A 117,462-nucleotide genomic window follows, 5' to 3' on the forward strand; every position below is an offset into this window, starting at 1 on the left:
AAAAAGCAAGTGGGTCCCCTCCCTGGGCGTAGGCGGGCATACTACCTGTCCCCTCGCCCGGGCTTCAAGCTCTTACACGGACTCCCCAATAAGGTCCCGGCGTGGAAGCGGGACTATTTCGGGGTGCGAAATGCGATGGGGTGGCCGTTTTAGACCGGCTGGGGGGTGGCCGCTCCTGATTCGGCATCACACTTGATGAGGAGACGGCGGAGGGCTTTCGGCAATGGGTGCGGCTTGGGCTGGATTGCCAATGGTATCTGACGGAGGCCAAGCTTATTGCTGCGGGCCTGAGTTCGGGTAGGTTCTTTCCCTAGTGATCTTGTCTTGTTCTGTGCTTACGTCTTATTGATGCTGAACTCCTTTTCGCAGGTACAATGGATTCACGAGGGTCACGAGGTGCGCACTTATTCGAGGGGATGAAGAGGAGAAAGCGGGTGGCCAAGCGAGCTCGCGCCGAGCCATCCCGGGCTGCAGAGCCCGAGGTGCCGGACTGTCCGGCAGAGGAGCCCAAGATGGTTCCTCCCATGCAGGGGCCGGCGGGGGCTCCTTATGCTGAAACCACACACACGGGGGCTCCCGCTTATTCCGAGTCCGCTCATATGCGAGCTGGGCCGTCGGGCTCGGAGGCCCCGGAGGACTTCAGGAGCGTGCTGTCGCCCGTGCATGCTCTTCAACGGAGTAGGGAGGCGACGTTTCCTGAGGAAGTCGCGGTGTGGACCGAGCTCCCTCTGCACCAAGTGGCCTGCCGTGCCGTTACTCATGCCATGGTGGTAAGTGGCCTGCCTCCGTGCTTAGCTTCTAATTTTTCATTCGTTTCTCTGATCTCCTTTTCCTTTGATAGGTAAACTCCTCCATTCACGCCTTGGCGAACCAGGTGAAGAAATGCTCGCGGCAGGCGCGAGCTGCCGAGGAGGCTGCTCGGGCTGCCGAGGAGAATGCCCGGACTGCCGAGGAGAATGCTCGCGCTGCTGATGCTGCTGCTCGCCGTGCGCGGTCTAGGCAGGCGAGGTCTCAAAGGGATGCCGAGGCCATGGGGGTGGTGGTGCAGCGCATGGCGGAAATGAAGCTAGACTTGGAACACCAGGTCAAATATCTTCAGGAGGATATCAGGGAGAGGACTCAGATCTTCTCTCAGGGCATCGAAGACGTGAAGAAGAAGGCTGTTAGCGATTACATTGCTTCGCCGGATTTCGATGACCTGATGGTAGACTCCTACAGGAGGGGTTTCAAGCTGAGTCGGCGGATGATCCGGAATACGTACCCCGACTTCGATACCAGCGCCATATCCACTTCGCGCATCACTCCGGAGATGGCTAATGCCGCGGATGCCGAACCAGACTCCGAAGGGGAGGCAGGTCCTTCGGGCATTGTCGGAGAGGCTTCTGATAACGATGAAGTAGCTCCGGGCTTGTAAAATGGAATGAAATGAAATGTACACATCTGTTTTGAAATGAAACGTCTTTTTGTTCGTGTACTGGTGTCTTCGAGCTTATATTTTTTGCCGAACTGACCATTTCGGTCCGTCAGTTTGTTTAATGAAATGACTTCGGCGTACTTGCTTTGGTGGCCTATAGATAGTACCTTCTCAAGTTGACAACGTTCCATGCTCGGGGTACTTGTTTCCCTTCTAGGGTTCCGAGCTCGTACGCTCCCCCACCGAGTGTTTTCGTTACTCTGTAGGGTCCTTCCCAGTTCGGTCCCAGTTTCCCTACGCCGGTTTCGGGCACCATGACCTTACGGAGAACCAGGTCGCCGACGCGGAAGTTCCTCTTTTTTACTCGCGCGTTGTAGTACCGAGCTACCTTTTGTTGGTAAGCCGCAGTTCGGATGTGCGCGAGGTCTCTCACTTCGTCCAGTAGGTCGAGGTTGGTGCGCAACTCGCCCTCGTTTGTCCGTTCATCGTACGCTTCCAGTCGTAACGTAGGCACTTCGATTTCCGCCGGGATTACTGCTTCGGTGCCATAGGTGAGGTTAAAGGGGGTCTCACCCGTGGCGGTCTTTTTCGTGGTTCGGTGTGCCCATAAAACACTTGGTAGTTCGTCTGCCCACAAACCTTTGGCCCGGTCCAATCGCGTTTTTAGTCCGCGGAGGATGGCTCTGTTCATTACTTCTGTTTGGCCATTTGCCTGCGGGTGTGCGACCGATGTGAAGTTCTGACTAATTCCCATACTTTGGCACCATTCTTGGAACTTGATGTCTTCGAACTGTTTGCCATTGTCGGAGATCAGTACCCGAGGTAGCCCGAAGCGACATACGATGTTCTTCCAAAAGAAGTTTTGTATGTTTCGGGCTGTAACTAATGCCAGGGGTTCAGCTTCTATCCACTTTGTGAAATAATCTACTGCCACCACTAGGAATTTCCTCCCGCCTGTCGCTGGTGGGAATGACCCCAGGAGGTCGATGCCCCATTGGGCGAAGGGCCATGGACTGGTGAGGTATTTGAGGTCGGCAGCGGGTTGATGGTGGATGCTGGCGTGCTTCTGACACTTGCCGCATTTTCTGACGAGCTCGATTGCCTCTGCCTTCATCGTTGGCCGGTAGTATCCTTGTCGAAGTGCCTTTTGGGCGAGGGCTCTGCCCCCCAGGTGTCCGCCACACAAGCCTTCGTGGATGTCGCGGAGTACCAACTCGGCTTCGGCTGAGCGCAAGCATCGCAGATAGGGGAGCGTGTAGGATCGTCGGTACAACCGTTCGCCTATCATGACGTATTTGGCTGCCTGGCGCTGCACCCTCTTGGCTGTGTTGCGGTCCGCGGGGAGTGTTCCGTCTAATAGGAAGCTCGCGAGTGGGTCGATCCAGCTCGGCTCTGCTTCGGTGACGGGAGCGACCTCTTCTGCCCCACCGAGAATGCTGGGCCGAGGTAAGTCCTCTACGTACACGGTTCTCCTGGCGTTGTGGCTCGTGCTAGCCAGTCGGGACAGGGCGTCGGCCTCAGCGTTCTCTGACCTCGGGATTTGCTTGATGAAGTGTGATTGGAAGTTGAGCAGAGCTTCCTTTACTTTTGCCAAGTACGCAATCATAGTGAGTTTGCATGCTTCGTACTCGCCTGTAACTTGGTTGACCACGAGCTGGGAATCACTACAGATAACCACGTGCTTTGCTCCGACCTTGCGCGCTAGGTTTAGCCCGGCTATCAGTGCCTCGTATTCTGCCTCATTGTTGGACGCCGCGAACTCAAAGCGAAGTGCGTATTCCAGTTTTGTTCTGCCCGGGCCGCGTAGCACTATTCCAGCCCCGCTGCCTTGTTGGTTCGAGGAGCCATCTACGTGAAGGATCCAGGGCTCCTCCTCCCAGTTTGCGCTTGGTCTAACCAGGAGGGATGCCATACTGGCTGCTACTTCGCGGGGTTCAGACTCGTTTGGCTCGAGAGCTCCGAGTTCGCCCGAATTGGGGATCTCGGGCTCTACCGGCTCAGGGGCTTCGAGGCTAAACGTGCATTCTGCGATAAAATCTGCCAAGGCTTGGGCCTTGATGGCAGTTCTTGGCTTATACTGGAGATCGTACTCGCTGAGCTCGATGGACCACTTCGTCAGCCGGCCGGAAACCTCGGGTTTGAGTAAGACTTGCCTCAGAGGTTTGCTGGTCAGGACGATGACGGTGTGGGCCTGGAAGTACGGGCGGAGTTTCCGTGCTGCTATCACCAGAGCATACGCTAGCTTTTCTATCTGCGGGTACCTTGTCTCTGCTCCCTGCAAGATTTTGCTAACATAATATATGGGTCGTTGGACCCGGTCTGCCTCCTTTACTAGTACCGAACTGACTACCTCGTCGCTGGCCGAGAGGTACAGCTCCAAGACTTCGCCTTCCTCGGGCCGAGCTAAGGTTGGTACTTTGGCGAGGTAGCCTTTTAGCTCGTCAAACGCGAGCTGACAGTCTTGGGTCCACTCGAACCCTTGGCCTTTGATCGCTTTGAAGAAGGGTAGGCAGCGGTCTGCCGATTTGGACATGAAGCGGCTTAGGGCGGCTATGCGGCCGTTCAGCCTTTGGACTTCTTTTATTTTCCGAGGTGGTCTCATATCTAGGATGGCTTGTATTTTGTCTGGGTTGGCCTCGATGCCACGTCGATTGACAACGTAGCCCAGGAACTTGCCTGAGGTGACGCCGAAGACAGAATCTAAGTCTTGTATTAATTCTTGTGAAAACTGTGTTTTGACGACCATGTCGTCTACATAGCACTCTATCTTTGTGCCGATCAGGGGCCGAAACAGCTTATTTACAAGTCTTTGGAAGGTCGCCCCGGAGTTTTTTAACCCGAAGGGCATGACCTTGTAACAGTATATACCGAATTCGGTTACGAAGCTGGTTTTTTCCTCGTCGGATTGGTCCATCCGGATTTAGTTGTAGCCTGAGTAGGCATCCAGGAAACTTAGCAATTCGTGTCCTGAGGTCGCGTCCACTAGACGGTCGATCCTAGGAAGGGGGAAGCAGTCTTTCGGGCAAGCTCGGTTCAGGTCGGTGTAGTCGATGCACATGCGCCACTTGCCGTTCGCCTTTTTCACCAGCACAGGGTTGGCCACCCAGCTCGGGTAATGGACTTCCCTTATGAAGTCTGCCGCGAGGAGCTTTTCGACTTCCTCGTCGACCGCTTTCCAGCGCTCCGGGGCTAAGTTCCGTTTCTTCTGTCTAACGGGTCTGACTAAATGGTCAGTGTTAAGTTTGTGAGTTATAAGACTAGGGTCAATACCGGGCATTTCGGCCGCGGACCATGCAAAAATATCTAAATTTTGGAGTAAAAAACTTACCAGTTCGGCCCGTAGGGGTTCCTTGACAGAAGCACCAATCTGGAGTGCGCGAGATGGGTCCGTAGGTGAGGTCGGGATCGCGACTGTCTCTTCTGTCGGCGAGGCTCGTTCTTCGCCTTGCTCCGTAGGCCGCTCCAGGTCGAGGTCGCCGGCCGGCTTGGACTTGCCCTTTAGAGCGGCGACGTAGCACTTGCGGGACTCGAGCTGGTCACCCCGCACTACCCCCACACCGAAGTCCGTAGGGAACTTCATTGCCAAATAATAGGTAGAGACCACCGCCCGCAGGATATGCGTGATTGGCCGTCCTATTATGGCGTTGTATGGGGAGGGGGTCGCGACTACTAGAAAATCGTGGCTGAGTCTGACCGCACAAGGCCATGTGCCGACTTCCACGGACACCGTTATCTTCCCAAGGGGCCTGACTTCCTCCCCGCTGAAGCCCACCAGGGGAGTGCTCGTAGGTTTTAGTTCGCTCCTTGGCAGCTGTAGCTGATCAAATGCCGACTTGAATAGGATGTCCGCCGAGCTGCCGGAATCTACGAGTACGCGCCTAACTTCGAAGTCGCTGATCCGGAGTTTAATGACGAGTGCGTCGTCGTGAGGGTAGCGAACTCCCCGCGCGTCATCTTTTGTGAAAAGGATCGGCTCTTCGGTCTTCGGCCTCTTCGGGGGGTTCCGCTCCTCGAGGACCGCTTCGCAGACTGAGGTCCGAGCTGCCGCTGATGTGCACCCCGCCACTACTGAACCTCCCACAATTACATGGATGGTTCCCCGAACTGACCTTTCTGTCGGGGGCTGTCGCTGCATTGGTTCGGCAGGCCTGCTGCTAGTCTCCGGGGCGTCTTTTAAGTGTTCGCCCGGTTGATCCGCTTTATTGCTGTTATTGTTGTGCTGTACAAAGTTTCTTAAGTATCCGCGACGGATGAGCCCCTCTATCTCGTCTCGGAGGTTATTACATAGCTCGGTACTGTGACCGTGGTCCCTATGGAAACTACAATACAAATTCTTGTTCCTTTCGTTCGGATTTCCCTTTAGGCGAGGTGGCCATTTCACGAAGGGGGCGTCCTTGATCGTCATTAGGATCTCGGTCCGCCTCGTGTTCAGTGGCGTGTAATCCGTCCGAGCTAGGAGGGGAGCTCGGAGTGACTGGTTCGGTTTCGGGTCCCGGGCCGGGTTTTTTCGGTCAGCCGAGCTAGAGGGCTCGCCGTCCCTCTTTCTTTTCTCGTTTCCGCCCTTGGTTCTTTGGTTGATTTCCTCCTCCGTCCTCATGAACTTGTCCGCGAGCTTGAGGAACTCGGCCACGGTCGCGGGCTGATTAGCTACCATGTGCCACTTGAATTCCTTGTGAGTCACCCCTCTTTTCGCTGCGGCGAGCTGTACCGTGGGGTCCAACCGAGGTATCTGTAAGCATGCCTCATTGAATCGTTTGATGTAGCCCCGTATGGGTTCTCCTTCCCTTTGGACTACTCCGAAGATGCTTTCCTCTGCTCTGGGGCACCGTTTGCTGGTAACAAAGTGTGCAGTGAAGACCTGCACGAACTGTGCCCAACACTTTATCGATCCGGGGGCCAGGTTCCTGTACCAAGTGCGGGCTACCCCCTTGAGGGTGGTGGTGAAGGCCACGCACATGCATGATTCGCTGGCCCTAGCGAGGTGCATTTGGGACTGGAAAGCGTCCACGTGGTCGTTGGGGTCGAAGGATCCGTCGTACTTGTCTAGGGGCGGGAGCTTGAAATCTTTAGGCAAGGGGACTGCCAGGAGTTCTGAGGTGAGGGGGGAAGGAACTGAGAGGATCGGGGCGATTCCTACCTCGTCCGAGCTCGCCTCGCCTTTGCCTCTGAGCTCGGATAAGACTCGGGTGGCGGTTCGTCGACTTCGACGGCGTCTCCGCTGCTGAGTGGGCCTTGTGCTGGCGCTGCTGGCCTCCGTGTTGCCGAGCTCGATGGGCTCGGAGTTCTGGTAGTCCGCTGTTGTCAGTGCGCCGAATCGGTTTCCCACCAGTGGGGACTCCGGTTTTGAGACCCGAGGTGCTGACCTCGCGGGCGAGGTTCCTGATCCGCCTGCGAGCCGCGAGGCGGGGATGACTTTTCTTTCTCTCCGGCCTGGGGATGAGGCCTGGCTGTTTGGGGGATTCTGGGGCCTGGAGGCCTTTCCTTGGTGAAGGCGCCCATCCTGCGGAGAGGCCTTTACTGGCTTCGGGGCTGGGTGGCGAGGTGGAAGCGGTGGTTGGTTCGGTGTCAGTTGGGGAAACTGCTGCTGATAGTGGTATTGGGAGAGGTTGTGCAACACTTGGTGTTGGTGAAGCTGGTGTTGCTGGAACTGCTGCATCTGGGCTTGCATTGCCCGCATGCATTGCATTAAGTCGTCCAACCGATTCTGGCTAGCTGCCAGGGAGACGGCGGTCAGTTCAGAGAAGGTAGTCTCGATGGGAAGAGGGAAGGAGATGTTTGCGAAGGGCAGGCTTATAGGTGCCACTGTTTGTGGCATAGTTAGGTTGGGGATTCCATCCACCGTGAGGGGGATGGTGAACTGCCCCACACACACCACGGGAACTTGGAGCTGTTCCCCGGTGGTGTTTGTCTCTGTGCCGCGTCCGGCGTTGCTGGATGAGGCCATAAGTAATGAGTTTTTCAGAGAAGAAGGAAAGGGTATGAAAGTTTTGGAGGGAGGCTTTTTGAAGCGTGTTCCCACAGACGGCGCCAATTGATGATGCACGATCTGGCCGGTCTTAGCTATCGATGATCTTGCCTTTGAACTGAGTAACAGGGACCTGAAACGGGAGGAGAAGAGAAGCTCCGGGGAGAACCCGGCGTAAGGGCTCCGAAGCTCAAGTTAGAATCCTTCAAAGGCAAGAATAACCAGATAGCGCGAGAGTTAGCATACCTCGTCCCTGGGGGGTAGAAGCCTTTTATAACCACCTCGCGCACTCACTTCCAGGCCTCCGTCAGGTCGGGCATGATTACTTCTGAACTCCTGCCAGTTCGGGTGTCATTTCCTCTGGTCGGACAGAACTGCCACTGTTCCTTTTGTCGGAGCCGTCTCTGCGGCTAGTGACGACGGTTGCAGGTGGCGGTGGCAGGATGCCGTTTGAAGTGCGGCTGTCAGGCGTCAGATCACAAATCAGTCAAGTACGTCGCCCTTGGATAAAGACGTCCTTGGTGTCGGGTATGTTTGGCTGGCCTGGTGCTTTGGAAGTGAAGTGTTGGAGTGGCGAGCGAGGTGCCTTGAGTTCGGTTTGGAGTGTTCCGAGCTGTCACGGGTCAGCTCGGGTCAGCTTTGTGAGGCTTGGGGCCCAGTATAGTTCGTGCTCCTTGCAGGGAGCTCGGGTTCTCAATAGGGAGCTCGCTCTTGACAGCTCAGGCTCCTAGTAGGGAGCTCGGGTTTTAGGGAGCTCGGGCTCCTAGTAGGGAGCTCGGATTTAGGGAGCTCGCTCTTAATCAGGGAGCTCGGGCTCCTAGTAGGGAGCTTGGATTTAGGGAGCTCGGGCTCCTAGTACCGAGCTCGGACTTGGGGAGCTCGGACCTTTGACAGGGAGCTCGCTCTTAATCAGGGGGCTCGGGCTCCTAGCAAAGAGCTCGGACTAAGTACAGCGGTCCGGAGTTCGGGCTCAGTAGTGAGTTTGGACTTGCTTCCGATGCTTGCTTTGGGTGCTCTATTGTCCCGAGCTGCTTGCCTTTGCCACGTGTCGGGCGATCGCAAGGCCGGGCCAAATTTCCCTTCATCATTATGTATTTATAGTTTGATCTTACATCAATTGGGATTTTAGATGGGAAACTATTACAATGAATGATACATAAGGATGAGGCCTGATTGAGGCATGTGTCAATGTATGATGGGGTAGTAAGCTCTTCTTAGTTCCTTTGGTCGAGATCAACAAAAGGGATTTTGTTAGTTTTAGAGTGTTTATGGTTCGATTTAGTCTAGTCTAGAGAAAATCTTAGACCATTCCAAAAAATTAATCTGAGAAATTCGGGACCATTTTAGTATATAAATCAAATCAAACTGTTTTATTTTGGTCTAATCTACTTGCTAGTATGGAATCAGCTACATGAATCCTATTTTGCCAATCCTTTCTATTTAAAGCATTACCCAGTGTTAAATTAGTACTCAATGGGGTTAGAATTTTTATGATGCTAGTTGATTTGTTATTAATTTTTTCCGATATCATATCTATTCAGCATCATGGTTGAACTCTTTTTCTTTTGGGAAAATCTACTATACCCAAAAGATATGGTATTGGAGGAGCTTTATTAAATCAAAACATCCATTGTATTTTGATAAATACCACCTGATTGCTCACCCTTTATGATACTAGTTGATTGGCAGTAAGTTGTTTTGGATATCATGTCTTTCTGGTATTATAGTCGAACTCATTTCTTTCTTTAACTTTCACAGGCTCCCCAAAAGAAATTCTAGCTTTGACATTATGGTTTAATTTTCTTGCTATCAAATGATAGGATTTTTTACTCTTTGTAACATAGATGTTGGATCAAATCCCGCTGCCACCAGGCGAAGGGGATGAGATCACATCACAGGGATGGAGAACTCCGTTGTGTAGCCCGAGGTGGCCAAGAAGCCAAAAAAACAAACAAAGCTAAAAAACACCACCAGGATAAGTAAACTGCAGTCTACCTCAGAAACCTGAAATTACAGCTCCTTCCTTGTCTATTAGTAGCACCCCTATAAATCACATCCTAGCATAAATTTGGCATCAATCCACGGTCAGGATTCACCCCACCCAGATTTCTGGGGTGGACTGAACTATAAAATCCCCAAAAACTAAATAATAATAATAATAATAATAATAATAATAATAATACAGAAGCCGAATCCACATACTTATGTTTAGATATTATTTTAAGAAAGTCAACCGTATTGCAGAAAAAAATATGCCCATAGGCAGAAGCTGTGTAAATATGTAATATTATATCAGCCTGAATCAAATCGTGTCATTTCCTAATTTAAGAAAGTCAGAAGCTGTGATTTTCAAGAATCAATAAGTTGCATTATCGTTGTCATTTCTGCTTTTATTTTATTTATTGATAATAGAATCAATCAAGCATATTTTATGGATATGGATAATATCAAGCATTTCTGCTTGATAAAGATAAAGATGGTTACTCGTTACAATTTACAAATCAAACAGAATTGTTATCATAAGTCAAATAAAAAGTTTAAGCCTATAATCTTTTAAACAGTTTGCGGATCATTCCTAAATCATAAATAAAATAAATTAATGGATCATTTATTAGAACACCCCTTATAGCTTCATAGATTTACTTAAACCTATTTTATAGTTTTCATTTTATTAAAACATCTTTATAATTTGTGACCTATTTGTTTAATAGACCTTTCACCAAGAAATGTTTAACCTAAATTGAGTGAAAAATGTTTACATGATTGGTTATTTCAAAAGTACTCTTAACACTTCATATAGAAAATAAAATTAACCAAATAGAGTGGTGGCTAGTATTTTATTAGAGGCAAAGTTGTATTTTACTTCCATTTATTTTGATTAAACTTATTCAAATAAACATTACAGTGAAAACTGTAATTTTTCACTATTATCTATGAAAGATGGATTAAGTTGATTGGAAACTATGGAATAAAATGAAAATTATAGGGTAGGTTTTAATAAATACATGAATTTATGGAGGGTGTTTTATTGAACAATAGTTCTGTGTCACAGTGTGAGTGTGACTCGATAATCAGTATTATATAAGAGGAAAAGCTCTGTATTCTCGGTACCCAGTTTTCATTGAAATGTCCGCGTACCTAAAAATGGCTCGCTGCAATTCATCAAACTTGAGTTTCCAGTATCTGAAGTTTCCTTCTAATGTCTTTCATATCTCAATCCTTTTCTTCTTCCTGGTCCCTTCTGCAAACCCATTATCTTTCAAGTTCTCCAGTTCTAACCGCAAAACGCAAGATATCATACACTTGGAACGGGATGCAACCTTCTCAGACCAAGGTACGATCGAACTCACCGGATTCTCAAATAGCGGTTCCACAATTTGGGGAAGCGGCAGAGCCTCGTACAGAGACCCAGTGCGTCTCTGGGACAAGACAACAGGAAACCTCACAGACTTCAACACACATTTTTCTTTCAGCCTTAACAGGATGAAGAGCTCCGCTTATGCTGATGGCTTGGCTTTCTTCCTTGCTCCCAACGGTTCCACCATTCCTCCCAACTCAGGAGGTGGCACCCTGGGTTTTTCAGTTACCATCTTGTACTAAACAAGACACAGAATCATGTTATTGCAGTAGAGTTCGATACTTGGAGAAATGTTGGCTGGGACCCTGAAGGGCCGTACAATAACGCAGAGCGCTCGAACATACCATATCATGTAGGTATTGATGTCAACTCTATTGATTCTGTGAAAACTACTACATGGACTATTAGTCTTGAGGATGGGAAAACAACTGATGCTTGGATTAGCTACAATTCTGGTACAAAAAACCTGAGCGTTTCTTGGACCTATGCTAATAATTCAGCTTCGAGCCTTTCATACGTAATCGATCTAAAACAATACTTACCAGAATGGATTACTATTGGGATCTCTGGTTCCACAGGTGTCACAGGCCAACAACATAAAGTTTACTCCTGGGAGTTTTATTCGAGTTTAGATATTAAGGACTCTAATTCAACTACGGGGTTTCTACCAAAAAGAAATTCAACTACGAGGATTGTGAGGAAAGCATTGGTGGTTGGATTGGTTGTTGGTACAAGTTCCTTAATGGGCGGCTTGGGTTTTCTTTGTTTAGTCTTGTGGATAAAGAAGAAGAGAGAGAGAATGGAGAAAGAGGATGACTCAATCCTTGATAATTTCATGAATGATGAATTTGAGAAGGGAACTGAACCCAAGAGGTTCTTGTATGGTGAATTGGCTAGAGCAACAAATGGCTTCAAAGAAGAACAAAAGCTTGGAGAAGGAGGATTTGGAGGGGTTTATAAAGGTTTCTTAAGTGATCTCAACTTGGATGTTGCTGTGAAGAAGGTATCCAAAGAGTCTAAACGGGGAATGAAGGAGTATATGTCGGAGGTGAAGATTATTAGTCAATTAAGGCACAAAAACTTGGTCCAACTTATTGGTTGGTGTCACCAAAGAAATGAGTTCCTCCTCGTATATGAGTTCATGGCTAATGGAAGCCTTGATACATATCTCTTTGGACAGAAAGGATTGACATGGGAGGTAAGATATAAGATTGCTCTAGGCTTAGCCTCTGCATTGTTCTATCTGCATGAAGAATGGAAACAACGTGTGGTGCATAGAGATATTAAATCTAGCAATGTAATGTTGGATTCCAACTTCAATGCCAAATTGGGAGATTTTGGACTAGCCAGACTTATTGAACATGGGCAAGGCCCACAAACAACTATATTGGCTGGGACTCTGGGTTACATGGCTCCCGAATGTGTTTTAACTGGGAAGTCCAGTAAGGAGTCAGATGTCTACAGCTATGGAATTGTTGCTTTGGAAATTGCTTGTGGAAGGCGGTCTCTTGACATATTGTTAGAGGGAAGCAAGATAAGGTTGGTAGAGTGGATTTGGGAGTTGTATGGAAAAGGAAGTCTTCTTGAAGCGGCAGATTGGAGATTTATGAGTACAGGTTTTGATGAGAAACAGATGGAGTGTTTGATGGTTGTTGGTCTATGGTGTGCACACTCAGATTGCAACCTCCGGCCCTCCATAAAGCAAGCAATGCAAGTTCTCAGTTTTAAAGCTCCATTGCCTGTTCTTCCTTCTAAGATGCCTATACCCACGTATCATACACCTGGAGTGAATATGGGCGGTCTTTCAAGGACACCATCCATTGGCATGTTTTCTGTTGCTGTTGATGTTTCAACCACTTCCATCTTGTACCCTCCTTAAGTTGAAATGCTATATTTCTAGTTTAATTTTGTTATGCATGTTTTATTTAACTTTCTTCTTTAATTGCTCTCTTGGGAAAATGTGTTGTGTTGTTGTCAACGATGGATCGAGGGCAACAACATAAATATGCTTTCTTAGCCGAGGGCTGATGTGTCCGACCTATGAAGAAGAGAGTATGTTAGAGACCCAGGGTGTTATCCTAGGGGTGGAATCTCCAACAGTCAAGTTAGTCAAACGCAAAAAAAGAGGTCGGATGAGGCCAGAGGAGAGAGCTCAGATGAGGTCACTTGAGAGCAAGAGAGCTTCAGACCAGGAATAAGCCAAATTATCTTAACCAATAGAAGGACGCCCCTATTTATACTTGACCATGCCTGGGAGTAATCGGAGGTGGTTAGCAGCGGACGACCTGGATCACATCCTGCCGATGCCACATGGCACTATCCTAGGCCCTGCCACATGCGCCTACATCATGTTATAAATTTTATCTATACATTTTCCTTAGGTTCAGTTTGAATGGAGTACAGAAAATTAATACAAATGTGTACAAAATATAAGGATTTGCATCTGTACTCCTTCCAAACTGAGCCTTATAGGTTTATCTGAGTGTGGGTTTGTTAGTTTTGTTTCACAAAATAAAATGGCTTGCCTGTCATGCATATTTCTGTGATATTCCAACTTCTGTGAAGGGCATTTCAAGTATTATATTACCCACTCTAACAGAAATAATCTTCATAAATGCTTTTGAGGTTTTATACAACTCTTTAACTTTGAATGATATATGAAATATCTGGAGGGAATTGATGTATTTCGAGGTCCTTTTGATATATAATTATAAGTTCTCAATACTTTTATGGTTTTTCCTTCACTTAGCTAATTCTCAAACTACTAGTAAATCCAAGTTGCTTCCTTCAGTTTTCATGAATTTATCAACATTTAATGAGTCTTATGCAATGGAGTAAGGGCTGGGGTATGAAGCTATAAGACCATAAGATAACCAATGTGGTTATCTAAGCAACCACGAACTCATCAATTATTGCATTGGTTTAACAAAAGTTATAATAGTCATGTTCATTCAATTAATTAACACAAAAATCCAAATCTTTTTCATAGAGTTGAATGGAATATTATGATGTGTATTCTCTCATCTTCTGGGTTTTGGTCCTCAATTTTGTGATCTCATCTATGATTGTCTATACACCATAGTATTTTTAAAATTGTTGCTTATAATTAGATTCATATTGAATCACTCACAAAACAATATGAATAATATAGTACAATCATTTTTCACAAAAATCATAGGATTCGTATATGAATCATTGATTTGAATCGTGAATCGCAATTATAAACCATTTCAATGATTAGTCTTAAACATCTTTAATTTTAAATTTTCATTCATATATAGGGACATTTATGTCATTTTCAAATGTAAAATTTAAATAAAATCATTGTAATTGATCAAAAGAGTGTTACTCAAATGAAAATGTTGTTGGGTGGGAGAAAAAACCCTCCTCCATGCATCAAATTCCAAAGCCCCTTTGCACATGACAAGACTGATCGATCTAGAGTATCAATCGAATGGAATGATTTTTTGACTAGAGAAAAACCCTTTCAAGCATGAAACTCCAAAGCTGCTCTGCTGATATGCTTGAAAGGTCAGTTTTTCCATTCTTCTTCTTCTAGTTTGTTTTGGACACCAAAATATGAGTTCTTCCCTATTCCTCCTTGGATCTTGACACCCAAAACAAGGACTTTGCGCCATTTTTCTTTCTTCCCCTTCTGTTTTTTTATGCCAAAATAGGGTCTTTGCCCTATACTTCTTTCATCCCCTTCTGTATTTTATGCCAAAACAATGGATTCTTCCCCCCTCATATTTTGACACCAAAACAAGGACTCAAACCATTTTTTTTTCTTCCCTTTCTATTTTTTATGCCAAAACAGGGGCTTTGCCCCATTCTTATTGTTCTTCTTTCGCCTTAGCTGCCTCATTCTTTTTTTCTTGGTTAAAACAACTTGGGAACAAGTATAGTTAAAGGAAATTAGTATAGTCCTTTTCTTACTAAGATATGATAAATTTGTCAGTAATGGAAGCTAGTGCAAAGTAACTTTCTCTATTTTTGAGAGGTTTATGATTTTCAAAACATCGGTCCACCCACCATATGGTTGTTGTGGTAAATGGTTCTCTAAGCAAATGTTTTTGACTTTCTCAATGACTACAGCAAAGATGTCCATTATCACCATATCTTTTTATTATCTGCCTTGAGGTTATTTCTTGTATGTTCCAACAAAAGTTGGTTGATGGTGCACTAGATGGAATTCAACTTGGATGTTCTGGTATAAAGCTTAATCATCTATTATTTGTTGATGGCATACTTTTGTACTATCAAAGAAGTGAAGTGCAAAGGAACAAATTGTGGACATTAGTCTTTGTTTAGGTCAATTCATCAACTTTCAAAAATCAGCTTTTCTTTTCAAAACGAATACACATAGATGACTCCAGCTACGTATTGCTTCTTTCATGGTTGTTTGGATGATGAGTATGAATAAAAGATATTTGGGAAGCCTACTCTTTGTTACCTAAACTAAAGTGTGGGATTGGTAATTTCTTATTGATAAACTACAAAAGAACCATGATGTTTGGAAGATTAATCAGTTATCACAAGTAAGTACGAGTATACTCATTAAGTCAACCTTATAAATAATCCCTTAATGAACTCCAATAGAGTTTAGACTCTTGTAAACTTTCCCTTTGGGGTGAAAGTAATTGGATGCAAATACACGTTCAAGAAGAAGAAGGGTTTTACTTGTGGCAAAAGGTTACAGATTATGCTAAAATCTATATGCAATTGCACAATATGTTTACGATATTTGGCAATAATGTATGTCAAGATTGTGCTATTGAACGGAGATCTTATTAAAGATACCTATATGCAACAATTAAAAGACTTTGTTACTAAAGGTTAAGAATATATGGTGTATAAGTTCAATAGATCCATATATGGATTAATGCATGATTAACGAAGTTGGAACATTCGATTTTACTCAACTATATATTACACAGTTTAACTTTAAGCAAAATCTAGACAAACTTTGTATTTATAGAAAGATGATGGGAGAAAATGTTGCATTCCTAATACTTTATGTAAATGACATTCTAATCATTGGGAATGATACAAGAATGTTATTAACAATAAAAATGTGATTCTCACAATAGTTCTCTATGAAAAATCTTGAAGAGGCTTCCTACATCTTAGAATTCCAAGAAAGAATTCATTCCTTTCAAACATGGAGTCATTTTCTCCAAATGAATGTCACCTAAGACGCCTAAGAAAATAGAGGACATGAGAAAGATTTTTTATGCCTCAGCCGTATAGAGCATAGGTATGTCATGTGCTCGACTTGACATTGTACAAGCTATTAGTATTGCGAGTAGATATTAGTCTAATCAAGACAAGAATACTAGACAATTGTGAAGAGCATACTAAAATACCTAAGAAGAACAAAAAACTATTGTCATGCCTTCGATGGTAGTTCATTACAAATGTTTAGGTATACAGATGCTAATTTTCAACTAGTTACATATGATAGAAAGTTTACATCCAGCTATATCTTTTTGTTGGGATCTTATTTAACTAGCAAACAAGTATCCACAACAAACTCCATAACCAAGGCCGGGTGCATTGTAGTAAGTGAGGCTGCCAAGGAAGCAATTTAGATGAAGAAATTTGTCCAAGAGTTAGGAGCTGTACATTCTAGCATTTCACCCATTTCACTAATATGTGACAATACTAGAATCGTTGTTTAAGCCAATGAGCCAAGAGCCCACTCAAAGTCTAAGCACATCGAAGGAAAATATCATACCTTATGAGAATTATTGGGAGAGCGGACATCTAGATTTAGAAGGTAGTATCAATGGATAATGTAACAAACCCATTAACTAAACCACTAACATAGACAATGTTTTAAGAACACATTGGCAAAATGAGATTAAGGCTTATACCTGATTAGACTTAAGTGCAAGTGGGAACTATTAGACAGTGTATTCCCTTAGCTCAAGTCATATTGATGTATATTAAGTTGTATTAATAAAATTAGTTCATTATTATTTTTATGTTCAGATTAGTATGTTTCTATGAATTACCCCTTAAACCAGACATCTATGGGGCTTATGTTAGTTAGGGTAACATTGATGGTGTTGTCAAAATGGTGTTGTACCTTGTTTCATCTACTAGGGTTAGACCCTAAGTATAGCTAGTGGTTGTTTGTAAGAAATACTAAACATGACTTGATAATGATGCTACAATAGGTCTTGGACTAAGCTACTTTTGATGTACCAACCACTAAGATCCCTTGACATCAAATACATGGGTATGTTGGAGAAGTTAAGGATATTACCTAAGTGAGTGATCATTGTGATAACATCATCCCATTTGTCAAACAAAGTGAATATCAGGGTTTACATTCTCTCTAATGAAAACCTAAAACTCTTGGCAGTGGATTTCAATTGTTTTAAAATTTCTTTGTAAAATGAATTTATATTTGCATTGTATTATTTTATGAAAATGATTTGTAAAAGATTTTTAATCATGGGATTCATCTGAGTAGAGGGTGTGACACTGCATTTTGCAGTCAGGTAAGATGTCCTTCCCTGTAAGTAGTGTTTTGATTATTTAGGATTGAGAGGTTAAGGATTAGAGACCATTATAAGGCTAAAACCTTATGGGCTTCATTTTATATCAACCTAGTATCCCTGGGCTTCATAGGGTGGCTGAAACTATGGATCACTTAGACTTAAGTGTTGGGCTCATACTAAGCCCAATTTGATTGGATTAGGGGTTCACTAGCTATGTGCATTGAATTTTACCCATGTGTTTCCAGCCATTGACTAATATAAGACCTTTGTGGGTCTTTTGTCACACATTATTCAGGCCTAATATGGCTTGTAAAAGTTATGTAACTGAACCACTTGAAGAAATGGGCCTTAGCCTATTAACTAGTAGGGCTAGTTAGAGTAGTCATGTGATATTGATCAAATATGGATTTGAATCTCCATATTATTACCTAATCAAACTAGGAAAGAGGTGTGCGTGTGTGTGTATATATATATATATATATAAAGAAAGAGAGAGGAAGACTAGACTATTCTAGCTACTCTCTTTCTTTCTCTTTCTTCTCTGTTTCTTCCCTAAACCCTAATTTGAACCATCCTAGGAAGACATTGTTCTTCTATCATTCTTTGTTGGGTGTTTGGAGAAAAACATCAGATTAGAAGTGGTTTTCACAGTTGTATTAATCTTACTTGTTGGAGATCAAATTCGGCTAAAAGATTGTTGTATGACTGACTTCTTCTTGCTGTGCTATCTTCAATTAAGAGGCGGATTTAGGTCTAAGTTTTGGATGTGAACTATCACTCTGGGAGTTGCAAATTATGAACTTCATACCAAGTATGAGTAATTTAATTTTGGTTTTTGCTGCATGCAAACTTAAGCACCATAATTTAATTAGTAAGAATGAATATGATGAGAGCACCCTTGTATAGCCTAGTCATTGTCATATATAAATATAAGCTACTGCTTCAGGCTTATGATGGTGGCTGTCACATTGATCGTCATCAAACTAGACTTGATACCAGGTCTTGCTAAAACGGACATAGGGTACCCACAAGTTAATACTGTTGAATACTTGGATTGCCACTTGTTAACCTCTGTGGTTAGTAGGATATAGTGATCCTCCACAAGCTCGAATATATATTGTTATTCGTACATGGACCAACAATATATATTATCAATCTTCTATCCTAACATTGTTCTTGTCCACCCAAGGAGGAGTTCATATTCTTCTTCTTTTTCTTTAAATTCTGCTTGGCTAAGCTCTTTGTTTTTAATTTTAACAGTCCAAAAATAAAATTTTGTCTTTGATATTTGATTTAAACATGAATTGGCCAATTGGTTAGTTGAAAAAGGACTAGCCAGATTAGTAAATTAATATTGTATCTACTCAATATTGCAAACAGAATGATGCTCGACGCATCGTTGTCAAGTATTCCACATCGATTCTAACTAAATATTTCATTGACCCAATTATCAAATTATATATATATAAACCTTTCAGAAAGCCGAACCCACAGATTTAACGTTTCGGTATATTTTTTTAAGAAAGTCAACTATAATGCAGAAAGAAATAGGCCCATTGGTAGGGGGGAGTCGGATTGGATAATAATCAGCTTGGAGCTATTCAACCATTGGTAATTTCTACACTATAGCTGATAACGGCAAATCATTTCCGATCTTCAGTAATCAGTCTCCGAAAATAAAGTTTAACCAGGCCTTTAGTACTGGCACTCTGCTATTCAAGAAACATGTTTCTGCAATCTCCAAAGCTTCTTTCTGATTTCTTTTATACCTCAATCTTTTTCTTGTTGCTGATCCCTTCTTCAAACCAATTAACCTTCAACTTTTCCAGGTTTGACCGCAGCACACAAGGCATCATACGCTTGGAACGGGATGCTCATTTTTCAGACAATGGACTCATCGAACTTAATGAACTCACATGGAGCAGTGGTCAAGCCTCATATAAAGACCCAGTACGCCTCTGGGACAACACAACAGGAAACCTCACTGATTTCACCACTCAGTTCTCCTTCACCGTCGACTCCATGAATGATAGAAGATATGCAGATGGTTTGGCTTTCTTCCTCGCTCCCTATGGTTTTACCTTGCCTTCTAGTTGCTGCAACATAGGCATTTTTAAACGCGGCAGTGAAGTACAGAAAACAGCAAATCAAATTGTTGCGGTGGAGTTTGATACTTATGGAAACTATTGGGATCCAATACCCTCTCTAACCAATTGGAACCTTAAGCCCTATCATGTAGGTATTGATATAAACTCTAGTGATTCTGTGGTAACTGGTAGATGGACTACTAGTCTTGAGGATGGCAAAACAACGACGGCTCGGATTAGCTTTAGTTCTACTACAAAAAGGTTGAGCATTTCCTGGACATATGCAAACAATCCGACTCTAAGCCTTTCTTATGAAGTTGATCTGAAGCAAATCTTACCTGAATGGGTTACTGTTGGGTTTGCTGGATCCACTGGTACGACAGGCGAGTTTCATCGAATTCACTCCTGGGATTTTTATTCAAGCTTAGAGATGGAGAAGTCACACAACTCGAGCTTAGAGATGGAGAAGTCACACAACTCAACTATACGGAATAGAAAGAATACTGGATTGGTGGTTGGAGTGGTGGTTGGTGGAGGTTGCTTGGCATTGGGCTTGGGTTTGGTATGTTTCATCTTGTGGATGAAGAGGAAAAGGGATAAAAAGGAAGAACAAGATGATATCATTGTGGATGATCCCATAAATGTTGAATTTGAAAAGGGAACTGGACCCAAAATGTTCTTGTACCGTGAATTGGCTCAGGCAACAAATAACTTTGCAGAGGAACAAAAGCTTGGAGAGGGAGGGTTTGGAGGGGTTTACAGAGGGTTTTTGAGAGACCTGAAAGTGGATGTTGCCGTCAAGAGGGTTTCCAAAGGGTCTAAACAAGGATTAAAGGAGTAAATGTCTGAGCTGAAGATCATTAGTCAATTGCGGCACAGAAACTTGGTCCAGTTGATTGGTTGGTGCCACCAACGAAATGAGTTCATGCCCAATGGAAGCCTTGATAGTCATCTCTTTGGACAGAATGGATCACTGCTAACTTGGGAGGTAAGGTACAAGATAGCTCTTGGATTGGCCTCAGCATTGTTCTATCTGCATGAAGAATGTGAACAGTGTGTCATGCATAGAGACATTAAATCCAGCAATGTAATGCTGGACTCTAACTTGAATGCAAAGTTAGGGGATTTTGGGCTAGCCAAACTTGTAGACCATGGACAGGGGTCACAGACAACTATAGTGGCTGGTACATTGGGTTACATGGCTCCAGAATGTGTTACAACTGGTAAGACCAGCAAGGAGTCTGATGTCTACAGCTATGGAATTGTTGCTTTGGAAATTGCTTGTGGAAGGCGACCCATTGAAACATTACTAGAAGCAAGAAAGATAAGGTTGGTAGAGTGGGTATGGGAGCTCTATGGCAGTGGAAACCTTCTTGAAGCAATAGATTGGAAACTCATTGGTACAGGCTACGATCAGAAACAGATGGAGTGCCTTATGGTTGTTGGGCTATGGTGTGCCCACCCAGATTGCAAGTTCCGACCTTCCATAAGGCAAGCAATGCAGGTTCTTAGTTTTGAAGCTCCATTGCCCATTCTCCCATCCAAGTTGCCCGTGCCCACTTATTACTCCCCTCCATTGAAGAATATTTCTGGTAGGTCAATTTCATCCTCTGATGGTGCCTTTTATGCTGCAACTTCTCCTCCTAGTACGTCCATCTTAAACCCACGTTAAGCTAATTAAAAGCTTGTATGTCTAGATTGATCACCTTGCCAAGCTTCTTTAATTTCTTTTTATTTCTTTTTTTCAATGTAGATTTCGGCCTATGAAATAAATGTTTTGTGACCTTGTGGTTTGGTATGTGAATAATTCCTTAAAAAAATATGATATGATAATTAATCAGGAAAAATATGATATGATAATTAATCAGGAAAAATAAAATCTCTCTCCGTTTCTCCCTTCTACAGGGCAGATTACCAGCATCAATATCTATACTAGCAAGACACCCGTGCAATGCACGGGAATAGAGATGTTTTATGATTAGATTTCTACTTTATACAATGACCGAATAGGATATCTTATTTACTTAACCTAGATGAACTTCAGAGATGCACCCATGCATGCAATGTCAATTTTAAATATCTATCTTTAAATATTGAAAATGTATTCACATTAACATTTACAACACTATATATAAGAAGAGGGGAAACAGTCTGGTTGGTTTGATTATGTCGATTCTAACACAAATGATAGGGGTATCATTCTTAGCCACCTGGCCCAACCCACAGATTTTCGGGCACGGGCCCAAGATTTTGTGTGCAAGACCAGCCCAAGCCTGGCCCGACATCAAGCCCAAAAGTTTTTTTGGCCAAGCTTGGGCCCAACACTTCAAGCTCAGCTTAGGCCTGGCCCATGCCATAATATAATATAATATATATTTTGAAATATATAATATATAAATATTACAATATATGTATTATATTTTATATATTATATATACACAAGCATATTTTATTTTATATTAAATTATTATTTTATATAAAAGCTTTAAGTTTCACTTTAATATATAAATAAATATTTATGAATTGATACATGTCAACACAAGTATCAACATTTGAGTCAATTCAAATATGAGAATTGTCCTCCTAAACAAGGTCTTATATACATGAAGACAAAGTTGTCATTCTCATTCCCTAAGCAATGTGAGGCTTGGGAAAACATTCAATGGTTGCACTAATTATTTATTGTTGTTCCAAGTCCTATATTGCTTAAGAATAGGAATGAAAGTTTTGCCTTTATCTATAAAAGGATAGGTAAACAAAGCCAAATTAAACATAGAAATTAATTAATTAAATAAGGCCCATGCCTCATTTTTTGTGCCATAGAACTAAAACTTAGCCAAACCCAATTTAACTTTGGCTTGTTTAATTTTTTTTGCATATATCACATGTTATTTAATTTAAATAATTAATTTTTTATTATTTAATGTCATGTGTCCAAAATAAATCATTAAGCCCAGCCTAGGTTTGCAATCTAGCCCCGAATTGCAGGCCGATTGGGGCCTAGGCCTAGGCTAAAGCCCTTATTGTTGGTGCTAACTTGGCTTGGACCCAACCCGGCCCGACCCGACCCATGATCACCCTAAACCAATAATGACACTCCATACTGGAGATAAAAATACATAGAGCTCACAACCATTCAACATCTCAGTGTGGGCCCCATATATTTTAGCACTGGTGTGGGGCATTATCAATAGTTACACAGCCTTCCCATTTGATAGAAAGACCACTTCCTAAAAGAAATCAATAGGGGAATCAGTTAAGCCATTATTTCAATTTTCAAAAATACAGGTGATGCTCAAAACTTTTTTTTGGTGAAACAAAAGGTGCTACACAAGATGAGGGGTAGCACATCACCAAGCATCACAAAAACAAATAAAATTCAAAGGCCAACGAAGAAAAGCGTCACAAAAACATGTTTGTAGGTGACACCACAATCCAGGAGCTCCTTAAGCTTCATACATTCTTTGGTGACCATCTTGAGATTCCAAGGGGTGGTACCTTTGTTCGTAAGGCAATCAATGATCGGTCTCGAATCACCCTCAGTGACAATCACGAAATCCTTGAAGTTGAGAGCCATGTTGTGATGCCTCCCATGCTGCCCAAGCTTCAGCCAGATTAATGGTAGACTTTCCAATATAGTAATTTTTTTTTTTTATATCTAATACCCTTCCAAAATGATCCATATAGCAATATAATCAATGGAACAAGTATTATATAGATTGTGAGAGGCACCAAAATTAATTTTAGTGGTGCCCTCTTGAGGACCACACCAATGAATAGGCTTCCAAGTTATATTTTTGAGGATGCCTCCTTCCTTACAATGCTATCCATCATGTATTTAAAATAGTTAGTAGCTCTTTCAATCAACACAGGGGGAGGGATCATCTTGTTGTTGAAAATCTTCTCATTACTATTTTCTTCAAATGAACCATAAAATTATTGTATTTTTTCTCTAAACCACCCAACTTCTCTTTTACCAAAATTAAAAACCTGATTAGACATCCTAGCCCACCAATCTCTAATTGAAACGTCATCATCCCTCGGGCACTCTACATTTGACCCAATCATCATCCAAATTTGTTTGGCATAAGAGCAACTCTTAAAAGTATGATCCAGCTCTTCTTCTTCACCGCAAATGGCACATCCACCAGCACTATCGCAACCCCTATTAATAAGAATTTTTAAGTAGGAAGTTTACAATTCAACAGGAAGTAAAGAGAAGTTTTTATCTTTGGGTGGCATTTAAAATTCCAAATACAAGGCTCCCACAAAGGTTAAGCTCCAGAAATTGAAGTTTATAAGTTGAACTAGTGGAGAACTTACCAATAGTTGTAAGTCCCCTCATAACTTTATCTACCTTATGTCCTGAAGGGATAAGAATAGAGTGGGTTTTTTGCCACAAGGTATATGGAACCAATGATCCAATTACAATCTTGTTCCACATTCTTCTCCCCTCAACCATAACCTCGTTTACCATAAGGCCCTGTTTGCTTTTTGGTAAGTTACTTACCCGGGTAAATGCATTTAACTAGGTAAGTCTTTCCTTACCCAGGTAAGTGCATTTACCCATATTCTTTTATTTCCCATGCAAACAAGACAATGACCATTTAGCTATAAAATTCCATTATTACAAGGGGCATTTTTTTCCCATTCAAGTGTTGGCAACATCCCCCAGGGTGGGAAAGTTATTTACCCACAAGAGATGGGTATCACTCATCACTTACCTGGGTAAGTGATACTTAAGAAAATAAACTTTCGCTGGTGCCCACATAAATCTGAAAAAAGAACATGAGATTTTTGGTCAATGGAAATCAAAATCCCATTGACCAACTTTCCCCCCTCTCAAAATCCAGAAAAAGAACGCCCCTAAGAGACATATTTTCGATAATCTTGGATTAATATCACCACTAAGAGGAGAGTTTCCCGCCCAAATGTCTGACTAGAAACTCACGTTTTTACCATCTCTTATCCTCCAACCAATTCCCTTCTTAACCACATGTTGAGTCGAGAAAATACCTCTCTAGGCCCAAGACACCCCTTATCTTGCTTTAGCTTCTCAGGAATTTGAATTGGATGAATATTTTTTTCCTCATAATTCTGACCCATAGATTATCATGGTCCTTTAAAATGTACCATCCAAGTTTTGCCATGTAGGCATTATTAACTCAACAATGATTTTTGACTCCCAAACCACCCCACAATTTGGGAGTGCATGCTTTATTCCATTTAATCAAGTGAATGGGGACTTTTTCTAAATCATCTATAACATTATTCGGAATTTTGAAGATCTCAAAACAAACTGAGGGATCATACTCATGGAGAAATTAACTAGTCTTAACATGCCAACAAGAGAGGGGAAAATCTTCTTCCATCTTACAAGCTTGTTAACCATTCTATCCTTAAGACCGCTAAAAATCTCCTTGTTAGCCCTTCCTTCTATGATAGGGCTCCCAAATACTTGGAATTATTTGACTCCATTGGAATTTTGAGGATTTTTGCCATTATTTTCCCAAGTCTAATTAGAATATTCTTTGAGAAGTAAACGAATGATTAGAAAAATTAGGACTTTGGTGTGAAGCTAAAGCAAAGTTCTTATATCTCCTTAATTTTGAGACAAGCATTAATAGAGGTCTTGGCAGAAATCAAGCAATCATATATCATATACAAATTGCAGAATTTGGATAGTGGGCCCGCCCCTTGAAATTTTACATCCTATTTGATTATCTCTAGAGAGATTTTCTTTCTAGTCTGGAAGATAATGCTTTTGCACATAATACAAAAGTATAAAGAGACAAGCGGCCCCCTTGTCTAATCCCCCGAAAAGGGAAAATCTCCCTAGTTGAAGTACCATTTATAATAATATAGAAGGATGTAGTTCGAATACATTCTATGAACCAAGAAATCCACTTATGGTAGAATCCAATTTTGATAAGCACTTTTTCAATAAAGTCCCTTTCAAGCCTATCAAAAGCCTTCTCCATGTCAATTTTACAAGCCATAATTCCAGAATTCCCTTTTTTTTCTCATAGAATGAAAAAAACTCATAAGCAATGAGAATGTTATCTTTTATTTGTCTATTTGGTAAGAAAGCACTCTGGAATAGGGAAATTATTTTGTCCAAGTATAGTTTGAGCCGAAAAATTTTGAAATAATTTTGTAAACCATATTGCATAAGTTAATGGGCCTACAGATTTAAATATTCTAGATTCCCCTTCTTTGGAATTAAGGTAATAAAAGCTCTATTGATAGCCCTATTCATTTTTCCCGAATGGAAGAAAGCCTTAACGACCTTACATACAGATTCACCAATTATTGGCCAAAATTTTTTAAAGAATAAGGCATTCAACCCATCTAGCCCAGGGGCTTTTAAATTAGAGATTGTTTTGAGGGTATCCAGAAATTCCATATTGGTAACTTCTCTAGTAAGGGACTAGTCCATCTCATTTGGAATATTATAATTTGTTATCAACGAATTCCTCAATTCCTCTCATACCCTCAAACTTAAACTTCAACTCGTAGAAGTTGCAAAAATGGTCAACTCTATGATTTTCCTCATTAATCCACTCCCCATTTTTATTTCTTATTGCAAGGATTCGGTTTCTACATCTTCTAACTGCGGTAGCTGTATGAACATACCTGTTTTTCTTATACCTACACCTCATCCAATCAATCCTGTATTTTTGGGCCTAGAAGATCTCTTCCCTAGCTAGGATATTGTTCAATTGCCTTTGAAGCAGATTTTCTAGCTTAAAGAGGGCCGGATTATTATCTTTAGTCATATCCTTTTAGACTTTCTCTACTCTAACAAGAATTTCAGTTTTTCTATGCTTAATATTTCCAAAATGAATTTTACTCCAATCCTTGATTTTGTTGACCAAAATGCTACTTTTCTAGACTATGGGAATGGTCCATTCCTATTATGATTCTGTAGGATTCTGATTCCAATTCTAACTACGCACCAAATACACGCTAAATTACTTCAAAACAACCATTTCTAATTTGAGCACTTTTTCTAATAATCGCTTTCTTACTGGTATCCAGTGTCCACTCCTATTATTTACCAAAAAAAGTTGGCATAATCGATCATTTTTTATAGCCTCAACTTTTGTTAGGGTCATAATCTTAAACTAGCTCATGCATCTCTGATTAGAGCAGTTTTTTGATAATCATTTACTTACTCGCATCCAATTCAATCTTATTATTTACCAAGAAAAATTGGCATAATTGATAATTTTTTATGGGCTCAATTTGATATATATCCCAGAAGATATTATAGCCCAGCCCACATTCATGGGGCCCACTAAGCAGTATGAGCCTATCAGCGGCAAGTTCAACTGATCAATGCAGAATTACACGTCAAGCCTATTCTGCCGCCAACCAGCAACTTAGGAGGAATTAGTTCATTTTACAATTTTCTTTAAATAATATCAATTGCAATCATGTGGGATGTCAGGAGGACAAGAAACCAGACACCTGGCAGGTTTTTGTAACAACTTGGTCTATTTGTATCCTCTTCTCCTTCTTCGACTTGAATGAAATTATTGAGTCCTTGTTTTCTTCATTATCCTTTGGAGCAGTGAGAGATCTCACTATAGCTTGTGGAAAACCACGAGCCTCTTCTCTTCAGCGAGAAGAGATCGATAACAATCTAGTATCAAAGCACCAGATCCTAAATCCAAGAATGGAGGGGTGGGAGCAGTGGATGGCTGGAACCGAATGCCATTTGGAACACATCGACCAGAGACTTGAAGAGTTGTTTAACAAACTAAGCAATTTCTATCCTTCTGAAGGAACTAGCCGCCAGGCACCACTAGATCTCAACCAGGAGAGATCGAATGGTGAAGGAGGATCCCATAATCTAAGTTGGTGTTACTAATGGAGATTGAAGATGGATATTCCCCATTTTATTGGAGCCAATCTGGATGGATGGTTGTTGTTGGTTCGTCAGTATTTCAAGCTTCAAGAAGTTCCTGAAGAGCAATGGATCGCAGTGGCCAGCATGGGATTTGAAGATAAAGCCGTTGAATGGTACTGCTGGTTCCAAGATTACCAGAACAACCTGACTTGGAGGCAGTTTGTAGCAGCATTGGATAGCCACTTCAATGATCCGGAAAAACAAAAAAATCTCGGGTATATTATCCAAGCTAACACAGGTTTCAACTGGACTCAGTACATTGAGGAGTTCTAGAGACTTTCAACTAGAGTTAAAGGGTTGTCGGAGGAACATCTTGTGAGATACTTCGTGGCTGGCTCGAAATCTGAGCCACGGGCGGGAGTGGAAAAATTCGATCCAGTAACATTGACTTAGGCCATCAGATTAGCTCAACTTGAAGAGGAGTGGGGAGCTCGAAGGAAGGCTACTATAACGATAAAACCTAGAGTTAACCCGAGCCAGGACTCCGAAGTAGAAGCCTAGATGCCAGAGATAAAGCGCCTAACCCCAGTCAAAGCAAGAGAAAGAAGAGCCAAAGGGCTTTGTTACCATTGTGATGAGTTGTTCACCCCTCAACACTAGTACAACATGTAGAAGATATTCTGGATTGTGGGACCAGACGAAGAGGATTTTTGGACCAACAACTGGCTGAAAGAGCTAGACTCTTACCACACAACGACCAAACTTTTGAAGTTATGGTTGCCAATGGATAGAAATTACAGGGTACGGGTAAATGTCTCAAGGTACCCATTAAGGCACAAGGCATAACTATTGTTGCAGACTTTTACTTATTACCCTTACCCAGGGTATGATGCCATCTTGGGCATGTAGTGGTTGAAAACCCTTGGACCTATACTTTGGAATTTTAGTGCATTGTGGCTTCGGATCTTTGATTGTGACGGGAGCCCAAACGTAAAGGTTCTACTGGACAGTGGATTCTGAATGGGCCGAAAAGGCAATAGAAAAAGCTAACGGAATCTTCTTACTGCAGACGATCACTATTAACGATGAGAAGCCCAAACTACAGGTGAGCCCACAAATAAAGGTTCTACTGGATAGTTATTCAAAAGTATTTACAAAACCAATGGGCTTACCCCCACCCTGGGCCTAGGACCATGTCATTCCTTTATTAGAAGGCACCCAACCCATTGCGGAGAGACCTTATAGATACCAGGAATCATAAGGCCTAGTATAAGCTCCTTCTCAGCTCCAATCCTTCTAGTTAAAAAAAAAAAAAAAAAGATGGGGGTGGTGTCTATGTGTAGATTATAGGGCTCTTAATAGTGCCACCATTAAGACAAATTTCATATGCCCATAATAGATGAACTTTTTGATGAACTATGTGGGGCCAAGGTGTTTTCCAAGCTAGACTTAAGGTCTGGCTATCATCAAATAAGAATTAAAAGGGAGGACATACCGAAAACAGGTTTTAGGACTCATGAGGGTCACTATGAGTTCCTAGTCATGCCTTTCGGGCTTACTAATGCCCCGTAAACATTTCAAGCTTTGATGAACAACATCTTCAAGGAACACTTGTGGAAGTTCATTCTCGTGTTCTTTGACGACATTCTCGTCTACAGTGATTCTCTTGAGGCCCACATCCAACATTTGAAGATTGCCTTAGAGATTCTTATACATCACAAGTTGTTTGCTAAGCTAAGCAAATGCCAATTTGCAATTTAGAAGGTAGAGTATTTGGGTCATGTCATTTTGGCCCAGGGAGTGGAGATGGACCCAGAAAAGGTCAAGGGAATTACCACTTGGCCCATTCCCAAATCTATAAAAGGGTTAAGAGGAGGCTTTTTCAGACTAATTGGGTATTATCGCAGGTTTGTAAAGGGCTATGGAGTGATTGCACAACCCCTGACTCAACTTCTCAAACAAGGGGAATGGAAGTGGTTGGAGCAAGCAATAGTAGCATTTGAAGAATTGAAGCGGGCCATGGTGACCGCCCCTATACTGGCCCTACTTGATTTCTCTAAGAGTTTTACTATCGAAAGTGATGCCAGTGGCACGACTTTGGGAGTAGTTTTGTCTCAAGATGGCAGGCCCATTGCATATTTCAACTGTGCCCTACAAGGGAGAAACTTGGGCCTTTCCACGTATGAGAAGGAGCTATTAGCTATGGTGTCAGTGGTATAGAAATGGAGACATTACCTATTTGGTGTGAAGTTCAGAATCTTAATTGATCATAGGAGTTTAGGCTTCCTTTTGAAACAAAGGATCCATACCCCAGTTCAGGAGGTTTATCACCAAACTTTTAGGCTTCGATTGTGAGATAGTGACACGGAAGGGGAGGGACAATATTGTAGCCAATGCCCTCTCTCGTAGAACTGAAGAAGAGTTGTTGGCTATATCCCACCCCATTCCCAATTGGGTGGAAATAGTGAAGGCTGAAATGGGTAATGACCCTTATCTATAGCAACTAATCTCAAAATTATAGAAAGGAAAGTCCAGTCCAAAGAGGTTTGAATACCAAAATGGACTTTTGTGGAGAAAGGGAAGAATAGTGATAAGCCCAGATTCAACTATTAGAAGAATTGTATTTGAGGAAGCCCACCATTCCCCTTCCAAAGGACATATTGGGTACATCAATACAATGCACTGCCTTAGATGGTTCTAGTACTAGAAGGGATACAAAGCTGAAGTTAAAACATGGGTCCAACAATGTAAGGCGTGTCAAAGAAATAAAACCGAAAATATACACACTCTTGGGCTGTTGCAACCACTTCCCTTGCCTGAACGGATTTGGATAGACATCAACATGGACTTCATAGATGGGCTACCCCCCTCACAGAAGAAATCCTCAATACTTGTAGTGGTTGATAAACAGTCCAAATATAGACATTTCATAGCCATACAACACCCATACTCAGCCCAAGACATTGCTAAGATATTCAAGGAGGAGGTGTTTAGGTTACACGGAATGCCAGCATCCATTGTTAGTGACTAAGATCCCATCTTCACTAGCACTTTTTGGAGGGAGTTATTTAATATACAAGGTATAAAGTTGTGTTTGAGTTCGGCCTTTCACCCCCAATCAGATGGACAAACTGAGGTATTAAACCGAACACTAGAGAGCTATCTGAGATGTTTTGTTGGCACTCACCCTCATTAGTGGGCAAATGGTTAACTCTAGCGGAATGGTGCTATAACACCACCTACCACTCAGCTACCAAGCTGACCCCATTCTAGGTTGTCTATGGTATACCACCTCCGAACCCCCTGACATATGTTCCTGGGACAGCTAAGGCTTAGTTAGTAGAAGAAGAATTGCTAGAAAGAGATAAAGTCCTCTATGTACTCAAGGAGAACCTCAATCATTCAAGAAATAGAATGAAAATAATGGCAGATAAACACAGGAGTGAGAGGGAATTTAAAGTAGGAGACTACTGCTACCTTCATCTCCAACCTTACAAGCAAAGTAGTTTGGCCCTAAGAAAGTCACAGAAGTTGGCAGCTCGTTTTTTGGCCCTTCAAGGTGTTAGAAAGAGTCGGCCCAGTAGCCTATCGACTGGAATTGCCGCCTGGTTGCAAATTGCACCCCACCTTTCATGTCTCATGCCTCAAGAAAAAATTGGGAGTCCATTGGCAATCCATGACCACATTACCCCCTCTTGATGGTATCGGAATGTTACTACCTTAACCTACCGCCATATTGGACAGACGGGTTATCAAGAATGGGAATCAAGTAGGCGTTAAGATGTTGATCCGATGGGAGGGAGCCCCTACTTCTGATGCAACTTGGGAAGATTGGGATGAACTAAAGAACAAATACCTAGGTGTCTGCCTTGAGGACAAGGCTTGGAACAAAGGGGAGGGAGTGATATATATCCCAGAAAATGCTATAGCCTAGCCCACATTCATGGGGCCCACTAAGTAGTATGAGCTTGTCAGTGGCAAGCCCAACTAATCCATGCAGAATTACACGTCAAGCCTATTCTTCCATTAGCCAGCAACTCAAGAGGAACTAGTTCATTTTACAATTTTCCTTAAATAATATCAATTGTAATCATGTGGGATGTCAGGAGGACAAGAGAATATTTGGACACCTAGCAGGTTGTTGTAACAACCTGGTCTATTTGTATCATCTTCTCCTTTTTTGACATGAATGAAATTGTTAAGTCTTTGTTTCCTTCGTTATCCTCTGGAGCAGTGAGAGGTCTCACTATAGCTCGAGGCAAACCATGAGCCTCTTCCCGTCGATGATAAAAGGTCAATAACACAATTTTGTTAGGGTCATAATCTTGGACTTGGTTGAAGCTTGAATCTAGTCAGTCTTATATTGGGTCTTCCCCTTAAGACCTTAAAATCACAGTGATGTGATTGGCATTAACAAATTACAGTGATAGTGTAAACTAGTTACTGGTTACACTTAATAGTAGGGTTGCCCAAATGAATTCGGATCTCCTACAAGTAAAAATTTTTCTCATATAATATCTAGCCACACATTGGGAATATCTCTTATATATTTATTTTAAATTCATGGGAAGATGTTTTAACGTGGAACAGGATTTTCATGCTTTCATAATATGTACAAAACTTTTACTTGCAAAGAATTTTATTGTTGTACTCAAACACACATACACAAAAGAAATACTTGCATATATTTTATATATGTATACAAATATCCTTTCTTTTTAATTATACATACATCTATATTGTATGGGAAAATCTATGATATGGAAAAAATATCTTCTCCATATCATATCGGATGAGATGGACCAATCAACATTGACTTGTATGTTTCGGTTAATAAGGGTTATCTCAGGTAACCGGTTTTAAAAACAAGAATTTAAATCACATTTCAAAATAAGAAAGACGTTAAAGTCTTCACAGTCACCCTCCCCTTTCTCTCTTTCTCTCCAAATTCCAACCCCCATTCTCCCATTTCAAAAGCAACTGCCTCAATCATTCACTTTCATGGTAGTTGTTCCTATTTCGATTCCACATTTCAGGCAAATGCAATTGCTCACCAGGCTTCAATTGCTTACTGGCAAAGCATTGTGAAAAGCCTGAACAGTTACTTGAAGACTTCGAGAGCTAATTAGGTGAGGCAGTTGCTAATTCATGTAAGAAGGTTGTTGCTGTTGGAATTAACTACACTCCTCCAAGGTTTATTCATGATCTTGTTTAGCAGATGAACTTATCTCTTCCACATGATAATCAGCATCATATGAATAATCCTTTCCTTTCTACTTCCTTGGTTAGCAGATGAACTTATCTCTTCCACATGATAATCAGCATCATATGAATAATAAAAATGAGAAAAAATAACATTTCTTCTTCTTTTTTTTTTCTTTTGTTGTGGACAAAATTTCTTCCTACTTTTGATAGATAACATCCAAACATTTTTAACTAAAAAAATAATAGCAAAGGAGTTGATGTTCAAAAAAGTGCTGTAACAACCTGAAAAACAGAACTATAAAAAAGCAACAATAGGAAACATCATTTCTTCTTGAATTCACATTATATTAGATGTACAACAATGTCTAGAAATGATACTGAATGCCCAAGCGGAATAAGCTTGGATTCAAAAACAATGGTTTTGTACAATGGGATTTTATATCTGTGGGAAAATGGGATCAACAAAAGCATTGTGCATGGGATCCAAAATCCAGAGTTTAGCTATGTGATGATGAGAAGAGGTAAGCCTGTGAATTTCTTCCATGAGCCAGATGGTGGTTTCAGCTTTACAAGGATGGATTATGGCATCCAGTGGGCGATGTCCATCTTCAGCACCAATCCTTGATTGGTCTCACTGTTTTAGGAGAACATTGGTCAGATAATGTAGAGGCTTCCCATATAACTAACTGTTTGATGGATTTTCCAGACCCTACCATGAGGTGAATGGAATAACTGATGCACGTTGAGAAGGAACTTGGTATCTGATTCATGCATTCTTGAATCTTGATACATTTTTGCTCGTATGATCATAACACCTGCGTCAAGGAGTATGTCTTACACTACCTTCACAATAGTTGTAACAACAAAAAGTAATTTAACGAATAAGCTAATTACGCAAACAGCTTAGGATGTACCGACAGGGTTCCATCCAATGGTGCAAGGAAACCAATAGAATGTGGATTGTTCATGCAACAGGAGAAACTGTTTTAAATATTGGAAACTCGGTTTAAGGTATCAAGTTTTACTTCTGAGAAGCAGAAACTTACCAAGATCCAATGCACCTCTTGGATGAGTACGATTTCAAAACGAGTAAGAAAGGGAGAAGTTCGACTAGAAGAGGAAATTGGAAGAAGAGAAGAATGGGTAACGGATAGGTTAAAGAGTGAGTGTTTTGGATTTTTTTTTTTTTAAATTTTAATTAACATATAAAAAAATAGTTACTGGTTACTTAAATACATTCGGTAACTTCTATATACGTGGCAGTAGTAGTAGAGGTTTTAGATATGATATAGATTTCCATATCATAGTCGGGCCCATATTGTATATATGTTTATAATGTAAAGGAAATTTATATATATTTTCAATTAATTTTATTTTTAAATTTATTATAAAACCCAATAAAAAATAACTATACAAAATTATATAAATTCTTCCAAACCTAATCAATTTACGCAAATTCGATCAAACTCTGCCTGAGCCCGAATCCAATCAGAATTGTATTGGACTAAGCTGGGATTGGGCCTGAATTTACCAACTTGAGCTTGACCTCGGGTTGGTCCACGCCCGAGCCCGCTAATGGAGAAGATTGAGGGTTTTGACGATTCGAAGAACGATGCTGATTCTGATCTAATGGTGTCGAAGCGTGGGACAGGTTCGTCTCGAGACTCTGGACGTTGAAAGACACGTCAGAACCAGGTTCCTTATACCTTAAGTCAGACGAATAGAGGGGTACAGTGGGAAAATGCGTAGTTATTTAATTTCTAAAGCGACGAAACTACCCTACAAAATGACACGTGTTTTAATTCCTATTGAGAAGTTTCCTCGCCAAAAAGTTCTTTTACTCTGACGTGGCAAATCGTCGTGGGCCAAACCGAAGCCTTTAAAAACCTCATGCCTTGTGCTGAAGCGCCAAAAACCCTTCTCATTCTCTCTCTCTCTCTCTCTCTCTCTCTCTCTCTCTCAAGTTGAAGCCAATACGCTGAAGCGATTTCTGCTTTCTGGTGAGAGTTTCTTGATTTTGGTTTCTGTTTTCGAACTGTGTTTATCTTCTACATAAGGTCATTGGCGATTTTCTGATGTCTGATTCTCTTCCATTTCCTGTTTATATGGTCATTTTTCTGTCCTTGAGATAACTATAGTCTTGCCTTTTCTTCTTTTTTCTGTTAATGGATGGACTAGGTTCCCTTCTAACAACATCTCCACTTCTTGATTGCTGGTTACTTCTTTTTTTATGTTTATATTGTGTTCTTTGTATTCTCTATAGGTAAGATTCTTTGAGGACTCGGGCGCAGCTACTTTTTCTTGTGCAATGATCAAGACCTATTTTTTGAATCTTTTTGCTTTTCAAGAACCTACTTACAAGAACTTTGTTAGTGGGTCTGTAAACTACCAGATATTTTATCAATACTAACATACAGATATCTAGTGATGGCACAAATCACAAAGCCTGAATTCTGTTAACTACCGGATTTTGATTAATGTTCCCTTTTCCCCTACTTCAGTAGGCGACATAATCCATTTGGAATTTTTACTCTTATGGTTTATGGTATTCTTATTTTAGTAACAATTCCTGAAGGTTGAACCAAGGGATTGACTAGTAGTTCATCTTTTACACCATGGTCAGGAGAAAATTCTGCATATCAAGACTGGCACAGAGATAGCTTCAAGATGACAAATGCATATAAGACTTGACTTCTTTTATACCCACCCTACAGTTCAAGCCATTTTTGTATTTTTGTAGAGAGTTCGATTTCCAGACACTCATAAGTTGATTACTCTATGGATATCAATGATCCTAATCGGGAGGGAAACCCACCACCAGCTTCTTCTCTAGTCCATCATGTTGAAGATTCCAGATTCCATACACTGGAAAATGAATCTGCTGAGAATTTGGGACCTTCTCAAATTCATTTCAGGATGACACCTGGTAATAGCAGTGCTGGCATCAGCCATGTGCCCATACTGCACAGAAATCTCCAAGATAATCCAGATACTGTAAGAGACATGACAGGAGCATTTCTGTCACATGATCAAACTATTGCAGTAAACAGTGATAGTGCTGTGTCTGGTACCACTCAATTCAATAGCTTTGAGAGCTCATTAATTGACAGAAGTCCTTTACACACCAGAGGTAACATTACCGGAGAATTACAATCTAGCAGTCAGGTTAGCCCAGCTGATGGTACTCAACTTGGCTTTTGTGCACCCCTCTTCAATGAATTTCATTGGCAACAGATTCATGGAAATTTTGTGCACCATGGAGTTAGTACATCAGATCATCGTGACTCAATGATTGGCAACAATATCATGACAAATGTAGTTCGGCCTGATATCCCTCATTCTTCGGAAAAGCTTGATGGCAGTTTTTTGAAGCTTGGGTTAGGTGTTGATACAATGGATGCTTTTCAATCTAGTTCTAATGTCCAAGGCAGAGGAATTAGTAATCATGATGGTGTGGATACTGGCACCCATACAAATATCCCCTATGTACCACAAGCTAGTGAGAACCTTTCTAATCTTAGCCACAACATGGGTGGTTGGACCTGGTCTAACAATGACAGCAATGTAATCAATTCCAGCAACAGTTCAAGTCCATTCAATATGTCCCAAACACCACAAGGTAACATGCAATATTTTCTTGCGATGCCAAATGACAGTATCTTACGTGTTGGACATAACAGTGATGCAAGATATGCAAATATTGATCCTTACAGTGGGTTCCATGGTTATTCTGGCATTGCTACAAGATCCTGTAGTAGCATACAAGTTGATTTGCCAAATAATGAACAAGCCTGTCCATCTAGGGTGGTGCCTAGACCACCTAGTGTTATTCCAAGACCTTATGAATCTCCAGTGCAATGCCTCCACAGTTATCCGAATAATTTCAATAAAGCCCCAGCTGAATCTTACATGGTTTCTTCTGCTGCCATTGAATCAAGGCCTGCCAGTAGCACCCCAGCTGGGTTTATGGATAATAGACAAGGATGGCCATTCAGAGTAATGCCAAGACCTACTACTTCAATTCAAAGACCTAGTGGATCATATCCTTTTCAACTACACCAAGGTTATCATAACATTAGCTTCCCTTTAGAGTCTTCCACGGTTACTCCTGCTGTTGGGACTGTAAAACACAAAGCCATGCATGATCAGCCAGGTACGTAGTCGACAATCTGGCTTCATTTGTGTTTGACCATGTATTGCTATTAGTGAACATGGAATCCCTTGCTTCATATAATGTTTATTTTCACTCATCTATCTTATAATGATTAGGGCCTTACTTGGTATAATGGTAAAATCTTGGGCTGACAAATGTGAGAAAGCGGGCTCAAGTTTGAGAGTGGTCACTTTGTGCCAAAAAAAAAATGAAAAAGAAAAGAAGAAAAGCCTAAGGTTAGGACTTTATCCAGTCTACACCTCCCAAGACCACAGATAACTGGGACCAACATTGATTGATGGCCTTTTTTTTAATCTTCTAATGATTATTTTATCATCTTAAAGTAATAGCTTCAGCAGTTCAAAGCTCAAATTAAGGAATCCTGGATAGTGAGTTTGACATCTTTTTCTTCTTCACCACCCTTTTTATTAGTAAGCAGGTTTTTTCATTAGATATTAAAATGGCAAATTACAAAGGTGGGGCTAAAGATCTAGCCCCCATTAAAGATTGTTTTAATCCTGATTACAGTTCTGCCCAGAACAACTGTTCCCTAGACACCACTTGCTTGGCCAGCGAGTCAGCCATCCCGTTTTATCTTTACTTGTTCCAATTGGTTTCTAGTACCAGGATGAAGTTATAAATGTACTTGTGGAAACCCATTAGCCAATGCTGGTCACGTAATCTGGGGTCTTAGGAGGGATGGCCTATTTATCAATGTTCAGAAAACCGACCAGGCATAGAGCCAGAGAAGGGAGAGGTTCACGGGTCGGAGGTTCAACTGGGGTCGAACCATGATGATGTGGCATATACATATATATACTACGGGTCATATAAATACTATATATAATATATTTTATAACTTGTAATATATTAAATATGGAAGTTAGATGGTAAGTTCCTTAATTTTTAAAGCAAATGACTAGGGTCAAGTCTCTTAATTTACATTTTCTTTAAAATACGTGTATAATAAAGTAATCTTTTTATTATCCCCTTATTGTAAGTACACCTCTGTATTTATATTCAGTCTTGCATTCAATCTAACTGATTTACGACAGAATTATAACAACTTGCCAACTTGTTTGATTTAGTTAACTCCAACTTGATTCAGTTAACTCCAGCTGTCTTTGCACTGGCTTCCTTATGCTGAGGTGGCCTTCTTCTCCTTCTAGAATATACTTGTAGTTCTTGCCCCCTTGTGCCTCTAACACCTTTTGTCAAAAAGAAGGTCCAACTCTCAAAAAAGAGATCAGTTGGATGTCCTTAAATAGATCATGTTCACCCAGCCAACAACAAAGTAAACCTATAAGATTATTTTTAACATCCTCAATGCTTGAAACTTTATGGTCAAGATTTGATGATTTCTTTCCTTCCAAATTAGCTGAAAGATAGCAGCTGGGAGGGTATTCCACAAAAGTTTACCCTCCTGTTCAGATCCCTAGCTGCGCAGCCTTGCAAAAGTTGGATAACAGATTCAGGAAGCAAAAAGGAATACCAAAGCCGGATAGTGTCCACAGTTGCTGGGAAAATCTGCAATGGAGGAAGAGGTGGTTGATGGACTCTGGTCCATAATTTCAAAGAGAGCAAGAGAGCTTGGCAGGGGAATTCGTCTTCTCAATAACCTGTCTAAAGTAAGGCATCTTCCATGAGCTGCTGTCCAACCCAGAAAAGCCACCTTTGAGGGGATGTAGGGGAACCCAAATTTTATCTAAAGGGAAATCAGGAAACAATCTCCTTGCTGTAGGGAGAGAGAGCTGAAGGTTGGGCCCAAATTTTATCAAAGGACCAGATCATTCATCTTCTAAGAGGGGCTTAGGATTGAAGTTTTGAAGATGGTTCAGCAAATTATCCATAGGGCCCACTTCCCAGTCATTTATATTCTTTCTAAAGGCTGGGCCCCAAATAAACTCCTCATTAACCTGATCATAGCAATCTTCCACCACAACATCTTTATCAATGGAAATATCAAAAAGGGAAGGGAATCCTTTTCTCCGTAGTGGGGTCTCCACACCAAATATGCTTCCAGAACTGGATCTGGTTTCCTCTGCCTGACCTGTAGCATGATTCCTTTCAAATAATCAGGGAGAATTTTGTGGATGTTGCTCCAGACTGTACACCCCAGAGGAGAAAGGCCAGGGCCAGAATCTGACCCAAGGGATGAGAGCCCATATTTTCCAGCTTTACTCTTCTTCATAGACTTTCTCTTTCCTTCTCTACAACCATTTACCAAGGAGAGATCTGTTGACTTGCCTAAGGCTTCTGATACCTAGACCACCCAATTTCCTATGCTGGCAAGCAATGTTCCAGTTTACTGTTTACCAAGTAGAACTTGAAACTACTTCTCCACCCATTCTATAAGAAGGATATCATCTTCTTCTCCAGCTGCTTGGTCACCCCTGCAGGTATTTAACAAGGAAAGGTAGTGAATAAAGAGGGAGGATAGAACACATTTTAACATAATGAGCTTTTCCCCTTTAGTTAAATATTTAGATTTCCATGTGGCAAGATTCCTGTTGAACCTCTCAAGGACTGTATCCCAAATTCTTCTGGAATTGCTTTTTGCACCAAAGGGCATACCAAGATAGTGGTTGGTAACTTCCCAACTTTGCAGCCCAAGATACCCACCAAATGTCCTGCTACATTACCTTCTCCAGATAGCATTATTTCACTTCTTGATAAATTTATTTTCGGACCTGAAGCAGCTTCAAACCACCTTAAAGCATAACCCAAATAAGTTAGCTGATCAAATGAGGCATCACAGAAAAAGATAGCATCGTCAGCAAATTGGACTAAAGGGAGTTGCTCCTAATAAGTTACCTGAAGCATCCTGTATCATTATGTTAAGTGGATAAAGGGGAGATATGCTTTAGGACTGTTGTGCATGCCACTAAAACTGAAGAAGAGATTGCATAAGATGGCTATAAGATAGCTCTTTGTGCAGTAGAAACAAAAGGAGCAGTAATGGGATCTTGAGTTGGATGAGTCCCAGATTCATAGTAGTGAAACTAAAAATAAGCATAAAGAGAACTTAGGTATCAGAATTAGGCAACAAGGGAAAGTAGACTACAACTGTTTTCATTTGTGAAATCAAAACCAGTGAATGCACCATTTAGAATAAGTGATGTGAAGAAGGCCAAAAACAGCATGGGTCTAGTATACTGGTAATTGAGTAAAGATGTTCTACTTCATTCTTTACAAAAACATGTGACTTCTGATAGAGTTGAATGGAGAAAAGGATTTATTCTATCACCCCATTTGGGTGATGTAAAGCAGGCAGAATGATGATACTGTTTGGATCTGTAAGCTCAGAATGGCCTTTTGAACATGGTTCTGGTACAATATGTCATCCAATTAAAACTTACAACCAATCAATTTACTACATGTAGTGCACTCGAAGCTTAAAACAATAGAATTGTACTTATTCCTCACTTTAAGACCATAGACAAAGGGAGAATATGTTATCTATGTCTAATCAATATCCAATGGAAAGCATTGTATAACACACACAGACACACATACATATGTGTCTATCATATTTATGCTCTGTTTGATTGTTTTGAAGTTATGCAAGCCTTTATTTCTTCCTTTTTGCATCTTCTAGGAATGCATTTTGGGTTAATTGTTTTTTTTAACCCCAAAATTTACTCCAGGTGTGTGGGGGGGGGGTGCACCTTAAGATTTTATTATCAATATCAGAAAATCAACGATTACAGGGGAGGACATAGCCCGCCTTGCCCCAAGCCCAAGAACAATGCAAGAAACTCTCAAAAATGAAAAAAAAAGCCCAAGCCCAAAATCTATTTACAACGAATTCTAGAAAGCAACAAAGCATCATCAAAAAGTAAAAGCTGAATGTTCTGTGGAAATGAACTCTTGGAGTCAAAGAGAAGGTTTTCTGAACTGTCACACACCAGGTTAGCTAAACCATTTGCCACTGTATTCCCCTCTCTTAGAATATGAGTGTAGGGCACCTGAATGCCCTCAGATAATTCTGTTATATCGTATAACCATGGAAGTGTGGTCCATGGGGGAGATGACTCATCAGTTAGGACCTGAACCGTCGTCAAGGAATCACTTTCTACCAGTAGTCTCAAGATTCCTAATGCCTTGGCATGGTATATATCATCCCGGATCACTCTGGATTCTGCTATTATGTTCGTTGTGCAGTCATAAGATGAAGCAAAAGCAAGGACAAGCTGCCCATGGTCAGAGCGAAAGATGCCTCCACCACCTTACCTGGATTACCTATGGAGGCTCCATCTACATTCACCTTGTACCAACCTGGACTTGGGAATTTCCAGAGAACCAGCCTAGTCCTTGGATGATGACATTGCAAAGGATGAACCCCCAAAGCTGCTAGGGTCAAGTTGTCTACAAAACTGGGGTCTTGATTCGGTGTTGACCAACAAGTTTCATGCACCCATTTCAGGACTTTAGCAATTATCAAATCCACCGTTTTAGTGCGCCTGTCATACCTACACCTGCATCTCTCTTTCCATAACTCCCACATAGTAAAGAGAGGAATCGATGCAAGTATTTCTTTCACTTGAGAATGACCGCCACTGCCCATTTCTAACCAGTACAGAAGTCTGTCTTTTGCCAACTGCGTGTGAATAAGGGGAACACCACACAAAGAGCTAAATTTTGTAACACCTTAACTGCCATCTTACCAAAAACAAGCACAGATGATTCTTAGTTTCACTTTTCCTGTTAGCACAACAAACACAAGCTGAAACTACCAGGATGCCAAGTCTTCTTATACTCTCATCAGTAGGAATATCCCCTTTCAAAAGCTTCCAAGCAAAGAACGGAATTTTTGGAGGAATTCTTTTATTCCAAACTAAAGTGCCTGAACAAAGGAGCCCCTCGTGTAGAGATAGCTCTCCAAGTTGAGCGGCAAGAGAAGGAACCATTTGAAGTAAGCTACCAAATTCTAACATCCATACCATTCTTAATAACAATTGAGAGAAGCCAAATGAGAGATAATGTGTGAAGGAAGATTATGGTCAATTCGGTCCCAATGCCAAGTGCATGAGTGGCCAAAATATTATCTCTCCCTACAGACCAACCCCTGAACAATTGCAGGCAATTTTCTCTTGAAATCAATTTGCTTAGTACTTCAGCCACCAAAGTGAACAGAAAAGGAGAGAGAGGGTCACCTTGTCTAAGTCCCCTAAAGCCCTCAAAGAAATCATACACCGTCCCATTAATAATAGTTGAGTAGTGAGTAGATCGCAGGCAACTCTTAATCCATTTACACAACTCTCCAAATCCACACCTCCTCATAATATCAATTAAGAAGTTCCAGTCCACCAAGTCATAGGCTTTTTCCAAATCCAATTTGACAGCCACTCCCCTTCTCTTTAATCTTTTTTGAGCCTCCACACATTCATTAGCAATAAGAATTTGGTCAATGATCTGCTTGTCCTATACAAAGGCCCCTTGAGACTGTGAAATCAATGGGGGGGGATCACTTTCATAATCCTCAAAGACAACACTTTTTCTATAACCTTATAAATGCTTGTGACTAGACTGCTAGATTAATACATGCAAGGAATTGTGGAAGGACACTATGGATTGCTTTTCAAGGAGTTGCCATGGTAGCCCGACAAGACGCACTAACATCCCAGCCATTCTCTGCAATCCCATGAATACTAACTGTCACCTCATGCCAAAGTCTACCTCTCTCTAGTGGCCACCTCCATAACCACTTACCCAACAAGGTCAAATTCTTAAGATTAAGATTGCCTAGACCTGCCCAACTCTCCTCTTTAACCCAACAAACAATGTTCCACCTAACTAAGTGGTCTCTCTTCTCTCCTCCCAACTCCTAGAGGAAGTCTGTCATTAGCTTCTCTAATTTCTTTGCCTCTCTAGTTGGGATCCTAAAGATAAAGAGGAAGTAAACTGGTAGGTTTGCTAGTGTGGCCCTAATCAAGGTAACTTCATCTCCTAAGGATTAATAATTCCTATTCCAAGTTGCTATTCTTTTTTCAAATTTCTCCAACACTAGTGTCCAACAACTTTCCTTGGGGTTTCCACCTAATGGGAGGCCCAAGTAGGACAAAGGCCAAGAGGAAATGGGACAATCTAAACAACCTACAATAGAACCAATGGTCTGGTCACCCAAGTTAATGCACACCACACAACTCTTATCCAAATTTATTTTTAGGTTTTAGATGCATTCAAAAGATTCTAGTAGAGCTTTGAGGTTCCTTACCTTACCTAAGTCATTTCCTTCACAAAAAATTATAATATCATCAGCAAATTGGAGATGGGAAACTAGAATACCATTCCTACCTATTCTCCAGCCACTTATTACCTCATCCCTATAAGCTTTTGAGATCAACTTGCTAAACACATCAGCTACAAGTGTGAATAGGACCGGTGAAAGGGAATCACCCTATCTAAGGCCTCTACAAATTGAGAAAATGTCTTTTACCACTCCATTAACTAACATAGAATAACAACAAGAACTTATACAACCAAACTCCTAGTTACACCATCTCTCTCCAAAACCACAATTCTTGAGCACTTCTAGTAGAAAATGCCAATCCACCAAATTACAAGCCTTTTCTAAATCTATCTTATGCACAAACCCTTTTCATCCAGATCTTCTCATATCCTTTATACACTCATTCAGTGATTTAAAAGGCGTGCCTAGGCGCACAGGTGAGGGGCATTTTGGGGTATGCGCCTCACCCAGGTTCGAGAACCCCCTATTTGCTAATGTTGTTCATTCATTCATTGCAATAAAATATCTTCTTAACAGGCAATGAAAGTTATAAAATCATTATTTTTTATGTGAGAAATAAGAATTTTAAACCCTAACATAGACTTGTTCGGGCTTGCCTTAAGGGGCATGGTACAAAGGCGACTCATAGAATCAAGAATGCAATATGTTTTACATCACATTAGCTACTTAAAGCAATGCAATTAAGGAAAAAAGAGATTGTGGGTTTTACATGCTTGAAAATGCTTTATATATTTGCTTTTATTTTTAAATTTTCTTTTGAATACGCTTTACATGTTATGTTATGTATTTTAATTTTAGATAATAGGTTTTTTAAATCATTTATTTTAAATTTTAAGTTTATATTTTTTATTGACATTATGTTTATTATTCTTTTGATTTTTTTTGCATTTTCTTAAAATTTTTGGTTTTTTTTTAATTTCATTTTTTTTAGCCTTTTTTTTTGTAATTTTGCGCCTTGCTTAAAAAGGCGCAAGCCTTACCTTGCACCTTGCGCCTTAGGCGCAAATTGGCCCTTGCGCGTTTTTTGCACCTTGTGCTTTTAAAACACTGCACTCATTAGCTATTAAAATCTGGTTAGTTATTTGTCTTCCTTGCACAAAAGCCCCTTGAGTTTATTGATAAAAAAAGCCCCTTTAGTTTGGTTGATAATCGAGGGGAGTACTACTATAATCTTCAAAGAAAAAACCTTAGCAAAGATTTTATAGATATTAGTCACCAAGTTGATAGGCTTAAAATCCTTGGGGTGTCTAGTCTCTACCTTCTTAGAGACTAAGGCTAAAAAAAGTGGCATTTACTCCTGGGCTGACTTTGTGTTGTGTTGTAAACTCACTAAAAACCTTAAGCAAGTCTTTTTTAACCACATCCTAGCAATCTTGGTATAAGCCATCGTAAACCCATCTAGACCCAAGGCCTTTGATCTATCCATTGAGAACATTGCTTGTCTTATCTCCTCCTCAAAATCCCTTTCTACCCAATTGGCACTTATTTAGATTTGGCCAAACTAAACCTTCCATGCTCAACCTAGTATTTGAAGGCCTTCTAAGTATTGATTTAAAATGATCCACAAAAGCCCTAGCTATCTCATCCTGAGTGGTAAGCTCTTCCCATTGACTCCTAGTTGGCCACAAAGTTCTTTCTCCTTCTCCCATTTGCCAAAGCATGAAAGTATTTTGTATTACCATCCCTTTCTTTGATCCATTTATGTCTTGATTTTTGCCTTCAAGAAATTTCCTCCCTTAAAAGGACTTCTTGCAGTTCCTTTTTAAGTTTCCACCTCAACTCTCTCTCTTGTTCATTCAAAGCACTTTGAGACTCTTTTAAATCTAAAGTCTCAATCTAGGACAATAAACCAACATTTTGTTCCTCCGATCTCCCAAACCGGTCCCTATTCCATTCTTTCAAATTGGACTTTAGTTTCTTTATTTTATTTTATTTTTGTGAAATTGTACCCCCAAATTGCACCCCCTCGACTCTTCACTCCACCAATCCTTAACCTTGTTTAGGAGATCCAGATGTGTTAGCCACATATTTTCAAACCTTGTTACCTCAAATCTCATCCTCTAGTAGTTCTCTCAACCTTCTTTTTTTTTTTTGATAAATGAGTAAGATTTTATTAGACCAGAAAATAAGAGTTACATGAAACCCATGGAAAGGCACGAGATGCAACCTTTTCTTTAAATCTAGTTACAGAATTATAAGTATGAAAGAAATTACACAGAAGTCCAAAATAAAGTATCTTGAAGAACCCCTAGTTTCGCAAGTGAATCAGCCATTGAGTTTGCTGATCTGCCTACCCACTGAACTCTGATTGTCATATTCCTTGTTAACCATTTAACCTTTTTGAGAAGACCTCTAAAACCCCAAATCATAGTGTCCAGATCCTTCAGCCAACCCACTATCACCTGGGAATCCCCTTCAATAATCAGATTCTCTATGCCTAGCTGATTTGCAAGCTGGATTCCTTGTACAGCAGCAAGTAGTTCTCTCAACCTTCATTGAACAAAAACCTATACAACTTCGAGCAAAGGGGGTTTTCTTGGAAATTAGACCAAGTAAAATTGGCTTGCAACAAAGGGATCTTGTTACAAGTATTAACTAGTTGTGATCAAATGTTGTCCATTGTTGGTTTCATCACAAAACCTAATTACATTAAAATCTCCACCCAAGCACCAGGGGCCATCGTAGAGACCTTGTATGTCATATAGTTCTTCCCACATCTCATTTCTCTCTCTGTAATTGTTTGGCCCATATATGTTTATTAGCACCCAAGTGAAACTATCCTCCACATTTTTAAATTTTATTGACATAGAGAATCGACCTATCAACTCCTCCACTAATTCCACCACGTCTTCCCTCCAAATTATAATCAAACCTCCCAAGGATCCTTAAGAAGGAGCCAAAATCCAACTCATTCGTCTTGCTTTCCACACACTTCTAACCCATCTCCTATCTGACTTTGCCAATTTAGTTTCTTGTATCACCACTATATTAGGACATTCTCTTCTTAGTAAATCTTTATTATCCTCCTCTATTTTGCACTACCCAAAACCCTTACATTCCAACTTATGATTCATTTGGAGAGCACTCGAGGCAAAAATCCCTTCATTCCCCTCAGGGAACCACTCCTTATTTAGGATCCTACTCTCCCCTCTGCCACTAAACTTAATGTTGCCCTCAATATTTGAAATCAATCCCTTTACCTCAAACTTCTTTAAGTTTTGTTTTTTCTTTTTTCATTCCACTTCTCTAGTCAAAGTTGTAGGTTCAACTTCAATCCCATTGCTTTGGACAAGCTTAAAGACTTATTTTTTGATGGGGTTTTGGGCTTCTTTTCGCTTATCTTTTCTACACCCTCACCAATTTGGAAACTCTCTATACAACTTTTTGAACATATGTCAAATTTGATGGTGAACTTTGAAAAAAGTTGTATAGTTGGAGTCAATATGGGGGAAAGGGAGATTGGGGAGTATGCAGATATGTTGGGTTGTGTAGTGTCTAACTGGCCTTTAACCTACTTGGGCTTACCTTTGGGGGATAATCCTCAGAGATGATTTCTGGGCCCCTGTAGTGGAGAGATTTGAAAAGAGACTTGCCAGCTGGAAAAGAAATTATCTCTTGGAGGGAGAATCACATTAATTAGGTCTACATTGACTAACCTTCCTGTATATTTTTTGTCAGTTTTTAGGATTCCGGTGAAGGTGGCTAATAGGTTGGAAAAGCTAATGAGAGATTTTCTATGGGAGCCGGGGGAGGAGAAGAGGGACCATAAGGTCAAGTGGGAGGTAGTCTGTAGAGGTAAAAAAGGAGGGTTGGGTATTGGTAATATTAGGGTTAAGAATCTTGCATTATTAGGGAAATGGTTGTGGAGATTCTCATTGGAGAAAGAAAGGTTGTGGGTTAAGGTGGTGGGAAGTATACATGGACTGGCAAACAATGGTTGGGACTCAGGAATTCTAGCACGGGTTACAAGAGCTTCTCCTTGGAGAGCTATCCAAGTCATCTTGCCTTTATTTTCTCCATGGATCAAGTATGACTTGCATTCTGATAACCTTATCAAATTCTGGGAACATGTTTGGGTTGGGGATTCCCCTTTGAAAGATCAATTTCCGGGCCTTTTTGCTATGTCTTCCCTTAAGAATGAACCAATTTCATCCTTTATTGTTCCTTCCAATTCACCTTCTGGGTTGGTTGGAATTTAAGTTTGAGAAGAGGTGTTAGGGATACAGAGTTTTCCAGTACTATAGCCTTACTATCTCTTCTTGAAGGGGTATTCATTGAGCCGTCTAAAGCAGATAACAGAATTTGGACACTAACTCCCTTGGGTTCATACACTTGTGCTTCTTTTTTCAAAGCACTGTTACCCTCTCATCCGGTTGGTTCTTCTTTTCCTGTTAAAGAAGTGTGGTGTCGACCTATACCTCCTAAGGTTGGGGGTTTTTGTTGGGAGGCCTTCCTGGGAAGAGTTAATACAGGGGATCTACTCCAAAGGAAAAGACCCAACAGCTGCTTGTCTCGTCATTGGTGTGTTCTCTGTAAGTCCGATGGTGAGTCTGGATATCATTTACTAATATCTTGTCAGTTTGTTAAAGCTATTTGGGTATGGTTTACTTCTCTGTTTGGTTGTAGGTGGACTCCCCCTTTGAATGTTCCAAGCTTGTTTTCCTCCATACCTAATTCGCCAACTAAAAGGGCTAAAATCATGTGGAGGTGTGGTAGAGCTGCAGTCTGTTGGACAGTGTGGGAGGAGAGGAACTCAAGGATCTTCTCAAATAAAGAGAGAAGCGTGGAAGAAGTCATGGAGATCATCCATATTAGGATGGTACAATGGTTGAGAACATTGGAGCTGTTCAAAGTATTCCAAGTTGATGAGCTGTTAAGGAATTGGAAGGAGATTGCAGATTCAGGTTTATGTTGGAAGATATTAAAAGTTTGCTGGACTCCTCCACCCCTTGGGTTCACTAAACTGAACTTGATGGTAGCAGCATAGGGAACCCAGGGCCTTCCAGAATTGGGGGTGTGATAAGAGATGAAAAAGGGAACTTATTAGCCATGTACTTTGGGCCGATTGGGGTGGGTGACTCTTTGAGGGCTGAGATTTTAGCATCTATTGAAGGGATTCAAAGGGTCAAGGAAATGAATATCAAAAAGGTGGTTATAGAAGGTGATTTTGAAGTGGTGGTGAAGTGGCTAAAAGAGGACAGTGCTATGATGTGGAAATACAGCAATGAAAAGAGGAAGTATAAGTGGCTAACCAAGGACATGGAAATTCAATGTACATGGATAAAGAAAAGTGCAAATGCATGGCTGATGGTCTAGCTAGGCAAGGGATAAATAGAGATACATTATTCTGTGCTGTTTTGTAATCACTGCATGGTCAAAAAGTCACTTGGGTAGCTGGAGTTAAGACTTTTTAGCTCCATCCCTTTGTAAACCTGATTTTTATCATTAATAAAATTTCACTGTTACTGATAAAAAAAGGCACAAATTTGATTCCAAATCCTCTTGTTTTTTTTTTTTTCTTTAATGACACTATCCCTCTCTTCTTCATTACCTATAACAAGCATAAAACGTGTATCAGTAGCAAAAATCGAATTTACAGGGTTACACGAGTACACATGAGTCAAGAGGTGAACTATAAGGGTTGGGAGGCCCACATTGGAAATCCCAAGCAAGACCCTTCCCTCTGCTTGTTGTTGTTGTGAAGGAGTTGCACGGGAAGAGGACACTTAGGTGGCTTTCCCCTTCCTGGTGTTGCGAAGCAAACCTCCTTGGTGATTTCCTGCCCTTGTATGCTAATATCCTGGGGGAGCTGAGATACCAGGATAGGATCCCTGTACACCATCCAGTGGACGTCATTCGGTGACTGTTTGACATCAGCAGGCCATCCTATAGGAGAAGATTAGTAGAAAAGAGTGCCCAAGAGCCTCTGCCTACTTTGATACCAAAATGTCATTCTATGGTTTGTAGAGAGAGAGAGAGAGAGAGTAAGGGAAGAAGAAGAGGAAGAATAGAGTTCTTTCGAATGAGAGTGGTGTTACTGTTCACACCCTTAAACTTGATATTTATATTTTGAAGAAAAAATTACAAGAAAGCCCTTCCCTGGGTCCCCAAATACAAAATGATAAGGAAAAAAAACAAAAAAAAAGACCCTTGCCCAAGCATTCTCAGCAGTTTATTTTTTTTCACTAGCATCTTAGGAACCAAGGTTTTAAAAATCTAACCTGGAAAAGGAACTACTTTGGCCACTGGTTTTCAGATCAGTAGTTCAATTATCTGGTCCAAATGGATCATCCCGTGACGTTTTGAAAAATAAAAATAAAAAATGACATAAAAACCATTCATCGGGTTGAATGGTTTAGTAATTCAACCATCTGGGTCGGTAGTTTGTTGACCAAGTAATTTTTTTTTTTTTTGTAAATTTTGGGCCAAGTATAAAACAGAACCAAACAGTTGACCGGTTTCCGGGTCGAACAGTTCACTGCTCGGGTCAACAGCAGTTTTAAACCCATGTTATGGACAAGAGGTTTTAAACTAAGATTAAAGCAGAATATAGGCAGTGTAAAATTAATAGTAATTAGAGTGGAAATCAAGGTAATATTAGGACTAAAAACCAAAAGATGTCTTAATTTGACCTCTTTTAGTTACCTTGGTTAGGCATAAAAAGGGAGATATTAGGAGGATTTTCTCCATAGAATTAGGGCATTACAGGTAAAATGAAGAGGTTTACTGTAACTCCTATGCACAATAGAATACCACTTAGGCTAAAAGGAAGATTTTATAAAATGTGTATAAAGCCAGAAATGTTGTACAAAGGGTATTGGGTAATCAAGAAATAACATGTTGTCTAAAATGAGTATAGAAGAAACAAGAATGTTGAAAACTGGAAATGGATGAGCGGAAAACTTCAAAGGATAGGACAATGAGTGAACATATTCATAGGAACCTAGGAGTAGCCCCAGTATGTAACAAAATGAGAAAAAGTACACTAAAATGGTTTGGTCACATTTAGAGGAGACTATCTACAGAACCAATGAGAAGTGATCTATTCCAAATTGAAGGATTTAGAAAAACTAAGGGCAGACCAAAGGACATGGGTTGAAGTAGTGAGAAATGATTTGAGGGCCCATAATGTAACAATGGATACAACATTGAACAGAGCCAAATGGCGGAAGAGGATTCGTGTAGCCAACCCCATATAGTTGGGACAAGGCTTAGTTGGGTTGAGTTGAGGGAAAAAATCCTAGATCAAAGGTTTTCTAAAAACTAAAGCATGATATCAAAATTTTCTATTGGATGAAGGCACCCATAACCTTGTACTAATTCTTGGGAAATAAAGTGCTACATTTCCATTTTCCCTCTTCAGAAAAATCCATCATACCATTTTGTTATGAAATATTCATTCTATTGGAAATTGTAATTTTATAGCTATTTTTTTTTGTAAATAATTATGATAGCTTTAAAATAATTAATAAATCTGAATTATTAGCAGCATTGTGCAGCTTGCAATTGGGAAAACCATTGGGTTTCAAGCATGTAATAATAGAAGGCTATTCAAAGCTTGTGATGGGATGGAGAAAAGATAATTGTCAAGTGGCTATTGCAGTACCGACATGTTATGAGGAAAATAAAACACTTAGCAAGGGAAATTGAAGCAAGTTTTTCATGGGTACCTAGATCTGCCAACAGCTTGGCAGATGCTCTAGCCAAGAAAGGACTGAAAAGTCAATTATTTTGGGCACAAATGTAATGTAATCATCAGCATTTTGGGTAGTAGGCTAAGCCTGCATTATATTTGGGATGCATGGCATATATTGTACATAAATCATTCTTTTGATAATTTCCTTCTGTTACCAATCTAAAAAACTTAAAAAATAATAATTATTAATTTGACATTGGAAATTTTCGTATAAAATTATAGTAAAAGGGGTGTATCCTCCCATAGAATCTGGCACTGTTTTCCATCTATTGGAAATTTTTGAAAGAAACAAACAACAGAACTTTTGAGAACAAAATCCATGTGTGAATCAGGTGTTGATTGGTCATAGTGAAAGGATTATTGTTGAGTGAGTTTCCATCCTCAAGGATCTTGATGGCCTTCAATTTTCAAATTCCTGTAATAGCTTGTTCCAAGGCTTTTACCCTTCTTTTCTTTGGATTTGGCTTAAATTCCTTTAACTAGAAGAAGGTGGTTAAATGCCATGTTTCATTATAAGGGTGACTCTGCTGAACTTGTTTTGCAGGTCAATCATTAAAATTTATTGATAGCGGTATTGTTCAATATGACAAAGGTCTTCATGGTCCAGCTGATAAGAGGAGGCGGGTTCAACCACCCAAGGATGGTATCTTTCACGTTTCTTGCCAAGACTAGATGTTTTAGAGCCTGTCATGTCTACCAAAAACTTAGCTGTATTGTTACTAATTCCCACGTTTTAATCAAAGACAAAAGATAATTCTGCTTTTTTTATCAATAACACAATTCATTAATTTCATTAAAAACTTTCAATAATAATTACAAAGAGAAGGACAAACTTTCTTATCTTCCAACTATAACTTGAGCCCCAAGAGAAGGAAAAAGAAAAAGAGAAAGAGAAGGAGAAATAGAAAAATAAAATTACAACTATGTCCAAAACATTGACTCCCTCTCCACCCCTTGTTTAGCTAACCCATCAACAAAAGAATTAGCTGATCTTTTTACCCAGTTGATTTTAACTTCCATTTCTCGAGCCAGCCATCTAAATTTCCTCCTCATATTGCTGTAATTCCATATACCACTGTTGTCTTTATTCAGCCATCCTACCACCACCTTCGAGTCCCCTTCAATTATAAGTTTTCTGGTATTCATCTCCCTGGCTTTCTCGGTTCCTTCCATAACCGCATGGATCTCGGCTCTGAGAGAGTCACCCACTCCAATTGGGCCTGAGAACATGGAAGAAACAACCCCATTCTCATCCTTAAAAACACCCCCAATCCCTGATTGTCCAGGATTCCCTCTACAACTCCCATCAAAGTTTAGTTTTATGAAACCCGCAGGTGGGGGAGTCCAAGACACATTCATCACTGTTTTGGTTTGGGTACTGTTAGCAATCTCATCCCAATTCCTCAACATGTCATCCACTGTATAATCTATGAATAGCTCTAGCGATTTTATCCACTTTACTTCCCTTATAAGGATCAAAGTCCTCAATTCATTAGTACTTCTCTCTACTTCCGAGAAGATCCTGACATTCCTTTCTTCCCATAAAGACCAACAAACCGCAACCCTCAGTCCTCTCTACATAGTCCTGCCTCTTTTCATGTTCCACTTGAAAAAAGGAGAAAACAGATTTTACAAATTTGATGGAGGATTCTAACTACACCCAAATAGGGAGAGAGCCCACTCCCAAATAGACTTTGCAAATTGGCAAGACACCAGTAGGTGAAAACCAGTTTCCCCATCAGCTTTACAAAGAACACACCAGTGAGGGGAGAAACAAGTATTGGGTCTCTTCTTTTGGAGCAGATCACCAGTGTTGAATCTTTCCAGAAAGGTTTCCCAGCAAAAACTACCAACCTTAGGAGGGATTGGTCTACACCAAACTTCATGAACAGGAAAAGGGAGGGCTATAGGACTAGTGGACTGGCTTAAAACTTTGAAGAAAGAGGCACAGGAGAAAGAACCAATGGGGGTGGGGGTCCAAATTCTAGAGTCCACCTTAGCAGGGCCTAAGAAAATATTGTCAAGAAGCTGAAGGAGACTCGAAATGCTGTCAAGGTCTGAGTCTCTCACAACCCTTCTCAAACCTAAATTCCAACCAAACCCAGACGAAGAGAAGCGGGTTATGAAGGAGAAGACTGGCTCATTTTTAAGGTCAGAAAAGGCATATAAAGAAGGAAACTGGTCCTTTAGAGGGGCATTCCCCACCCAAGTTTGTTCCCAAAGTTTTATAGCATTACCTGAATCCAAGTCATACCTAATAAGAGGGGAAAAAACTAGTAACAACTCATGAATGGCTTTCCATCCAATTAGTTCCAACCCATGTATGCTGACTACTATCTTGGCCCATAACTTTTCCTTCTCTAGTGGGAATCTCTACAACCATTTCCCTAGAAGGGCCACATTCCTTTTTCTAATGTTCCTGAGCCCCAAACCACCACTATTTTTACTCCTAGTCACCACCTCCCAACCTACTCTATGGTCACTCTTCTCCTCTCCCGGCTCCCAAAGGAAGTCTCTCATCATCTTTTCCAATTTGTTAGAAACCTTTATTGAAATTTTGAACACTGAAAGGAAATAAATAGGTAAATTTGCTAGAGTAGCCTAATCAGTGCTATCCCCCCACCTATAGAAAGGTAGTTCCTTTTCCAAGAGACAAGTCTCTTTTCAAATCTTTCCACCACTAGATTCCAAAAACTCTCTCTCTTTGGGTTATCATCCAATGGCAACCCCAAATAATTCAAAGGTCACTTTGAGACTTCACACCCTAGCACTTTTGCAATTTCCCTGATCTCACCTTCCTCCATATTCACACCCACTACACAAATTTTCTCAAAATTCACCTTCAAGTTTGACATTTGTTCAAAGAGTTGTATCACCAATTTCAAGTTCCTTATAAACCTCATATGTCCCCCTTCACAGAACAGAATTGTGTCATCTGCAAACTGTAGATGGGTGAGGGGTGTATCCTCCCTTCCAACTCTCCATCCTCTAATAAGACCCCTAGAATCTGCTCCATGGATCAATCTCCCCAGAACATCAACAATCAGTGTGAACAGGAAGGGAGATAGGGGGTCTCCTTGTCTTACACCCCTAATGGTTGGGGAAGAAGTCAACCACTGTCCCATTCACTAATACATAGTAATGACAATTCCAAACACACCCCATAATCCATTTGCACCATCTAGCCCCAAATCCAAATTTAGTCATAACTTTCCTAAAAAATTCCCATTCCACCAAGTCATAGGCCTTTTCCAGATCCAACTTACAGACCACTCCCTTTCTATCCTTTCTGAAATTCTCCACACTCTCATTAGCAATTAGAATTTGATCTGTTATTTGTCTTCCACTCACTAAAGCTCCTTGATTTGGTGAGATGATAGCTGGCAACTAATGAGTTGCTGCTCACCTCAGGAGTCTCTTCGAGGGAGACCCTTCCTCCTATGCAGAAATGAAGAGAAAAGAGAGAGATAGAGAAAGAGAAGTGTGGATTCAATTGCATGTTCATTCATTTGGCCAACCCATATTTATAATGGTTTTGGGTTACAAAATATCTTAACAAACTTTATGCTCTAACGAACTCATGCAGAGGGACCAGCTGATGTGTTGCTTGTTGCAGTTAGGTGCTGAAACGAATTTCGTGTGCTCTTCCTCAGGTAAGTGCAAGTGAGCGGAGGCCTGGGCCTCTGGGTTGGGTTAGGGCCTTGGTTCCCAACAGTTCCCCCTCCTTCAAGATGGGCCTTGTCCTCAAGGTCTAAATCTGGAAATTGATTTTTCAGCTGCCAATATGGTTCCCACGTGGAGTCATGGTGGGGAAGCCCAGTCCAGGTTACCAAGGCTTCTTGTACTATGTTCTTCCCGCGATGAACCCAATGGTAATCCAATATCTTGACAGGTGTGAGGGTAATGTTTCCATCTTCCGTAAATGTTGGGAGATTGTTGCTAATTTTGGTTGGATCTCCCACGGACTTCTTAAGCAAGGAAATGTGAAAAACTGGGTGGAGACGAGCTGTCTTGGGTAGGTCCAGTCGGTAGGCAACATTGCCTATCTTCTCAATTATCTTGAACAGCCCAAAGTAGCGAGGAGAGAGCTTATTACAGGCCCTTTTTGCTACTAAGGACTGTCGATAGGGTTGTAGCTTGAGGTAGACGTAGTCCCCCACCTGAAAGTCGATGGCCCTATGTTTTTTGTCGTACTGTTTCTTCATGAGTTGTTGGGCCTTGTGTAAGTTCTCCTTCAGGAGGCTGAGCACCTTGTCTCGTGCCAACAACTGGGCTTCGACTTCTGCTACTGCGGTTGAACCCATTTCATACAGAAGGATGATTGGTGGTTCCCTTCCAAACACTGCTTTGAATGGTGTCATGCCTGCTGCCGCCTGGAATGTAGTGTTGTACCAGTATTCGGCCCATGGGAGCCACTTCATCCAATGTTTGAGCCTGGAACCCACGAAACAACGTAGGTAAGTCTCCAAGCATCTATTCAGCACTTCAGTTTGTTCATCAAACTGAGGGTGATATCTAGTAGATCGATGAAGCATTGCCCCTTGTAAATGGAAATATTCCTTCCAGAACTGACTGAGGAAGGTCGGGTCCCGATCTGAGACGATTGATTTGGGGGTACCGTGGAGTCTTGCCACTTCTTTGATGAAGGTTTCAGCTACTGAAGCTGTGGTGTAGGGATGTGATAGGGTGATGAAGTGCCCATACTTAGAGAGCCTGTCGACCACCACCATAATCACCGACTTGCCCCCAGAGAGTGGAAGGCCAGTGATGAAGTCCAGTGATATATTTTCCCAAATCTGTGATGGAATTGGGAGGGGTTGCAGGAGCCCAGGAGGGGATTGGGCCAAGTACTTTTGTTGTTGGCATACTGTACACTGTGCTACGTGCTGCTCTACTGTCTTCTTCATGTTGGGCCAATAAAATGTGATGAGAGCCTCTTATAAGTCTGAAAAATACCTGAATGTCCTCCCAACACCGAATCATGATAGAGCTCTAGCAAGGTCTTCTGATGCACTGAATTAGGAGAGAGAACAAATCTCCCTTTAAAGAACAAGTCTGGTCCCTTCATTGTGTACCCCGGTGTAGAGGTGGGGTCTTGCAAATAGCTTTGCCGCACCTTTTCAAGGCTGGGGTCATTTCTGGCCTCCTCTCGTAAAGCTTCAAATAGAGGGTAATGGGGCTGAGAGTGTACTAACAGCAACAACTCAGCCTTCCGTGACAATGCATCCACAGCTCGGTTGGTGACTCCAGGCTTGTATTCGATAAAAAATCAAAGCCCATTAACTTCATTACCCACTTTTTGTGATCTGGGGTGAGAGCTTTTTGGTCGAGTATGAACTTCAAGCTCCTCTGATCAGTTCAGATTATGAACCTTCGACCCAAGAAGTATGGTCGCCATTTATGGACTGCCAGCACTATTGCCATAAGCTCCTTTGTATATGTTGACTGGTTCTGGGCTCTAGTGGAGAGGGCCTCGCTGAAATAAGATATGGGCCTTCCATTTTGCATGAGCACTTCTCCAACCCCCACACCTGATGCATCACATTCAACCACGAAGGTCTCTTCGAAATTTGGTAAGGTTAGGACTGGTGGGCTGGTCATTGCCTGCTTGAGGGAATCAAAAGCCTTCTGGGCCTGCTTCGTTGAGGGAATCAAAAGCCTTCTGGGCCTGCTTCGTCCAAACGAAGCAATCTTTTTTGAGAAGCCCAATTAGTGGGGCTGCTAGTGACCCATAGTTGCATATAAACCTCTGATAGTAGCTGGTAAGGCCCAAAAACCCGCACAGGGCTTTGACTGTCTTGGGCGTCGGCCAGTCCTATACACAGATTATTTTTTCTGGGTCAACCATGACCCGTCCAGCTGCAACCACATGGCCCAAATAATGGACTTAAGTCTGCCCAAAAACACACTTTGAAAGTTTGGCAAACAGTTGGTGCTGTTTCAGCAAGCTCAATGTTTGTTCAAGTGTTGGAGGTGTGAATCCCAATCCTTGCTGTATACTAGAATGTCATCAAAGAAGACGAAAATAAAATGCCGGAGGTAGGGCCTGAAGACATCATTCATGATGGCCTGAAAAGTAGAAGGGGCGTTGGACAGCCCAAACGGCATAATTAGGAACTCATAGTGTCCATCATGACTTCTGAAGGCTGTTTTGTATATATCTTCAGGGTGGACCCAGACTTGGTGATAGCCGGGTCAGAGGTCCATTTTGGAGAAATACTTGGCTTGCCCCAGCTCATCTAATAGCTCATCCACAACCGGGATCGGGAACATGTCCTTGATTGTGATATGGTTCAGGGCCCGGTGATCTACACAAAAATGTCAAGACCCATCTTTCTTTTTAACAAGGAGTACTGGGGACGAGAACGGGCTTGTACTAGGCTGTATCCATCCCTTGTGCAGGAGCTCCTTCACGAGCTTCTCAATCTCAGTCTTTTGGAAGTGCGGGTATCTGTAGGGCTGCACGTTGGTAGGGGCTGCCCCTGGAGTTAGGGGTATGCGGTGGTCTTGGAACTGATTTGGAGGAAGCTGATCTGGGTCTCTAAAGACTTCTGGGGGAATTGGGCTATCACCCTTTGTATGTCATCTTGGTCCTTCTCAGATGGTTGGGCCTCATTTTCTAGCCTTAGTAAAGGCCCAATAGGCACTGGGTCCATCTGCATCAGCAATAGGTGTTCCTTTCCAAATCCCCCTTTTATCATGAAGTGTAGACCTTCCACTAGTGGGCGGGGTATCTCCTGACCTTGCAGATGGCAGCGGAACCCATCGCCATAGAAGTCCATGGTCATATGTCCCCAATCACAAAGGACCGGGCCCAGTTGGCTCAGCCACTGTACACCCAACACTACAGTGGTGTTTGATAAATCTGAAATCTGAAGTCTGAAAAGTTAAAAAGATATTAAAAGTGTCTGAAATCTGAAAAGAGGTATTGATGCTTTTTTACTTTTTAGAGGCTCTGAAAACTTAAGCTTGTTTGTGTTGGACCAAACCTTTAATATCTGAAATGCATTGATTTTACTATTTTACCCCTAGAATAAACTATTTGGTAAATTTGTGCTCAATTTGTACTATTTCATATAAAATAATTTATCAAATTCAAAATAATATTGACATCATACAAAAAATAATAAAATAAATAATAATTACGAAAAATAATTAATAATTAATAAAAACATAATTAAATTATTAAAAATCATTAATCACTATAAAAAATAATAAAATGGTTAAAATTTAACAAAAATTGAAATAATCAATAAAAATTAGTGGTAACTAATTAAAAATTAATGATAACCAACTAAATTATTAGTAAATACATAATAATTTATAATAATTACTAAAAATAATTAATAATTAATAAATAACATAATTAAATTAATAAAAATAATTAATCACTATTAATTAGTAAAACCCTTGACATGGACATGTCAAGCTGTTTGTCTCCTTCCTTCTATTAGACTCTTGGCTTTCATCACAGACGCAAACCCATAACACTCGTTCACTAAACACAGACAAAACCCTTGCCAAATCCCACACAGAAGGTATTCCCAGAAGCCATAGGACACCCCAAAACCCAAGTACCATTGAACAAATCCCATTGTAAGTGTGTGAAACTACTTGCATAGCCTTCTCATAAATAACCTTCTTCCATGGGTTGGATGCAGAAGTAAAACCTTGATGGACTCCCTAAAGATTTCGGCTGTATTCATCACTTGAACTGATTCAAAGACTTGTGCCATTCTTCTTGGCATTGTGGGAAGAACAAAGGAAAGAGTAGGGAAGAACAAGGAAGAACGTCATACGAGTATCTGTTCTGAGTCCATTGGTCTCATCTGTGGCGACATTGGACTGGGGATTTATGCATCAAAACAAGTAGCAAAATACGCATCAAGAAAAAGAAAACAAAATATGCTTCAAAACAAAATATGCATAAATACACATCAAAACAAAAACAAAATACACACCAAAACAAAATACGCATAAACAAACCTTCAAAATAGTAGAGATTATAAATGAACTGTAAAACATAGGAAAGAAGAAGAAGAAGAAGAAGAAGAAGAAGAAGAAGAAGGTACCTTCGATGAAGATTTTCTAGTAGGGTTTTCTTGGGTTTGGGGGGCATCAGGGGTATGTGCATCATTATAGAAAAGTAGAGGCTATTCTTGACCTTTTCATAGCTCATAAACGCGTCTTAGCGCGTTAAGAGCCTCCCCATATGATTAATGTTTCAGATCTGAAATTGGAATTCAGATCTATTTTTAGATGTTGCACCAAATGCGTCTAGTGTCTAAAAAGCAAGTTTTTTAGACACCAAACGTCTGAAAAGTGTTATCAAACGAGCCCTACATCTGCCCTGCTGAAATCCAATGGTTGCAGATCCACAATGAAAGCGTGGTCTTGGATTACTAGCTTTTCGTTTTTACAAATACTTTCACATTCAATGCGATTACCATCCGCCACTCTAACAACAAATGGAGAAGTGTAGAGCACTGTAATACCTAGTTGGCGAGCTAATACTTGTGTGACAAAATTCAGTGTGCTCTCGCTGTCTATGAGAACGGATACCCGCCGGCCTCTGAGCTTCCCTTCAACCCTTATAGATTTGGGGGATGCTAGCTCTGTCAAAGCTTGCATAGAGATCTCGGGATTGTTGTATTGAGTACTGTTCGGTTCCCTTTCCTCCTCAGCTAGTTCCTCATCATCTTCCCCTCCAGTCTCCTCCCATTGTAGCAAGAACATCCTTTGGGTTTTGCATCGGTGACCAGGCCCAAATTTCTCATCACAATTGTAGCATAGGCCCTTCTCACGCCGAGCCTGCATTTCAGCCCAGGAGAGGTGTTTGAAGGGGACTGGGCTCTTAGTTGGCGGTGTGGGTCCTTGGGTGGTCCGAGTGGTTTCCCCAACAGGTCGGATGGGTTCTGTCATGGGCTTAGGAAGAAGCCCATCTTGACGGGATGGGGTTTTTAACAGGGGCCCTGACGGGCGAGTCGTCACCTTCTTTAGTCGGTTGAGTTGCTCCTCTTGCAACCTTGCTAGTCCTATAGTCGCAGACAGAGAAGTGGGCTGAAGGGCCTTCGCTTCTACCTTGATGTCGTCTCTCAATCCTCTGACAAAGCAACTAACCAGCGCCTTCTCCGGCCACCCATGTACTCTGGTGGCTAGCCTTCAAACTCGACTTGGTAGTCTCATACTGTTCCCGTCTGTTTTACCCTAGATAGCATCTTGTCGTAGTCGTCGTACCCAGTAGGACCAAATCATATGCACAATGCCTCCATGAACTCTTGCTATGAAATTTGGGGACGGGAGCATCTGAACCACTGAAACCACAAAATCACCTCCCCTTCTAGATGGAAAAAAGTGATAGTCACACGTTGGAGCCCCTGTACACCATGAATATTCGAAGTACTTCTTGGCCTTGAAGATCCAAGGAATCGGATCTCCCCCGTAGAACGTCGGAAAGTCCAGTTTGGTGATTCTTTCTGGAACATAATTTCCCATCCTGTTGCTACCTCAGCTAGATTCTTAATTGTCACTATCTCGGCCTGCAGCGGGAGTGGCTTTCTCCTTCTGAGATGCGACCATCGACATGGCTTCTTTGATCTCCTTAAGCCCCGTGACCACTTGGTGGAGATCGACTTCATCTTCGATCGTTCAAGCTGGCCAACCTGGCTCTGATACCAATTGATGAGTTGCTGCTCACCTCAGGAGTCTCTTCGAGGGAGACCCTTCCTCCTATGCAGAAATGAAGAGAAAAGAGAGAGAGAGGGAGAGAGAGAGAGAAGTGTGGATTCAATTGCTTGTTCATTCATTCGGCCAACCCATATAATGGTTTTGGGTTACAAAATTTCTTAACAAACTCTGTGCTCTAACGAACTCATGCAGAGGGATCAGTTGGCGTGTTGCTTGTTGTAGTTAGGTGCTGAAACGGCTTTCATGTGTTCTTCCTCAGGTAAGTGTGAGTGAGCGGAGGCCTGGATTGGGTCTGGGCCTTGGTTCCCAACAACAACACTTCCTTCAATCTCAAAGACAACACCTTTGCAAGGATCTTATGCAAGCTATTTACCAAGCTGATTGGCCGGAAGTCCTTTGGATGCAATGCATCTTTCTTTTTTGGGACCAAAGCTAGAAAGGTGGAATTCACACCTGGGTTAACCACTCCTCTCCTATGAAATTCCTAAAAAACCAACAAAAGATCATCTTTCACCGTATCTCAACAGTCTTGGTAAAAAGCCATTGTGAAGCCATCCGGTCTTGGAGCTTTTGTTCTATCCATAGAGAAAACAGCCTCCTTAATAGCTTCCAACTCAAACCTTCTCTCCAACCTTCTCCTGTTATCATTTTCTACATCTAGCCAGTCCAATCCTTCTAACCACACCCCCTACTTACAGGCCTTCTTAGAACGGATTTAAAGTGTCCAACAAAGGCTCCTGCAATCTCATCTTCTTGTGTTAACTCAACTCCGTCTATTTCCAGTTTGGAGATACAATTTCTCCTTCTCCTCCCATTTGCCAAATAATGAAAGGAATTGGTATTTCTATCTTCCTCTTGTAGCCATTTACATCGAGATTTTTGCCTCCAGCTAATTTCCTCTTTATGTAGGCAGTCCTCAAGTTGACTTCTCAAACCTCTTCTTTGTTCCTTGTCTGTCTCTCCAAAGTCTCCCCTTTCATCTTGTCCATCAAGGTTCTCTTTCTTTCTTCAAGCCTTCCAAACTCCAATTGATTCCACTCCTTGATCTTTGCTTTCAAAAATTGTAGCTTCCTATGGAACCTCATCCCCTCCCAATCCACCACTAGGTTGCACTTATACCACCACTCCCTTACTTTTAGTGAATCTAGGATGGAGCAACTACATATTCTCAAACCTAAAGGGGGCAGGTCCACCATTCCTCCTTTCCTCCTTGCAAATCACTATAGGCCAATGGTCAAAGGTCAATCTTGGAAGAGCCCTAGAGTCTAAATTTCCCCAATGCTCTTCTCAATCCAAAGAGAACAGAAACCTATCCAACTTGGTGCAAGTGGGCCTCGATTGGAGATTTGACCAAGTGAATGTCTTATGGGCTAATGGTATCTCTTTGAGTTCAAAGGCATCCCACAAACTGGTTAAACTTCCTTATACTAGTTGTCACCCTCTGATTAGTATTATTGGTTTCCTCTATGAATCTAATCACATTGAAATCCCCACCCATGCACCAAGGCCCATCCCAAAGTCCTCTAATATCAGCCATTTCCTCCCACAATTCATTTTTTTCTCTGTAATCATTTGGCCCATAAACGTTTGTGAGCACCCACACAAAATCATCCGCTTGTTGCTTAAACTTAATTGAGATTGAGTATTTTCCAATCAGTTCCTCCAGACCTTCCACCACACCCTCTTCCACATTGTCACTATCCCCCCTGAAGCACCCGAAGAGAGAGCAGCCACCTAGCTAATCCCCCTGGCTTTCCAAATACTTCTTGCTCATCTATTATTAAACTCCATTCTCTTGGACTCCTGCAATAATACAATGTCTGCGTCATACATCTTTATTACCTCTCTGATTGTCGCTCTTTTCCTCGCACTTCCTATACCCCTCACATTCCAACTAAGAATCTTCATAGGCACTTCTTCTTTAAGTCCATTCTTCAACAAACCACTACTTACCCCCTTTCCTCCTATCTCCTTTTACCCCAAACGACATCTCTTTTAAGCCTCTCAACTTCACTCAGTTTTCTTTTCTTTATTTTAATTTCCTTCTCCTTCTGTAGGCCACCTTTCAAAACATTCAACTCTTCCTTTCTACATCCCAGTTTCCCCACAAATTCTGCTATCAAGTCCTCCCTATTGGATTCCTCCACCCCTGTCCTCTCTAGATATTCCCCTCCATTTCTCCCCTCCTCTCCTCCCCTTCCACCTGATCCCTCCCCTCTTCTCTCCTCTATATTCTTTGTCCGCATCATATTTTGTTCAACTTCACTAAAATTTTTTTCAATAATTTCCCACACTTTCTCATTCCTATACCTTCCTTCCAACATCTCCCCACAGTCCTTCACTCTCCTTTCCATACACTTTCACTATATCAGGTTAGGTGATTTTGTGCTTCACGTCCAAAAAGAAATTTGATTAGGAAGGGCTTAAAGGAGCAGAGATTTTTCCAAGATGTAAAAAATTATACAACTCGTATGGAATGCTCTTGCTTGTATGGCTATCACTATAGCTCACTGGTCATGCATTCAATCAAAATTAGATTCCACAATAAAATGGACTCAATTGATCAAAACATATATGATATATTACCAATCATAATAAATCCATAGATGGGAGGGAGTTCAATATTTATAATTACAGGATTTCCATATACTACTCATGACTATTCTAATTTAGTTGGTTAAATTTACCATAACCATGAGAGTACTTGAACTCTTGGTTCCATTATGGTATTGTCAGTCTAAAAATGATTTTTATGACTCTTTTCCAGATCAAACTCAAGGAAGACAACAGATTGTTCAGTCTGCTAATAATCTTCTCGCACCAGCACTTAACAGTGGTACATCTATCTGACACACTGGCTGTAACTTACATTTTAGAAAGTAGTCTATTATGGCACTCATATTGTGGATAGTTGCAGTTAGGTCCACCTCACTGGCAGAGAGGAGAGCAGTTACTCAAGCTATTTCTAGGAATCCTCCATTACCACAAGGTAAGAGGAAAACAAAACCAGTTTTGCAACTTGCAAGACCTGCCTGACCTGGATGATCTCTGTCCTGAGACCTGGCAGCAAAACCAGATGAAGAACAAGTCAGGTCCAGGATTTTTTTTCGTTTTTTTTCAAGAAAAGGTTAGATATTACATTATTTATATTTATTCATGTCTTAAATATGTCTAATAGATAGTTTTATGCATATTTCGAGATAATTTTCACTTTATATATAAAATATAGCTGGGCTGACTGTTTACTGTCTGGCCAGTTGGACCATTTCATGAGAACCAATTCCTTGCACAGCTATTTCCCAGATTTTGAGACAAAACCACCAATAAATTTTCCATTGTCCATCTACCCTATCTGCAAACAATATGAAATTTCCAGATAAAGTCCATGACTTGTCTGATTTTGTGTTTACTTTCTTGTTGCAAATTATTGAAACTACTGGAAGGTTCTAGGTCCTGACATGCTTTGTGTCTTTCAAATGGCTTGTTGTAACTATTTGTAGCGCCTGCTGAAGCTCAAGAAAATCGGCCTGCTCAATCCACTAATAATCTTCTTGGAGAAGCTGTTAGTTGTATTATATAAGATACCCTCACTTTTGCTCACTTCCAAATATGAATGTAGATTCCATTAAGAAATTAATTTACTCATGTATTGCCTTCTTGCAGTCAAACCAATCCCAGTGCCAGATATAAGTAAGCTTCTTCGAACTACCAACATTCCTCGAGGACGGCGAGGTAGGAAGGGCAATAGCCAACCAACAGCAACTACTCCCCCGATTACAAGTAAAAGGTTCACTCCTCAATCTTCCACTGCTCCATCCTTGTCCGTAAGGCAGACTGATCCTGTCCACCATATCAAGTGGAAAGGTATCTCCATCATCTCCTTTTTCAGGTTTCTAGCATGTTAAGATTTTAGAATCTGCTCACATATTCTGGATTTAAAGCCTAAACTTCCTTGTGGATTTTCTTCTTCAATGTGGTACACATGGTCACCAATTTGGACAATCCAAAATTGCCTCATCCTTTGGTGATGGAAGCCAAGGATTTATGCTCATAGTTTTCAAGGCACCAAAGTGAGGCTGGGCGTCAGGGGGGGGGTGCCTTGTCGCCTAGGCGGTGGATTTTTTTTTTTTTTTGTAGAAAACATAGATCCTAGGGTAGTTCCTTATGTACCATAGCCATATTTCCTTAATAATTATTCATAATTTTCATAAGAAAAGTATAGAGTTCATGTTAAAGTACAGAAAATCAACATATTCATGAGAAAAAAAAGAAGGAAAAAAAAGTCTTTGAGGGTTCAATACAGCATTTAGCAATGTTTGTATTGATTAAACCCTAACAAATAAGAAAATAAAAAGAAATTAGTATATAAACACACAAAATGAATATTTTAGTTTAATAGTGCCTATTTTATAATTATAATATCAAAAAATAAATAATAAGAAAGTATTTTACCATACATAGTACAAAACTGCTTGGCAATTAGGCGAGGTGAGCCTCAAAAGCGCCTTGTCGCCTAGGCCCCCACCTAGGCATCACCTTGACAACTATGTTTATGTTGTTCTTTGTTTACCTGATTAACTGCCAAGTCAAACAGTTTGGATGTTTATCCAAACAAAGGCTTCTATCAGGATATTTGTGTTTGTCATAACAGTGGTAATTTACCCTCTGCGGGTTCCAGCTATGGTCTTGAAACTGCTTGAGTGATTATGGACACAGCCTTCTAGCTTATCTGGGTTTGTCAAAACAGCATAAAATTTTTTTCTCGTTCAGCTTGTGAAATTCTATGGTATTTGAAAGATTTGGATTGATGACATAAATGCATCCAAATATATGGTACAAAAGGATGAGAATTTCTAAAATGGGGTAATTTTGGGTTTTGATGTAAAAGCAAGGATTAAAATATCAATACAATAATTAGAGGGTCCCAGAAAAGTCTTAGACCCTTTAAACTTTTAAAAATATGTGTCGATGTATCCAACCGTATCTGGACACACCAATATTGATATGATACGCCTGATATGACTAGAAGTGTCAAGCTTAATCTGTTCCACATAAATGCTATACTATTATGATTATGTGATTTTTTTATTGTTAGAATAATTGGTTGTGATAATAGTTGGGACAGGGATCATGAATTAATTGTGGTAATAAACTTTGCACAGGTTTCGTAGAAGAATCCCCTCAACGAAAGAAAGAGAAATGTGGTTTATGCAAAATGAATATCGAACCTGTACCAATAGGTTCTTGGTCCCAAACTTCCAGTCATCAAAAACCTGCAGTTTTGCCATGCAGGCATACTTTTCATGCTGACTGTTTAGAGCTCATCACCACCAAGGAGCAGTCAAAAGACCCTCCATGCATTTCTTGTGCCCTTGGCGATGTCCCAAGCCCTCCCAAATGACTGCCCACTCATTCACTTATTTTGTTCCCCTTATGAAAATTTTGTTCTGTAGTTTGTTGGCAGCAGCTGAATAGTGGTGGAAAGGATATAACAACAAATGTAGATACATAGGTGATATTGAAATTGAGTCTGATAACAGTGTACATAATCTGTAAATCCTCATAGCAGGAGTCTCTTGATTAATTGGGAATAGATTCTGCTTACAGAGGTAGCAAGTTTATACAAAACTTCTTTTATCAGCATAGAAATAATGAGTGAGACTATACAAGTGTAATTGTTATACTACGAATTTTTTTCTGAATATGTATTTGTTTCTGAATGATTCTAGATATCCAATCTGCAAGCAGTCTTTTGCCAACGTCGAGTATTAAATAAATAATATGTAACTAATTAAGAAAATTGTTGAGCCAAGACAATTCTACCTTTCAAGGGGCACACAGACGCTGCTGAGCAATGGTTGTCTCTTTAGCTTGTTATTGATGCTACTGAGCAATGGTTGTCTCTTTAGATTATTAAGTTATTATAAGTATATCCTTGTGGAATATGCAATTCTGTTTCTCGTACTTGTGTGGAATTTTGATGGCAATACAGTTACAATCATAAAGCCAAGTTGGCAAAGAATTGTGTTTGTGACACCATTTCCTCTCGGACCCTTAACCCTGGCTGAAATGTTGGGTTCTTTCCTTGGATTAGTGTCTTTTTTTATTATTTATTTATTTATTTATTTTTCTTTTTTCTTTTTTTTTTTTGGGGGGGGGGGGGGGGGACTGTAGATTAGTATCCTGTACTTTGGGCCTAGTTTCACTTTGGTCCCCAAACTTTAAAATGTGTTAATCTAATACCTAAACTTCCAAAACATGACAATTTAGTACCTACCGTTAATCAGCCGCCAGTTATGTGTATCACATGACATCATGTTTGACTTAAAACCTTTGAAAATATCAAAATTACCCTTAAGAATAAAACACTGATCATCCTCTTCTTCATCAAGAAGATGAAATAGAGGTTTAAGTTTTAGGTATCGAGTTTTGCATGGGAATGGTAGTGCTTGCAGCCATTAAACCTGGGGTATGGGAGTGGGAGGAGTTGAGAAATAGAGATCTAAGAAAGAGAAGCAGAGAGATGGTTCAGACTTGAGACTTCTTAGGAGAAGGGCATTTGGATGGTTGATAAAGAAAATTATGCGACACTTGAAGGGCATTTGTCTTTTCACATGCCACTTAATGGCTGGTTAACGGTAGGTATTAAGTTGGCACATTTTGGAAGTTTAGGCACTGGATTGGCGCGTTTTGAAGTTTGGGACCAAAGTGACACTAGGCCTAAAGCACAGGGTACTAATCTCCAAATTTCCTTTTTTTTTCTAGTAGAAACCTCAGATTAGAGTAGATACATTATCCATGAAGGTTGTTGATTTGTGCTGGTTACTCTTATTTAGTGTATTATTGACCCTGTAAACTAATATGTATCATACCAATTCTTTGAACCTTTGGTGACATGCAATTTTGTATGGATACTTTAAACCTTCCATTGAATTAGCATTTTCCAGCAACTTTAACTCAATTTTCAACCAAACTTTTTTTTTCTGGTTTGGTTGGAAAGGGTTGACCCAACTCAGGCTTGGGCCATGGGCTGTGTCGGGCCAAATCTGAAACAAAAATAGGTCAGAATTTACACTCAAATCATTTGCACTGCCATAGTTTTGCATCATTGCAAATTTATTTACACTGCAACCGAACACAGCAAGTTCAAAATGATTGGCAAACAGAATCCATCTGAACCAACTGAACCTCAAAACAGAATCTACTCAACTAAAGCGTTTATAGAGCTAGAAGGGGTTATATTATCAAATCCCGACCATGTTCAGTTGTTTGGACATGAGGAGTAGTGGATGGCATCCAATCCAACCAAGACCAATGCTTTTGCTTCTAACACTTTTAGCGTCTTCTCCTCCGGTAAGATTCCTAAATTTTTCTGCAATTTGAACTGTGACGGCCTGTATCAGGTAACACGCTCACTAGAGATGCATCAATGTTGATGAGGAAGAATTCTACGATTATGCGATGAATTTGTCATGGAACTAACTTGACTTTGATCTGTCCAATGTCAGATTTCCCAAAAACTTGACGTTTTGGAATTTGCTACGGATTCAAGGAAGCATTTTGGAACACAGATCATTGAATTGAATAAGTTACAAATTGCAATGGCTAAAACTGGGTTATAATAAAGGGTTATTTATTAGAACACCGCCTATAGTTTCACAAATTTACTTAAATTTATCATATAATTTGCATTTACTAAAACACTTCTTATAGTTTGTAATGCATGGATGACAATTTTCCCCATAAAATTAGGGCCCACCCTGCTCTGAATGGGGTGGGTTTTCCCCAATCTTAAGCGGGATGGGAAAAATATTCTTGCCCCGAACTGGGGACGGAGCAAGGATGGGATTTGCATATAATTCCTCAAACTCGATGGCAAACTAGTAAAATATTTATGGGTCTAGTATTAATTTCTATAATACTTCTAAGCTACTCCCAAATTTTTAAAACATTAAGATCCCATAATTTTATTTTTTATAATACTCCCAAATTGTCATAATCCAATTCTTAAAATACCTCAAATTTCCATACCAATAAGATGTATTTTAGGTGGTTGGTAAAATACTTCTAATAAGATGCATTTACTTAATCAACTTTTCATTAAAAACTATTCGTTTTGCCATATGAAAATAGCATTATGATCACCTAAACTGAGTGAAAAATGTTTTAGGGCATGGACACATGGTTATGGGTATCAATCTATGGCTGTTTATTCCAAAAGTATCCCTAATATTTTTTTTTATAGAAAATAAGAGGTCAAATTTCTTAAAGTACCTCTAAGGTTTTGTAAATTAATGAACTCTACCCTTAATGTTTACATATTGTCTTAAAGTGCCCCCCAAGTTTTCTAACAATTGTCATCGTTGTTAAATCTTGACAAAAATGATGAAATATCAAATTTACCCTTCCATTAAATCATGTTTCAAAAGAATATCCGCTGCAATACACGAAGAGGAGAAACTCCATTACCTGCAATAGTTACATGGCAACCTTGCAACCAATAGTAGGACGGTGCAGGAGACTTTTTTTTTTTTGGTAAAGGATGGTGAAGAAGATTGTTTCATGTATAAGTGGTGCATATGGTAAAAAATGATGGGTTAAATAATTAAACTACCCTTATGGTTTAGCAAATGAATACAAACCTGTCCTACTATTTAAGAAATTACTTAAAGAACCTGGGACATTTCTGACAATAGACAAGCAGTTAAATCTTGATGGAAAAGAAAAAATGACTATATTGCCCTTCCATTAAATAAAGAGGTAAAAATTATGAAACACTAAGAAAGATAATAAAAACAAAGAAAGAAGGTGACAACTGCAAATCCTAGTGAAAGAAAAGAAAAAACTCTCTAAGTGCACTGAAACATCACGCCTTTGTAAAACCTCGATAAGAGAAACCCAGAAATATCAAATCCATTATGGGGGCTGTAATTTCAGAATTCTGAAGTGTGCTGCAATCTTCTCCTAAATATCAATTATGGTGGGATTCTGATAAAAGGGCATGGGCTTTGTTCTTCTAAAGCAAAGAAATTTGTGAGCTTCATAGAGAATGAGAATTTGTGAAGGGACTAAGTAGGGAGGTTGAAGAGATCGGGGGATTCACTAGGGTTTCTGAGGACAATGAGGAAGGGTCACAAAGGGGAGTGAAGGATCTTCGCAGGTCAGCAATGGTGACCTAATCCACCCAAAATCATTGTTCATCTCTTCAACTTTGTGATGAGAATAGGGGCGGCGGCTACAAGTTCTCTCTCCGACCTCTTCTCTCTCTCTCTTTCTCTCCTTCCCCTTCTTTTTCTTCTCTTCCTCTCAGTTCCGTCATCTCCGTTCTCCTTTCCTTCTTTTTCTTCTTCTTCCTCTCAGTTTTGTCATCTCCATTCGGATGACATTATGGGCATTCTTGAAATAGACAATATCAAGGATCTCAAGCCTCTGAATTACCGTCTTCTAATCACGGTTGTTAAAGTTAAAGAGAAGATTGCTAGTGGCTTGCTACTGACAGAGGCAACAGAGGAGAAACCTTCCATTGGCACGAGTGAAATTCTGACTTCTGAGGACCACTATAGATAGTCACCTTCCTCATTAGGGACTTCGGCTGTGGCGAAGATCTTCCCGAAAAAATTCACAACCCTTATCGACCTAGATTGAGGTATTGACTCAGTACTTTGAAGGCAGATCACTCTATGTTATTTTTTGATTGTAGGGATGCCATTAACACAGCAAGATGATCTATCTTATTTTCTGATTCCACGAGGATCACTTTCATCCCAGTTGGCAAACTCAAATCACAGCAAACTTAAGTCCCACCAACAATCGAACTTAAGGCCAAAATCTCACAGGTAAATTCTGTTTTCATCGTCCCCTCTTCCGTCGCATCGATTCCCTTGAATCCTCTCTAAACCAACTCTCTGTTTCTCCTCCACCTCCTTCAAACTCTCTCTGAGACATTGTTGGTCACACCATCCAAACCCATTTCCATTCCTTTTTGTTGGAAAACCCCAATCTAAAGCCATTGTCCCCTTGGCTCCGGCGACGGTTGAAGTTTTTCTTTCCTCTTTTAAAAGAATAGGTCACCAAAGGACGAAGGATATTTTGGGCCATAAAAGGGTAATTTAGGCATTTTAAAAAAAATAAAAATGTCATATGGCATTATATGCTAGCGAATATTAATGGCAACCTAACTGTAACGGTAAGGGGTGATTGTGTCCATTGTTGGAAATGTCCTGAGTACTTTAAGTAATTTTTTAAACAGTTGGATGGATAGGTTTTATGTAAAGTTGTGAAGTATCAGATTGTTTTATGACCCCGCTGCAACTTCTGACCGATTGATCGTTTATGCCACTCACATCCTTAGTGCCATTAAACTAAGGTTTTTAAAATTAAACCGGACAACGAATCAATTAGAGGTTCGGTTTTTGGGTTGAATGGTTCAACTGTTCAAACTGAATGAACGACCTGTTTTGATATAAAAGTAAAAAATTAAACAAAATAAAAAACAACCAAAAACATTGGATGATTCAAATGGTTTGACCACCCGATCAAATCAATGGTTTTGGCAAAATAATGGTTCTGGGGTAAAACGAAATTGGTCATATAATCGATTCCTGATTTTTCCTATCCAATCATCCGGTCTGATCCGGTTTTTAAAACATGCAAACTCACCTTTGAAGCTGATGCAGAGAGATGCTCTTCTAGTTGCAATCTTGCAAAGAGCATGTAACAAACAAGAACCCTAGAATGAATTTGTAGAGAAAGAGAGAGAGAGTTGTGACATTAACGTGGAAGATACCAGATAGGATGGAGGTCTTGGTCCAAGCTTTAGGGAATCTAAGCGGAAAGGGCATTTTTTATCATAAAAGGGTATTTTGGGAATTTTTGAAAACTATATCAATTATGTGATGTCATATGTCCAGAGTATATGACATAAAGCTAATGACGGAAGTTTTAGACAATTATTAAAAAACATGAAAATACTTTAAGACAATATAGAAATAATAAGGGTAGAGTTGGTCAATTTAATAAACCTCAAAGGTCCTTTAAGAAATTTGCCCAAAATAAAATTGATCAAATAGAGATTGTCCATATTTTATTAGGGGCAAAAATGACATTTTTGTTTTTAATTTCTTTTAATTAAGTTTATTCAAATTAATGTTAGGGCTAAAATTGTTATTTTAATGGAAGGTAGATTCCTTAAAAATTGATTGTAAACCATAAGGAATGTGTTAGTAAAACATAGGATAGGTTTTAGTAGTTAATGAAATTAAATTTATCCATTTGTGGTTGCGATGTTATGTGGATAAACATGCACAGAGATTCTGTGGGCAGGAGATCCGGACTCGGGTCGCTCATCACTCAGTGAAGTTCTTGTAATAGAAAACAGAATTGGCTCCGTATCATGAAATCATCAATAACCGAATTCACATCTCCGCTCCACAATGTCTCGCCCATACTATCATCGGGAGGTATTCTCAATACACGGCGGAGATGCGCTGTAGGGCGTTATGGGGCGGAGATGTAAAATCTCTCTATCCAACTGCTGCGAATATTCTCTCAATACCCCATCTAACAATCCTACTAACCGGTTACGTAAGCTTTGTTTGAGGGGTCAATGGACATAACGGAGGGTGTTATGCGTCAATTTCCACCTCCGTATCTGGTTACAACTTACAACCCAACTCCACATCTTAGAATACAACTTGACCAAATAAACATGATCTCATAAATGTTTAAATATGCGTTTTTTTACTATAATACCCTTGTATCCACGCGTGTCCAGCAGGAAGTGTAACGTACGAAATTAATGATGTATTGTTATCTATTCCACGTGGCAAGATTGGTGGTTTAGATCGAAGTTAAGGTTAAGAGTAAATAAGCACGTGTTTTTTTTCATTATGAACGGTTGGGATGAAGGCACGTCATTCTCAAATTGTCGTCTAACAAGGGGAGAATGGGACCCGCTGAGGGGTAGACAGAGAGACAATACTCATCATCGCTCATCAGATATTTTATATTTTTTTCAGCACCAAAAGCCAACGCCCGTTAGCTTGTCAACTCGCGTGTCCAGAACTCGGGAAAGAAATCTAATCTTCTTTCTCTCTCTGCCTCTGCATCGTAAATAACGACCATCGAAGCCGGGAAGAAGGAAATAGCAGGAAAGGAGACGAAGATTGCCAGAGTGAGAGAGAGAGTCTCTCTCTACGGGGCTCTGTTTGTTATAAATGTGAACTGTGGAGTTTCTTTCGAATTTGGAGCTGGAGTAGATACCCCCTTTTTTTTCAGATGGAAGCACCGAATTCGGATAGGGAAAAGAGTGACGGGTCATTGGATGGATTCTCTCCAATTACTCCTACGCGGATTTTCTGGAATTCTCGGAAAAGATCCGGTAATTTTAAATCCCCCTTCTAATTTGTCTTCTCTCTCTCTCTCTGTTTGTGAAAATTTGCATGATTTAGAGATACCCATATATCCATTTGTTGGAATTGATCAGAGTTCATTTTGGAACTGTGATGGGTTTCTGGCTGAACTTTAGAGTTTAGTCTGAGAGATGAGACCAAGATCTGTTGAGCTTTAGTTCTGTATATTTTTTGCGTTTGTAGCCAATTAGAAAATTGTCCGTTTGTTTGGTGACAGTTTTACTTAGAATGCTGGTTGCTTCAACCCATGGTGCGTAATACGAAAGGCTTCAAAACACTCTTCCTTCGTTTTACAGTGTGTCTTTTCATAAATAGACGTTGACGTCGTGAGTTCGTTTGCACTAGTGCAAAAGTATGGAACTACAAATGATTAAGTGCAAATTTTGATTTACTTTTGTTTCAACTTTCAACTTTCCACTTTCCACTTTTGCTTTATGCTGCTTGTATTTTGTAAATTTGTTTACCAAAACCGATGCAAAGTAAATTAAAAGCCATAGCAAAAGTGGACCAAAATTTGCACTCATGCATTTGTAGTTTGTACTAATGCAAACAAACAGAGCCATTGCTCTTAAAACTTTCTTTCTCTCCAAGAGAAAAACATGGGATGACTGGGATCTGATGCTCAAATTTGATCTTCTTTAAGATACCCAGAAGCAGAAGCTCTTCTATTAAACTCTACAACCACCATTGACACAACGGTTTCTGAATTTTGTTTTGTCCTGTTTGCTTTTCCAGTAGAGAGTAGAGACCATTGGTTCCAAGTCTTTACTTCACAAAAGAAATCTAACATGATGGCAGTTGCCATTTGCCAACAGCAAGTAGTAGGAGTCTAGATAAGGCAACAGAAGAAGCACCCAACAAAGCTGAGGAGCCTCCAAAGACCACTGATGCCCCAGTTCAGGACTCGCCTACAGCCACTGTAGTTCTTTCAGAGCGTCGAAAGGCTCTCTTCGAACCACTGGAGCCAACAATGAATATAAATGGCCGTCGACCCTCTGCTGAGATGTTACTCCCTCCACCTGATTTTGATTCCACGACCTATCCTCGAGGCTGGTTGATTGGGAAGAAAAGGAAGCTCGTAAATGTGGATGTGGTCGAGAGCATGCGCAGGATTGCAATTCAGGAAATGAACAGAAAGGTGGGTAGCTTATCATCCTTTATGAATGGACAGGAATGGAAAATGGGTAATTTTTTTAAGTGATTCTTGGCCTGGTTATGAAGTGCAGGATAGGGAGATTGATGGGTTGAATGAGCAATTGGAAGAGGATGCACGATGCCTTGAGCATTTGCAACTTCAGCTGCTGCAAGAACGCAGCAAACGGGCAGATGTAGAGAGGGAGAATAACATGTTGAAGAACCAAATCTCCATGCTGATGAACATGTTGCAGGAGAGTGAAGCTGTTGATGAAGGGACAGAGGATTCTTGATAAATATCTATTAGTTAATTTGTTGTTTCCCCAACCCAACCCATAATAGTTGGGATGAAGCTTTAGATGAGATAGAGATTAATTTGTTGTATGTTGTTAAATTCATATGTGCATACATTGGCGTGTATGTGGCTGTAAATCATTCTGTGAATACTTCATCATGCTGTTAGTATGTGTTTCTACATAAATTTGAACAAGAAAAGTAAATGAAATTATTATTTGGATTATTTGATTATTTATGAGTTCTATGGTGCTGCTTCCCATCAGAAGATTCATGACATGGTAAACCACAAAACGACATTTTCAGTTAAAAGTTCCAAGGGCAGATACATAATTGTTACAATGGGAAGTTGAGAACCCTGATTTATTATTTACATGAACATGCAGAAACAAACTAAAATGGAACTACTAGTCTACTGCTAACAACCAGCTCCCTATAGAGATCAGGAATCATCATCAAAATAAATCTCCGAATCCTAGAACTTTGATGGGCTACATGCATATTAACATTTATGGGAGAGAAAATGAAGCCCCCAATACATCTTTTACATAACGAAGTATAGTCCACGGTGGGATTAAAGATCGTTATCTAGCTTGATTTTCTCCATCCTCTGAGATATGGAACAAGAACTGCGGCAGAGATGCGATGCGGGGTAGATTAAGCAGCATATCACCAACCGAGTCCTTCCTAGATATAGATGGTTGCTGCTTGCATCCAGAGACATCATTGGACTCACCCTTGGTCGCTGGAGTATCATCACCGAGAACCTTGTTCTCGCAGGTTGAGTCAGGGACTGAAATAGGTTGACCATCTTTGCCATCATCAGGTCCATCTAAGTCATCATTACCTTGATTGTTCTGAGCAAACGCAGGATCCTTCTGTTGCAGACAGCAAAGAGAATTGACTCTAGATATGAGGGATTGAGAATTGACTCTTGACATTAGGGATTGATCATCAGAACCTGATGCAAGCTGAGAATCACCAAGTAGGTATTGTGCAATTAATCTCCTCAAGCACGTCCCTGTTTTGCAATTCTTCACCAGAGAAAAGTGAATTTCCAGATGTCCTGTTCAGATAAGCAATTGCCGATGTGGTTCACCAGGTCAGTCGTTGACATTGATGGATGTATTCCAGGCACTTTGATCTGACCCCAATAGATTAGCTCCCTTGATTCTTCATGGGCATCCATCACTAGAATAAGAAAGACAAGTTACAGACGAAGTAAGACACTTAAAAGTATTTTTTTTCTTTAATTGGCAAGACACCGTGAAGTATTGACGTCCGCAACCCAATAAATACATCCGGCCCCCAACAAGGGAGGAAAGGGAAAGGGGGACCATCACAACATAAATTTTGATGGATACACCCTTCTACACACTTTTAGATCTAAAGCTACACATGTCAATTAGGTTATGCTCTACGACATCATCAGTTTAGGCTCCATATGAACAGATTTTTCTTGGAGGTTTGAAGATTATAATAGAAGGCCCCAAATAATACGGGAAAGAAGATTGGATGATTGGTCTATCCCATCTATAATTAAGCCCTGCATTCGAAATGGCTTCAAGAAGATTGGATGATGGTTTTTTTTCAATTTAAAAATCCGGTCGTGTGTCAACAACAGACAGAATTTAAAACACCTTGGAAATGGTTTCAAGAAGGTGAGCCTTTCACTATGACCTCATTTGGATGCAACGTGTTTTGATGTTGTGCAATCCGGGCATTCCTATCTATTTGTTGACTGGCTCCTAACTGGCAACGGACAGTACCTAAGGAGAAGACGGTGAAGGATTTTCGGGGGACTTGCTATGTGGGAATACTTCGATGCTTAAGTTAGAACGCTGGAGAAAGTAGTAAAGAGTGTAGGTCGCGCTAAATCACTGAGTGCTTGAGATTAGCTCGAGAGAAAGCTCAAGTAAGTTCAAGATCAAGATCAAAGATCAAAAGATCCTTCCTCCCCTTCGACCAAGGGGCTCTTATATATGGGCGTTCTTGTCAAATCGGGTGTAACCACCACTGGGCCTCTGTCGTAGCCGTTATCTGCCAGGGCTATGCAGGTAATCGTTGCAGGGTACTACCCAATCGGATAAGTGACACGTCCCGGAAGGACAGGCACGCCACCGTCTGTCGAGAGACGTGGGTGCAGTCTGTCGGATTGGCAGGGACTGTGCCGTCAGCCAGGAGACGTGGCACAGTCTGACGGGTACGGTCTTGTTAGATAGAAGCTTCTTGAAAACATCGCGTCGCTTAGTAGCGAGCTGCCTTATAGCGAGATATCCTGTCGCGAGCTACCTTGTAGCGAGCTCCTAGGGGTGCTTCGAGGTGATTCCTCTTAAGGTTGCCTTTGGGGCAGTTTTTCTACCCAAGTATTGGAGCGAGCTGGTTACCCTAGCTTGCGAGTTGGGATAGACTTGTCTTGGAGTATTCCCTTTCAGTACATCGGGGCTCCTCGAGCTCGCACTGTAGTGAACTAACCCTATAGCGAGCTATGATGTAGCGAGTTGTCCTGCGGGCTTGTTACTTAGTCGCGGTCAAGCTGTGGTGTTGAACTGTTACTTGTGCTGAGTTATGTCCACGTGTCACTGTCTCAAGGGGTGTGGTCAAATCACCCTCCATCATGTTTAAAAAGTCAACATTTCAAAACAACAATAACAATAACATTAATAACAATGACAATGATAACTGAAGCGCAAAAACAGGCAGTGATAATAACAAGATTGATGACATGATGATGTTCGGAACTTGGCATGGGTATTCATGGTAACAGAACTTAGCAAACAATGTAACAATATAAGTTTAACTTCAACGTTATAAATTTATAATGTCAAGATCTACTATAAATTGAAGCATGAAATAGAACTAGTTATCTATTTACTCGCATGGATCCAAAAATAGATAAAATTTAAACTCAATGTTCCTAGAAGAAAGGGAAAAAATTAAAGAGATGAATTGATGTTGACCACCAAATCCACATAAACAAAACACATGAATAATGAATTGATGTTGACACCCATTCCAAATGTGAACCGTGCTTATGCCATGGTCATACAAGAAGTAACCAACCCATGGTTTCTCAAAAGGAGTCATTGGTGGACATTGCTGTTGCATTCTATGCGGATAAATCTGGTGTTCGGAGTAATGGAAATCCCATCAAACCTAAACCCAAATGTAAATATTGCAAAATGACAGGGCATACTAGAGATAGGTGTTTTGAACTCATCAGATACCCTGAACGTTGGGATAAGGGTCATTCAACTAAGAATCCCAAGAATGGGCTCAAGAATGGAAAATCAGCACATGCAGCCTGTGTGAGAGGTGAATCATCTAGATCTCAAGAAGTAGCACCCGTATCCCTCACCATAGACCAATATAATCAACTGCTAAAGCTACTAAGTAATGGCAGTCAAGGTCCACTAGCTACTTCAACCATGATTGGTAAGGATCTCTCACTCCTTCAATAAATTCAAGCATTTGGATTTTGGACAGCGGGGCTTCAGACCATATGAACCTTATTCACCCACTATGAAACCTTAACAAACACTTTCTCTATTAGATTGCCAAATAATGATCTCTTATGCGCCACTCATATAGGAACGATCACACTAAGGCCTGACCTTATAATTCAAAATGTACTATATGTGCCTAACTTCATGTATAATCTCTTGTCTATAAGAAGACTCACAACATAGTTAAATTGTGTTGCCCTCTTCTCTTCCACATCCTGTGTGTTACAGGACCAACACTTGAAGACGATTGGCAAGGGACATCTGTTTGATGGAGTCTACTATTTGGACCCTGGTGCTTAAGTAGTGGTTTGTACATCACATACAGACAAAGATGGATATACCTCATGGCATAATAGGCTCGGGCATGCTCCTACTCGTCTGATATCTTTAATACTAAATAGACCTATTGCAAATAGCAGTATTGGGGTTTGTGATGCCTGCAGAAGAGCAACACATAATATAATTCCTTAATAAGCCTGTCAAGAGCAACTTCAGCCCTTGCATTGATACATGTTGACACATGGGGTCCTTATCATGTTCCTTCACATTCAGGTGCAAGATATTTCTTGACCATTATAAATGATTATAGCAGATGTATTTGGTTGTACCTGATGAAGTTTAAATCGAAAACCTTCTCTTTACTTGTTTCATTTGTAACATGGTAAGAACTCAATTCAAATGTAATGTTCAACAAATCAGAATTAATAATGGCAAAGAATTCCTTTCTGATCACATTCAGTTATTCTTTGCTCAAAATGGGATTATGCATCAAAGGACCTATGTCGACTCCCCACAACAAAATGATCGTGTTGAGAGAAAACACAGGCATTTGTTAGAGGTTGTCCGTGCTTTGCGGTTTCAAGCTTCACTACCAATCAGATTCTAGGGTGAGTGTGTGCTCACTACAGCATACATAATTAATCATTTCCCAACCGTTCCTCTTCAAGGTAAGTCCCCAATTAAGTTACTTTTTGGAAAGCCTCCCACCTTCAATCATTTGCTCATCTTTGGATGTTTGTAGGAGCGACCATTAGACACAGATAAATTTGCATCTCGGGCAACCCGGTGTGTATTTGTTGGCTATTTGTATGGACAGAAGGGGTATCGAGTATATAGCCTCGAGACCCATTGAATCTTCACCTCGAGGGATGTAAGCTTCTATGAAGATATCTTCCCATATGCCAATGATCCCTCTAACCAAAACCAGAATCCAAACATTGTGTTTCCACTCCCTCAGACTAAACAACAAATAGATCCCACTGTGCTTAACCATTCAGACCAGCCCACTAAATCTGTGATACCCCAAGATAATGCCACGACAAACCTACACCCACCTCCCCAGCATGTTGAACCGTCCCGGCCTCAACGTGCTAGGAGACCACCCACCCACCCTCAAGGACTTCATCTGTAACCTGCCACAGCCTCAACTGAACCCACTGAGCCCAAATCATATGCTCAGGCGGCCCATGATCCAAATTGGGAACAAGCCATGAATGAAGAAATACAAGCGCTCGAGAGAAATCAAACATGGTTTATAGTCGACCTTCCTCCGATAAAGAAACCCATTGGAGCAAGGTGGATATACAAACTAAAACATCGTGTCAACGACACGATAGAGCGCTACAAGGCCCGCCTAGTAGCAAAGGGATACAACCAGGTAGAGGGATATGATTATCATGATACATATGCTCCTGTGGCGAAACTAGTCACACTTCGACGCTTATTAGCTATAGTGGCATCAAAAGGCTGGGAACTCCACCAGTTGGATGCCAACAATGCTTTCTTGAATGGGGATTTGATAGAAGATGTGTACATGAGCACACCTCCTGGCTTTCCCAAGCAACCGGAGAATAAGGTTTGCAAGTTGCACAAGTCCTTATATGGGCTTAAACAAGTCTCACAAATGTTGGTATGAGAAGTTTGCAAATGCATTGACATGCATTGGGTTTAGTTAGTCCACAACAGGTTACTCCCTCTTCACATCAAAGAAAAATGGGTCATTCATTATGGTTTTGGTGTATGTTGATGACCTGGTCATAACCGAAAATGATCCATCCCGCATAGGTGAACTCAAGCTACATCTTTATGAATGCTTCTCCTTGAAAGACCTAGGCCTACTCAAATACTTCCTGAGCTTAGAAATTATGCACAACAGCTCTGGAATTTTCGTTTGTCAGAATAAATATGCTTTGGACATCATTGTTGACACAAGGATGGAGGATTGCAAGCTCGCATCACATCCTATGGTGCAACAAAAACACTTTGTTGACAACAATAGCCCACTACTAGATGATCCAAGTCAATATAGGCACTTAGTAGGTTGGCTAGTTTACTTGATGGTCACCAAGCCAGAACTCTGCTTTCAACCAGAACTCTGCTTTCTAGTGCACATACTGTCACAATTCTTAAGCAAGTCGCACGCAAAGCATGTGGAAGCTGCTAAGAGAGTGGTAAGATTCGTCAAAGCCAATCCCAGTCATGGAATATTCTTTCCGTCAAACAATGAGATGTTGCTCCAAATCTATTGTGATTCTGATTGGGCCTCTTGCCCATTAACTTGGAGGTCCACTACAGGTTATGTTGCATTGCTCGGCAGCGCCATCATTTCATGGAAAACTAAAAAACAGACAACTGTGTCACATTCATCTGCAAAAGCTGAATATCGGGCCATGGCTGTTGCCACTGATGAGCTATTATGGTTTATACGTCTGCTCCGAGACTTAGACATTCCCATTTCTGGTCCTATGGAGCTTTTCGGTGACAATCGATATTGATTTCCATTCTGTGCATGAACAAGTTCAGAACAAAACCGTACACCTCTGACATATCTCTACAAAGTGACAGCCGGCCGATCTCTTTACAAACGCTCCGGGGCAATTGGTAGGGGTGAGTCAGATTGGATAATAATCAGCTTAGAACTATTCAACCATTGTCCATTGCTAATTTCTAGACTATAGCTGATAATGGCAAATCATTTTTTATCTCAGTAATCAGTCTCCCAAAATAAAGTCGAACCAGGCCTTTAGTACTCGCACTCTGCTATTCAATAAATTAACATGTTTCTGCAATCTCCAAAGCTACTTTCTCATTTCTTTTATATCTCAATCTTTTTCTTGTTGCTGATCCCTTCTGCAATGGACTCATCGAACTTGATGAACTCACATGGAGCAGTGGTCAAGCCTCATATAAAACCCAGTACGCCTCTGGGACAACACAACAGGAAAGTTCACAGATTTCACCGCTCAGTTCTCCTTTACCGTCGACTCCATGAATGATAGAAGATATGCAGATGGTTTGGCTTTCTTCCTCGCTCCCTATGGTTTTAGCTTGCCTTCTAGTTGCTGCAACATAGGCATTTTTAAATGCGGCAGTGAAGTGCAGAAAACAGCAAATCAAATTGTTGCAGTGGAGTTTGATAGTTATGGAAACTCTTGGGATCCAATACAATCTCTAACCAATTGGAATCTTAAGCCCTATCATGTAGTATTGAAATAAACTCTAGTGATTCTGTGGTAACTGGTAGATGGACTACAAATCTTGAGGATGGCAAAACAACTACGGCTCGGATTAGCTTTAGTTCTACTACAAAAAGGTTGAGTGTTTCTTGGACATATGCTAACAATCCGACTCTAAGCCTTTCTTATGAAGTTGATCTGAAGCAAATCTTACCTGAATGGTTACTGTTGGGTTTGCTGGATCCACTGGTACGACAGGCGAGTTTCATCGAATCCACTCCTGGGATTTTTATTCAAGCTTAGAGATGGAGAAGTCACACAACTCAACTATACGGAATAGAAAGAATACTGGAGTGGTGGTTGGTGGAGGTTGCTTGGCATTGGGCTTGGGTTTGGTATGTTTCATCTTGTGGATGAAGAGGAAAAGGGATAAAAAGGAAGAACAAGATGATATCATTGTGGAATTTGAAATAACTTTGAAAAGGGAACTGGACCCAAAATGTTCTTGTACCGTGAATTGGCTCAGGCAACAAATAACTTTGCAGAGGAACAAAATCTTGGAGAGGGAGGGTTTGGAGGGGTTTACAGAGGGTTTTTGAGAGACCTGAAAGTGGATGTTGCCGTCAAGAGGGTTTCCAAAGGGTCTAAACAAGGATTAAAGGAGAATATGTCTGAGGTGAAGATCATTAGTCGATTGGTTGGTGCCACCAACGAAATGAGTTCCTGCTTGTATATGAGTTCATGCCCAATGGAAGCCTTGATACCCATCTCTTTGGACAGAATGGATCACTGCTAACTTGGGAGATAAGGTACAAGATAGCTCTTGGATTGGCCTCGGCATTGTTCTATCCGCATGAAGAATGTGAACAGTGTGTCATGCATAGAGATTAAATCCAGCAATGTAATGCTGGACTCTAACTTGAATGCAAAGCTAGGGGATTTTGGGCTAGCCAAACTTGTAGACCATGGACAGGGTAGACCATGGACAGGGGTCACAGACAACTATAGTGGCTGGTACATTGGGTTACATGGCTCCAGAATGTGTTACAACTGGTAAGACCAGCAAGGAGTCTGATGTCTACAGCTATGGAATTGTTGCTTTGGAAATTGCTTGTGGAAGGTGACCCATTGAAACATTACTAGAAGCAAGAAAGATAAGGTTGGTAGAGTGGGTATGGGAGCTCTATGGCAGTGGAAACCTTCTTGAAGTGGTACAGGCTACGATCAGAAACAGATGGAGTGCCTTATGGTTGTTGGGCTATGGTGTGCCCACCCAGATTGCAAGTTCCAACCTTTCATAAGGCAAGAAATGCAGGTGCTGGGTCCGTTTGGTTTGCAGGAATAGGGGTATGGAATCAGAATCGGAATGGGCTATTTCGATTTCAACTGTTTGATTGGGTGGAATCGGAATCCCATTCCCATTCCTGTTGGAATGACATTCCCCCATTTGAGGGAATGATGATTCCCTGTCCCTCCCTTGGGAATGAAATATCATTCCTTCTTATTATAATTCTCATTCACATTCCTATATGAACCAAACAGACAATGAGAATGAACCATTCTGATTCCAATTCTAAAGTATTTCAATTCCGATTCCAACTACAAATCAAATGAACCCTTAGTTTTGAATCTCCATTGCCCATTCTCCCATCCATGATGCCCATGCCCACTTATTACTCCCCTGCATTGAAGAATATTTCTGGTAGGTCAACTTCATCCTCTGATGGTGCTTTTTATGCTGCAACTGCTCCTCCTAGTACGTCCATCTTAAACCCACGTTAAGCTAATTAAAAGCTTGTATGCCTAGCTTGATCACCTTGCCAAGCTTCTTTCTTTTTTTCAATATAGATTTCAGCCTAGAAATAAATGTTTTGTATCTTGTGGTTAGGTATGTGAATAATTCCTTAAAAAAGATGATATGATAATTAATTAGGAAATAGATTTAGACACCCGTGCAATGCACGGGAATAGAGATGTATTATGATTAGATTTCTACTTTTTTAATAAAAAAAAAAAGGATATCTTGTTTACTTAACCTAGATGAACTTCAGACATGCACCCATGCATGCACTGTCAATTTTAAGTATTTCTCTTTAAATATTCAAAATATATTCACATTAACATGTACAACACAATATATAAGAAGAGGGGAAACAGTCTGGTTGGTATTAGATTATGTCTATTCTAAGCCCAGTGTTGAATCCCAAGCCTAACCCAACCTGACCTTCAACTCGTTGTTAGGTTATGGGGTTTGGACATATTAAGCAAATAACTTGGTTTTATATCAAGACATACAATTGAAAAAAAAAATGCAAAGTGATGCTAATTTATATGAAATAGTAGCCCTAGAACCAAGGTGATAAACCATGCTCTCATGATATTATCTTTGAAAAAGCAAAAATAACTTAATTACTACTAATTATGCAAACAACTTGATTCCAAGTCTCTAATAATAGCAACAAAGTTGCTTCTTGAGAAAGTGGTTGCTATAGTGACAAACTTTGGAGTTCAATGCAGGACATTTCTTCATCTTGCTAATTATATAAGAAATATATTTACATGTTTTCAGGAGATGCTGTTATAGGTTTTAATAAGTAGGACATACCTACAGATCCATTCAATCAAACTAAAATGAATTAGCAAAATTAGAGGTACAATACTAGTGATGATAAAAAGAAAAGGCAAGAGAAGAAACACTTTGGAGAAAGAAGAAATCAGATTTGATCCTCATAGAGCATTCCTTAAACCAACCTCACAGCACAATATTGCAGCCATGTATTGTGAATATTTCCCCATGAATGATAACATACAAGTAAGAGAAATGTTCCCAATACATGGCTAAATATGTTGTGAGGTTGGTGTGAGGAACATTCTGTGAGGAGCAGATTTAAATTAGTGAAAGAAAATATATGGAAAAGTACAGACATGCCCATTGCAAATTTCTGAATTCTAATGCAAATCTATGAACATTCAAAATTTCAAACATCTCCACTCTATACACTAATGCCCACCCATGAATTGGCATCAATTCCGAGCTGGCACCTACTCAAATTGTACTTTGGGCCTAAGAATCCTGACCCTGGGCTGAACCGTAATTCTCCCGAAAATATATAATAGTGATCGTTTAGAAAGAGAGAAATTTTAGGTGATTTTAATTTAGTAGATGGTAAGAAATAAATGGCGATTGAAAGATCACAGATTTCAAGTACTTAAATGTTCAGCTATATTGCAATTGTTAACTTAAGCCCTGGTTGATGATTAAGTATTTGTTAAAAGAAAGAAGTACTTATTTTAACAACCACTTAAGGTTGTTTGGTAAAACAACCACTTAAGGTTGTTTGGTAATCCACTTTCGAAATCATTTATGATGTTTTTTAAGCGCTTATTGGGATGGGGATGTTTGGTAACCTACTTTCCTCATAAGTGCTTATATTGACAATTTTAGTCCACGTGGGCTCACATGTGAATTGCCATGTGGATATTATAAACAATCCAAATATATATAATAATAATAAATAATAAACACTATATTGCGAAGAAACGAAAATCCTTTATTCAAATTTTGTTAATAATACCCTCACAAGTCACAACAAAGGACCAAGAGATACCAAGGTTTTTAAAACCAACCCGGAGGCAGAACTGATTAGGGGTCCAGTTACTAGGTCGAACGGTCCGACTATTCAAACCGAATGGTCGGCCTATTTTGACAAAAATAAAATAAAATGTTAAAATAACTAAACGGTTTGACAATCCGACCCAGTTTTGAAAACCCTAAGAGATACTAATTCTTCCCCCACCATCTGGGTATCTAATTATTTTGATATTTCCTTCTCTTCTTTTGATAATCAAGCTTGCGCCACAACAAGAAAGCAATACAGCACCTAGCTTTGTTAAACGAACTCGCAAAAAGGGCATAAAAAGCAAGAGAACCCACAAAATGAAGAAAGCAAAATAGTTGAAGATTACATTTTGCAGACATAACAGTTGAACAAGTGGAAGAAGTAAAATGAGTTCAATCGTAGTTGCAATAGTGTCAGAGAAATTAAAACTCCAGTCCTAGAACGAAAGACGGTAAATCAATAGACTGCCTCTCAAATCTTCTTCAATAATTGAAGAGCATAAAGTCATTGACATTAAAACAAGGTTCAAAGTATCGACATGTATCAGCTCGCATTGTCCGATACATATCGTGCCGATGGATTTTTGATACGCACTTACAGGGGGTGTGTCGAGTCAGCCACTGATTCAAAGGGTAGTTGGGACTTAAACCAACCCCTTGGGACCGATTTCAAAAATAAAAAAGTAAAACACATAAAAAAAGCACCAACACAGGCTGATACAGCCTACCAGCGTATAAGCCCGTATCGATATTTAGAACCTTGCATGAAAATAGACCCACGAAAGTCCAATACAAAAGGAAGCAGGCTTCAAACTAACATTGTCTCTATTCAGTTTAAGAAAGAAAGAGGCCTATAAAGAGGAGTTGATGATGAAGACTTAGGCATAATAAGAGATAAAAGGATGCCTTTCTTTTGTTAATTTTTCCAACTGAATAGCATTATTGTTGTTAAGATAAAAACATAAGATCTGGTTGTTGCAAAACATGAATAAATATAAAACCAACTATCGATAGTAAGCAAAGAAGCTTATAAGCTGCTGTCAAAGCTTATAAGCTGAGGAAAAGACAAGCTCAATCTTGTTTTCCTTCAACAAAGTATGTAGATTAAGGTGTGAGTAGATTTGGTTTTAGGGGGATTCCAGTGGGCTGGGTAACTAATTAAGGTGTGAGTAGATTAAATGGGTTCGGCTTAAGCAAAGTATGTAGAAAATGGGAGATGAGGGCCTGGAGAGGGGGACTGAAGATAGGTTGAAGGCTGAAATGAGGGATTGACCACTGCCACTTGTACTAGTAAAAGAAAAGGGAATGGAGGCTAAAACGGTGTGATTTACCATGCCATTTGCAGCAGCCAAAAAAATGGAATAAAGACGAAATGGATGATCTACTATAGCAAACTTCCACCACATCCATTGCATGACCAACATTAATGACAATAAGTGACATCAACCACAATCACCATTCGAGAACCAACCATTTAAGCTAAGCATGATCATCATTTTATTACATCACATTGAATAAACCATGTGAAATCTAATGTGTTTATCATCCACTAGTTGAGGATTTTAAAATATATTAGCTTTTTAGTTTTTGAGCTAGTGACTGAGGCATATATAAGGAATCATATAGTAATATAGTTCACACAGTTCAATAACATGCATGATTTCAACACAAAGCTGATCGCATAGTGGAGAACAAACACAAACCAGGCAAGCCCATTTGTTGCAACATGGCCCTCATCCACGAAATGCTGGACCGCAATTCCCGCAGTTGTAACTTAATTTCTTGAAATCTCTGCTCCAGCTGGCTATGCGACATGGCAGCTATGGCCGCAATGGAGTTTCTGGACCTGGGGGTTTCAAAAGCAGACAACCTGTGAAGGATGCTCCTTGCCCAAGACTTCTCTTACTGCATTATGGGTACCCATGAGTTCGACCTGGGTGCCAAGTTCTACTCGCTCAGTCACATATGCCTCCATCCTCACCTACAACAAAAAGAAAAACCACACAAGGGGAGGGAAGGGATGGTGGGAAATGACTTTTTGTGACATTTGACCTAAATGTCACCGAAACCTTAAATAAACAGTGTGGATGGTTAACTTATGTTGACATTTAAACAATACATCATGGGAAGGAATTGGTGCAAAGGACTGTGGTGATGTATACGACACTTCACAGCCAAATCCCCAAAAGATTATAGACTCATTAGCCAAGGTCTTGGCAGTTGGATAAAATTGTTTTGCCCCTTTGTAATATCACAAAATCAAGGAGCCTTTATAGAAAGGAGACAAATCATAGGACTCTGGATATCCTGCCTACAAGAACTCTACCAACGTTTACCCACAACACACTACCCCCGTGAATTGGAAATATCTCCCCCCGCATAATACTATGTAAGAGGATGATATATTCTCTATGTATGTTTGCGATGTTATGTGGGTAAACGTGAGCAGAGTTTGTTTGGGCAGGAGATCCAGACTCAAATAATAGACCAAATTCTTGTGGAAAATGAATGTGTGACAGATAAAAAGAAGCAGGGAGGGAAAGGTTTAACCTATAAGTTAGATTTGGAAAAGTCTTATGATATGGTGGATTGGTCTTTCCTAATAAGCATGTTGGGAAAGATCGAATTTGGAGAAAATTGGAGGAAATGGATAAATGGGTGCATCAGTTCAATCCACTTTTCAATTATAAAATTTATAATAAATGGAGTTGCTAGAGATTTCTTCCCTACCAAGAGAGGCTTGAGGGAAGGTGATCCCATTTCCCCCTTTCTATTCACCTTCACCACTGAAGTGCTTGGAACTAATTATCAGAGCTGACTCAATGAACTTGTTTAGAGGTTGGCGGTTAGGATGGGATGAGAAGATATATAGCTACAGTGTCACCTCCATCAAATGGTTGGCTGAAGCTGAATTTCGATGGGAGTTGTGTGGGAAATCCTGGCCTCTCTGAGATTGGAGGTGTAATCGGAGATGTGGAAGGAAATATATGTGCTTTCTTCTCAGGTCCAATTGAGCAAGGTGATGTGGCATCTGCAGAATTCTTGGCAGCTATTTTTGGAGTTGAGAAAGCCAAAGAATTGGATATTGAAAGATTAACTATTGACAGCGACTCTAAAACAAATGTAAAATCAAGAATGGCTAAAGAAGGGAGAAGGAGTATCTTGGCATCTAAGGAATTCCCTTAAGTGTTTCAAATGGCTCTCTAGGGGCATGTTTATTCAGGTCAATTGGGTTAGAAGATCTCCCAATAGTTTGGCAAATGGTCTAGCTAAGCAAGGGGTTCAGAGAGAGAGTATGTTTTGGGCTCAACTGTAATATGTTTGGGGGTTTAGACACCATAGTTGTCAAGGCGATGCCTAGGCGCCTAGAAGACTGGGTAGTTTTACAATGTCGCCTCGCCCAAATGCCTATAGTTTTGTATACTAGGCGTCCGCCCAGAGACTTAGGCGGGCATCTAAATCCAGCTCCAGTGCTCTTTTTTTGGAAAAAAAACAGGGGCATCTTCTCTTCCAGCCCAGCTTCAGTTCTTTTTTTCTTCAAGAAAACAGGGGCTCTGCCCCTATACTCCTCCTCCTCCTCCTTCTTCTTTTTCATCTTCTTCTTCTTCCTCCCTTCCTAGTTCCTGCCTTCCTGCACTTATTATTTTTAACAACCGAACCTACTCCCTTCCTAGTTCCTAAAGGCTAAACCTATAAAATAGTTTAGGTCAGATTCCATCGCCTAGGTGCCTGGGCGCCCCATGGTCACCTAGCCTCGCCTAGTCACCTTGACAACTATGTTAGACACTTGTGTCTTCTATGTTTTCCACAATGTCTTGTGTCTCTGCTTTCTTTTAAAATTAATAAATTCCTTTTTATGAGTTACTGATCATAAAAGAAAGGCTAGGATGGGATGAGGTGGCAATAGTTTATTTGCAATTTGTTGATGATATAATCATTCTCTGTGAGGAAGGTGATATATCCAATTTAGGAATCTAAAGGAGTTGGTGGAGGTTTTCCAAAGGAAATCACGACTGAGAGTGAGTTGGGGGAAAAGCAAGGTTTAAAATGTCAGTGTCGATGGAAATGTTGATCATCCAAAATTGAATAAAGCTTAATTTTGATGGCAGCTCAATGGGGAATTCAAGAAGCGCAGGAATAGGAAGGGTCTTTAGAAATCACCAAGGAGAAGTGGTAGCTCTGTATTCAGGTCCAATTGGTGTTGGGAATTTAGTAAAGGCTGAAATTCAGGCCCAATTACAAGGCTTAAGATTGGCAGAACAGAGTTGGAAATGGAAGGGGACTCACAGCTGGTAATCTCATGGACTCAACCAGTCAATTCTGTTCCTTGGTGTCACAGAATTGGAAGTAGAAGGAGACTCACAACTAATAATCTCATGGACTCAGAAAGTCAATTCTGCTCCTTGGTTCTATAACATGCTTTCAGGGAAATAGACTCCCTTGCAAAGAAGGATTATCTTTTCTATTAGGTGGATAAGAGAACAGCAAATGAAATGGCACATGTTTTAGCAAAGCAGGGAGTTGAAGACCAAGTTTATTCTAGGAAAAATTCTAACCTGGTGCAGATTGATTTGGCAATTTCCCAATCAGTTGTAAAAGTCACTACTTTATTGATAAAAAAAGTGTTGATTGGACAAAATTTTAACTTCTTCCTTAGTTATAGACTTATAGGTTCAGGTTTTGAAGTCTTTGAGGGTTCAATACGGCATTTAGCAATGTTTGTGTGATTAAACCCTAACAAATAAGAAAATAATAAAATGAAATTAGTATATAAACACATAAAATGAATATTTTCATTTAATAATGTATAATTAAATGAATAATAAAATGAAATTTGTATAGAGGTATTACTTCTAATTGTGTTCTGGTATTCTTTCTCTAATCTCTGCCTCTGTTCTTTAGTTCTCTGCAAATATTTTGTATAGAGGTATTGCTTCTAATCGATTATCTCCCCTTTCTTCTTTTTATCGTACTTCTTCCATCACTAGACAAGAATCAATCTACACAACTTGTTATCAGAGCACATATATTAGAGGACCAGTCTTTTCCTTGTGTCAGGTTTAACAGACCATTTAGCAGACATCATCTGTGTATAGCTTGATAATGTCAGAAGGTTTACACCTAGTCCCTGTAGAAGATAGGGAAAACCCTACTACTTGATAGATCTTCATTTATGCATATTTTAATTACTGGTTATAGACTGGTTTAGATCCATTTACTATTTTTTTCAAAACTTCTCTTGTGGAAATTACAGATTTGGTTTTCTTCAGTTATCTTTGATTGGAGGTGAGCTTTCTGATCTCGGTCGCCTGCTTTCAGGCCATACGGTAAATGAATCAAACAAGTCTAATGAGACTTGTTCATTTTGGAGTGATTTAGATGTAGATTTTTTTTTTCTTTTTGTTTATCTCGGATTTTTTGCCCAACCTGTATTTTGGAACTTTTTTGATTGTTTTGTGGGTACCAACTAACCAAGGTGAATTGTATCTTCTCTATGGTGTTTCCATATGAGAATACCTTAACTTATTTATTCTGCATTTGCATTGCCTGGATTTATTTGAGGTTTATGGAGACTAATGGTGTGTATTCACACTTTTGGGAAGATGTTGGGGGCAAACTTGCTTTTACATTGAGTAATTTGATATCTCCAATATCTTTGCATTTGATGTTCCAACTTCCAAGTCAGGGTTCCCAATTCGAAGAATCTAACTACATTTGGCTTGGGCCCATTCAAAATTTATTCTGAACTACATTTGGCTTGGTTCCAACCAGACCTGAAAATGCTAAGATTTGAAAGGCTATGGCATGAAAATTAACATCTAATTGTTTTATCATTATCAAATTGAGATGGTGAATGGTTGGAGAAATATTACAATGTCTGCAAGATGTATCTAAATTTCAAGAATTTAGTAGAGGTGCAATTCAGGGTTCCCAATTTGAAGAATTTGAACTACATTTGGCTTGGACCCATTAAAAATTTAATCACTTCTTTTTTTTTTGAATAAATTCTCAACCAGACCTGATCTACATTTGGCTTGGGCCAATCACACCTGAAAATGCTAAGATTTGAAAGGTTGTGGCATGAAAATCAGCATCTAAATGTTTTATCATTTATCAATTTGAGATGGTGAATGGTTGGAGAAATATTACAGTGTTTGCAAGAGGTAGTAGCTTAATGCAGAGTAAAGAACATAACAATTTTGAAAGTTAAAGACCACAAGAGGTTCCAATATGTGTAGTTACATCAAAAGAAAGTCCATCACTCCATCCATCAATTTTTGAACGTCCACATTGACCGGAAGAAATCAGTGCTTTGAGACCTGCAATCCACACCTCAGACTCAACTTTGTCCTTGCAAGTCTGAAAACCAACAATATATTAGATTCTTGATTTATGACGATTAGTTTAAGAAATCTCAAGAGCCACAACTTTTTCCTTGGAAAGTCGCATGGTGCTCCAGCAAGAATGTTCACCAAAAGCCACCATTGGAATCCATCTCTTGATCGTGTTCTTAATCTTCCAATAAATAATGCCTGATTTTGACAGATGGAAACTGCTAATCACACAAAACTCTTAATCTCTCATCTGCATGTCTTTCTCATGCTAGCAGTTGTTAATCTCTTATTGTTAATGTTTATTATTCTTATTCACTCCAATGAGCTTGTTTTACTATACCTGGTTTCTCTATAACCATTTAATCACAGCTTTTATTTTTATTTAATTTCTCAAAGCTTGCCATTGCAGCTGCACCTTCTCTTCTCTAGTGAAGGAGCCATTGGTTCTTTAGCCACATCTAAGGTATCATTTTTTTATCTTTTCTATTTTTGAATAAGTTGCAAATAATTCACTTGTATATTTACCTCAAGGTTATTGTTATTCTAATGTTCTTGATGACTCTGTTTTGTCTTTTATTACAATGGAAAAGTTCCTTACCTTCTACCTAAACATTCATGGAAGTGTTTATTTTGTTTGTGCAATTAAAATTGTGTGATTCAACCTTCTTAGTTACAAGTTAAGAGCTACTTTCAAAAATTTAATAGCTTTGTTGCAGTTGCAAGGGACTCATCCTTGGGTTTGTCCCGGTCACTACTAGGGATAGTCATCAATGGGGAAATATTACTACTAGGACTGAACTTAATCAGAAGATTCTTCACACAAATGGAGTTTAGTGTTTGGCATTTCCTCTCTTATTGAATGGTGATGGAACCAAGTTCTAGAAGCCTTGAATTTTAGATTTATATTTGCTCAAAGTTTATCATCACTTGGTTTTGTTTACCTACTCAATCTTGGCTTCCATTTTAATTTATTTACTTGCCTTTTAGCAAAGTGTCACTTGTGATACACTAATTTATTTGAGATCAATAATTTTCATTTTTATTGTAGTTTATTATATGTAGAGAAGTGTCACTTGTGATACACTTTTGCATGTTGATGTATGGATATTATATTTTTCATGTATTTTTAGTTTTTATTTAATATATTAGACTTTTGTGAAAATTTATTTGTAAATTTCTTGTTATGCGAAAATGAATAAAACATATGATTTCTCATATAAATGTGTTACAGGTTAGAGAATTTAAAAACTTGTAGTGGTATAAAAGTTGTCAATATAGATAACCAAAACCCAATTTAGTAACAAACAAAATCATCACTATAGAGACATATCTATAATGATGGTCATGTATTTTCTGTCACTATAGGAAGACTCTCTAGTGACAAATACAACAGTCACTATAAGCACAAAATTAGTGACGAATTTTAAAATCCATCACTATAGGAAGACCCTATAGTTGTGGTTATATGATGTTTGTTACTATAGAAAAACTTTATAGTGAGGACGAATATAACTGTCACTATAGGCCAAACACATTAATGATGGATTTTGAAACCCGTCACTATATGCTATAGTGATCCCACTTGTAGTGATGGATGAAATTTCATCAATTGTTTGTCATTATAGATTTATAGTGATGGATTTGTAATCTATAGTGACGGATTTGGTCTGTCACTATAACCCTTTTTTCTTGTAGTGTACAACAAGTTAAACCAAAATCAAAATGACCAAATAGTAAAATCAAGTCGATTCTGAATTCTGGTCACTTTCATTCCTTCATTGGATTGAGCATGAAGCTGTAAAGAGATCCAAGAATCAAGCCAGGAATACCAGCATACAACTCCTACATTTTAAGCGAAACCCCTAATTGCAACAACAAGATACAAGAAGAAGAAGAATTCAGTTCTACCACCTGAATCAATTTAACAAAAATCCTAGAAAACATTGAGGGATTTAGCTTTGGGAAAACAATTTCTCTAGTCCAAATGGAGAAATTTGCATCACTTGAACACGATTTGGTAGCGTAGATTTTGAAAAGCAACACTAGGATACCGAACAAATGTGTTTGTCTCCTATAAGTCGAAAGATATTCATAGTTGCAGAGATTGAACCAACTGATGTTGTACCCTAGATTTTGGAATCGGAACTGAAGGAATGAAAAACATCAGAAACGAGGAAGATTGTGAAATTGGATTAAAGAACTGAAAGTGCAGAATGTCAAGAAAATCAGATGCGACAGATGCTTTTCTACCTTGTGAAACCTTGGACTGAAAGTGCAGTGTGGGAAGTCCCTTTATCGTTCAAGAGGAAGAACTCGAATGAGATAATTTTGGGTTTAAAACAGGGGCATACCTTGTCTTTTTGAAATTATTCATGGGCATTTTGGACTTTGCTCTAGATCTGAAATGCTTCTAAGTGCGTTAAATGTTGGGCCACAGTCTTAGAATTTCAGATTTAAAAATACATTTCAGATCATCCTTTCAGACTCAAACACAAACATAGGTGGTGTTTGAAAAGTAACATTTTGAGATTACAGAGGTCTGAAAAGTGTAATGAAAAGCCACCTTAATTATTAGGCACAATAAGCTGAATTTGACCCACCGTTCTATCTCCAAGTTCAATTTGGATTTTTTTTTTTTAATTTTTCCAACCACTCTCAAGCTCTTATAAACAACCTTCTAAATTCCATTTCAGGAAAATTCAAGCCCTGGATGTTTGGTTCATGATTAATTGATTATAGTTACACTTCATTAGGTTGTAGAGTGCAGTACAAGTGAAATGTGTGTTTGATAAGTTTTAGCAGCAGGTTTTCTGGTTTCAGAATCAGCAAAATGGGCAGTTTTTTGAATTTTTGAACACAATATATAGCCCTCTAAGTCCTAACCGAGTTGGGCTTCAGTCAATACAAAGTTCGTTCAAACAGTCTTTAGTCTTGATAGCCTTGCATTGAGAATATCTCTGTACTTAATTATGAGATTTATTTAATGAGAAGATATTTTAAATGCAAAGTTGCAAGAGGTTGTTTGAACAGTGTGAGCATCGGCTTACACTAATTGAAACCGAACTCGTTCCAACCAGGCCACATGGTTCATTTATGTAAATATGACATGACAATTACATGATTCGTTTTATTCCTTTGATCGAATGATCACCATTGAGTAAAAACATGATTGCTGGCAGGGATGGAACCGGGGGGACCAAGGAAAGCCATGGCCCCCCCACTATGGTCCAGAATTCTCCACTTAGAATAGAGCTTGTCATGTAAAATTCCCCCTCCTAAACCTTCCACCCCAATGGTTGGCCCCCCTTATGGGCCCATCTATATTTATCCCCCCTCTCCCATTCCACTTTAGGTTTTCGCCCCACTCACAAAAAATTTCTAACTCCGTCCCTGATCACTGGATTTATACACTCTATTAGAACCAAACAGAGACCTTACCAATTAGGCAGTTTGGCACCTTGTTATTATTTAATTCAATTGTCATTTTATAAAAGACACTAGCTCAAAATCTTTAACCACAAGAAGTTTGCCCACACCTACGCACAAAACACTTTCTCTGTGCATTGAAAACATCTCTGCATGCTTAATAGTGACGGGATCTCCTCCTCACAAATGGGTGCCTCACATACACATCCACCGTGCATTGGGAACGTCTCTCATGAATAATAACAAATAAGTATGGAAGATGTTCCCAATATATGATAGGATGTATGTGCGAGGCGCCAATGAGGAGCAGAGCCGGTCTCTGCTTAATAACATGTAAGAGCATTAGATGTTTCTCATGTATAGCTGCGATGTCCTATGGGTAGCTGTGGGTAGAGTTGTCGTGGTAGGAAATTAGGACTTGGTTTTGACACCTTGCATAGCTGACAGGCCAAATCAGATGGTCATCACGCTGTGTAATGGGCTACCTAAGCACATGCATGGGACCCACATTGTATTAACACTACACTAACGTTGTCATTCATAACTTGTTACGTAGCCCATATTGCACACAACTTGACGAGCAACAGATCGAAACTTGATAGCTCAGGCCCAGAGTGAGCCCAATCCAACCCCATGTCTGAGCAGATTGATTTATAATCAATAGAACACCATTTTCAGGTAACAAGGAAGGATTTGAAGATGATGAGAACGAGTTATTTGGTAAATTACCTGAGAACCCTACAATACTTCTATTGTTCTCTCTCTATATTGGTTCACCATAATTCATCTTTGACAGAAGAATTGAATGAGTTGGGTTGAAATTGTGACTATAGAGGCCAATAGTTTCGACTATATCGTAGAAAATTAAGATTGGTATATTGTTATAAAGATCTTGATGAATATTTTATAGAATTAAGAGAAAAACATGTAAAGTCAAAAAAAAGGACTAAATTCTCATTAAATCTACTTTTCAGGTTTCACCTAGTCAAAGTATAAAAGACTCACTCGGACACTTAAGTAGTGACATTGTGGGCCTATGATCCACTTTGCAGGGCTGAAATTCCCTTCCCTTCTCTAAACAGGTTAGGTTTGTTTATGCTTTTAGAAAGTTTACTTAATTAAATTTGCTTAAGAGGAATTGTAATCGGGTGAGGAATAAAGAGGAGAGAGAGCCATGGTGTCCTTTTGATTATGTTTTAAAAGCCAAGGCCAATCCACTTTTGCCTCCGGTCAAATGGGTCAGACCATTGCAGGTATATATGTATATATATAAATATAAAATTAGTGTATAATTATGTTTTACATATAATATATATATTATTTAATATTTAATTTATAATTTTAAATTCAGTTATATATATATATATATATATATATATATATATATAATTGTGATTTGAGGTCAAAAGGAGGTTTTACTGCAAAAATAGTGGGGCAAGACACCAACAGCCCTTGGGACCCATAGATCACAATTAACCATTGGAATATAAAGTTGTGGCCTCCAAAAATTTGTACATACATTGAATGTACAACTCACAACCCAGTAATTGAATCAAACGGGTCAATAGTTAAACTGTTCGGATCAGATGGTTTTTAACCCATCAATGGATTTCAATAGAATCGGACCTAAAATAAAAATTAAATGACGATTCAAACCGTCCAACCAACTGGATCAACTGTGGGTTGAAAACACTGCTTTATTATTCCTTGCTTCCTATTAAACAAAAATAACATCGATCCATAACAGAAAAATAAAAAAAAAAAGACAAGGAGATCGATCTCCTTTGTCCTTTTAAAGACATGAATACATTCATGTATTGAGCGCGAAAGAACATATTTAGTTAGAGAATTATTTGTTTGAACAAATACCATCCAAATTAGCAATTTTGTATAATAACTAAACCGTCGATCAAATAAATAAATTAAATACCTGACTGCTAGGATAATAAAAGTATAAAACTGTGTACGTTCATCAGATCAAACAAATAAGCATTAATTCAGAAGTCAATGTACAATCAAATTGTGTTAATTAATCAAACTTTAGGCATCTCATAACGACACAACGGGCACAAGTTGCTCGTCTGCAACCATTTAGAAATGCAACCTCCATGATAGACATGCGAGCAAGGCATGCGAGTGATCTGCGACCCGATCGGAAGCTCTTCCAAACAGATGGCACAATTTATGGTGGAAGTGGAACCCACACCACCACCATCGACGTCGAGTTTCGTCACTTCCAACGCTTCAATGGCGGACGCAGACGCAGGGACAGCTCCGAACCCACCATTGCCGGCATCCATTGATTCCATGGAAGCTGCGGCTATGGCAGCATTTTCGTCGTACCGTTGAGAGAGCGTCTGGAATATATGGACGGAAGCAAGCGCAATGGGGGCTCCATTAGAAACAGCAAGGGCCACCTCTCGGGCAAATGGAGAAATGGTTGGTTCCAGGATCTCATTCGCCTGCTCAGACAAGCCCATCTCGGAAAGAATGTAAGAAACCAACCTTGGACGATGGAGGTCGGATAGTAAGCAGCGAGTATTGAACCTGAAGCTCTTGGTGATTGTGGGACCCACCACCTCAATCGTCCTCGCTAATGCATGAGCATCGTCTCCTTCGTCATCCCCCGATTGCAGAAGCCAGGTGGTAGTCTTTAAAAACTGGATTTCGATGGTGAACCTATCGAAACCATCTTGGTCCCATGGCTTCCAAGAGAGCATATAAGCAGACAACTTCATGAATGGCGGCATCTTGAAGGCTGGAATGAAGATTGAGTAGTGAATCAAAAACTCGAACTGGAAGAAGAGTGGAAAATTAAGCAGAAATTAATAAAGCTAGCTTGGTGTGCGAGCATTGATGAGAATGAGAAAATGAGAGTTACAACTGGGTTTTTATAATTAATGCAGTAAGAGTAGTGTAAAACTGGAAGACGATAGCTAGTTCTTGAATTAGAAGTTTCTAATTCCCAAACGGGATTTCCTACTTGTTCTTGAATTACAAATAGGAAAACACTAAAGAGTTCACTTTGTTCTTGAAACAAAGAGCGCCACAAGGTGTGACTTGGTCATGAGAGTGGGACCCAAGCCCCTAATTCTAATCGGACGGTGGAAAGAAGTTTCTACCTATGAAATGAATTAAGAGAGATCGAGAGAACTTTCCAATCCTTTGCTTAGGTCATCACTCATCACTTTTTTTTTTTTTCTTTAATTACTTGGGTCACAAAATACCGCCTTTGTATTTTGTTAAATTTGAAACTCTGTGACCGTTTCCTTTCCTAAATCAACGGTAACTTATAGTAGTTGGATAGGACTGGTCTGAAAACCTTCTTAATTGTTTTGGTAATATAATCAGGATTTTTGCAATAAGAATTATGATTTGCATTATAATTAGGATTCTGGATAGATTGCTGCATTAATTAAGACTCCACCTACAAAATCTTACTTTGCGTGGGTGGGGTTCCTGCCGTTAAGGCTCTAAGCCCAACAAATGAAGTCTCTCAAGGTTGGTAGAGTTGGATTGGGCCGTGGCATATAGTTCCCAACTAGCCTTTGATCAACATTAGCCCATATATATAGTTCATGCTGCGGAATTGACCCTAGGCTTAGATAGTATGAACAGAATTTGGGGAGCCAAGTAGCGAGGCCAACTACTTGGTGGGGATAAGGAAAATTGACATCCCTACTTTGTAGTTTGTGTGTATTACCCAATTTCCTACTATATGGAATTTCTCAGGGATGTACTAAACATGGTTGATGAATGAAATTGCCATAAAGCTTAAAAAAAAAAAAAACTATGGCAACATTCATTTTAATTTCTAGTTTATTATAGTTGATTAGTGGTGCAAGTGAGTAGACTGGCTAGGTTTTAGCTCAACCTAGGTCCGTCTACATGCTAAAAGAATTTTTTTTTTTTAATTTAGGGCTGAATTTAGTAAGCTCAGTTAAGGTTGAGCATATCGGTCCGATGTGAATAAGGTTTGACATTGCTTATGTGGGGTCAATTGATTAAACGAGCATTTTCAAAAGAAAAAGAGCATTAAAAATTATTCAATTGGTTAATATAATTCTATCAAATTTTGGTCCATTCCCACATTTTCATGTGTTTCAAAAACAATATCAACACATAAAGTCTACAAATTAGTAGGAGTAAGTTCAATAAGAAAACCAAATCAATAGAATTTAATTCTCAGAATAAAATCAAATTCTAATTCTCAGATTCACTCATGATTCAAACACAACCATATATTTCCCATCAAAAATCATTTCCCATATAAGAAGAAAGTTACCAAATTCCTTACATGTAGGAAAAAATGATTTTTTGATGCATCAGTCTCAAACTCCCAATCAGGTTTCGTTAAGACGACTTAACAGATTATGACTAAATTGCATTATGATGCAAATCATAGAATTGCACCAACTGCAATATGGGTCCAAGTCGAGAGGGTTGGGCTGGGTTTATTGTCAACCCAGGCCCAATCTAAAGGTTTGGTCATAAGGCTTGAGCCTGACCAAGCCCGAGTCAAATCCAATCTTTCTAACCCGAGCCCATCCAGCCCGTATTAGGCTTATGCGGTGATTGGGACAAAATAATAAAGGGAGTTCACAGTTTGGTTTGGTTTGGTTTTGAGAAGATTTCAAACCAAAATAGTAAAAGTAAATTATAGTTTTAAAAATTCTCATACCAAACCAAACTGTTTTAGTATAGAAACCAATCCGGTTTGGACCTTTCTATTGGGTTTAAACCCAAGTAAAAAAGCCCAAATAACATGCACATGCACCTACATAAATAACAAATGTAATTCAAATATCAATTAACAAGTGCGACCTATTACCATTACAAAAATTACGTTCGCTCATCTTCTCAAACATAAACTGCTCCTTAGGCATCAAATTATAAATTAGAAATTGAAACAAACAACAACAATGTATGAAATACTTATATGAATAAGAGTTATGAGAAATATGTTTAGTTGAATTAAGGGCAGAACTTTTGGCTGTACTACAAGGCTTAGGGTTTGTTATGTTAGCAGGCTAGACTAGAATACAAGAAGAGGGAGACTTTGAACCAGTCATAATCTAGACTAATGTTAAGCTAGTATGCCATTGATAAACCTGTTCATGGGCCAAGCTTGGGCTTACCTTTGGACAAAGTATGAATGCATCCAACACGAAGCTCGAGCCCAAAGCCCGGTCTGTGAACAGGTATAGCCATAGACTAGACTATACAGTTCTTGGTTAGACATTCATGAGCCATGGGAATCAGTCTAATTTGTTTGAGCCATGGGAATAAATCTAATTTGCTTGTTTAGGTCAATTACAAAATCCACCAACAACACAACAGATACCCTTGCTAAGAATGTAACCTCTATTGATTATAATATAATGATTTATGGTGGAGGCTTGGATTTGTTAAGAAATGATTACTTAATCTTTTTCTCTTTTTTTTATAAGTAAAATAATTGTATATTAAAGATCAAAAACAGTAAACAATACAAGCATCCCACAGGGAGGCACGAGATGGTACTATCATTCAAGTATGATAATACAAAAATCAATTACAATTGAGCCCAATACAAGCTGTCCCTGTTTACCTCGTGTTTAGCTAATTAACCCATCTGCTATAGCATTAGCCATTCTCCTAACACAAAGTATTCTCAGGTCCATGTTCCTATTTAGCCATTTAAACTTATTCATCTCATCCCTTTAACACTAAATTATCGATTCTGAATCTTTCAACCAACCAATCACCAATTTTGAATCCCCTTCAATCTCCACAATTATCAAGCTTAGTTTGCTTGCAATCTGTACCCCTTTCATAACAGCAAGAAATTCCACCCTAATAGAGTCCCTAGTGATGCAAAGGGTATATCCCAATACGATCTGATCCGACCCAAAGATTTGATCAGATCTCATAAATATTGATTCGAATTTGAATCCAATCAAAATTCGGACATTCAAATTTAATCTGATTTAATTTCATTTAAAAATAATGATTTATTAAAAGTAAAAGAAAATATAATAGTTTAAATAAAGAAAAACAAAAAAAAAAACTATTTTTATCATATATATACATTTTTTATAAAAAATAAATAATATAAATAACAGATTATATATGTATCGTATCAAATCCTTTTGGATTGGATAGGGGTGATCCGAATCCCAATCTGAATCCGATCCTTTTGGATTGGATAGGATCGAATCGGACCATGATCCGATCCATTTGCACCCCTAAGAGTCCATCATTCCCATAGGACTGGAGAATAAAGCCATCAACACCCCACCTATGCCTAAGGGGTCTGGGTTGCATAGGCTATTCCCATTAAAATTTTGTTTCACAAAGTCCTTAGCTAGAGGTTTCAATAGAACTTTTTCTTTTGCTCTTGTGGAGGAACTTCTTACCACTACTCAATTTCTCCATATATCATCAAAGGACCAATGAGACAAAGAATCCAAGATCTTAAGCCAATGTATCACCCTCATCATTATGCAATCTCTTACCACTTATTTACATCTTTCCTGAGAAGGTTCTTTAGACCACCGGGTCTAAACCACTGGCTTAGACCGTTTTTCTCGTAGTGCTTAGAGATGGAGTAGTCCAACTCAACTATACGGAATAGAAAGATTATTGGATTGGTGGTGGAGTGGTAGTTGGTGGAGGTTGCTTGGCATTGGGCTTGGGTTTGGTATGTTTCATCTCGTGGATGAAAAGGAAAAGGGATAAAAAGGAAGAATAAGATGATATCATTGTGAATAATCCCATAAATGCTGAATTTGAAAAGGGAAGTGGACCCAAAAGGTTCTTGTATCGTGAATTGGCTCAGGCAACAAATAACTTTGCAGAGGAACAAAAACTTGGAGATGGAGGGTTTAGAGGGGTTTGTTAGATAGTGTATGCCCTTAGCTCCAACCAGCATGATGTACATTATTGCATTTATTGTAAATGAATAAAGTACATATTTGATTCATGTTATTGAGGTATGTTTATGTGTAAAACCCTTAAACTGGACACATATGAGACTTGTGTTAGTTTAAAATCTTCATAGTCGTTAAATAGATTTGGGGAAATTTGTCCTGTCAAGTCTGACACTAATGTGCCGCCAAGTTGGTTGGAGTGGCCTGTCTCAGTTGCCAGTTTGAGACCTAAGGTATATGTAGTGTGGGTTTTCTTGAAACCCTGAACCAGACCAAATTCTAGTATTGCCCTGGACCTTAGAGATAGATGGACAAAACTGGAATGTTACACCTGACCCCTAGACTCGATTATGATACTGCACTAGCTGTCAGATTGGACTGTCTTTGATGTACTAATCAGTGAGATCCTTAGAGGGGGTCAAAACCCGGGAATGTTGGAACAGTCCGACAATTCACCTGAGTGGGTGATCATAGTGACAGGATCAGCCCCTTTGTCGAACAAAGTGAATGACCGGGGAATGCACTCTCTTTGATGGAAACCTAAGCTGGCAGTTGATTTCAAACGTTGAAATTTGTTTTTGCAAAATATATTTATATATATATATATATAGTTTCAAAATGTTTACAAAAAGGTTTTAATTCCTAGGATCCATGTGAGTAGAGATTGCAGCATTGTACCATCTAGCCGAGGGAGAGGTCCTCTCTTGTCGAGCAGTGTTTGATCATTAATGATTGAGAGGTTAAGTGTAAGACCATTGAGGGTAATACCTGATAGGCTAATCTTGCATCTGCCCACAGTTCTTGGGTTTTCATAAGGTGGCTGGATCCAAGAACCATTAACTGTAAATGTTGGGCCCAAGAAGAGCCCATGGTGATGGACTCAGGGGTTCACTGTCTTCTACAGTGAATTTGGCCAAGCATTGTAACAAAGGCTAGGCTGAACCCATGTGGTTGATGTGTAGATCGATGTAAGGGTCCCATGCCATACAAAGAGAGCCAACTGGGCAGCAGGTTAAGAAATAAGTGAGCACATAAGCTTAATGGGACTAAATCCCAATTCAAAATGGGCTTAAGTTTGTTAATTAAAAGGGGCAAGATCTGATTTATAATCTGATTAGGATTAGATGAAGGATAAGATAAGTCTTATCCATTTAAGAGTCTATATCCAAATATCAAATTTGGATCAAGAAACTCTCTCCTAATTAGATTAGGAGGCTGATCCAAAGAAGACTATAAATAGGGGCAAATTCCTTAGTTTTATACATAGTAATCTGTAGAGTTCTCTCATGTTCTTACCATCCCTACCCAGTTCGATCTCCACTTGTGGAATTGATCAACAAAGGTTCTTGATACTGTTTCTTGGTTGAAGAAACAATTTAAAATCGTGCTCACCAGCCCCTGTTCGATTCTTGCTGAAGAATCTCGGTTCTTATTGAAAAGCCATCCTACTGATTCTGCTTCACCACACACTGTGTCATTTTCAGTGGAAGCGGGTTTTGGTTTTCTCCTTGGGCATGAACACCTTCATTGGAAGTTATTGCTACTTCGTATAAGGTATATCCCTCACCTCCCATTGGTTTCAGATTTGGTCCGGTTTTGTTTCAAGAATGATCATTGAAAATGCAGTTTTCTAAAATAGGGAATGCGATTCTCAAATGGGAGAGAGATAAATTTTTGAAATTTCGCCCAACCTCCCTTGCAGGGTTCAGTCATCCATATGATGGATCTCTCACCCCTTCAGGGCTTACAGAGGGTTTTTTAGAGACCTGAAAGTGGATTTTGCTGTCAAAAGGGTTTCTAAAGGGTCTAAACAAGGATTAAAGGAGTATTGCTACTTCGTATAAGGTATATTCCTGCTGATTATAATTCCCATTCACATTTCTATCTGAACCAAACAGATTACGGGAATGAACCATTCCGATTCTAATTCTGAAGTATTTCGATTCCGATTCCAATTACAAACCAACCGGACCCTTAGTTTTGAAGCTCCATTGCCCATTCTCCCATCCAAGATGCCCATGCCCACTTATTAATCCCCTCCATTGAAGAATATTTCTGGTAGGTCAACTTCATCCTCTGATGGTGCCTTTTATTCTGCAACTGCTCCTCCTAGTACGTCCATCTTAAACCCACGTTAAGTTAATTAAAATTTGTATGTCTAGATTGATCACCTTGCCAAGCTTCTTTTTTTCAATATAGATTTCAGCCTAGAAATAAATGTTTTGTATCTTGCGGTTAGGTATGTGAATAATTCCTTAAAAAAGATGATATGATAATTAATTAGGAAATAGATTTAGACACCCGTGCAATGCACGGGAATAGAGATGTATTATGATTAAATTTCTACATTTTTTATCAAAAAAAAGGATATCTTATTTAATTAACCTAGATGAACTTCAGACATGCACCCATGCATGCAATGTCAATTTTAAATATCTCTCTTTAAATATTCAAAATATATTCACATGAACATCTACAACACAATATATAAGAAGAGGGGAAACAATCTGGTTGGTTTTAGATTATTTCGATTCTAACCCAGTCTGATTGTTGAATCCCAAGCCTAACCCAACCTGACCTTCAACTCGTTGTTTGGTTATGGGGTTTGGACATATTAAGCAAATAACTTGGTTTTATATCAAGACATACAATTGAAAAAAAAATGCAAAGTGGTGATGCTAATTTATATGAAATAGTAGTCCTAGAACCCAGGTGATAAATCATGCTCTCATGATATTATCTTTGAAAAAGCAAAAATAACTTAATTACTACTAATTATGCAAACAACTTGACTCCAAGTCTCTAATAATAGTAACAAAGTTGCTTCTTGAGAAAGTGGTTGCTAATAGTGACAAACTTTGGAGTTCAATGCAGGACATTTCTTCATCTTGCTAATTATATAAGAAATATATTTACATGTTTTAAGGAGATTCTGTTTGGTTTTAATAAGTAAGACATACCTACAGATCCATTTAATCAAACTAAAATGAGTTAGCAAGATTAGAGGTACAATACTGGTGATGATAGAAAGAAAAGGCAAGAAAAGAAACACTCTGGAGAAAGAAGAAATCAGATTTGATCCTCATAGAGCATTCCTCAAACCAACCTCACAGCACAATGTTGCAGCCATGTATTGTGAATATTTCCCCATGAATGACAACATACAAGTAAGAGAGATGTTCCCAAAGCATGGCCAAATATGTTGTGAGGTTGGTGTGAGTAACACTCTGTGAGGAGCAGATCCAAATTAAATTACAAAAATATAAGAAGTTATAAAGAAAAATCTCTTAGGTATTAATTTTTCTGATAAAATCCAGCATTACTCTCTAATACAATCAATCATTCTTGAAACTCCCCCTCCCAATAGTTAATGTTTGTAACATCTCCCCTCTTTCGTTAAATCCCTTATGTACTTTTAAACTCCCCCTCCCCCTAATGCTTAATGTTTGTAACATTTTCCCTCTCTCATTAAATCCCTTATTTCCTTTTAAACTCCCCCCTCCCCCCTCCCCCTAATGCTTAATGTTTGTAACATTTTCCCTCATTAAATTTCTTCTTTTATTTTAACCCCCCCTTAATAAAGTATGGATATAAATTAGGGGGATGTTTGGAACTGATGTAGGGTGATTTGGCCCGACCTCGTAGCATGGGGACACGTGGACATGACCAGGCATAAGTGACAACTCAGCGTGACAGCCTGGCCACTACTCGGCACAGCAAGCTCGCCAAGGCCTGGTCAACCAACTCACCGGGTGTGACAGCTCATCGAGAAGTTGGGCCCCGCTCGCCCCGAACCTGAGGATGGAGCCCCCGAGCTCCCCCGTGCAAAGGGACCCGAGCTCCTCATGGGACCCGAGTTCCTCCTAAGGGACTCCGAGCTCTCCCTTCCTAAGAAGGAAGCACCCCCAACTTTTGGCTAAGTGTCCTGAGGGAGAAACACCTCGGGACAACACCATCAAGACTTATGCTTGTACTTGCTTAAGGCTCGCCTCCAGTACAGGCACCTCAGTGTACCTCGGCGCCTCAGTGCAAGGCAAACCTGCCCCAGGTGGTTCGGTGCATGGTAGCTCGGCAAACTACAGGGAGATCTGCCTGACATCCATACCTACCGGATCTAGTGCCAATGCTCGGATCCCTTGCCAGGCGGCGTTCTGCTTGTCGTCTCTAAATGGCATGGCCCGCCTGACATCCATGCCCTGTAGTAGCAGCCTACACCTTCAATACACCTACCTGTCATAGTAGGGCAGTGACAGTTGCGCCTGATGTGACCGAGCTCCGGTATAAAAAGACTCTGACCCTCACAAAGCAAAGGAATTGAAGCTTAAGCACTTTCAGCACTCTTACTCTCTATTCTTCCTTTGAGATTTCTTCAATTCTAACTTAGTCATCGGTGTGTTCCCACCGGAAGAGCTCCGCGGGAATCCTTCACCTTCTTCTTCCTCTTAGGTGCCGCCCGTCCGAGCTAGAAGCCAAGTCACAGCCAGCTAGGAGTGCCCAGATTGTGCAACATCATTTGGCGCCGTCTGTGGGATCGCTTCAAAAAGCCTCCCTCTAACTTCTGTGAAACTTCCCTCTCTTTAACTCATTGGCATCACCGACACCCATGGCTTCTTCCAACAACTCCAGACGCCGGAACACCCCAGAGGAGCAACTCCAACTGCCCACTGTCTGCATCGGGCAGTTCACCATCCCCCTCTCTGTGGACGGGGATCCTAGCCTGAACGTGCCTACGACGGTGGCACCCATGACTATTCTGCTGCCCCCTGCAGTCGGGACGACCTTCGCTGAACCCACCATCCTCCCTCTGGTGGCCGGCCAATGTCAACTTGAAGACCTGACGCAGTGCATGCGGGCCATGCAGGCCCAGATGCAACAGTTTCAACAACTTCAGTTCCACCAGCAGCAAGTGTTGCACCAAGTGTCCCAGTATTAGTACCAGCAACAATTCCCATCACTCCCTCCCCAGCATCCGGCTACACAGCCAACTAAGTCTCATCGCCGTAGTGAACTCCCTTCCCACTGGGAAGAGACTTCAGCATCATCTCATGGAAGGAAGGGAAGACTCCCTACCCCCGCCTCGCGGCCCGTAGTCAGGTCGGGGGCTTCCCAGCCGGTTAGGCCGGCGTCACCTCAGCATCCGCAGTTCGAGCCTCTGCTTGCAGAGAACATATTCAAAGTGCTAGCCGACGACCTGGAACAAGGTCATTCTGTCCGCAACTACCGACAATCATCCCTGCCTCCCCTTGGGCCCATCGAGATCAGCAATACAGAGGCCAACAGGACCAACGCCGAGCCGACCAAGAAGCAGCGGAGACACCGTCGGGCTCGCCGAACTGCCACCACCCACAATCTGCCCGAGCTCAAGGGCAAAATAGAAATAAGTTCGAGAGAGGTAAGAGCTGCACCACTTCTCTCAGTCTCCTCTCCTCTGTCTTTGGAGCTCCTCGTCGTCCCCATGCCTAGGGACTTCAAGCTCCCCCCGTAGGACAAGTACGACGAGTCCTTCGACCCCAACGCGACGCCTTCCAGTCCCAGATGCATCTGGCCAAGGCAAGTGAATCTTGCATGTGCGTGGCCTTCTCCACTACATTCAAGAGAGTAGCCCACACTTGGTACCGAAACCTCGCGTCGGGGTCAATAGGGAGATGGGTACAATTCGTGCAGATCTTCACCTCCCACTTCGTCACCAGTAAGAGGTGCCCGAAGACTCAAGAAAGCCTCCTCAGCATAGTCCAGAGGGATGGGGAGTCTATCCAGAACTACATCAAGCGGTTCAATGACGCTTGCCTACAGATACCCGACCTGGACCCTGCAGTTTGGCTCACTACAGCCAAACGGGGCATCACCCACAAAGAGTTTAAATGGCACGTGGTCGTCAACCAACCCAAGACCGTGATCGAGTTCCTCGAGCTTGCAGATCGGTTCATAGGAACAGAGGAGGAGATCAACCAGAAGGGCGAGCACTTCCTCGAAAAAAGAAAAAGGGAACCGGAACCCCTGGCTCCAAGTGACTACAGGAAGACGGACCAAGCTCGGGGGACAAAACCAGTCCAGCCTTTCCAAGCTCCAGTAGCAGAAAGGGTGTTTACACCCCTCAATACAAAATGGGTCGAGATCCTCATGGCAATCAAGGATGCCCCGTATGTAAAATGGCCACCTCGGCTCAAGGCCGATCCTAATGTTAGGAACAAAAACTTGTATTGTAGTTTCCATAGAGATCACGGTCATAGTACCAAAAATTGTAAGAATCTCCGCGATGAGATAGAAGAACTCGTCCATCGTGGATATTTGAGAAATTTTGTACAGCATAGCAATAATAATAATAAAGAAGGTCAGCATGGGGAAAAGAATAAAGAAGCCCCTGAGTCCAGCAGATAGACAAAGCAGCCACGGAAGCAGCCTCCAGGCGAGAGACTAGTCTGGGGGACCATTCATGTAATCATTAGAGGATCGATTATCGCGGGCTGCACTTCGGCAGTAGCTTGGTCATCAGCCCGCGAAGCCGCCAGAGAAGAATTAAACCCCCCAAAGTGGCCAAGGGTGGAGGAACCGATTTTCTTCACTGAAGACAATGTACGAGGTGTCTGTTACCCCCACGATGACGCGCTCGTCGTCAATATCAAAATCAATGACTTCGAGGTCAGGCGCATCCTAGTAGACTCTAGCAGCTCAGCGGATATCCTCTTCAAGGCAGCCTTCGATCAGCTTCAACTCCCAGAAAGCGACCCGAAGCCCGCAAGAACTCCACTAGTGGGATTCAGCGGTGAAGAAGCCAGGCCTTTGGGGAAAGTCACTGTACTGGTGGAGATCGGTACCTGGCCCAATGTGGTAAGGCTCGGCCACGAGTTCCTGATGGTCGCGACCCCCTCTCCATACAATGCGATAATAGGTCGGCCCATCACCCATGTCCTGCGAGCAGTAGTCTCCACCTACCACCTGGTGATGAAGTTCCCTACAAACTCTGGATTTGGAGTGGCACAAGGCAATCAACTCGAGTCCCGCAAGTGCTACGTAGCCGCCCTCAAAGGAAAGGCCAAGGTAGCTGACGACCTCAAGCTAGGACAACCTGCAGAGCAATTCGCGGAGCAAACTACTCCTACCGAGGACACCATCCCCATCCTGGCTTCAACAGAAGACCCAACTCGGGTACTTCAGATCGGCGCTTCCAATGAGGAGCCCCTGCGGACTCGACTGGTAAGCTTCTTACTCGAAAATTTAGATGTCTTGCCATGGTCAGCGGCAGAAATGCCCGACATAAACCGCAGCATTATCACTCATAGACTTAATACTAATCCTGTAGTTAGGCCCGTTAAACAAAAGAAACGCAACCTAGCCCTGGAGCGAAGGAGGGCACATTCTTTGATGACCATATTGAGATTCCAAGGGGTGGTACCTTTGTTCATAAGGCAATCAATGACCGGTCTCGGATCACCCACAATGACAATCACAAAATCCTTGAAGTTGAGAGCCATGTTGTGTGTCTCCCATGCTGCCCAAGCTTAAACCATATGATCCAGATCTTTTTCTTCACCACAAATGGCACATCCACCATCACTAGTTGTAAATCCCCACACAACTTCATCTCTCTTAGGTCCTGAAGGGATAAGAATAGATTAATTAGATTTTTTGCCACAAGGTATATGCAACCAATGATCCAACTAGACCCTTGTTCCACGTTCTTCTCCCCTCAACCATAACCTCATTTACCTTAAGAGACATATTTTCAATAATCTTGGGATTAATCATCGCTGAGAGGAGAGTTTCTCGCCCAAATGTCTAACCAGAAACTTACGTTTTTACCATCTCAAATCCTCCAACCAATTCCCTTCTTAACCACATGTTGAGACAAGAAAATACCTCTCCAGGCCCAACACACCCCTTGTCTTGCTTTAGCTTCCTAGGAGTTTTAATTGGATAAATATTTTTTTCCTCATAATTCTGACCCATAGATTATCATGATCTGTTAAAATGTATTGTCCAAGTTTTGCCATGCAGGCATTATTAACCCAACAAAGATTTTTGACTCCCAAACCACCCCACAATTTGGGAGTGCATGCTTAATTCCATTTAATCAAGTGAATGGGCTTTTGGTCATTTGATTTAGACCAAATAAATCTTTTTGAATCTTTTCCAAATTGTTTATAACATTATTCAGAATTTTGAAGATCCCATAACAAACTGAGGGATCATACTCGTGAAGGAGTTAACTAGTGCTAATTTGCCAACAAGAAAGGACAAAATCTTCTTTCATCCTACAAGCTTGTTAACCATTTTATCCTTAAGATCACTAAAAATCTCCTTGTTAGTCCTTTCCTCTATAATAGGGCTCCCAAATACTTGGAATTCTTTGACTCCATTGGAATTTTGAGAATTTATGTCATTGTTTTCCTAAGTCTAATTAGAATATTCTTTGAGAAATAGATGAATGATTTCGAAAAATTAGGACTTTGGTCTGAAGCTAAAGCAAAGTTCCCTAATATCTCCTTAATTTTGAGACAAGCATTGATAAAGGTTTTGGAAAAAATCAAGCAATCATTTGCAAATTGCATAATTGAGATAGTGGGCCTGCCCCTTAAAATTTTACATCCTATGTGATTATGTCTAGAGAGATTCTCTTTCTAGTTTGGAAGATAATGCCTCTGCACACATAATGCAAAAGTATGAAGAGACAAGGGGTCCCCATGTCTAATCTCCCCAGAAGGGAAAATCTCACTAGTTGGAGTACCATTTATAAGAATATAGAAGGATGTACTTCGGATACATTCCATGATCCGAGAAATCCCCTTATGGTAGAATCCAATTTTGATAAGCACTTTTTCAATAAAGTCCCATTCAAGCCTATCATAAGTATTTTCCATGTCAATTTTACAGGCCATAATTCCTGAATTCCCCTTTTTTTTCTCACAGAATGAAAAAAGCTCATGAGTAATGAGAATGTTATCTATAATTTGTCTATTTGGCAAGAAAGCACTTTTGAATGGGGAAATTATTTTGTCCAAGTATAGTTTAAGCCAAAATTTTTGAAATAATTTTATAAACTACATTACATAATCTAATGGGACTAAAGCCATTCCCCTTTGTTGGAATTAAGGTAATAAAAGTTCTGTTGATAGCCTTATTAATTTTTCCCAAATGGAAGAAAGCCTTAACGGCCTTACATACAGATTCATCAATTATTAGCCAAAATGTTTTAAAGAGTAAGGCATTTAACCCATCTAGCATGAGGGCTTTTAAATTAGGGATTGTTTTGAGGGTATCCAGAAATTCCATATTGGTAACTTCTTTAGTAAGGGACTGATCCATCTCATTTGGAATATTGTAATTTATGTTATCAATGAATTCCTTAGTTCCCCTGGTACCCTCAGACTTAAACTTCAACTCGTAGAAGTTGCAAAATTGATCAACTATAAGATTTTCCTCATCAATCTACTCCCCATTTTTATCTCTTATTGCATGGATTTGGTTTCTACATCTTCTATTGTGGTAGCTGTATGAAAATACATGTTTTTCTTATCCCCACACTTCATTCAATCAATCCTGCATTTTTTGGCCTAGAAGATCTCTTCCCTAGCTAGGATATTGTTCATTAATTGCCTTTGAAGCGCATTTTCTAGATTAATGTGAACCAGACTATTATCTTTAGTATATCCTTTTGGACTTTCTCTAGTCTAGCAAGAATTTCAACTTTTCTATGCTTAATATTTCCAAAATGAATTTTATTCCAATCCTTGATTTTGTTGAAACATCACACTCCCATGCACTTGAACCATATCCAAAACAATAGGGTCAAGACACCACATGGCTTCAAACTTGAAAGGTTTGGAGCCCAAACTAACTTCTAAGTTGGTTTGTAGCCAGTAGAAGAGAAATTTTGGAAATCAAAGTGGAGATGTTCTGATGTGGCAGTAACATGTCTATGCCAATAGTATACAAACCAATAATACCATCATAGTTGATTGTTCTTTTGGAGATATCACATACATTTTTGTCATTTTTTCATGCAAATCAATGATTCTCCTAATCCTTCAAAATCACTCATCACAAAATGATTTTAATAAATTAATTACTCCAACCATCCATAGCTAAATAAGGCCCAATTGGTTCACTGGAATAGGGGTCTAGAATTGGAATCGGAATGGGTCACTCCGATTCCAATTGTTTGGTTGGGTAGAATCAAAATCCCATTCCCATTCCTACTAGAATGACATTCTCCCATTTGGGGGAATGATCATTCCTTGCCCCTCCCTTGGGAATGAAATCCCATTCCCGTTCCTCTTTGAACCAAACAGACTATGGGAATAGTCCATTCTAATTCCAATTCTGAAGATTTTGATTCCAATTCTGACTGCGAACCAAACGGACCCTAAGTTACTTCAACAACCATTTCTAATTTGAGCACTTGTTTCTAATAACCACTTTCTTACTAGCATTCAGTGTCTAGTCCTATTGTTTACCAAGAAAAATTAGCATAATTGATAATTTGTTATGGGCTCAATTTCGTTAAGGTCATAGTCTTGGACTTGGCTCAAGCTTGAATCCAATCAATCTTATATTGGGTCTTCCCCTTAAGACCTTAAGGTTGTTCAGGGAAACCTTTACAAAAGTTGTTTATGTTTCCATACCTTTCCCTTCCTTTCCCTACTTTTTCCCTCAAAACAAACATAACCTAAAATCATAGTGGTGGGGATTAGCATTAACAAATCACAGCGATAGTGTAAACTGGTTATTAGTTACACTTAACAGTAGGGTTGCCCTGATGAATTCGGATCTCCTATAAGTAAAAAATTTTTCTCATATAGTATCCGACCATACAGTGGGAATATCTTCTATATAATTATTTTAAATTCATAGAAAGATGTTTTAATGTAGAGCAGGATTTTCATGCTTCCACAATATGTATACAACTTTTACTTGCAAAGAATTTTGTTGTTGTACTCAAACACACACACATACACAAAAGTAAGGTTGCAAACTGTGTGGGCATAACCTAATCCCGACTTGGTCGGACCCAATTGTGGCATGATCCAACTTTAGCCTATCTTAAAGAGAAAAACACCACTATCTTTATTCAAATACAAGATAGATAACCGAATTATAGTTGGTTGTAGAAGTACAACTAGCAAACTTCCAGTTGTTTAATCGACACAACTCAACTTCTAGATTTATCTATGTAAATGACATGTGTGATAATACGCCCCCTCAAGTTGGAGTGGGAAGAAACTGAATGCCCAACTTGCTTCTTAGGAAATGAAATTAATCAGTGCCAAGTGCCTTTGTGAACAAATCAGTAGACTATTGCGCACTTCACAAATGGGATGTGTGGATAGTGTTTTTGATGATTTGCTCACGGACAAAATGATAATCTAATTCAATGTGTTTGATATGTCCATGAAATACCAGCTTGATCGCAATATGTAGAGCAGATTGACTGTCACAACAAAGTTTGATGGGCTAATAAAATAAAACTATAAGCTCTTGTAAGATACAGTTTAACCATATCAACTCAGTTGTTGTGAATGCCATAACTCAATATTTAGCATCAGCTGAAGAACGAGAGACTATATGTTGTTTCTTGGTTTTCCAAGATATGGCGGATGTAGCAAGCATGGCAACATAACCTATGGTGGAATGTCGGGTGATGGGATAACTTGCCCAGTCTGAATCACTATATCCAATAAGACATAGGTCATTAGTAGTTAAGAAAAAGAGGCCTAGGTTGGCAGTGGCCTGAAGATATCGAACAATTTCCATGGCAGCATCCATATGTTCTTGTCGTGGTTGATGCTTGTGACTTAGGATGTTCACTTAATAGCATAAATCTAATCGTACATGTAACTATAAGATACACTAGGTGGCCAACTAAGCATCAATATTGAGTTGGATTTGAAATTAATGAGTTATTGTCACCATGGAAATGTTTTTGTTGCTCCATTGGAATATGACTGGGCATCGACACTCCAACATGTTAGTTTCTTGAAGAATGTTATGTATGTATTTTTGTTGGCAAAGAAAAGTACTATGTTGAGTAATGATGACTTCAATACCCAAAAAGTAAGTTAGTGGACCAAGATCTTTAAGAGCAAAGCATGTTTGAAGGTAGTTCTTGAGATCTTCAATATATGATGAAGAGTTGCCCATCACGAGTACTACCTTCACGATGAAGATCTCAAGAACTACCTTCACGATGAAGAGTTGCCCATCTTGAAAATATGGGCTCTCACGATGAAAGTCTATGAGAAAGTCTATGAAGGTAGTTCTTTAAGATCTCAAGAACCCATCATCCACATACACAAGTACACCAGTGAAATGCCCATCACGATGAAGAGTGAAGAGAGAATAATCATTGAGGGGTTGTTGAAATCCATATTGCTTCAAGGCGATAGTGAACTTCTCAAACCACATTCAGGAGGTTTGTTTGAGCCCATATAATGACTTATATAGTTTGCAAACCTTATTATGTTGATCTTGTTCGAACCCTTGAGGAATAGTCATTTAAACATCTTCATGCAAATCACCATGTAAGAAAGCATTATTTACATCTAATTGATTTAAATGTCAATGTTTTGTTGTGGCAACAACAATAAGAGCCTATATAGTGACCAATTTGGCTACAAGAGCATAGGTGTTGTGATAGTCTAACCATTCAACTTGGTTGTAACTCTTTGCTACAAGATGGGCTTTATATCGCTCAATAGAGCCATCTGCTTTAAATTTGACTTTGTATGCCCATTTTGAGCTAATGGCACGCTTTCTTGGGGGTAAATCCACTATACTCCAAGTATTGTTCCGTACCGAAGCATCTATTTCATATGCCATAGTTTGCTGCCATTTAAGGTCCTTGGTAACTTGATGGTAGTTTTGGGGTTTAATGTGAGATGAGATACAGGTGTAGAAGGTAGAATGCAAGGAAGCAAGGAAAGAGCAAATATAGTCTTGAAGATGAGATGGTGTGCATCGAGCACATGTTGGCCTAGGTTTAGTAGGTTGATTAATGACGGGGGCAGGGTTGGAAGGGAGTGTTGGTGCTATTGAGGATTTCGTATTGCAATTGGAGATTTGCTCCGATGGAGAGTGAGCAACTATAGATAGGCCATCATCAACACTAGGTAATGGCACAACCAGAAATTTGACTTAACTGTTCTGATCTGTGATGGCAACGAAAGGGAAGACAGGTTCATGGAATGTGACATCTCATGAGACAAATATTTGATGTGTTAAGGTCATATAAACGGTAAGCCTTTTGCGCAAAAGGATAATCGACAAAGATACATCTTCGTGCCCTTGCAACAAACTTATCATGTGGTTTTGGAATGACTCTAGCAAAGGTTAAGCATACAAAAACACAAATATGATCATATGAAGGGATTTTGTGAAATATAGTCTCATAGGATGTGCACCCATTCAATGTAGATATGGGTGTAAAGTTTATGAGATAAGTAGTTGTTAGGGCACACTCACCCCAAAAACACAAGGGCAACGATGCTTGAAACAGAAGAGCTCGTGCCACTTCTAGGACACATCGATGTTTTCTCTCAACAATTCCATTTTGTTGAGGAGTGTCAACACATGAACATTAATGAATAATGCCATTTTTCGTACAAAACTACATCATTGGTCTAGATGTGACCCATTATCAAAATGGATGACCTTAATTAACTGAGGTTCCAAATTGATTGTTGACCACAACACAAAAAGTAGTCAAAAGAGAAAAGTTTCTGATTTATTTTTCATCAAATACACCCAAGTGCACCAAGAATGGTCATCTACAATTGTTAAAAAAAAATGAGCACCAGCCTTGGAAGTGCCACCCTAAATATCACAGTGCAGTAAATCAAAAGGTGCAATAGCCCTGGAAGTACTGAGATGAAAAGGTAGTTGAGTGAATTTTGCTCAGTGACAACCTTCACAACAATGATTTTCACTAGGGGAGTAGCCAAACAATGAAGTAATTTAGTTGGAAGATGCATGTTCTACTCATCTGTGCCACAACTAGTAATCAACAATAGTGCAATTATTTATGGTAGATGAATTTAAAGAATCAACATTAGTGGTCAGCAATGGAGAGGTTATGGATGGCATGGATTTGGGAGTGTACAGGTGATAGATTCCATTATGCATTCTACCCACTCCAATCACTTTGTTCGAGACTAGGTCCTACAGTATGCAAAATTCCGGAAGAAATATAGCACAATAGTGAAGTTGTAAGGTTAACTTGCTCATAGATAAAAGATTGCATTGAAATTGTGAGATGCACAACGCTTTATCAATGGTGAGGGAAGGTGTAAGAGACACTGATCCATGATGAGTAAATGGTAAGATTGTACCATCCGGTAATTTCACAGGACGAGATGATTTCAACGGATTCATATGATCAAGATATGGTGTCATATGATTTGATGCACTTGTATCTAGAATCTAGGATTATGCGAGGGATGAAGATTCAGTGATCATACTGGCAAAATTAGATGAAGTTATAGGATTTGTTGATGAGGTCTTTTCGGGTCCAAGAATGTTGATCAAGTTCTGCTATTGTTCATATGTTAGTCGGATGATTGGAGATGCATTATCAGAAAGAGATTGCTTAATTTCTTTTGTCTCAGCAGACGTCTGTGCTGCAATTCGAGTGTCACCGGATTTCTTGGATCGTGAGTTATGCCTCCTTTTCCAATTAATAGGATAACCATGAAGCTCATAACAATGATCCTTTGGGTGTCTACCTTTCTTTGCAATAGTCGCATTTGAGCTTTTACCTCCATGATGATTCTCCTGATTTTGTATTTGATTTTGTAACGACATTCAAGGCCGTTGCATCTATGGTGTGAATAGATTGCACACCAACAAGAGATTGATGTCATTCCTCTTGAACAATCAGATTGTAGGCTTTATTGATTCCAAGCAGCGAGGCTATACTGAGAATGCTAGTCCGGATGGTATTGAATCTCTTGTTTAGTCCCATGAGGAACTGATGAAGCCACTTTCATTGATGTTCAGCTGCAAATTCCTTCGCAGCACCACATGTGCACATAGGTAGTAACGACAAAACAGCGAGTTCGTCCCAAAGCCCCTTAAGCTTTGTGAAGTAGGTTGCAACTGATTGTCTACCTTGCTATAACAGAGCAATGTCCCATTTCAGTTGATGTATGTGCAGTGCATTGCTTTGAGAGAAGCGATATTTAATATCCTTCCAAATTTCTTGCGTAGTTTCGATGTAAACAACACTTTCATGGAGATCCCTTGCCAAAGAATTGAAGATCCAAGAGATCACCATGGAAATACATTTCACCCAAGCCTATTCGTTTTTAGAATCCTCTAGTCTTGGCAATGAACCGTCAACGAAAGCATATTTGTTCTTTACTTGTAGGGCGTTGCGCATTGCTCATTGCCATGTCAAGTAGTTCTTGCCAATGAGAGGATTTGAAACGAGCACCACTCCTATATTATATGATGGCTGCAGAAAATAAGGGGAAGAGGGGCTAGTTTCAGTCACCATGCAAGTAACAGAGAGATAGGATCAGACGTCGCTTTGATACCATAAAGAGAAAAGCAACCACTATCTTTATTCAATATACAAGTGGGGAGTTATACAAGATAGATAATCAAAATTACAACCGACTGTAGAAGTACAACTGGCAAATGACATGTGTGATAACTAGACCTGTTCATGGGCCGGGCCGGGCCGGGCTCGAGCCGGGCTTTGGCTCTTTATTAACAGAAAACTGTTAGGCCCGAGCCCGAGCCCGGCCCGACCAACGGGCCTACAATTTGGGCCCGAGCCCGGCCCTGATGAAAAGCCCGAAGCCCGAGCCCGAGCCCGAAGCCCGATCTAATAAAAGAAATTCAAAATTTTTCTGACATTTTCTATTTTAATTTAAATGTTTTTTCCCCTATTTAAATGAAAAATGGATCTACAAGTGAATCAATGACCTCAAATCAAAAAATTTATTCAAATAGACATCACATAGGGTTTTTACTTAGGTTTAACTATAGGTCGGGCCGGATTTACTTAAGTTTAACTATAAGTCGGGCCGGGCCGGGCTCGGGCCGGGCTCGGGCCGGGCTATTTTAGCAAAGCCCGAGCCCGGCTTGAATTTTATGCAGGCCGGGCTTTTTGGCCCGAGGTTAAGCCCGCGGGCCAAAAATCCTGTTCAAGCCCGTCCGAGAGTCGGGCCGGGCCGGGCCGGCCCGTCGGG

At 40.2% G+C, this 117,462-nt stretch overlaps 2 protein-coding genes and 3 pseudogenes across 6 annotated transcripts; all 5 read left to right on the forward strand.

Annotated features, from left to right (window-relative positions):
* Positions 1-10,506: 10,506 nt before the first annotated feature.
* LOC104609230 (L-type lectin-domain containing receptor kinase IX.1 pseudogene) lies at positions 10,507-13,425 on the forward strand (annotated as a pseudogene).
* Positions 13,426-14,230: 805 nt separating this feature from the next.
* Positions 14,231-21,005, forward strand: LOC104609231 (L-type lectin-domain containing receptor kinase IX.1 pseudogene; annotated as a pseudogene).
* A 13,304-nt stretch (positions 21,006-34,309) lies between these two features.
* On the forward strand, positions 34,310-65,908 carry LOC104609193 (uncharacterized). 5 transcript variants are annotated; one of them, XM_010275445.3, is made up of 8 exons: positions 34,310-34,393; positions 35,017-36,546; positions 51,040-51,138; positions 62,950-63,018; positions 63,100-63,171; positions 63,683-63,751; positions 63,846-64,046; positions 65,345-65,908. In XM_010275445.3, the coding sequence occupies exons 2-8, from the start codon at positions 35,172-35,174 to the stop codon at positions 65,581-65,583; spliced, it is 2,124 nt and encodes a 707-aa protein (XP_010273747.1). In that variant the 5' UTR covers positions 34,310-34,393; positions 35,017-35,171; the 3' UTR covers positions 65,584-65,908. The 5 variants fall into 5 exon arrangements, with proteins under 5 accessions (XP_010273747.1, XP_019055279.1, XP_019055280.1 ...); XM_019199734.2 differs by lacking the exon at positions 63,683-63,751; XM_019199735.2 differs by lacking the exon at positions 51,040-51,138.
* Positions 65,909-72,202: 6,294 nt separating this feature from the next.
* LOC104609194 (protein HEADING DATE REPRESSOR 1-like) lies at positions 72,203-74,246 on the forward strand. The gene is made up of 3 exons (XM_010275450.3): positions 72,203-72,561; positions 73,408-73,730; positions 73,819-74,246. The coding sequence occupies exons 1-3, from the start codon at positions 72,459-72,461 to the stop codon at positions 74,017-74,019; spliced, it is 627 nt and encodes a 208-aa protein (XP_010273752.2). The 5' UTR covers positions 72,203-72,458; the 3' UTR covers positions 74,020-74,246.
* Positions 74,247-80,793: 6,547 nt separating this feature from the next.
* Positions 80,794-86,526, forward strand: LOC104609232 (L-type lectin-domain containing receptor kinase IX.1 pseudogene; annotated as a pseudogene).
* Positions 86,527-117,462: the final 30,936 nt, after the last annotated feature.

Source organism: Nelumbo nucifera, chromosome 8 (assembly GCF_055504915.1).
Source record: "Nelumbo nucifera cultivar China Antique chromosome 8, China Antique-T2T, whole genome shotgun sequence".
NCBI classification, from domain to species: Eukaryota; Viridiplantae; Streptophyta; class Magnoliopsida; order Proteales; family Nelumbonaceae; genus Nelumbo; species Nelumbo nucifera.

Bases quoted from the DNA above. Each gene is read 5' to 3' on its own strand.
- LOC104609193 (XM_010275445.3), top strand. From the start codon at position 35,172: ATGGATATCAATGATCCTAATCGGGAGGGAAACCCACCACCAGCTTCT. The intron at 51,139-62,949 runs GTATCTTTCACG...ACTCTTTTCCAG, and splicing joins GGTTCAACCACCCAAGGATG to ATCAAACTCAAGGAAGACAA. The intron at 63,019-63,099 runs GTACATCTATCT...GGATAGTTGCAG, and splicing joins CGCACCAGCACTTAACAGTG to TTAGGTCCACCTCACTGGCA.
- LOC104609194 (XM_010275450.3), top strand. From the start codon at position 72,459: ATGGAAGCACCGAATTCGGATAGGGAAAAGAGTGACGGGTCATTGGAT. The intron at 72,562-73,407 runs GTAATTTTAAAT...ATTTGCCAACAG, and splicing joins GAATTCTCGGAAAAGATCCG to CAAGTAGTAGGAGTCTAGAT. The intron at 73,731-73,818 runs GTGGGTAGCTTA...TATGAAGTGCAG, and splicing joins TTCAGGAAATGAACAGAAAG to GATAGGGAGATTGATGGGTT.